This window comes from Filicampus tigris, chromosome 5 (genome assembly GCF_054856515.1).
Source record: "Filicampus tigris isolate MCC_2025a chromosome 5, RoL_Ftig_1.0, whole genome shotgun sequence".
In the NCBI taxonomy this organism is placed as follows: Eukaryota; Metazoa; Chordata; class Actinopteri; order Syngnathiformes; family Syngnathidae; genus Filicampus; species Filicampus tigris.
Genome location: NC_141221.1, coordinates 15,018,211 through 15,152,500, shown reverse-complemented (window position 1 = coordinate 15,152,500; position 134,290 = coordinate 15,018,211). Strand labels below are relative to the sequence as shown.

Here is a 134,290-nt window from a genome sequence, read left to right as displayed (position 1 = left end):
CAGATACCACGATGAATACGAGCGCGTATTGTCGTGACGGATCCGAAGCTTCTTCAGAGGACCCAAATCAATAGCTGTTACGATGAACACGTCCTCCTGCAACACAAAATGACACTTGTTGTTAGTGTCAAGGCAACAATGTTTCAGTCAATCCAAACCATTTTTTTTCAAGGATATGTTCTATGCAGCCCCACTAGTTGAAACATTCTGATTCATGTTGCGTTTGTGGAATAAGTGTTAATCCACCCGTTTTTAATTCATTTCGGGGGCGGCGGCCATTTTGTCTTCTGTCGACTGAAAATGACATCACAACTGCTCACACCACCAATCACGGCCGACCTGTTTTCTGAATCTGAGCCGTGATTGGTCGTTGTGAGCAGTTGTGATGTCATTTTCAGTCGACAGAAGACAAAATGGCCGCCCCCAGAGATGGCTAAAGCGAGTGCATTAACACTTATTCCACAAACGCGATATTTATCAAAATGCCTTGTTTCAACTAGTGGGCTTGTATAGAACATGTTCTTGAAAAAAAACTGTTGGCATTGACTTCCACTTTAAAGGGAATGAGGCGCTTCCATGGGTCAAGAAACAAGTCGACTGTTCACTTTTCTAACTGTGCGCGTCTGCCAAGATGCCATAAAAAAACAAAACTAACTCCCCCCATGCACACAGTTACACTGCGCTTTGCCTGAGACTTGCGCCGGGTACGAAAATAGGTCCCGAAGTCCGGTTGCCGGTACGTTCATTTTCCATCCCAAACTTCTTTGATGGCAATATGCTAATCCCTCTTGTGATGGATAAGAAATAAACCCAGTGTAATTGTGTGAGGACATGATTTATGTGCCTGCAATGCGAGGGTGTAACACCGAGTTGAATAATTCATAAGTTGGATTCAAGTAATGAGTAAAAGTAGGACAGGTTCAGTGACACAGTGGGTGCCTCTCAGCTCCTCTCGGTCACACTCGGCTTGCCAGTTTGAGGAGGACGCAGGCTTGTAATTGTAGCATATCCTACCTTAGTCTCGGGGTCGTGTTGTGTGGAGTTTTGGGGATCAAGCATTGCTTAAATTTGCAGCACAGACAACATTGTGACAAAGACATCCCGATGAGACGAGTCGACGTACCTCGCCTCGCTCGAATTTGTTGATGTTGTCTGAGTTTTTGAGATAGCGCTCTCCGCTGTCTCCGTTCTCGCCGTAAATATTAATGAAGACGTCGGCGTCGCTCCCGGCTCCCAGCACGTCACCCGTGAAGACGCACACTTCGTAGGTGTTGACTGCCAGACAATAGAAGGGATCAATTACTAACCCCTCCTTAACCTTCTGTCCTACATTGTAGGCAGGAAACAGTGGCAAATCAAGACAGAAGTTCCTTCTATTACAATAACACAGTATATGTGTGACTGAAAATACTCAAATCTTTTGAACTTAAAGCGGAAGTCGACCCAAACGTATCTAAATGACGCATATGGCACATTTGCATGTACATGAGTAATATTGATGGTTTCTTTAATTGCGACGTGAGAGTTTTGACATTAGAGGAGAACTAAATGCAAACAGGGGCGGCACGGTGGTCGACTGGTTAGCACGTCCGCCTCACAGTTCAGAGGCCGTGGGTTCGATCCCGGCCTCCCTGTGTGGCGTTTGCATGTTCTCCGCGTGCCTGCGTGGGTACTCCGCTTTCCTCCCACATTCCAAAAACATGTATGATAAGTTGATTGGACTCTCTAAATTGCCCCTAGGTGTGATTGTGAGTGCGGATGTTTGTCTCTGTGTGCCCTGCGATTGGCTGGCAAAAGAAAAAGTTGGGTCACGGGTACGCAAGGCACCACCGTACAGAGCACAAAACGACTTAATGGGCGAGACAGTTTTACCTTCCAGTTCTTCGGCTCCGTCTGGCAGCAGCTCCACCTGCAGCTCGCCATCCTCCTCTCCGCGGGACAGCCACCGCGAGCAGGGGAAATGATACGTCACCACCACTTCCTGCACTTCCTCCGCTCCTTCCTCCTCCTCCTCGTCCTCCTCCTTCTTCTTTTTCTTCTTCTTCTTCATGTCCTCCTTCTTCTTCTCCTTAGGCACCATAGCCATCGTGAGGCGTTTGACCTCCACCGTGTCCAGGAACCAGCCGGATCCGACACCCGAGCCGTCGTGGCCAATGCGGATCTTGAACACCTTTCCCACGTCTTTGGCTTCGATCTTGAGGGGCAGCGGTGATAAGAGACCTTTGTTTCAGTTCACGCTGGACTGAAGCGAAAGTACAGTAATTGCGTAATCGGGGGCGTGGCTGGTCATTTGGGGGCCCAAGGAAAACCCGGCCAAGGTTGCCTCCGCATCTTTGTACTGTACTGACAAAAGTTTGATTTTCCCCTCAACATATGGTCTTTTGAAATCAGTTTTTGTCTGACGTTAGAGTTACTAGTTACTAGTTAAATAACCATTTTATGTTCCCCTTCAGTTAACTCACTCGCTCCCATTGACATATTTATTTGTCTTTTCACAGTCCAGCTGTTCAATCCCAGGAACATGTTGACATTTTTTTCAATTTTTTTCAAATGTTTGGGTAAAAGAGGTTCTGAAAATGTCTGTCAGTGAACGAGTTAATTGAATTTGAATATAGTTGATCATTTTTGCCTGCTTTTAGACTCCCATTTTAAGGACGAAACGTGTTTGACACTGACACTGAAAGCGGTGCGATATATAATAGCGTCTGGCTCTTGCTGACGTTGCTGTTGGTTACGCACATTTATCACAAAAAGGTAGAAAACTTCTAGAAGTTTGGAAAAACTTTGAGAAGCCTTCTTCTCTTACCTTCTCCACTTAATTTAAGAATCCTGATGGATTAAGCATTTTAATTTATTCCTAAACGCGAATTGAGACTCAGATTAAGATCTAAATGGCTCGATCAATCAGAATCTGAAACGCGGTTGCCTTTATTTGCATAATTTTTACGTCATCTTATGCCAATGTTAAAAAGAAGTAACACATCTATTTGGAGAAATTAACTCGTTCAGTGCCAAGTGTCTTGTCATAAAAATAGGTCTTTGGGATTGACTGAGTTAATCAATCAATATTTATTCAACTCATTCACTGCCAGGGACGTATTTATTTGTCATTTCACAGTCCAGCCATTCAATCCCAGGAATTTATTTCTATATTTTTCAAACGCATTAGACAAATACAGCCACCTGAAAAATGTACTGAAGTATTTTTACTTTGTTACTTCCGGCCACTGCTTTTCCGGTACGTCCTGTTTTCACCCTGCCAAGCTACCTTGAATATGTCCGTGGATCTCCTCTCAAAGTTGTTGGACCGGCTGTCAAGCTTGATGACCTCTGTCTTGCCTTTGTCGCCGTAGATCTGGACAAACACTTTGGCATTGGTGCCCGCAAACATCTCATCCCCGGTCACTACTATCAATTCGTAGTTGATCACTGGAAAAAAAGAACGGCAGCAAGGGAGCCGCGCGCATTATACTTGTGTCGGGGTGTTACTGGATATTTTTCCTGTTCCGACAAGTTCCTTCTGTTTCTTCAATGCATAACTATGACAATTAGTCAACAGTCCTTTTGCAAAGGCAAACTCGAACATTCATGTAAAAGTGTGGCATACGTTGTTGCATGTCCAGGATCTCGCTGGGGTAAATCTCCACCTCCGTCTTGCCGTCGGCTTCCCCTTTGGACAGCCAGCGATGGCATGGGAACATGTAGTGCTTCCCGTTCACAGGCACCAGGATCTGAACGCTGTCCAAAAACCAGCCGGCCCGCATGCCTTCGTTGTTGTGGCCGATCATCAGGCGGTTGATCTGCGGAGAGAAGTCAAACCGCCGGCTGGATTTTGTCTTCGCCTCGGAGGGTGCGGCCGATATCTCACCTGTCCAATATCAGAGGTTTCCACGGTGAAGATGTCAATGCGACCCGTTTCAAAGTAGTTACTCAGGTTGTTGTCGGAGACCACCAGCGTCGTTTTACTGGCGTCGCCTTTGTCCCCGTAGAGTTTGACATAGACGGTGGAATCCGAGCTGCCCCCGGGGATGCTGCCCGTCTTCACTGCGACGTGATAGCCGACATCTGGAGCGTGCACACGAGCGCAAGTGTCAAGAAGCACACACGCGCGATCGTACAAAGTTGACTTTCGTACTGTAAAGGCGCTGTCCGTCCGAGAACGGGACTAACTCTCGAACAATCTGTCCATCGTCCTCATTGCGATCGAGCCACCTGCACAACATGCGGCATGTGAGGAAAGCTTCGCACCAGCGACGCCGACGTCAGCTCACCCGAACGTGCCTCTCACCTGTTGCAGGGAAACTCCATGGCGTAAGCCTCCGCTCGTCCTTCCTCTCTCACGGCGACTTTTTCAAGGAACCAGCCGCAGCCTCCGCCTTTGCCGTCATGTCCAATCCTCACCCTGCGAATCCGACCAATGGCAACAGCCTCGATGATGAACTCATCCAGCTGAGGACGGCGCAGCACAACAGCGGCATCAACACCCGCTTCCATTGGTACAAATTCTGCAATTCTAATTCAGCGGACAAAAGTGGAAATCAACCCAAACATATTTTTTTCAAGAATATGTTCCCTCTAGGGACACTGGTTGAAACACGGCTTTCTGATTAATCTTGCGTTTGTGGAATATAAGTTAAGCGGAAAAAGGCACTGGTTTTTAGTCATCTCTGGGGGCGGCCATTTTGTCTTCTGTCGACTGAAAATGATATCACAACTGCACAACAACAACGACCAATCACGGCTCAGATTCAGAAAACAGGTCAGCCGTCGACAGAAGACAAAATGGCCGCCCCCAGAGATGGCTAAAAACCAGTGGATTCACACTTATTCCACAAACGCAATATTTATCAGAATGCCATGTTTCAACTAGTGGGCTTGCATAGAACATATTCTTGAAAAAAAATGTTTGCATTGACTTCCCCTTCAAGCTTCTAAATTCAGCCCATGCTTATTTGTAATGATTTTTCTTTTCCGCAGAGAAGTCATTTATTTGAAGAGGTTGGAGCCCGAGCTGCTCTCATCACAAAGCATTTCATGAGCGAGGAGAGACAGAAGCAAAACATGGGCTTATACACAAAAAACTGGAACATCCGCTTTTGGTCAATCCTGTCGTAAGCATGATGAAAGTACAACATAATAGTTGTCATCTATTTTTCATAGCATTTTGGCCCTTTGAACAAACAGACTTCATTTTAGGTTGGTGAAAACACTGACTAAGACTAAACGACGTCCGTGCAGGGATCTGCATCTACTCACATTTCCCTTCTCAAACTTGTTGATGTTATTTTTGCAGTTGACCAACGCTCGATCTCCCGTGTCGCCGTGCTCGCCGATCAGATTGAGAAAAACCGACGCGTCTGTACCACTGCCACCGACGGTCCCGGTGCAAACAGTCACTCTGTACTTTATCACTGCAGAACACAACTTCCCGTCAGTCCTTAAATCCATCAAAAGTTGTATGATGATGTAAAGGTTATTATATACCTGGTATATATATGATGTAACGTTTAATCAAAAATTGATTAAAACATTTTAGTTGGTTTGATTAAATTTGTCTAAAAATGACGTTTTTCCTTTTTTTTTCATTCCAGATGCATACCAAATTTTTAATGCGTAAATCAAATTATACGCTTGCACCAAACATCATTGCGTATTGCGTTTGTGGATGGCTGCAGCACCACACTAGCGCACACAGACAAGCATGGTAGTGATTTTTTAAAAATCCAATCGAATCAAAAATCTGAGACTGAAAATCGAATAGGGGCTTGAGTGAATGATTACATCCCTTATATATACTGTACATATATGTGTATTTTAATATTATTTATTGAATACATACGAGGTAGTGGGTCAGCAATTTGCCGGCCCATGGCAGGAAGCTCTCTCACCACCTCATTATCATCTTCATTAGTGTCCAGCCATCGCTCACAAGGAAAATTATATTTATCCTTTGTTAATGTTTTCATCAGCGTTGCCTGATTACGGAAAAACAATACTTGGATGCAAAATGTGTTAACAAACAACGAAAATTCACCCAGAAGCATCTATGCGAATAAATGAGAAGGTACTAATTTAACCTTACTCTAAATGCTTTTTTTTTTTTTTTATCTTGTTACTTTTTATTCAATGTCATTCAATGTTGGTTAGGCCTCACCTTACTTAGATGCCATCCCGCAAAAGGATTTCTCCTCTGATGCCAGATACGGAGTTTGGTCAGAATTCCCAAATCAGGCAGCTCGACCTGTAGCGGAGAAGCTCTGATCGTTCATACCAGGCAATGAGGGATGCACTTCATGTCTAACAGTGGGTCTTTGATGAGATAATAGTACTCACCACAAACCTGTCCACTTGTCCTCTCTCAAAATTGTCTGTTTTGTTGTCTAGTTTTATCTCGTCTGACTTGCCTTTGTCTCCGTACACCTGGAAATAAATATCGGCGTCGCTTCCGGCATTGGCCAAGTCGGATGTCCAGATCCACAAGGACCAGGGATGCTCTAAGTGAGAAGCACATCACTCAATGGCGTTTGGCTTGAATTCATCTTTTACCACAAACTGAAGCCCAGGAGCTAATGGGACCCTATTTTTGTCTTACGACTGAAGATTTATCGTACTCTTTTGCCTTCTATGCCGGAGTGAGACCATCTCATAGAGTTCTCGCTCAATCAGTCCGTCTCCTTCCTTCTCATCCAGCCATTTAGAGCACGGGAAGGTCTGCTCAATGCCCGTGAATGGACAGTATACTACCACCTGCAAAACAAGCAACATTAGGCTCTGATATACCCATATTTTCTGGACTACAAGCAGCACATTTATATAAGGCGCACCTACTCTATTTGCGGCAAATAATGAAAAAATGTATGTAAGCGGCACCTTTATATAAACCGCACCCACTCTATTTACAAAAAAAAGAAAAAATCATATATAAACCGCACCTTCATATAAGCTCTGAAAAAAATAACGAAAAAAACCATATATAAGCCACACCTTTATATAGGCCGCCCTTTTAAAAAAAAAAATGAAAAAACATATATAAGATGCACCTTTATATGAGGTGCACCCACTCTCTCATATAAAAATAATGGAAAAAACATATATAAGCCGCACCCTTACATAAGCCGCACCCACTATATATATATATTTTTAAAACGCATGTAAGCCGCACCTTTATATAAGCCGCATGGTTCAAAACCTCTGAAAAAAGTAGTGGCTTATAGCCTGGAAAATATGGGGTTTACACTTTATTTATTGCGTTTGTATGTTTCTCACCTTCTCACAGTACCAGCCAGCACTGACCCCGTTATTATCATGTCCGATGGTAACCCTGCTGAGGGGGCTGAGAAGTGCGGCGATCTCGACGTTGAAGATGTCAGTAAGGCCACGCTCAAATTTGCCGCCTTCCAGAAACACCTGAAGACAGAGTAAAGTTATCTATTGATTTACCTTTTTTTTTTTTTTTTTTAATAAACAGAATCCCAATGATGATGACGCATCACATAGACCAAGCAAGCATGAGCGTAATCCACGGACCTTGCCGCTATTCTTTAAGCCTTTGCTGCCATGCATGACTATGTGGATTTTGGAGTTGGTCCCAGCTCCTCGGATGTTTCCGGTTACAATCTGGACGTTGTACACGATCCCTGACAGGAATAGTTACATGTGAGACTGCCTGTTGTGTCACTATGGTTCACAGGAGCAACAGCAACGACATGAAATAACTATTGAATGAAGAATCAACACGACGTTGTCACAACAAGTCAAATATTTGATATTCAACGGGAAAAATAAATATTTTTTTCTTACCTGTGGGTTGGCTTCCGCCCACCAAAATGTCTCTCTGTATCTTGCCATCGTCCTCATCGATGGCAAACCAACGACTGACAGGAAATTCGTACACTAGTTTGTTTCCCAGATCGTCCAGGATCACCTTAAGATAAATAACAGCAACGGGAGCACCGTTGAAAAGTGATGAAAATGACATCACAGTTGCTGAGTGCTCAGATAACGACCAATCATGGCTCGGCTTTAGAAAACAGGTGCGCCGTCTGAGTCTCATCCCTCTATCACAGATACCATGTTAGACGATAAGAACACTTTGCAAGATTTGAATACAGAGAAAACACTGGTCTAAATCCCACAGCACACCAAATTTGGGGCAAGAGTGGCTGCTGTGGGCGCCGGGAATGTAAATGTAAATGTAGCCTTAGCTTTGGTGTCAGTCAACACTGCAAATCTACCAACTTGTCTGTCTGTCTGTTTGATGGAAGCTAATCCCTTAATGGGGACGGGTTTCCCTTTACATGTTGGCTAGGATGACATCATGCACGTCCCACCTGTGCGCTTGTGTGCGCGTGTGTGTGTGTGTGTGCGTTTATGCATGAATGCTAGCGTTGGAATGAGCTCATGTCGTCGTATACGTGACTCAGAAAGGCAATAAGAGGCTCGCGTATCTTAAGTACCTCAACACAGGCAGACTGAAGTGCAGTAAGTGCACCAATTTATTTTTGAAATGACAACGATTTATATTCATTTATACGAATGACCTTTTCTTTAATCACTTTGACTAGTTATGTCTACTCAGTTACTTGGATCAAACGGGTTTTTTTTTAATGGTTGTGTTCTACCTTGTCTACAAACCATCCCGCAGAAGAGCCCTTGTTATTATGGCCGATAGTGATCTTCCTCACTTTCCCCAAGTTCGGTGCTTCAATGGTGAATTTGTCCTCTGTGCCTTTCTCAAAGTTGTTTTTGTCTGTGTTTAGTAGCCTTTCCCCTAAAACAAGCAAACAAAGATTTGTCAAATTAAACATTTAACCCCCCAGAATATGTTTGTAGTAATTTGATTATTTCTTAAAATAATAGTACAGTATTTTATTTCAAAGGAAAATGCAACAGTAGTATACAGTGTACCACATTTCTGCACATGATGATCTTTACACAACTGCAGTCTGTGATGGAGGCATTTCTTATTCTAAAGACATTTTTGGAATCATATTTAAAAGTATTATATTTAAATATTTAAAAGACAAATTCATACATCTAACATGGATAAATGTACCAACGTGTCAAGAAAAAGTGGACTGCAATAAACAATTATGGTGTAACTCTACAGAACAAAAAACACACAACGTTGAGAAGTCATCACATCATATCACATCTTTGATCACATCATCACTCGATGTCAATAAATAGGCAGGTTTCACATAGGGAGGGGTAAAATGGCCTAATATTGGTGTCACAGAATAAAGTGAATCCCTTTACGGTAACGGTATTGTGATTTAAACTTAAAGGGGAAGTCAGCCCCAACTTTTTTTTTTCGTATGAATGAGTTAATCTACCCCGTTTTTAGCCATCACCATTTTGTCACTTCTGTCGACTGAAAATGACATCACAGTTGCTCAGGGCTTAGGTCACGATTAATCACGGCTCACCTGTTTTCTGAAACTCAGACGTGATTGGTCGTTACCTGAGCCCTGAGCATTTGTGATGTCATTTTCGGTCAACAGAAGTGACAAAATGGCTGCCCCCTGAGATGGCTAAAAACCAAAATCCACCGTGGATTTTGCTGCTTAACTCCTATCCAACAACGCAATATTAATCAGAATGCCTTTTTTCAACTCGCGGACCTGCAGAGAACATTTTATTGCCTCATAATTTACATGCTATACATGCAAATAAAAATCTGATTCTTGCAAAGGAGTCAAACCTTTGATTCATTCTCCTTACCTGTCTCTCCAAACTCTCCAAAGATATTAATGAAGACGTCAGCATCTGTTCCGCTACCTTTTACATCTGCAGTGAATACGCTGACCATATACTTATTATCTGGAAAATGAGCAAAACGTGATAAAATGTCTGAATTCAACTGAAGGTATGTATAAAAACAAGCTGTCAGTGTTGTTTACATTTGGGAATGTCCATGGGGTCCGCAGTGCCCAGTAAATCTCGAACGAAAAGGCGATCTCCTTCCGCTTTGCTGAGCCAGTTGTTACAAGCAAAATAGTACCTCAGGTGAGGCCTGATCACGTCCGTCACCACCACCCTGTGCAAGAACCAGCTGGCGTTCAGGCCCGTGTTGTCATGCTCTATGCTGGGATCAAAAAAGACACATTGTGGTATTGTGGTTGACAATAGTTATTAACGGAACTGGGAATCGCCTAACCGCCACCGCGTTCCGTCCTGCGTAGTTAATCGACCGCGTGGTCCCGGTCCGTCACTCGTCGGCGACAGCCAATCGGCGTCGAGAACGTAATCATCACATCACAGGCAGACAAAGACACGCCGCCAAAGAAAGAAAACATATCAAACAAAAACAATAGACACACGCGCAGCGTCACTGCGTCTGTGGGACCGGACCGCAAGGTACGTATCAGGAGTGCGGCACCTGCGTGTGACGTGGTACAGGTTAAGTCCGTTCTCGACGTCGTTTGGCTGACTCGGACCCACTTGGACCACGTGGGTCGATTACATATGCAGACGGGAAATAGGCGATGCCCGGCTCTGGTTATTAATGACACAAAATGTCTCTTCAATTACCGTATCTTCTTCAAGGAGCCAACATTGTGGGTTCTTATTCGAAACACGTCTGTTTTGGCTCTCTCAAATGCAGTGCGGCTCCTGAAAAGCATATTGAGCATGGGACAAATCTACTTTAAAAATGTGAGATTTACAACAACCACATACAAATTGTAACAAATCATGCAATGCCAACACTAAAATCCACTACAATATCACATCACAAGACAAGCATACCTTTTCTCTGTGCTGTTGGGGTAAAAAAAAAAGCGGCACAGTTTAGTTCAGTGGAAAACAGTAGTTGGAGTTATCTTGAGTCAAACTGGGTCATAATCAAGGCATAAATATGACAACTAGCAAAATATGTTCCAATCCCCTTTCCAAGAGAAACTCACTTGCTGGCCAGATGGACTTTGGGAGTGATCCCGAATTCCCCAAAGAGAGTTACAAACACATTTGCATCCGTGCCTGCTCCTCTCTCATCGCCCGTGATGGTCACCACTTCATAGACTGAGAGGTTGAACGGACAAAAATGTGTGTGTTTTAGAAAGCATCACATAAAAAAAAAAAGGACATCCGATGTTAAGTCTTTCCCCCACATCTACCTATGTGATTGAGACCTGGCCTTCACACCAAAGTCTGTACTCTAAGAGCCTGATTTACTCATATTTTCAAAACTTTCATTGAGCCACACATGTTCTGCGTTTGAAAAATCTCATGGCACACCACCAAACAAAAATGCCACAAAAAGTGTAGATACTGAAAGAATGACAATAAAGTTATGTATGTAACTTCCATTTAGTTGAAGCATTTCATTGTACTAAATAACAATTTTTAAGACCAACTAAGTGAAACTGGTTAATTTCCCACGACACATTAGTGTAACTTCACCAAGGACACGGTGCTTAAAAAAAAAAAAACACATGATAGCCACACAGTATTCCCTCCATCACTTCTTCTTTTCAACAAAATGAACATTGGATTATCTCACTATTGATGATACTCTTTTTAAAGGCGGTTTCAAGTCAAGAATGTACCTTTCTTTTTGTGGTACTCATCTTCGTAGTTCTCCACCAGTTCTGCCTGGTAATTCCGAAGCTCACTCTCATAGATTTCCGCATAATTTTCCACCTTCTTCTTCTTCCCTTTCGTCTTCTTGCTGTCCTCATCGCTGTTCACAGATCCTTTCTTCTTCTTGTCCTTCTTCTTCTTCTTCCCTTCCTCCTCATCACCGGCTGCTTGTTCCTCCTCTTTCTCTGAGTCCTTCTTGGACTTTTTATCTTTTGACCCCATCTTGTCTTTCGAAGGCCGACTTGATGCTTTCTTAGTGGTCACAATCACATCAGGAAGATTGCCCTCTCCCTTTTTACCCTTGCCGTTGTTGTTGTCTTCATCGTCTGTGCTCTGATCATCCCTGCTCACTGCTTTACTTTTCTTCTTCTTAGCTTTGTCTTCAACTTGTCCTATTGTCATGATGCTTCTCACATTAGTTGATGTGTAAGAGCCGTAGCTTTCTTCATCACTGTCTTTCTGCTGCTGCTTCTTCTTCCTCCGTTCTCCAGACTCATCACTCACTTTCTGAGTTTTACGCTTCAGATGCCGATCCTCCCAGTCCTCGTCATCCACATCTTTGGTTTCCTGCACCACTCTCTGCTTTGTTTTTTTCTTCTTTGTGGGCATCTTTAATTTATGTACTACCCTGATATCGATTCCTGTGTGTTGCGGTGAAACTTGATTAAACTGACCTGTGAATGCACAAGAGTGACCCAAAAGTCAAAACGTCTGACTAGAGCTTAGTGGCCTGTGCTGTGTTGGCAAACTTGGGGAAGACCCCTCACCGTACAAAAACATGGTGTGACCTCATTAAAAATGATCATCTTTAATGAGATCACATGACAGAGGAGGGAGCACCCACCTCCTGAAGTGTCAAGAGAAAAGATAGATTAGCGGTCACTGAAAAAAAGGCGACATACCAGGCCAGTGCGTATTGATTAGAGATGAAACTATGAAAATGTTAGTCACCAAAATTATCACAGTTATCGTTACGTTAAAAAATCAGATGAATGGAAATATATGTGTGCGTGTGTATATATATAGAAAGAAAGAAAGAAAGAAAGAAAGAAAGAAAGAAAGAAAGAAAGAAAGAAAGAAAGAAAGAAAGGAAGAAAGTTGTGTTTTATTTTCAATGTACAGTGCACCCCTTCGTGGATTCACTATCCAGTATAAAAATCTATCAATCAATCAACATACAATATTGTCAGCCAGGAACGGTGCTACACTGGAGCTAGGGGTGTTAGAGCCCTGTCAGAAATCTGTGTAGCAATAGTTAAGCCCCTCGAGCATTTTATTTGATATTGTAAAATATATTTATTATAAATTATCCGGAACTAAGGTGCACCAAAATACTCAATGCGACTCATATGTTTTTTTAAAATCTATTCATCGCTCAATGTTAGTACATAAAAGTGGAACAAAATTCAAGCGTCTATTATTTATGCGGCGCAAAATTCGCGAATCTGCTTAAGCAAAATGAAAGTTTGCTCCCTGTCACTGTTGACACGTCATCAACCCGCGCCGCGTCTATGGGCATTGAAGAGATGCCTGGGTACATGTGAATTTACAGTTTTCTTTTCTTCTGCTCCTGTTTTGAGTAAATTGAAAAACATGGCCGTCGCTGTAACTCGCTATATCGGTAGGATTTTATCTCGACAGGCGTCGCCGATTGGGTAAGTTTAGAAAGTGATATCTGACGGAAGTCAAGGCCCTTGTTGCTAAAGGTTATTCACTGGACCATTACTTCTGTAGCTTGTTTGCCTTGACCTAGTGTCTTTCCTGCTGTGTGTGGCTTGTCAGTGGTGTTTTGGCAGAAAATGGTGGCGTTCACAGTCCTTGGTTTACTGCAGTGATGACACTAAGGACGTCTGCTCCTCTCAGGTAGGGTTTATACTAGGACATGACATACTTACTGCGAAGAAGCCCCTAATTCCCTGAAAATCAAGACCAATGACTAATTTATTTTTAGCACGATACAGTCTTAGCTCAAATCATATTACCCAGGTATTAATGAAGAGAAATGCCATTAAATCAGCCCCAAAACACAAAACTAAATTCTGATCAGTTTTTTTTCTATAAAGAAAGAGACATCTACGGTATTATACAGTACACAACAGACACTAATACCATAATTGGATAGAATGTAAAGAATTATACAGTTTGTGCGTCATGATTTCATGCCCACTGACCTCGTGCTTTTGCTTTTGGCCACCTTGGGCAGTATAATATTTAGATAAAAATACATGAAGACGGGTCTCTAATTTGCTTTTTTTGACAGATGAAAATGAAGGACAAAGTGAAAATGAAATGAGCGAAAATAAAAAGATAAAGAATATCTGCCCCTGCATGTTCCTATATTGTCATGTGCATCATTTTTATTCAAATATCTGCTGCTAACAAGGTTATCAGTACAACGACATTGATGCAAGTTTCATTAGTTGGTCTATGGCCTTTTGCGTTGTGTGTTAGCAGTAAGCTAGCTGAGTTGAATATGTCTTGGATTTGGTTAAAAACACCACTTGATTCTCTTTTATAATGGAATAGTGTTTGACTTTAGGACTGTCTCAAATCAAAGCAAATGTACATAAATAGCCTTGAGCATTAATGTAAAAATACCATCCTGTCTTTTGCAGATCTGTTCAAGTATTTTGTGGTAAATGTATGTCCCTCAACTAGTTTTTGTTGACAGCGTGTGTCCTTTTTTTTTAAGTGCGGAGCCCAAGAAGAAGAAGAAAGTGGACCCCAAAAGAGAGCAGGTGATGAAGGAGAGGCTGAAGAAGAAGTTGAAAAAGTTGGAGAAGGTTCCGCCTGAGCTAATCCCAATCGAGGACTTCATCATCCCAGCCAAATGTTTGGATGAGACTAGGTGCAGTCTTGTTTCTCCTTGCCTGTCACGACGTAATACACTTGCAAGTCAGAAGCATGATTAATTCTTCACATCATTAAAATATTTTGTGACATCTTAACATTGAACCTGTTCATTGTTGTCCTGTATAGCTAAGAAAGGTTTTGAGTTGGTAACAGTTTACGCAGATTAATTCAATGTTCTTACTTCCTACGGGAAAACCGAAATGATAACAACACCGTATTCCATAATACTGAATTTGTTGTTTTTGCAAAGGGTCCGCTCAGCTTCCAGGCTGTCATTTGATGAAAGCGAAGGCCGAGCTCTGCTGCTGAAGGAGTGGTGTCGATACAAACATGTAATCACCTTCCTCTTACTAAAAGCAAAAAAAAAAAAAAAAAAAGATCTTGCACATATCGTTTTCAGGCTTAATGTGACGTCTGTTTTTGCAGGAGCAGCACTTGGCTGAGATGCATGCCATTGAGCTTGCACTAGCAGCCCAGGAGGAGGCGCTGGACGAGCTTAAGGCTGAATCAGAGGAGCTTTACCAGGCAGCCCTGAAACCAGACCCCCTCATGTTCCCCTTCTCCTATGAGGGCACCGCATACACGCCGGCGAACACCGACTATGAAGCCCCCGATGGGAAGTACACTGACATCACTAAAGTCTACACGCAGTGATGAGCGGTGTATGTGGTTTTGTGTTTCATGGGAAAAGAAGAACAGTTGTCATGAACTTTCAACTACTGGATCAACAATGTATGAAATATGAAGCAAACATGTCATTCAGTGAGGTTGGACTGTTTGATTTGCTCTTAAGGACTGAAGCACTACACACTGCACAAAAAAAAAAACAGCAATAAGGAAGAACCCGAGTTAAATTCCAGTGTTTAGTACTCAAACACACGTCATTCAGTTGTGATATACACAGTACAGCGCTGTGCAATGACAAAGATTATAAATCTGTTTCTTCCTCGATTACAGCGTAATTTGTCCATGACGTTTCAAGCGTCTTGAGGTTTTTCATGGTTGAGGGGCAGGTGCCAGTCGCTGGGTGGGTCTTGTCTCAGCTCCCACACTGGGGGGAACTTCCTCTGCTCTGCTAGTCGGTTCCTTTCGCTTCTCTGTAGCGCTTCCTGTAAGGCAGATGGAAATCCCAATTTAGTGTTTGCAATCATTCTTTATAATTAAATCTTACTAAAAATCCTCACTCTACCAAAGAGCTGCAGAAATATTTGACATAAATACTTTTGTTTACTCCGCTATCTTAAGGTTAATGCTAACATAGGCAGTGAATAGCATCTATGTTGCTGGGTTTTCATGAACCTTTAAGTAACTTCTATTTGAACAAAAACACGTATCTAGACAATATAAGAGTACTCACAGTCATGTACAGAATTCTTTATCCTTCATGACAACAACTATATGAATCCCACTTTAGTCCATGTCCAATATGTTTGGTTGCTGCATCCATGCAGGATAGTGTGTAAGCATAAATTGGACCGGCCAAAGCGCACACGCCAGAAGCAGTAGTACAATATGCATTGAAATAAATGAGAAAGTATGACAAAAACAGTTCAGTTCTATTTCACATTATTTCATTGTCCAGTGTGTGATGCTATAGAGTGCTATTTTTATCACCACAAAGCTGCAAAATTGGATGCTTAAGTTTTATGTGGGCCTGGAATGGATGAATGGCATGTCTATTCATTTCAATAGGGAAATGTAATCTGAGATACACGTGTTTTGAGTTACAAGCATGGTAAAGTAGTGAATTCAACTTGTATCTCAAAGCACCACTGTACAATTTTAACATTTTTATCAGGCCCTTAGAGGGGTCACAGTAATTGTCAGAAACATTGATTGACAGATTTAAAAAAAAAAAAAAACTTAAAACACTCAAAAAAAATGTCAGCTTCACCAAATCTGCTGTAAAAATGTCATACTTAATTTGTACTTTATATTAAATATGAATTCAATCATTATCCAACGTGGACTTTAAAAACTTACATACACACCATAGCGACACAAGATTATAATATCAGTGTAAATGTATCCTTGCAGGAAACAGTAAAATTTTGATGCATGCTTTGAATGGGGAAAAGTAGCACCATCTAGTGGACAGCAGCCAGTAGTCCAGACTGAAACATTAACAATGAATTGAATTAATGTTAAGATAAACGTGGGCTCAAAAATGTAATTACAATGGTTTTCAATTGGACCATTTTTTTCTTGCTTGGAATAAACGTTTTGTGTGTGTGTGTAAATTTGCAATTTTAGACAAATGTAAGGAACACAGATTACTATTCTACTTTGTGAAATGAATATTAGTGATGGCCCCCTAACCTCCCGAGTCAATCATCCATTATTTAAAAAAAATCCTAATTTGTAATTGTCTAAAAATCTAGTCATCTGTGTTTCTTGCTTTAGGTATCGCTACCCAGCTGACATGGCTCCTACTGAGAAGGTACTGTATAGATCGGGCTGGTGAAGTGGTATGGGGGTGTATGGTATATCGGAGCATTTTTACGAGTACAGACGTACAGTTTTGGTTCCAAAAAAATGATTTCCTCCAGCACAATATATTGTATAATACCAAGAAATATGAATGGCACATGTCTCATGAAAAATAGTTTCACCTTGGCCTCAGCGCATGTGTTCTTCTTGCACGCTTGACAGTTGTAGTAGTCCTCTTTCCACTGCTCGCAGGATGGAGAGGTACCATAAGTGTAGTAGTGATGGAATCGATTCCACAAACTCTTGCAGTGTCTGTATTCACTCCAGTAATCGCTGCAGGCACGTGGTGTCTGCAACACAAAGCCAGGAAACTTGATTTTCTGCGTTTGATTTTTTTTTTTTACTTAATACAACTTAGGAAATTGTACGATGAATAGCACAACCATAAACATTATAGCAAAAATATTACCACGGTTTTAAGGTCATTTAAGATCAGTAAATGAAACCCTAAAATTGATTTTAAAATACACGGGGTTAAGTTAATGGCACACATGCAGATATTCAAGATGAAATATCTACAATGGAGGTTTGTCTAGAAATGCATTAAAAAATCAAATTCACGTGTGAATGCATCAAGAAAATATGATTAGACAGCTGTCATAGTTGCTAACGTAGCCAGGTTAGCAACACAAACACAACATCACCGTGCTAATTTACAGTTAAGACTTATCATGAACACTTGGTAATATTTTTAGAACGGATCAGCTACTAGTTCAATAAAATAAACGTTGCAGTGCCAGTTTTACCCTCCATTCTCTCTCTTCAGACTTCTCCATTGCTAGCTTGCCGTGCTATCGATGGATGCGTTCACGTACACTCGTTTTTTACGGTGATCATAGTTTCATGCTCGACAACGTAAAAATATTGCATTGCTTACAAATGCATTTAATTAAATCTTTGGATGCTGTTAGGCTAAATATTTCTGGGCAATTTTTACCAAACATTGTACTTGGAAATATGAAACAAGGAAAAGCAAGACAGATAAAGTTGCGAAACTAGAGGTACGGAAATGTATTACTCAGCTATAAATTGTATCTTTACGACCCAAATGTTTGATTTTTTCATCAGATAACTACAATGCAAACTTTAAATAAAATACTTCTACTACAACAACTGTTTCAGAGCAAAGGTCAAGAGAGTCAAACCAAAAAAGGATCAATGTAACGAAAATAAAATAACGATGTCAACTAAAATACATCTCATTGCAAAATGTTTTAAAAATAATGTCAGTAGTTCAAATAGTGTAAACAATACAATGTAAAAACCTTTAACAGTAGAAAAAAATACTTCTACTACAACTATTTCAGAACTAAAGTCAAGAGAGTCAAATCAAAAATAGCACCAATGTAACGAAAATACAAATATACCAATGTCAAGTTGACAACTATAATACCTTCCATTGCACAATATTTTGAAAATAAAGTCAGAAAGTGCGAATAGAGTAAACAGTACAATGTAAAAACCTTTAACATTGTAAAAAATAAAATACTTCTACCAAAAACAAAACAAAAGTTGTTCTAAACTTTTGGGGGTTTTTTTGGACTGAAAATCCTCTGCCAGAGTACGTTGTCTCTGTGTCCGAGGGAGTGTTCTGGCTTGGGGATCTCCCCCTTCCTCCTCCTCCCTCAACTTCGCTTGCAGCTCGTTGTTCTCTGTAGGGTGAGCTTTTTTTTTCATTTGTGTTGTGTTTGTGTAAATTCCAACAATAGTATCGATATTTGGATCGATCCGCCCACCCCTACTGAATTCCATTCCTACGACAGTGGCGTACTTTGTACGTAAAGTGGAACGTCTATTACGAACTCAGTAGTAGTTAAGAGTACAGTACATTTGCATATCGTCCGTAAGTACAAAACAGCAGCAAGTACAGTGATCAACGTGTGGGCCTTTTTGTGCCACTGGAAAATGTTCCATTCAATGTTCCATTTTATGAACACAATAAGAATGCCAACTGTACTTTTAATAATCCTTTATTCATCTATAAATAAAGAAAAAGTAAACACTTATAGATCCTTAAAATAACTCAGGAAAAATTCAAACACATTTCGTCTTATTATTATTAAAAACAAGTTTCCAAAAATATTGCACCCATTTTGACACAATAATGGGCCATAATGGGATAGGATAGCAGGTGGACTGCAGATATTTAACAATGGAAAATAGCAGGCAAACGTAACCTTCAAGTAAGAGGCAATTCAAATCCAAATAATGATGCTTCAAATGTGAATCTTGGTCATGTTTTGGTAAAAGAATTCAAACCAACCGCTAACACATTTGAGAGTACAAAAATCACTGCTGGCAGCATTTTATGGATTTCAGCTTCAATTGAACAAAAAAGGGACTGCCCCAAGTACAAGCCTACCACCTCAGCACAACTGCAAATTTCAAAGCCTCTGAGACGTCAACGTCCCAGTGCACCTGAAAGGTTTTCTCTTTGCAGGTGTAGGTGATAAAACGTGTGTGTGTATTTGTGCACGAGCCAACAAATTGCTTCTTTGCTAGAGCCCGTCATGGCTTTCGGCCCTTCTTGCGTAATGACTGCCCTTCCCCGGAGAAGGCGATGAATCTGTTCATTGCGTCGTCCTGGGAAGTAAAACAAACATTTTGGATTGCAAAACCCTAAAATACAATTCACATTTAAACTGTAATGTGCTGAAACATTCCGCAAGACGTACATCCTCAGGCATTCTTCTCGGCAGGGGCCTTGAGTTTCTGATGAACGTGATCCGGCCAACTTTGAACTCGTAGTTGGGGATCCCTCTGCATGACAAAACAATTATGATTGGCTAGATGGTTTTTTTTGATTGGTTAATCAGTTGATTATAGACTGATTCATCAATTGCACAGACTTCGGGAAGGGATCCTAAACTAGCACTATCCACAGCGGGTCTACATTGAAAACGGTCTGTTTGAACCTGATAATGTCACTGGGACCCAGAGGAGCAGGGCTGGGCTCGATGCCTTTGGTTTTACCATCCAAGCGATTGCCAGAACCAGTGAAGGCCTGAGGAGAACACACACATCGTCGTCAAGATGAAGGCGTGAACACACGCGTCAACCTCATTAACAATTACTCACTCGGAATCGCGTGTCCATATCGGCGTACGTGCTGGGATCTGCATCCTCCTCCTAAGAAGGTTAAAATACAAACATTTTGTGGAGCAAATAAAAAATGTACAAGCAGGCAAGTTCAAATGCGGCCCATACGGTCGGTTCTTCTTGGTGCTGAGGCCGGCGTTCAGGCTCCTTGTAACCCAGCGGTGCATCAAAATCCACCTGGGAGTGGCAACACGCATTCAAAGTGGCACCGAAGTATACTTAAATCATAAGCTGGATGTAAAAAAAAAAAAAAAAATAGAGAGAGAGAAAAATCATACTTACATTCATGTCACACTCGATGATGGATACCGCTTTGGCTGGCTTGGTCTCCATTACTCGCAGCTCATAAATCTGAGAAATAAAATAAATAAAATCAAATCAATAAACATACATATCGTCGCTGTCCTGTTAAAACCACTTATGTCCAATTTTGGGGGAAAATACATTATTTTCACATCAATGCGATGTCTGTAACGCGGAAACACCATTCACGTAAAAATAAAAAAAATCTTAAAAATGGAAAAAAGTGTTTTTCACAGGACAGCGATATATATATATATATATATATATATATATATATATATATATATATATATATATATATATATATATATATATATATATATATATATATATATATATATATATATTTTTTTTTTTTTATTAATGGGGAGGTATTAGTACAATAAAATGAACGCACAACAAAATGTTAATGTAGTCCCAAACATGTATTATTGCGTTGAAATGTTTAATGACTTAATACAGTTTGTGTAAAGTTCAGCGCTCGGTCCTAGTTCACTGTACGTGAATTACTTAAGAATATTAGCAATCTTATGTATCTATGAGCAAATTATGCACACAGTGCATCCCTTCGTCATAACCCCTCTGGATGACCTCATCTCGGTTAAACAGAGCAGAGAGTGTATGGAAATATTCGACATGTTTCAATAATCAAGGCACCGCCTGCCTCATCTCATTGACGTCCTTGTAAACATAGTCATGGATCTGTGTACCTTTTCGTTATAGTTGATGGCTATGACGTCACCAGTGGTCAGACATGCAAAGTTCCTCAAAGCATTCTCCAGGCTGAAAGAGGGTACAATCAGGACTTTAATGACACATCACAGGATCAGTTGGGTGTTGTGCAGTCCTGTTCCTTACACTGCTTTGGGGTTTGTAATATCCAAAAAGTCAGGACTCTGCGGCTGGAACTTGGAGTAGGTGGCCACCATGAGGTTAACGCTCTCAACCTGGACCAGACCACCTTCCTCCAGCAGCAGATTCTGCATCATCTGAGGAGCGAATGAAGATCACCTTTATACAAAGTATGCTAGGAATGCATTTATGTATTAAAGACAATAGCTGGTGTTCCCGCGAGGTCGCCTCATCTACATTCTCGGTGTGTCTCACCCAGTGCGGCAGATAGCAGATTCCCTCATCTGCCACGAATTCAAGAACGCCGCAGTGTGTCATTCGGTCCGAGTTCTTGTTGGTCAGCTTGAACAGCATCGGATAGGTGATATTAAGTCTGCCTGCGGAGGTGGAAAACATTCAGAGAGTTAGCAATTATGTGAAAAAGTTCATTAAATAAGGACATTTTCAGTGGAAATGTTGGTTAAACACTTACTGAGTTGGTCAAGCGCTGAAGGTGGCATTATGACTGTCAAAAAATAAATCACAATATTACAAAAAGAAATTTATATTTGCAAACAGTACTGGGACAAGTCAAATCGACGCAGGCACTGGGGGAACATGCAAACTCCACACAAGAAGGCCAGAAGGCCGGATTCAAACCCACAACCTATGCACTGTGAGGCGGCTGTGATAATTATATTCTTGCCACCCGGGTCACCCAGGGCTAAAACAATGAAGTTCAAAATATTGCAAAAATAATCCTAGAAAAACATTTGACAAAAAAACGCAACATTTTAGGTGGAAAATGTAAAATATTATAAAAAAAAATACTAGCTTCACTGTCACTCTTTTCTTTTGTTTTCTTTTCTTCCTTTTTTCCGCTGTTGCTCCGAATCTCAGACACACTAAATAGCAGAGGTGAGCATTCCGTCAGATTGACGGAAGGTCCGTCAGTCCATCACTGCATCCGTCAGTATTTCAGGCCAGCTCATGTGGGCCCAGTCCATGCCTCATCATTGACAGTCAATTGGCGGCAAATTGCCACATCACACAGAGAGACGTCGCACAAGCCGACACACAGCCAAATAAAAGAAACCAATTCAAATACAAACAACAGACACGCCCGCACACACAGCGTGGTGATTGGTGAAATAAAATCAATATGGGACAATGTCATTACAGTCTGTGGGACCGAAAGGTATACAACACTTTTTTCTGTGTTTGGCTGCGTGTCAGGTGTCCAGCAGCTATATGTGACGCAGTGCCAGTCAATTCATTCTCTGTGCCGTTTGGCTGTCGCCGACAACTCAGGCCGGCCTGAAATATTGACGGAGGCTCACCCGACTGATGATGCCCACCTCTGCTAAATACAATAGTAACAACCATCAAAATCTGAAGCAGTAACACCATTAGTCTGAAGTCTTACCTTAAACTATTATATTTTTAAACAGTGTAGATTTGCCCTCTCTCCATTTTCAGGATGTCCTTGAGTTACGACGCTCCGGACATACCAGTACATCATTTTATAGCTCTGAATGGAGCGCTGGGCACTTGTTTGTGCCACTTAATCAGTACCAGACGTTTTACCCTAACGTTTGAAAAAACATGTAAATAAATTCCTTGGATTGAGTGGCTGGACTGTGAAAAGATGTCTTTGGGATGGAATAAGTTAAGAGTATGTGGTCATGTGGCACAAGAAGGCACGCTCCGTTTTCGACGTATTTAACGTTTTGACATTCGATGTTTAAGTATAGAAATGAGGTGTTTTTCATCCAAACATTTACTGTAATTATGACTTCACTACTCAGTTAATGCAGCGTTTACCAACCTTCAATGAGGCAAGGCACACATTTTACATAAGCAAAAATCTCATAATGCACTACCAAAGATATCACAAAAACAGAATGCACAGGTTAGTTATGTACATGTTTTAGTTATGTAGCGTTTAATTGTTCAGCCTGTCACTATAGGTTGCTGGCATGGACAGATTAACAATTTGTTTTGTTTAATTTGACAGTAAACCTCAACTGAGAGTGGCATAAAAAGCTTGAAGGCTCTTTTGGAAGAAGTGAGCAAAAACTCGTAAGACGGGTCATTCGTAAGTCAAAGTAGCAGTGGATCTTCTGTTTTTTGGTAGCTTTCCCTGTACAGCCAACACATACCGTATTTAACAACATCACCATGTATCTATCATATGTCATCATCTATAGTTGCGGCTTACTTTTGCCTCCCTTTTCCACGTCGGAGCGGTCGTTGGGACCCGCCAGCATCGACACAGAATAGCATCGGTACTGAGTGGAAAAGCGGTTCTGGAAGCCACGGGACATCGGATGGTCGAAGGCGTGGAAGGAAAACTGTGAAAGGCAAGCAAACTTGTTACGACCCGCAACACGTTGTCATGGGAGAAACTGTTTAAAAAACGGTGGTTTGTTCGCGTTAAGTTTCATGATGACGGTGCGTGTTTGGCCGTGTTGTTGTTCGGAGCGGCAGCTAGCTTAACAGCGTCGAGTTGTAGTAGTTTTGACGGCTTCGTCAGCGGCGACAGATGAAAGCATTTGTTACTTACCATGTCGACGTGGTCGTCTTTGTTCCCTCGAAGCAACCAAAACAAAAATACGATCTTATGTTAGGCTATTTTGACATTTACATACAAGCCGAGTAGTTCCACTGTTGTCTTCCGCCCAAACCGGAAATGCAGGTGACGTAGTCGATGACGAAAGTGAGCTAACCAATGGTCAGCTCGTAGCGTCACATAACTTTCTACCCAAAAAGTTGTTGCTTTAAAGTATTTACAGTGTGAATAGCTGACCAATACTGCAGTGCTTAAACAGAGGAGGTAAAAGTACTCACACTCTGTCCTCTGTGTTATACTTAAGTAAAAGTACTTGTGTGAAAAGTCTCTGATCAAAATAGTACTGACTCACTCTTTTTGTTTTTTAAAGGGACAGTACAGATTAATGGTCATATGTAAATAAAACGCCGGCTTATTTCCAACTTCAATTAGACTGTTTTACCTAAGTAAACGTAAAAAAGACTGAAAAGTGCAAAAGAATATTTACATGCAATACCATTTTTTGATAACCTGTAAGACGAAGTTAAATCTTTAAAAAAATAAATCCACCATTAATGTGACCTATAAGAACTTATACAACCTATACAACTTAATTGAACAAGTCTGAGAGAGAAAGGAATAGTAAACTGAGAGAATGAGGTTGCACAAGTGTACACAACCGCTTAGAACTATGACTGCCAATCACATTCTAACTCAGCACAATGAAAGTGCCTATAATTAACTGCAAATAAAGGTCAGGTGTTCTATTAAGTTATTGATGACATTTTTGTAGTCATGTCTTCCAGCACAAGACATGGTTTGCAGAAAGCTTCCACAGCATGAGAGGGATCACCTGGTTCCGAGGTATCATTGAAAAGGGCACCAAATTATTTCCAAGGTAAATATACCATGGAACACAGTGAGGAGGACAATCATAATCAACTGGAGAAAATATGGCACAAAAGTGATTTTACCAAGAACTGGACTGCCCTTCAAAATTGATCACAAGATGAGAAGAAACTTGGCAGGAAAGCTGACAGCAGCATTGAATGTGCTCCAGGTATTTCTGGCAAGTACTGGCTGTTTAAGAGAGGTGACAAACCGTGGCAAGACTTTCGTTTACAAAGAAAAACATCCAAGCCCAATACTGGGAAAACATGTCATGATTTAAACTTTTTGGCCAAAATTACACACGTGCTCTTCATAAAACACATACACAAGTGTTAATATTTTAATGAGTCTTATGAAGACCAAATCAGATGTACATAATTATGATAGAAACACAATTCAAAGTAATCTGAACCCTAAATGAGGTATTTCCTATTATAAAATACATGCACGCAGAGTTTATAAAACACAAGTGAAAACAGTCATTCATTGACAACCAGCGGATGAATGCAGGGCTTCTTTTCTTTCAAAAGTTGGCCTTCATACTGGAGGCCATCCTTTGGCAACATCCTGATGCATGGCCTCGGGTAGCCACAGGCAATATGCAGACAACAAGACTGGGAGGGAGGGGGAGAAAACAATAAGCTTAGGGCGAAAAGTTTTTGAATAAAATCGGACAATGAATCTTTGGTAGCGATATGAAGTGCGTACATTTATTGTCGGTCTTCCACAGGGAGAGGAGAGCGTCTCTGCAGTCGACTCTCTGCGACACCAGAGCTCCTAGCACAGCTTCTGTCCTGGGCTGCAGCCTACACCACAAAGAGAGAAGTCAGACTTTTTTTTTTTTTTGTATTGGAAGCTGTGCGTGTGCGTGCGTGTGAGCAAGGACTTACTTGGCCCATGATTTCATCATGATGGAGGGGTTTGACAGCATATGGCCCCTGTGGGCCTGCAGTTTAGGACACACCTGCAGAGCACACAATGAAACTTAGACCACAGACCACCACCAAGGTTTATACGTCATCTGTAAAATCAATGAAGTGAATTGCTCGGGTCTTCCCGGCTAAAAGCAAGCGGAAAAAAATGAGAAAAATGCAACACAACCTACAAAAATAGTATATTATACGCATCTGACGTTCGATTTTCCATGGCAATATAGCCATATTGAAATTCGAATTATGATATTCGTCACACTTTTGCGCAGCCATGTTACATTATATCTCCACGTCACTCAACTTAATGCTGCAATAGAAGCCCATATTGGCTCTATATTTGCACATTATACTCTTCACTAACTGTTGTTTTGTATTATTATGCTTTGAATCCAACAGAGCCGGGAAACTCATTTGCTTGCACCGTATAGCGCAGTGAAGTGTGATGCAATGAAAATAGATATATTCCATTCTATTGAATGTATATTACCGCTGAATATATAATGTGGAGCATATCTGTATGAACGCTATGCTTTATGTTGTGACGCTGCAAAAACAATACATTTTTATCATATTAGACAAGAAAGAGATGTGATTATTTTTCAACTGGTGTCTAATGCCCATTATGAAACAATAGGGATTTGTTTTGAAAAATGCGATTTTTCATGAAGTAAACAGTGTGTGGATTGTCATAAGAAATGAACAGGAATAATGAAAAAAAACAACAACAAAAAAAACAACAGGCAGTAGACAAAGTGGACGAAATTCAAACAATTCCAAGTGTCCATATGTTTACTGTGTAACTATGCACATCTAATTTGCAGTACTGTATATAGTAATTTACAGTATATGCCAGTGTGACTACAGTCATTTACGGCGAATAATATACAATATCTAATTCATAAAATGATGACCAATCATGGCTCAGCTTCAGAAAACAGCTGTGTTGTGATTGGTCGTTACCTGAGCCCTGGCCAACTGTAATGTCATTTTCAGTGGACAGAAGTGACAAAATGGCCGCCCCCTGAGTTGGCTAAAAAGAGGGTCATTTTGCTGCTTAACTCATATTCCACAAATGCAATATTAATCGGAATGTTGTATTTATGCTAGTGGAGCTGCATAGAACATATTCTTCAAAAAAAAAAATGTTTGGGTTGACTTTAAGTTTCACTCAAACATTTTGCCACAAATTCCTTGATGTGGGAGAAGCCGCAAAGAGAGAGGTTCCTAATATTGATAAAACAATATTAAGTGATGTGATTGAGCAGATGTAAACATTGTAAATCAAGTCTGTCTGTGGTACCTGTCCTTCCAGAATAAACTGAGCAAAGAGTTTGTATCTCTCCAGACCATCGGGATACTCCATCTCCACTGCAGGAAGCTGCCAGGCCACTCGGACTGCAACGCACCAAGTGTGCAATTCGTGTCAATAGCGGACAAAAGACAGGCCACGCAGCATGAAAGGAGACGTCATCGGTCGCGGCTTACAGAAGGTGCTTGAGCGGTGACACCTGATGCTGCCCGTGGAGGAACAAAACCACGGCGGCGGGGACTCCAAAGGAGGACCAAGATGGCAGTACTGAGGCAGGAGCCGAGGGACCCACTCAGCTTCGACGGCAGACACACCTGACGGGTTTGCAACAGTAAAATTAGCAATGAAGTAAGAAACCAACAGGCAAACAGGCTTGGATGGGAAATTTGGCTCTTAGACTAGAAAATTCTGTACACTTGCACAATCTAATGCAAGTACATTTTTTAAAATCTTTACAAAGAGTGGAAGTAAAAAACAACTGAAATAATGTGGTTGAATAAGTAAGCACCTCTTAAACCAGGGGATGATAAATTGCCGTATTTTCTGGACTATAAGCCGCACCTTTATATAGGCCACGCATACTCAATTTTAAAAAACTATATAAGCCGCACATTTATAAAAGCCGCACCTATCTTTGTTGAAAAATTTTATATTTCCTGCATTTACAGAACGATTTTGAATTGTAAATGTACATGTATGTATCTGAACAGGTTCTTTCCTAACAGTGCCTTTTAACACGGGAGCAACTTTGCCGATTAAAATGGAACAGAACCAAGAGAAAATAAACAGTACTCTTCATTTCACTACCCGCTGCCACTTCAGTTTGTCAATTAACTTCCGCACACCACCTAATTCCTAACCTAGTGCATAGCGCCCTCGCCTGTTGAACTCCTCCACCTGCAGTCACATCCTGTTAATGGCAATTGTGTTGTATTGTATTATAACTCTGGTTAGAGTGCCCCTAGTGGCGGAAGAAACATCCACTTAATAGCCGCACCTTTATATAAGCTGCATCGTTCTAAAAACAGGGGAAAAGTAGCGCCTTATAGTCCGGAAAATACGGTAACCAATTACATTCAAACTCATGTCAAATGGGAACACACACCTGCCACCATTTTATCTTATGTGATTAACCCCAAACAAAGTTCAGATACTGTTCTAGTAGGCTGTTCCTGACAATTCTTTTGTTGAATTTGAAGCTTGACGGTTTTGTGCCGACACTGACTGCAACTGTTAATAATTTCCTCCCCCTTGTCTAAGGCCTGAGTTCCAACTGAAAAAACATAGACCCAACGCATGATACTGTCACCACCATGCTTTACTGTTGCTACCGTCTTCTTTTGATGATGATACATTTTGGAATTATGGCCATAAAGTTACACCTTGATTTCATCAGTTTCTCCCATGCGTTTGGGGAATTTTGCTATCCCACTGTATATAACAGACAAAAAGCAGGCGCGCTGGCTGACCTTTCATGTACATCTTGGTGGTCTCCATTATTTCCTGGTAGACGACAAACTCGGGCAGCTTTTTGAACAGCGGTGATGTCGGGTGAATGAACACCGGGTCATCCATGAGTGGCGTCTGTGGAGAAAACAGAGGGTAGAAACTGCGGTAGCACAAATGTTTTCCGTTCTGGTTTTCTAAGGCTCACCTTGTAAGCATCCTTCCATTTGGGATCTAAAAGTTCCTCCGCCTGTACTCTCCTCGCCAGATGGTCACCGAGGCCTGCTAGAGTGATCTGTCGCAAGCAGACCACCTGGTGCGCCGTAGGGGGACACATTTTGGGGTCGACAAACACTCCCATATCGGGGCACACGCTGTTCACTGGGAAGAAAGATAGTATCATATCATGTGTTTGTGGAACTTCACGTGTTCATAAACACTGACCAGAAAGCACATTATGACCACTGGTGGATTTCAATAAATTAGAAGATCATGGAAACGTTACCTTATTTCACAACTTCAATTAAAAAAGTTAATTTAACATATTACATACTATAGATTAACTACAATCAGATTGAATTATTTCATTTGCTAATATTTTTCTAATTTTGATGATTATAGTTTACAGCTAACAAACACCCCAAATTCACCATCCTAAGATTTTAGAAAATCACATAATCAAAATTAGTTTGCTTTGCATGTTTTGCTTATTATACCTCCAACCACTAAGGGGCAGTGTTTTCATTGTTTACTGACCTGAGCCGAATGGGGGCGGGTGGCCAGATTGTGGTTTCTTGGAGTGCACGTGTCACTGATTAAAGGGACGGTGGGGCCGGGATGGCTATGTTTTCACTAACGAGTTCATTTTATATATTTTTTTATCAGGAAATTGAAAAGAGTTGTCATTTTCCATTTTATCAATAAATTTGGGCGAAATTAGGAAATAAGTGACTCCATGAATAACGCCTCTTGTTAATGAGGAGAATGGCCGCGCCCCCTACCGTTCTATCCTTGTTCAGTCGGAGTCACGGGAGTAACCGAGTCCAAACTCTCCATTGGAAATCATTGTAGTTTCGTTGCTTACAACGTCCAAAAACGGTGATCAATTGGCACCAAAATTTATGTGGACATCCCTACTAATGACCACTACAACATATCAAAAGGATCAACCTTTCCGTGGCTGATTTATATGAGAATGAGAATGAGGGGAATGAGGAAATGTGGAAGTGAGCAGAGCTACATAGATTTATGATGCACATTGCTTCTTTGCTATAAAAAAATAAAAAAAAACTGCTTCTTTGCCTATCACAGTTAGGACGGGCGAGGCATTTAACACCAGTCAAGATATTTACAGAGACTGAAGTGGGAACGAGTGGACGTGCACATTTATTTGGATGAGGAATCGTAACAGCCGAAACGGTACGTTCCAATGCGGCAACACTCGGCTGTGCAGTCAGCCTCCTCGCTGGAACTTTTTGTTTTCTCCACAGACGCCACTCATGGCGATCGGTCGCTGTTTTCCACAACAGAACTACAAAAGCGAGCAATATTTCCACGCTTGGCTCCCTCCCGTGACGTAGACCGCTGAGATCAAAAACATAACATAAGCCATGCCTCAAAAAGGGGCGGGGCAATTTGTCGTAAACCTAATCACAAAAAAGCCCATAAATCGCTACAGAGTCTTTTGAGGTGAGCATTTTAGTACTGATGTCATTTTTAGATGCAAACCTATTATATAAGTGCCAAGCTCATCCAAGTGTCCCTTTAAGGGGTGTTTTTTGTTGTTAATTTGGTTTGTGGATAAATTACACGTGACTTTTCGCGAAATTAAATGTCAATCATTATTTCAATTGAAAGAGTGTTCTGTTGTTGTTGTTTTTTTTATGTCGAGTACAAGAAGTCAAAATTAAATAATCAGTAACCAAAAGTGTATTGAACAAGCCCCTACATTAATTTGAATACCTGCATTGGTGAGTTGACTCCTGAGTCGGCGGATCTCCACCATAGCTTTGTACCTCAGGCCATTCTCCTCGCAAAATGAGGGCATGCAGCCAGCGAATTCGCACGCACCAACGGCACCTGACCTCATACGCACACATGTGGTGTAGGTTTCAGGCAGGTTCTTACCAGGGATGCCACCTGAGACCAAACAAACTTACCCAGCATGACCATGATGTCACCCAGCAAGAGTGACGGGCCTTGCCCCGCCCACAGCCTCCTCATTTGGGCCACACGAGCACGACGCTGGGAGAGCTTGGAGCTCTCGTCTTCGCTACCTGCAGGTCTGAAAAAAAGAAAAAAAAAAAGAAAAAGAAAAGAAAAAAAACATCCCATTAAGAGGTCCCAGGCTCCTTGCACCTAAAACCTTTGAGAACCTCTCAGTTAGTTCAATTAGTTTGTGCTCCTCACCTGTTGAGGTCTTCAAAAATCTCCCGGACTGTCATGGCGGCGACCACGGCGATGACGTAGGGCAAACACTCCTGCTGCTGGCCCAGCGCCAGCATTTTGGCGTAGCGCGGTGCCACTGGGAAAGAGGCCATAGCCCTGCCCAACGGAGTTATGGGGCAGCTCAGCCTTGCTCGCTCCATCTGTCTCACACTGGAAGACACTGACATTTCAAAAACGGCACAGCCGATGGAAGATTATAGGAAAACAACCACGATGTGTGTAATTTCCTATTAGAAAAAAAAAAAATGCAAGCATAAAACGTGATCTATTGCTGTGTCTGTGTTAGACGCGCCTTTCAGAGGTGGGCCCAGGTGATGTCAGCGAGTGTGTGAGTGTCTGTTTGTGAGCTGCGGCTGACAGCAGCTCCTGCATGTACGCGCTCATTGGGTTTATGTGTATTATGAGATTCAATAAACAGTTGAAATGTGCACAGGTGACTGTGGTTCTCCTTTCCAACATGTGAAAGCGTTACAGTAAATTCTGTATGCTGTAAAAATGCATAAACAATGGCTTTAAAAAAAAAAAAAAAAAAATCTGCAGTATTGCAGGGGCGCAAACACTGAAGTGTGATATAGCGGGGGAACACTGCATTGGCAATGGAATGGAACCAGAGCTAGGACAATTACCTCCCAAGGCGAGGTGGCTCTTTGAGAGCTCCTAAGGAGACCAACAACTGCTCTGCTGCCACAAGGGCCTCAGTAGAAGGCGGAGTAGGGAAGGGGAAATTGACCACCTGCAGACCAGACAAATGTGAGCATTTTCATGCTCGTTTTGCTCACAGAATTGAGATGGCGTGCCGCAACGGACCTTCTCAATGTTGAGGTCCTTCATCTGCAGGACCAGGTCGTCCACAGGCCTGCGAGTGATCTCGGCTTCTGAGAACTGACTGAAGTCACCAAAGACTGCAGATGAGTACAACCTGCAGGAGAAAGATTGCTGACCTTTACTGATAAGCCAAAGCACGCAAAGCGTTGCCTTGACTTACATGTTTCAATTCATCCTGTGACCAGCCTCATAACTCAAAACACATCTCTCAAATCACTATCCCCGTTGAAATGAAAAGAAATGCCACTCATTCATCGAAGGCCCACAATGACCTGTAACAATGTCCTGGCTCCGTTCGTCCCGCTCTGCCCGCCCTCTGATTGGCTGCCGCCTGCGAGGTCCATGTGACCTTGAAGGAAGACACGCCCGTCACGCGGTCATAGAAACGCTTCTTCACCCGGCCGCAGTCGACCACGTATTTGATGCCGGGGATGGTCAGCGAGGTCTCAGCCACGTTGGTGGCCACCACGCACAGACGAGTGCCAGGGGGAGGGGGCCTGAACACCTGCACAGACGCACACACATTGTGACATTCAGCAAAGCACTTCAGGCGCGTTAAATAGAAAAGCAGAGATGGGAAGTAACCAAGTACAATTAATTTGTTACTGTCCTTGAGTCGTTTTTACCAGTAATTTGTAATTCACGGAGTATTCATTTTTTAGAATACTTTTTTACTTTTATCCGTTACATTTGATCACCAGTATTTGGTACTTTTTACTCAATACATTTTCAAAAATGGGTCGTTACTTTTGTTTTACATGATGCATGACAATTAAAAAATAAATTAGACCAATGTCCGTGGCTCCGCCAATCATATGAAGCGTCACGCACTTCCCAGCTCCAAGCTGTCGCTCAAGCTATGACATAACACGAGAAAACACTTTGCTACCTGCTACAGACGATCATTTAAATGGAAGGAGAGAATATGTAAAATGATCAACGGCGTGGAGTGTCGACGTTGAAATTGTCAACAATTATGAGCTCGACTCAGAACGAGCCGGCGCCAGTGAGTCAGCGGCTGGCTGACGGCCAGCCGTGGCCTTATCTGAGAAAACATATCGAGGTAAAGCTGAATGATGACTCTTTAGTTAGCTTGGCCCTGGCGGTAGTTTTATACTGTTTGAATGAAACAGCAGTTCATCAATAAAAACGTGATTTCAAGAGGTGGGTCTACCTGCAACAGTGACAACCTTTCAAATTAAATAGCCTTCAAATTATATGACATGAGGAGGAAACATCCGGTAAAAATACTTTTGACTTTTACTCACGAAGTACATTTTAGAGCCTGTACTTTTTGACTTTTACTTGATAAGTATTTGAATAAGTACTTTTATGTTGAACAAAGTCATTTTTTATACAAGTAATTGTACTTTTACTCAAGCACAGAATGTCAGTACTTTTCGCATCTCTGTAGAAAAACCATTGCAAGGAAATATACTCTTCATATGATTCAGGTTTTCGGCGTTAATTAATGATATACCGTAATTTGCCGGACAGTAAGCCGCTACTTTTTCCCTAGGTTTTGAACCGAGCGGTTTATATAAAGGTGCGGCTATTCTGTGGATTTTTCTTCCACCACTAGGGGCGCTCTAACTGGAATTATAATACAATACAACACTATTGCCATTAACAGGATGTGACTGCAGGTGGGGGAGTTCAACAGGCGAGGGCGCTTTGCACTAGGTTAGGAATTAGGTGGTATGCGAAGTACAGCATTAAAAGGTGGACGTTAACAAACTGGAGTGGTAGTGAAATGAAGATAAGTACTGTTTATTTTCTTTTGGTTCTGTTGCTGCCGTGTTAAAAGGTACTGTTAGGAAAGAATCTGCTCAAGTACATAAATGCACAGTTACAGTTCAAAATCGTTCTGTAAATGCAGTAAATATCTAATTTTTCAACATAGATAGGCGAGGCTTATATAAAGGTGCGGCTTATATATATGTTTTGTTTTTTTTCTTTTTTTAAAATAGAATGGGTACGGCTTACATAAAGGTGAGGCTTATAGTATGGAAAATACAGTAATTGAATGTCCGTGATTTAATTGAGGTCAAGCTACAGGGTACAGATACACAAGAGTTAGTTTGGTTATGTTCACCTTAGCCTGTTGCTCAGGAGCCAGCAGCGAGTAGAGCGGGAGGACGTACATGGGGATGGATGGGTCGGCCTTCTCCTCTATGGAGACAAAACACAACCTCATGAATCATTTGATGTATTCCACACGCCTCTCGTGTGGCGAAATGCGCAGCGAGGCTCACCTGTGTCGCCAGGATCATCTCCAATGTCCAAGTCGGAGCCCTCGTCCTCGTCCTCGGCGATATCCGCCTCTCTGTCCTCGTCTCCTTCGTCCACAGGCTGGGCAGAGTAATTGTCCAGGTCGATGCGAGGCAGTGACTGCAAACGGAGACAACGCAATGCTTAATAATGTAATCACCCATCCGTGCGGTTAAATGACAGACAACACAACAGTGCAACATACTGCGCTCTTCTTCTGTTTGGCCCTCTTGAATCTGTTCATTGCTTGAGAGATGTTGGCCTCCTCATCACCTGGATAGAAAAAAAATGTCAAAATTAAACCCAAACATACAAAGTTGTTTATGTTTGAGTTGTTTTAGAGTGAGTGAGCTATACTCACCAGTGGATGGGACGCCCTTCCTCAAGGGGAAAGCTTTTCTCAGTTGTCTACACAGGCTGTGAACCTCTGCCTGGCCGGTAAGAAACACCAGAATGCCCCCTGAAGTATGGAGACAGGAAATTGAGTCCACAACTAGAAGCATCAGAACTCCACTAGGTGGCAGTTTTGACTTCAAAAGTTAACGTTGATTTAACCCCCTCCTGGTCTGTTTGTTTCCTTGGAACAACAAAACTGTTAAATCAACATTTTCATTAAAATAGTTTTCATTCATTTCATTACTGAGAACTCAAAATGGACCCTACAAGAAGAAAGACAAGAAAAAGAAAAAAAAGAAAGAAGGAAGAAAAAAAAGTTGTAGTCATGGCAACTAACGTGTTACCGAAGTTTGCTACCGTCGCTAACATGCCGGCTTCCCAAGTGACAAGTATTTATTTTTTAAATTTTGCAGTACCAAAAATGGCCACAATGTGACGTGGGATTCTAGTTAAGGTAAACTGACATTTTAAACTGAAAAGAAAAGCTTTTCCATACAGTTAGAAGTGGAAGTTCTGAATCCATCCGGAACTCATTGGCTGCCGTCAACACAACGAGGAAATGGTCAAATAAATATTTTTTTAAAATGCGACTTCACTCCGGAGCCACTTACGTTTTTATCTTCTTCATTTTTTGACTGGTGCGACTTATATTTCCAAAGCGATTAACAGTCGGAAAAATAAAGTAACCTAAAAAAATTTTGGAAGTATTTTTCTTCTATAAGACGGGTTGATTTGACCTGCAACATAACAGCGGGTTTGGAAAAAAAGCCAACTGAATTCTTTGATGACAGAGTGGAACTCTATTCAAGGGGGATATGGACCGAGCACAACTGTGAATAACTGACTCTCCCATAAAAGTGATAATTCCCTATATTAATAGTTAAAACCATTAATATACAACTGGCAAGGTTACGGCCAACAGTAACCAATGTCACAATAAAAGAAAATTAAAGAATAAGTACACATCCAGTACTATTTTGCCACGAAAATATAAACATTTTTTTTAGACTTTACAGAAAATTGTGAATAGAAACGTTCTTCTGTGATTGATGAAAAAAAATAAATAAAATAGGTCAATTTATGAATCCTGAATCGCAAACATACGAGGGTCCACTCTATTTTATTTCCCATTAACATGCCTGGCTCCTCGTTGAAAAAAACAAAAACATGAAAATCTTTGACAGGGCACCTGAAGGCAGCATGCGGTGGATCTTGCAGGTCTTATGAAACGCCTCCCCCGTGTAATTGTCCAGCGGGGTACGTTTGTTGAAATGAATGGCGACAGGAAACTGGCGAGCGTCCACCTTGATGACGGGTGGAGGCGTCTTAAACAACTTCAGGTTGTCGGTGAAGTCCTCCACACGCAGAGTAGCGGACATGACCAACAGCTTCATGGGCAAACCTTTCTGAAGATGCGCCAAACCGTTGCTTAACATTAACACTCTAGGCAATTTGAAAAAAAAAACACACTCACGCACTATATGTCACCTTGTTTCTTAGGGGAACTATACGAGAGAGCAGCCCAATGAGAATGTCCGTGTACACGCTTCGCTCGTGGGCCTCGTCGATGATGATCGCGCTGTAACGTAGCAGCAGGAAGTCCTGATGTGAGAAAAGGGAATAACGGGCTAATTCAAGGACATTTCCTCCTGTCCAGATGAAGTTTCAAGCCTTAAAAATTACGGATGTATTTTTTTTTTTTGTCATACATTAAAACATTTATCATTTTAAAATAGAACTCAATTTTACAAGTGTTTAAAGAAGTACTGTGTGATACACTTTGGTAAACTTTGTATTAAAGCAAACGACTGTTGACAATGTTTGTAAAGGCAATTGTAGTTGGATCAATATCACTGTTAAGTTGCTTTAGTGTACTCATCAGAATCACTCAGTGATGAAAATGGGGCAGAATCAATACAATTGTATTCATTTGTAAAACATAATTAAAAAAATGTGTGGAAGCTCGACCAAGAATTTACAATGTAACATCTACGTAATACACTGAACATGAAGTGCAATGCAAAATCTCAACTCTTGGTGAAATGAAGACGTCTCAAAGTAAATACTGTAGTGTATAAACGGTAGATAAAAAAAAAAAATGTAATCTGTTTATTAGCAGAGTTTCTACCTTCTGGATCTCCTTGAGAAGAACACCGTCCGTCATGAACTTGACCTTGGTCTCATCCGTCACATTGCCCTCATATCGAATCTGATAGGACACCACGCTGAACACACAAACGCAGACGTCACTCAATCGGGGGCCGTCGTTTTAAAGCCGCTGAAGACCTACACTGTGAGAGCGTTACCGTGTGGACAGGTTCATCTCTTTGGCGACTCTGTGTGACATGCTGACAGCTGCTACTCTTCTTGGCTCAGTGATGCCGATGATGCCGGTGTCACTGGAGGAGAGCAAACGTTTTCACTGCCGGCGACATTCAAATGTTTGAATGGGGACTGCAATCATTTCAGAGGCTGCATTTAAAGTGGAAATCAACCCCAAAAATGTTTTTGCAAAAATATTTTCTATGCGCCTTCAATTGTTTAAGCAAGGCATTCTGATTACTATTGCGTTTGTGGAATATGAGTTCAGCAGCAAAATCCATCCCCTTTTCGCCATCTGAGGGGGCGGCCATTTTGTCACTTCTGTCAACTGAAAATGACATCACAACTACTCAGGGCTCGGGCAACGACCAATCATGGCTCAGCTGTTTTCGAAAGATGAGCCATGATTGGCTGTTACCTATCCCCTGGGTAACTGAGATGTCATTTTCAGTCGACAAAAGTGACAAAATGGCAATATTAATCAGAATGCCATGTTTTGTTTAGTGGGCCTGCATGGAAAATATTCTTCTTTGGGTTGACTTTCCCTTCAAGCAACATGCACTGAGGACCGACTCACTTGGCGTAGCCGGCCTCGTAGAGAAACTGAGGAACTTGTGTTGTTTTCCCACTTCCTGTCTCTCCGCAGATGATGACGCAGGGGTTTTCCCTCACAGCCTCCATGATGATCTGCTCCTCCGCCAACACCGGCAGCTTCAAACGAGCCGCCTGCGCCCACAGACACAAGATCGGGTGTTGACGTGACTGCATATGAATAATATACTAATAACACCTCAACTGCCAAATATGTGCTTCTTTGTCCGTTAGTTAGCTTCCCTTTCACGGAAGACGAGGCAGCACTGATATAATTCTAGAAGGTGGACAATTAATGCCATAGAAATTATTCATTGATTCTGAAAGTGTGGTACGTGTGCCAATAGAAGTTAGGGTGGTTCGAGTGAAGGGGCCACCAACGAGGTGCCCGGGGTCACCAGGTAGCGCCCAAGGACCACATGAGTAGCCCGTGGGTCCGTTCTAAAAATAGCTAACCAGTGATGGGATATTGTGATTGCTTAGGAATGTTGCAGAAGTGCAGATATGACGTTGGAAGCTGGTAAAAATCAGTCCTTAAATTCAGAACAAAAAGAAGGAAAGAGCAGCAGGGAAAAAGTGGGTCCAATGGCCAGTGTTTAATTAAGGGTCTTTTGTCAAAAAAACAAAGCTATATGTGGCCATACATTTTCTGCACATAAATAATGCATAATTATACTTATGCATAAATAGCATAATTATTGACAAACCTGCATTTTTGGTGATCTGTCAACCGGGATGAAGACGGCCGGCTGTGACTTCCTCGTCACGCCAATGGACATGGAATCCTCAGTCTGTGCCTCTTCCTGCTTCTGCTGGTGTTCCTTGTTCACCTCCTCTTTTACCTCCTCACAGGGAGCACTTGTTTCCTTACACTCACTTGTCACCAGGGTTTTGTTCACTTCACTGTCTTCCTCTTCTTCCTCCTCCTCCTCATCACTAGTTGAGCTATCACTCATGTCTTCTACTTCCTGCTCATCCTCTTCTTCTTCTTTCCATTTTCTCTTCCTGTTGGCCCCGCTGACACTGCTGATCTTTGGTCCAGAAGCTCCGTCTACAACTTCATCGGGTGACCTGAAAAATGCAGAGGACTAAGTCATCTAATCACTAGGATTTGCACCCCCCCCCCCACACACACGTAATTTCTTTGTCCAAACATACTGTTTAGTGTGGAAAAGTTTCTCCCCTGTGCCCAGTTTGGATGTGGTGTAGAGGAGCTTCAGTTCAGACTCTGGAACCTGCACTTCAGCCAGTCGTGTCAGGATGTCAGCTCTCTGCACACAACACAATAAATTCCTTGTGAATCAAAAGGGCGAAAAGTCAGAGAAGACGACATTTGGGGATGGAAGTGTCGCCTTGTCACCTGAGCTTTCTTCTGCTTTCTCTCCAGCACTTTTTCCAGCTCCTTCCTCTGCTTCTTGGTGAGAGGCTTCTTTTTGGAAACTGGAGTCACTAAGGACTTCTTCTTTTGTGCTTTGCAGGCCGGGAGCACCAAGGCGTTGCTCTCATCGACACCCTTTAGTCTGGTCACATCTACGGAAGAAATTGCCATTAAAATAAGCCCAACGAAAGCGCACTGGTAATGTCATTTTCAGTCACCTAATTCTACAACAACATCAGTCGTTCCCCCGTTTACTGGTTGTTGAGGTTCGCTCTGTTGCCTCCCTCTCCAGTTGTGCTTCTTTCTCAGTTTGCCCATCTCTACCTGGGGAAGGGGAAACCAGTACATGCACGCGTTAATAATTGGGAACATGTTGAACCACCTTACGTACAATACATGTTATTTAAACTCCCACTCGCGACCCAAAATATAATAAACTGTACAAACCGTTTGTTTCCACTAAGCAAATAATAACATGGAGCTGGCCACACTTGGTATGGTAGCGTCGCTCAAATCTCACGTGTAAACAGGAGTCAGTCCTTTCATTAAACGTATTCGTAAGAAATATACACTCACGCTACACAGGTTCCGCTTCAAGCAAAATTAAATCAACGGTACTAGGGACGAGAAACGTAAAAATAAAAATGAACGCATCGTTTATTTTCTCAACGAAAATAAGGCAATTGAGCTATTTAGACATTTTCGAGTAAATTTGGAGAAACTTCACTTGTAAACACGGGTGAGTCCATCCATCAAATGTGTCCGTACTGAAAACATGTACTGTATACGTACATGCCAGAGACAAACTACTACAAGTGTTGAAGAATTAGTGGTATGCATAGTGGTATGCAGATCTCCAGCTTGTAAATGACAGCTAAAATGCTCGTTTTGTGTCTGTTGCCTCACACATTTTTGTTTCGGCTGGCCCATTGTATTCTGGTGTGCAGTTCAATTTGTTGTTCCGTCATGGCTTTGGTTTTGATACGACCCCGTGATTGTGCATGATGTGCCGACTGGTGACTTGCCTGCACCTGTGATTATGTGACTAAATTGTAATCTATTCTGCTTACTGAATTAAATATTTTCATTTCTCTCTCTGACTCGTGAGCGCCGCAAAATGTATTTTTTTTACGTGTTTTGTAAATAAGATTCTTTGGGAAATTCAGCTTTACCCGATAACAACAGTTTAGGAAAACATCAGGTTCTGTTAATATGACTTTATTAACAATATAACAAAAAGTGACAAAATCCCATTGAGTGACCAATGTTAAACACATTAAAATACAATGCAGGACAACTTGTACTGTATCATGCTGGTGTCAGGCCAAAACCTTGCACTGTGCCTCCGAATTTTCAGGAGACCCCAAATTTGGAAAGTTTGTTCAACCTTAGCATTGCATCGTGAAAGAGAGCATTTTCAACACTTTCGATTGGTCAATAATGTGCGTAACACCCATGTGTGTGGACTGACCAATAGTATAGATTTTTGAAAAAATATGAAATTCAACGAAATGTGACTTAGGAGGTTTTGGCCCAACGCCAGCTATACGCACATTGGTATTGGTCAATTTTATCAATACTTTATTTATGACTCAAATCGTTTTGTACAACCTGAATTCCAAAAACGTGCATAAATTAATTGAAGATTTTAAATGTCCACAGGTGTGAATATGAGCTTGCATGGGTTCCAGGCCAGTCAAGACCATAATAGGGTCAACAACCATTAAAATATTTCATGTTTATACAGACATTTTTAAAAATCCCTTTGTATGTTAAATACTTCTGTTTTTCTTTTTCTTCTTTGCCATTTTTGCGTTGAACATAGCAATTTCAATTGCTCCTGTCAGTTAAAGGCAAATAGACAGTTTCCCTCTGAGCCTCCCCCGCTGTGAGGCTCTCCTCCTTGGTCCTCCTGGCCTCCTTTGAGAGCTTCTCAAACCTCCTCAGGAATACGATGACGGCGGCCAGCAGCATGGCCTGCACCAGCACAAACACAAACAGGAAGGCCTGCGAAATCAAAGCCAGGTCGCAGTACCAGTAGTGGCAGGATCCCAGCACCTCCTCCTCGGTCAGATACTCCACCAGCCTCCCTCTGAGGTGGGGAGGGGAGCTGCAGTTGACCTGCGGTTGGGCCAAGGGACTTCCGCCAGGCCGACGTCTCAGCCAGGCTCGCAGGTAAAAGACGCCACAGTCACACGTCCACGGGTTTCCGTGCAGGGAGACGTGGTGAAGGGAGGAGAGTTTATCCAGAATCCCGTTCGGGAGGGTAGTCAGCCGGTTGTTGTGAAGGCGCAGCTCTGTGGTGCCAGCAGGGAAGATGGTGGGAAGGTGGGAGGAGGTGAGAAACCTGCTGCTGCAGTCCACCTGGCTGCCATGACAGGTGCAGGGATGGGGGCATGCCAATGTGCTTTGACTTCCAAAGATGACAAGACAGAGAAGATGGAGCTCCTTCATCCTCAAGAATGACTGAAGAGCAACTGAAGAGAGAAACAAGCTTAATGGTGATGATTCTCTGTCATCCAGGTCATGACTCTATTGCAAAATCAGGGTGATGCAGGTGCCAAAGCCCTAACTAAATTTATGACAAATATGACGCAACAGGGCAGCACGATGCACTAGTGGATGCAAGATTGGCTGTCGACATGGACATATCGGACAATATGACTGTAACGGGCCTTTGGGGTCCTCATCGGAATCGCACAGTCAGCAGAATCATGAAACTCTGAGGTCTTGAGTGGCCAAACATTTGACCACATACTAGTACAATGATAAGTCTCTTTACATGTATTTTTTCTTTATTTTTATTCAACCTTTTTCATTGCGTTTTCATGATTTTGGCATGTCACACACCCAATGCTTTTCTGCACTCTGAAAACTGCTGGGTCAAAAATTACACAAATGTGGTCAAAAATGTAATCGACCTGCTACTTGGGTCAATTTGAACTGACTTTGGAAGATTTGGAAAAAAAAAATGGGGGGGTGTTTTGTACAAAAAAAAAACAAGAAAGATCTGTCAGATTTACCCAAGTAGTGCGCCGGTCCAATTTTTGACCCAAATTGGATTATTCCTGACCCAGTAGTTTTTTGAGTGTAGTATAATAGAACAATACTCAATCAAAAATGTTTTATATATTTTCATTGCATTTTTAACAGCAAAACATCTACTTGATTCAATAAAGACATGCAATGAAAAATCTCTACTTTTTGGGGGCAAAATGGAGAAGTCATGGACGTATCTTCTTGTGATACTGACATTACATAAAATAACCAAGCATAATTTGTGTTTGGTTGCCCATCTATTGATATCACAGTGGACTAATATTTAGCAAGTTTTCTTCAATTCCATAGTTCAGGATTCAAATATTGGCTCTGGCCTTTGCCTTTGAGTTTGTACTCCGACTTCCTCCCACAGTCCAAAAACAGGCTCTCTGAAGACTCTAAATTGTCCACACAATTTGTGTCAATGTGAGTGTGAATGCATTTTTGTCTGCATATGTCAAGCGATCTTCTCTTGGGACCCTAAGAGAACAAACACTATAGAAAATGCATGACCAGATGGTGCAATATTAATTCGTTTTTAGAATTGGATATGACTGGCCTTAGTTCTGGATGCTACCAAGTACTCCATTTATTTGGTGAAAAGCTAATAATTGCAACTTACTCTGAGTGTTGTATGTCGTCCCTCTAGAGGCGTGTTGCTCTCGTCAGCTTCACAGGGAGTGTGATGATGCCGGCTGGCCCTCACTGATAAAGACTTCTAACAGGATGTGTGCTGTGCACTATCTCACTTTATGTTCATGCTAGTTCATCTCCTAATAGGCTGTTGGTCATTATTTTACGACTACAGCAAATGTTTAATTCACCATTTTTGTAAATTTTTACATTCCCTCCAAAGGTTGAAAATCAAAACGTAGAGCTTAATCGATGTAGATCGACATCTAGTGTGATGACGTAAGCAATTTTCAGCAATATTTTATTCAGTTGGATTATTGGTACGTAAATACAACTAGACACTACACTAGGTTCACTTGCACAAAATAATTACATTACATCCAATGCAAGCGCTGCATCAAAAGTTTTTTGCTATATGAGGTGATAGCATTAGATTGTGCAAGTATTGTGATCAGTCTTTGTACTCGTAGAATAACTAGTGATTTTTAAATTATTTTATATACTGAATGGAGTGGTTCTCAGGTTTTTTTTGGTTTTTTTTACACCAAGTACAACCTAAAACAATATTTAAATCTACAAGTGCGCCATCATGACCAAAATTAAAATACAGTAGCGTATTAGGCCGTTTACCAAAAGCAGTACAGAGGTTTGATTCCTAAAATGTATATTGAACATTACTGTAAGCCACTGTAACATCATGCACAGTTTGAACATTAACACTGCGCTCCAAAAAGTTCTTCAAAGATTCAATCAAATGTATTGCAGCTCAATTTTCATTAAAAATTTCTCCTAAACAAATGGGTCTTCACGATGAAATGCAAATGTTTCGAACATACAACTGAAATGTGGCTGGGCAGTGATTCTTTCCCATGCCACTAGAGAGAGCCGAGCACAATCTGAGAGTGATTCTAAACGTGCATATATTTTTTTCTCGTTTTTAAAAATCTTTCCTGCTGACTGCAACAACACATTTTTCCACGACTTTTTTTTTTTAGAACTGGAACATAACTGTTGAACTGACCATGAAACTTTTTGTATACAGTAAAAAGTGAATACAATAAAAATGATCCTACGCCCCCCCACCCCAACAAAAACTTTTCAGAATCATATCAGTACAGTACTAATATTTTTAAATCAGTCTCTACGGACATCCCACATCTCTCTATCCTAAAGTTAAAAAAACACGCGAAAAAAAATTTTAAACTGAAAAAAATTTTAAACTGAAAAAAATTTTAAACTGAAAAAAAGAGAAAAACTATTCTACATCATGTATGTCTTTTGAACAAATAATTGTCAAACGAAAACCAAAACTAAATGCTCACATTTCCCAAGTCTTACAGACGTTATTATGTATGCCTATGTAATGTGTCAGGATGAAGGAAGACTGGCTGCAGAAGATAAATGATTCCAAAAATAATATCCCCACAGGCTCTGTGACAACCGGAAAGGACGGACAACTTTTTCACAGCAACCACTTACAGAATGACGAGAAACAACATTTATTATTTGTCAAGTTGGACAGAAGGAAGGTGCACTTTTCCTCTGTTGGCACTCATTCACACACTGCTCTTCTTCATGGGCACAATTCAAATGTTCCAAAAAAAAGTAAAAACAAAAAAAACAAAAGCATCAACTCTCCAGTATTTGCTCGTCCACATAAGCAAAAAAATGTCAGATAAGGTTTTGACACAAGCGTAAAACGTCAGGTATGGAGCAGCGGAGATCAAGCAGACACAAGTAGCGGCAGCATGCTTACGCAAGAACCCTGTCGTCGTTATTATTACGTGCGTTCACAGTTAACATTTGACGTCTGGCAAGTGCAGTTCTAAAACCAGCCAACCAATGACAAAAAAAAAGCTGCTCCGGATCCTGAATTAATATAAATAATGCATTCCTTATGATCCTCAGATGAAATTAAATAAATGGAAAGCAATTGTGCAAAGACAAACGGGGATATTATGGACACCGGAAGAGGATTAATAACACAAACACACTTCCTCACACACTGAATAAAAAACACCATTCAAATCTAAATGCCACACAGTCATACCCTGACAAAATATCCCTAAAAAGTTTAGCATTGTATTTATAAATTAGGTACACTGATAAGGGATTTAAATTAGCCTTTTGCTTTTGTTGAAGCACAATTGGGGCAAGTGCTGGGGGGTCATAGTTGGAGGTCGGGGTGGGGAGCCTCGGACAAAACAGGGATCCAGGCAGACCAGCTATACAAACGCACCAAACTGAATGTAAATGTACAGCCAATCAACAAGAAAATCAAATCCATGTTGTGTTGTCCTTGCTAGTCTTTCTCGTGCATCTGCTGCTGCATTTTAGTCAGCATCTCCTGCATCCTCTTCAGCTGATCACATACAGAAGAAGAAGGTTTCAGCGAAACAATTAAACTAAAGTGTACAATTTGTTTCCTTTCATTTGTTTTGGTTATTATGCCAAAATAAATTCCTTGTTTACGCTGCACACAGTCTTGGCATAAAAATTGTGATTCTGATCATCACTGTCACAATACAATGCAAGCAGTGAACAATGGCCGCTCCTTGTATTCGAAAGGGATTTCATCTTGTCCTCTTACCTCCTCATCTTTCATTTTAATCAGCTTTTCTGTGTCCACGTCGGGAGTGGACAGTGGCAGGATGGGGATGGGACTGTCCATACGGTTGTCCTGCGCCAGTTTACTGGGAGAAAAAGAACAGGGCGGGTCAGCACTGAAATGCAAAAATATCAACAGGTACGGGATTACCAGGTTTGTGTACAAAACACACATGCCTGTATGAGGGGCCAACAAGAACATAATACAGGGTGACGTCTCAAACACTAATGAGACACGCTTTCATGCACTCCATTGAATTTGTTTCCGTTCATATAGGAAATGCTCTCATATGCAGCATTAGTGAGATGCTCTCATAAGCACTACCAGGGCTGGACTGGCCATCTGGCATAGAGGGCAGATGCCCAGTGGGCTGGTGGTTTTTGGGGCCCATGCAGTTATTATTTTCATACATTTTCCGACAGAGAGCGGCCCACAATTTAGAGGGAGAAGCCCATCCTTTTAATCCATTTACAATATAGTCAGTGGCAGAGCTATGTAGTAGCCAGGGGTGGCCAGCGGTCATGTGTGAATACAAATTTGACAAGAATTTGTTTTCAGGATACGTTTAATTCCAGTAAATTAAGCTCTGCGAAATGTTTCTTTTTCCCTCATTTCATACACATTACTGAAACACTCTCACGCAAGCTACTGTACTGTTTTTTTTCCACTCATATACACACCACAGATTTTTTTTCCCCCCACTTATATACGGGACATTACAGCAACACTCTCATGCACTCTACTGAAATGCTCTCGCACACAGTAGCCTACTGGAATTTTTTACTCACCCGCTCAATCGCTTTGGTGTGCACAACTGAAACACTCTCACGAACACTACTGAAATTCTCTCACATGTAACACTTTAATCTATTTGTATGGTATACAGAAATATGGTACATGAGTATATGAGAGCGATTTAGGTGTGTATATGAGTGAAAAAAATCAGCGGTGTGTATGAGAGCATTTATGTAGTAAAATCCACCCATTCTTGTCCATCTCAGGCTACCCATTTTGTCACTCACTGTCAACTGAAATTGACATCACAGTTGCTCAGGGCTCAGAGAATCATCCAATCATGGCTCACCTTCAGAAAATAGGTGAGCCGTGATTGGTTGGCACCACATTCCTATCTCCACCGCTCGACAGAAAAACATTCCAGTTATTTTTTTCATCGCCTTGCATTAAAATGAACCAATGTGATTGTGTGCGCGCTGTTTTGGTGAATACAAAACAGTCTAGACACGAAGAAGGGACACGGTATTTATCAAACTTGCTCTCTCTGCCTACGGGTGGCCCAGCAACAGAAGGGTCCGCTGTTTGAATCCTGCTCTGCCCGAGTCATGTGCCCTTGTGTCACCAGAGTGTGAATGTCCGAGTACATAAATATCCATCATCGGTGCTTTGAGTGTGTGACAAAAAAAAGCATCATATAAACCGGATGCATTATTATTATTATTATTATTATTATTATTATTATTATTATTATAACAAAGCAGATTTAATATCTTAATTGGCCTGTGCTATAAAAATACCATAACATCGTTATCCTACTGTCATGTACTGTAATCCAAATACATTCATTCATTCATTCATTATCCATACCGCTTATCCTCACAAGGGTCGCGGGCGTGCTGGAGCCTATCCCAGCTGTCTTTGGGCAGTAGGCGGGGGACACCCTGAATTGGTTGCCAGCCAATCGCAGGGCACACAGAGACAAACATCCGCACTCACAATCACACCTAGGGGCAATTTAGAGAGTCCAATCAACTTACCATGCATGTTTTTGGAATGTGGGAGGAAACCGGAGTACCCGGAGGAAACCCACGCAGGCACGGGGAGAACATGCAAACTCCACACAGGGTGGCCGGAGCCGGGATCGAACCCACGACCTCTGAACTGTGAGGCGGACGTGCTAACCAGTCGACCACCGTGCCGCCCCAAATACAGTACTGTTAAAATTAATAACATATGTGGTGTAAAATTACTACACAACCCACTGTTATTCTAGGCAATATACTGTTGTAAATTCCTCATTACTGCTTCATTTATGCAGGCATTGTTTTACTGTTTAATTTGTGTGTTTTGCGCCAGGCATATTTTTGGGCAGCTAATGGGTCCCACGTTGAATTAGGTCGGGCATATTCTTGGACGGCTAAGGGGTCCTTTGGAAGACGTATCAGTTCAGGTCTGTTAGCCGTTAGCAGTTAGCGGCAGATGCGGGCCATTTTCGTTGTCGTGTATGCGCCAGGATTGAGTCTGTTATTGATCTTTTTGGAATGGATCAGAGTGCTATTAAAGCCACGTTGTTCCCTATCACTGTGTGGTCACGATCTTTGATCCGAGTGACTGTTTAGATGAGGTGCTCCGTTAAATCCCCCCCAAATGTCCCCTGTTCAAATAAATTACAATAGGCGCATTGTAAAATAGTAAATTACTGACTAACAGTAATTCACTGCTATTTTACACAGTAATTATTTACAGTGTGCGATGGTGTTTTAGTACAATTATATGATAAGAATGAGAAAGCGAGGGACGTAACGGTGAATGACATCCCCTGACGGCCCCGCTTGTTGCCGTGCAATAAAACCCACTGCACCTCGTCATCTCCTGTATGCACTGCGCTCTGTAGTTCTCATAGTGGACGTCGCAGGTCACGTCTTTGAGGTCGTGCATGTGCGAGCGGATCAGCATGTTCCTCAGCTTCACGAAGTCACAGTGGGATTGGTTTTCCACTGCAAAGCGGAAACACATTTCACACGAGTCATTTTTAGAAGCGGCATCCAAATGAAAAAAATGAATGATGAAGGCACCTTCAACAATTCCCCAGGGGTACAGTCGCCCTCGCACTCGCTGCCCTCGAGCTTCCACCACTGTGTTACTGCCAATCACCGCAAACGGGGTGCACTCCTGCACACACGTACACGTACAGCTTTGGATTTGCACCTTTGATTTTCATCCAGTGGAACCTCTGAGGTAGATAGTTAACTCATTCACTGCCAGGCAGTCAGACCCACTTTTACCCTAACATTTGAAAAATATTTTAAAATATATAAATAAATTCCTGGGATTGAATGTCTGGACTTTGAAAAAATAAATTCGTCCATGGCAGTGAATGAGTTAATTGGATTTTGCAACAGTTTTTCTCCAATGCATACAATGGAAAAAGAAACAATTTGCTTTCTGTCTGTCTCCACGTTTAGCACCATTAGCATTAGTTGTAAGAAAAACATTTGGTACTCAGCCTTGTGACCCAACATCCAGCCACTACCAGTGATTTACAAATTGCATACTGTGCAAACAAACTGAAATTTAAAGGGTTAAAAATAAAAGTTGCATTATGAGAAAAGCCGTCCATGCCCACCTTCAGCTCTTTATCCAGTTGCTTGAACTCCTCGTCCTCATCTGAGTCGCATTCAGGGAACTGATAAACTTTGATGGCGAACTTGTCGATTTCTTCTCGTATCTGCACACACACGAACACAAACTGCAATCAGACCGAGTGTTAACCACAGCGTCAACATACGAATGGTCGTACTCACTCGATCCTTCAGCTTCTTGATCTCGCTGGGAGTGAGGCAGTCGGCTTTGGCGATGAGCGGGATGATGTTGACTTTTTCGTGCAGAGCTTTCATGAACTCCACGTCCACTGGCCGCAACCTGAGCCAACACATGCACAGTTGGCATACGTGTGGCAGTGGGCTGCTGTGCATTTGCTACCTTGGCCTTCAGTGTTAAGCAGCAAAATCCACCCGTTTTTAGCCAGCTGAGGGGGCGGCCATTTTGTCACTTCTGTGAGACTGAAGATGACGTCGAAGTTGCTCAGGGCTCAGGTAACGACCAATCACGGCTAGGCTTCAGAAAGCAGGTTAGCCGTGATTGGTCATTACCTGAGCCCTGAGCAACTTCGACGTCATCTTCAGTCTCACAGAAGAGACAAAATGGCCCCCCCCTCAGATGTCGGGTGGACTAACTCTTATTCCACAAACGCAATATTTATCAGAATGCCTTCTTTCAACTAGTGGGCTTGCATAGAACATATTCTTGAAAAAAATATGTTTGGGTTGACTTTACCCTTTAAAAAACAAAACAAAACATATAGACTGTTGGGGAATAAATTAATTCAATTAAAAAAAAAAAAAACTGCTTCAGGTTGTAAATATAGGTCAGTGCGTCTGATATTATTTAGGACAACAGGGGAGGTCTTGCTCACCCCGATGGCCTCCCTGTAGCGGGCATTTGTGTTGTGCGCGCGTGTATGTAGCTACCCGTGACCAAACGGAGGGATGAAGTAGAGGCAGCAGTGGACCCGGTTGTCCTGGATGTTCTTCCTATTGAGGCCGCTCTCGTCTCGGAAGTACTGCTCAAACTGCTGGTCGATGTAGTCTGTGATGGGCCTCCAACTACACGCTCACACACACACACACACACACATCAGCACGTTCACAGCTTCTTGAGGCGCAAAGTGGGGCAATTCCAGCTCACCACTCATTGTTGTTGACGGCGTCTCCGAAGCCCGGCGTGTCGACGATGGTGAGCTTGAGCTTGACTCCTTTCTCCTCGATGTCCACGGTGTGTTTGATGATCTCCACCGTTTGGTTGATGCGCTCTGCTCACCAAGGCGACATGATGAAAAAAGTGAGTGTCAGGACAATTGGGCAAGGAAAGGATCCCAGACATTCAATGGACACCACAATATGTACACTTGCATACTGTAATAAACGTCTGCCTTTATGAAGATAAAAATGCTGTTTTGATCTCAGAGATTATCTTATTGTTCTTATCAGATGTGAACTCAACTCACTGCAACAGGCTACCATTTGGCAGAATGTGCACAATTATTCCCAGTTCAAGTTTACTGTTAAACTAAACATAAAACGAAGAGAACTATATAATCTTAATGCTAACACATAATGCAAGATGCTATAGACGAGCTAATTGCATTTTCGGCCGTGTTATAACTCTTTAAAGCAGAAGTCAACCCAAACATATTTTTTTCATGATTATGTACTATGCAGGCCTACTGGTTGAAACACAGCATTCTGATTAATACTACGTTTGTGGAATATGAGAAATTCACCCATTTTTAGCCATCTCAGGGGGCGGCCATTTTGTCACCTCAGTCGGCTGAAAATGACATCACAGTTGCTCAGGGCTCGGATAATAACCGATCATAGCTCAGCTTCAGAAAACAGGTGAGTCGCAATTGGTCGTTGTCTGAGCCCTGAGCAACTGTGATGTCATTTTCAGTCGACATTCAGGAATAACGATTTTATATATCAGTTTTTTTTAGTTACAAGTGTGATCACATAACAAATTCAACTCTTATCTCAAGGCACCACTCCACTTAAATGGCCGAAAATTGAAATGAGCCCCATCAGTGTGTGGTGTTTTCAAGAAATAGTTATAAACCAGACTTAGTTTGCATCATGAATGTCTTCATATTCGACATTGCTGAACGTGGGTGCGCCACTAAGCAACTCAATGCAATTTGAGCTCCTAGTGAAGAAAGCCGATAAGAAGGAGCCACCGTCTGTGGCCGTGTGACAATGTCACAACTACAAGAGAAAGTCTGTGATATAAATAGCAGACCTGGGAGCACATCCATCAGGCAGCCAGCAGTGAAAACGTGGCTGATCATTACGAGACTCACCCTCGGCATTCAGCAGCTTCCTGTCCTTGTAGAGGTCGGTGAGGAACAAGCTGTTGACCAGAGTGGACTTGCCCATGCCAGATTCGCCTGCTCAGTAAACAGATTAAACAATATAAAAAAAATGTAGACATGATAGTTGAGGATTGGCGTGCGTAACAGAAAAGAATTGAGAAGCACTGATGTAAAGGTAGTTGATTTGTTAATACATAGAATATTGTCCTTATTGTTGAGAAGCCAAACGGACCTGCCACCATAAGAGTGAAATCGAAGCCTTTCTTCACCGACTTCCTGTGGACTTGGTTGGGCAGAGTGGCGAAGCCCACATACTGCTTCTCCTAGGAAACACAAAAGACACATGCGTCACTTTGCATGGGGAACACAGGTACATCTTTTTTTTTTTCTTTGATTACCTCCGTGAATCAAAAGAGTGGAGACAAGAGCTATTGTTTTGATGCAGGAATATTGTTCGACCATTTACATTTTGTTGACAATCTGGACTGACTGTCCTGCATATCAAAACATCTTCCCGCAGTAAAGGCCAGGACCGCCTTGGAAATACACCGGCGTTTCGGGAAAATTCACATATTTTCCCGACATTCCCGATCGCCACCCCACCCCTGGGTGGGAATGTATGGATTGTTTGTCTATATGTGCCCTGCTATTGGCTGGCGATCGGTCCAGGATGTAGGCCAAAATCAGTCGGGATAGGCTCCAGCTTACCTGTGATGAAGACAAGCTCTATAAAAACATGCATACATTTTAGTCCCGCAATGGAACCAACCGTGATGTGAAAAATAAAAATGACATAGTCCACCCATTCGGTAATGACCGTCTCACATCATCTTCCCAATTGCCACTCTTGTTGGATTCATTTATTTTGTCTTCTTTTCCCTGTCAAGAATCAAAGATGCCAAAATACAAATTGTTCTCCGTCAACCATGAAGACGTCTGCACACTTACAGAAGGGCAAACACACATACTGTATGACGCTGCACTCAATTTCTTTTCACAGTTCAACCGCAGCGGCGGCCCGAGCTTTAAAATAGCAAGCTGACATTATCATTGTAAGTGGCTCCCTGAGAACACAAGTTCGGCACGTCACGATGAAAAAATACAGTACATCAAATCTGGTGGCCACTTGGACTAACATCACAACTACAGGCACTTTATCCATGCAGCCAGCCATTTTCTATAGCGCTCGTCCTCGTTCGGAAAAAAAATGGAGGAAACCCTGCACAGAAGCAAGACCGAATTCTGCCTTGACTGGGTTGCCAACCTGTAAAGTAGCAAAGTTCTGTGGGTTTTCTCTCCTGCGCTCTGCGGCAGAACATCACCACATCAGTTTTTGTGTGGAGATATAAATACACTCAGGCAGAGGTTGGCTGTATGACAGCAGAGAACATTCACACGCACACAGACGCCACATTGACCAAAAACTTCTCACTCACAAGAAGCAACTGTGCAAACACACAGTCGGCGTTTTGATACAGAACTTGTCGTTGTCATGGCAACGCATAAAGACCACCGGTGAGGGGGCCGACACCGCATGGAGGACACAAGTTGATCCAAAAGATTTTGGCAGCCAATTCCTAACTTGTGACAGTTTCCTGTTTGGAATTTACATGAAGGGGGAAGTGGGGCAGGGTCCAGCAGAGGGGACTGTGGTGAAAAAAGAATCCTTGAACAGCCCACGGTTTGCCAAAGTTGAGAATCTACTTGGGCAAAAGCGCCAGTCAGTCAATCACAAAGCATTGGTGGCATAGTGCTTAGCATATATTGCTTTCCAATCAGTTGACTTGGCTTTGATTCCCAGCCAAAGCAGGAATTTCCTTGTCTTTCCCCATTTATGGAAAGTGACTACCCCTTCAAGTATGATTTGTGCAATGTTTTGCCCCTAGTTAGATGTGTTATGCGCAAACAAATTCCACAAACGAAGGAGTGGCGAATGGGCTACTTGCGGGTGCAGTTGTGAGAAATGTTGCAAGTGAAGGAAATTGTTTCGGACATTTTTTGACATCTTCACAAAAAGGCAATCTCTGGTTGCTACTTCTGCTAAATTAAAATATAAAAGCAAGTTCCAAAGAAAATAAGGAAAATGCACATTTTACAGTAATAATAATAATAATAGTATAATAGTAACAGTACCTGTATGATAAGTGATAGTGGGAGTGCCCTTAAGAGCAATTAACTGTACTTTTCCTGTATGTAACCTAAGTAGATGCTTCCCCACCAATTTTCATTCCATATAAAACACCACCGACTATTCCAGCTTTTTACCTTCTGTCTGGCCGTTCTCACTCGTGGGCACAGGAGTCGTTCCACTAGTTTCTCCTGCAGCATGATGGCATCCATGCTATAAGTGCACCAAAGCTGCTGGCCGACGTGTCCACCCAGTCAAAGAATAATCCGACGGGATTGGGATACGGCAAACGGGACGCCTCAACACACGCAAAATAAACTCCCCCTTCCGCGATCTTCCCTGTTTCTTCCTTTTCTTTACAGTCTTTTTCTTTCACCACAGCACTCCTTGTTCAGACAGGTACGCAGGAATTCACATTGCGCCGAGGGAAACAGAAAGCCAGGCAAAGCGGGAGCAGAGGTGCCAATTTGTGGGAGGAAACCAGGGAAAGGCCTCAAAGAAATTCATTCATTTGGCGTGTGCTCCCTCCCCTTCGGAAGGAGTCTCAGCTTTGCTGAGCTCAGCCTGACACACAGAAGGAGCGATCGAGAGAGAACCTGTCCGAGCAGGAAGAGGAGCAAAGATCGAGGCCCTCGTAGAAACAACACATGAATCCGCTAACAGCTCCTCCGGCTGCGAGTATGGACCTGCAGTCATAACAATGATCAACCTGTGAGGAAAGTCAACCTGTTAGTCCACATGCTCAGTGATGTCACAATTTCATCCTATATCCAGTCCCTTGTGGTGATGTATGGCACCAGTCAAGCCGGTCTCATTGAGAAACAGTAACATTATCATTCTAACAAAACACATTGAATTGGAGACTAAAGTCTAAACAAAGAATAGAAACGCAAAAACGTAGAAAGAAGTGACAAAAGTACTCAGTCTCTGTACTTGCAGTAAGTAGAAATGCATATAGTATATTTTAACACTTTATTATTGTGAATAAATCACACTGCCAGTGTAGCAGACGTGATTATGTCGACTTGTTGACAGCCCTAATGCTAGCTTAAGTGTTGCTAGCGCTGTTGTTTTGTTGCAGCTGGATACTGTATGCTGTATCAAGAATCGTGATCGTATACATTAGTGGGGGCTTTGGTCAAAGAATCGAAGCGGGGAGGGGGAAAAGAAGTGAGGCAACATTCAAATTTTGCTAGCAGTCTTATCACTGCAAACTTCCCCAATAAGTAAATGTAAAAGTACAGACACTAAAACTAACAAATATTTTTTTTTGCTGTCAATTGTGTGCCGTTTGATTACTTTCTACAAAACAAACCTATCTGCACAAAAAAAATGTTTCCCAGTCTTGTGTTAACCTACACAGTGTTCGTAGTTTTTTTGTTTTGTTTTGCTTTTTAACCCAGCCTAACTCTAGTGTTGGATCGCCATTTATGCTTTGTGAACTACATAACAACAAATGGTAAATTTAGCTAATGATAAGAACTGAAAAAAAAAATACACCTTAGGCTACTTGTTTGTGTTTTTCAGACCACCTGGTTTTTAGGTTAGCATGGGCACAATGCATTCACCATGAATCATTTTTGTAGCTGACAACGTCAAAGTAGGCTACTTTCTTAAAAACGCCTAGTTATTATTGCCAGGCCCGTTTCTACCACTACAGCATGCAGTTAGCTAACAACTAGCTATGCTTACATTTGAAAATGTTCCTCCATGTTGCTGATGCCCCTATTTTTTTTCTGCCTTATGATACCCCAAAATCTCAATCAATCAAGATCTCAACTGCAGTTGACTTCCTCTCTTTATTTACCTATTTATTTTTTTAACTTGTGTCATAAAAAAAAAAAAAGTCTGAAAAAAGCCTGAAAAATGCACTCAAAGCTGTCGTACAGAGTAAAATCACACAGTAACATTTGCTCGCCACATAACCTGCAAACAGGTATTATTACCACAAAAAAAGGCCGGTACCTACGTAATGTCCTTTCCTTCTGTGTTCTTCTGTGGGGGGTTTTAGCAGTTGGTAAACCATGTTAATGGTGCATGAACACAACCAAGTTACAGTAGCCGATTATCAATTCATGTTTTTGTCTGTTGTTACGTCCTTGTGATCTCGTGAAACATCATCAGTCATGGCCCAAGTACTGTTTCAATTGAAAGTACAAACAAACCAAGAATCCACAGAATACCCGAATGTTACTCTTGCCATCTTGCTGAAACCAAGGATCCATCGGTTGGATACTGCTAGCACGGGAATATGTCAGAGTCGGGGCGTTAACAAGTGAACAAGTACACAGCCGTTCCAATCTAAGAGACTCACGTTCTTAGAAAGAACATTCTTAGGAAGACTGTACATGGTGAGTTCACAAGATCATACCATGCGTTCTTCATAATGAGAAAAGGCCTTTGATTTTTCCCTTGCAAGGAAACCAATGTTACCCTGCGACTGGCTGGCGACCAGTTCGGGGTGTAGTCTGCCTTCGCCCGTTGACGGCTGGGATAGGCTCCAGCACCTCCCCGCGACCCTGTATAGGATAAGCGGTTTGGAAGATGACATGATGAAACCAATGTGCATTGATGGTGGATGATTCTTGTAAAGTCTGCTAGCACCATCTAGTGGTGGGGGTCTGAAGCACGCACACCTCAAATATTTGCTCCTATCTTAAGACAAAAAAAAAAATCAGCCAAGCGACGACTTGTATCCCCCAAAATATTCAGTCAAGGCACCACTGTAGTCAAGGTACCTGAAAAATCTACTTAAATACAGAGTATTTGTATTTTCTTATTTCTCACTACTGGCTGTAGATGACCACAGTGTATCCCACCATGCACACTCCAATTTTTTTACAAGTTAGAAGTTGCGCAACAACTTTCCATAACACAGAAACTGTTAACTCTCTTGTGAATCTATGGATTTAGGGGGTGGATATTGCGGCAACGAAGGCTGCAGGAGATTTCTTCCAGATGTGACAGTGTTGTGTGTGGGTGGGTTTGGGCGTGGGGCTGGGTGTGTCCGTGGCACATATGATGTGGGCAGCGTCTTTGAAGAAAAAAAAAAAAAAGCAGATCTTTTTCTTTCCCACCAAGTAGCAGGCACACCCTGTTAGGATGTCACGTCCAGTGAGTTGCTCACTTGTACTCCACACCAAAAGGAAACATTGCACTCACAGCCAATCACAGGGCACATACTGAATCCACACACACAACCACAAACCTGTGGCCCACTTGGACCCCTTCCCCACTATATAAAAACGAGCAACTTTGTTTGCAACAGCGGTGATCTGGAGCAATTGTGACATGCCGTTAGCTAGCTAGTTGTGGCTACGCAAATGCATCTTCCGTTCGGATAGTTTGCTGGCATGGTTTCGCTAGAGCGCCTCGTTGTCGACCGTGAGTGCACACACATCATGAAGAGACTGGTGAAAGAGTGAAAGAGTGAAAAAAAATAATTAGATAAAAATAAATATACACAAATCTTAAACAAAAATTACATTTGAAAATAAAAATACAAATTAAAATTGTATTTAAAGTTGAAATTAGACTGAAAATAAAAAAATTACATAAAATGCATCAAAAATGATTGGACATTGTGGCACTTGATGAAGTACTTTAATAGGTGGTACTTGGTGTAAAGTTTGAGAACGTCCCGCAATTCAAATCCCGCGAACCTTGTGAGGATAAGCGGTATAGACAATGGATGGATGGATGTTACTTTGTGTTTTTTTGTCTACAAACACACTTTTAAAATAATACAAACATGTGTCATCTTGAATATACATTCAGAGAGATGGAGAACACAAACAATTTTGTACAAACTGTTCAAGGTCAAGGTCAAGGTAAACTTTCACTTTACTGTTTTTCAGTAAACAAATCCCATTTTTCCCAAACTATCAAACTTATCTCACCATATATATCGGTACTCCTTTCCAATGATGTACATTACAAAATGAACATACAGCTATCAATTTCTGTAGGTATAAAAAATACAAAAATTAGGCTGTGCAACATGACTTCCTGTTTCGTTCTCCTTTCCAATACAGTATACAGCATCTCAAACTAAATAACTGTACTGCCATCTCGAGGTCGATAGTAGAATTACAACTACACACGCTATAAACGAGAGTCACACCAAAATAGAGTTAACTATGCCACAAAAACCCGTCAAATAGTGAAACCATTAACCTGAGACCCGCGATTTGTGAACATTTAGGTCATGACAATAAAGATGATTCTTCAAACTAATTTTGTGTCATAGCTTTGTGCGCACACGTGCGTGTGTGCGTGTGCGTGTGTGTGTGTGTATGGCTTGACTTCAATCAACACAAGTTTATTGTGTCATTAGACTTTAGTTGTTTGGGTTTTGGTTTAGGTGATAGTGGAGTGAGTGCAACATGTGTGCTAATTAGTGTGTGTTTCGTCTTCATAAAAGAAAGGAGCAGATGTACTATAATAGTATGACGGCAGACAACGCCCCAAGACTCTTTGTCTCAGAGCCCAGCTGTCTCACACATGCTCGCACATCCTTATTTTATGTTCTTACCGCTACTTAATTGCTTACATTTCAGAGGCCCGCACAAGCAAACATTTGTATTCAAGGGTCTTAAATGATTAGCGGAACGGTTGCATATTAATGACTTAATCACTTCAGTACTAAAGAGAAAGATTTATTTTCTTCCACTCGTGTGCACATTCAAACAAATGTGTCAACGGAGACAGTCAGACAGAGGCAAAGATCCAAAGCTCAACAGGCAGCCATCACGATGTTTCTCTCATTCATTCAAAGGCATGACATCGTAGGAAGCCGTGCCACAATAAAACTCAGCAGTGAGCGTTGATTCAAAAACACACAATTGATATTGAAATGGGTCCAAGAAAGGCGCTCTTTCAAGAGGCTCTCTTCTTGAGACGCAGGCCAGAAACACAGAAAAAAATATCTGAAAGAAGTGTCCCCACATGGCAGTTTCAGGCATTGAGAGCTAAATCTAAACAAAACATTTTGTTTTGCTGCCTGATGACAATGATGACATCGTAGAATTAAGAGAATAAAGTCAAATTACTACAAGGATAAAGTCTGAACTGTTTATACAGTTTTATTTGTCATTGTAAAGTAAATTTCTCTATTGCTAAATGAATATGGATTCATAAATAAATATGTCCGCATATACACTGGGTGATCGAACCAACTAATGAGTGGCGCTTGCTGCGATGACTGACACGTAAGACTGGCCTGTGACTGCACGAACGGAGTTGCGATGCCATACTAGGATGGGAAGCCGAGTTTCTACATTCAGAGCAAAAAGGTGGGAAAAATACATGAAGTCTGACACTGGTTGTTTGTTTGTGTCCAGGGATCGCCAATGTAATACTTATAATACAAGGTGTCACACATTTTACTATACAGTTATTATCTGTCTACATGTGTTGCTGCATTGTTTGTGTTCAAACTCTGTTTTAACTGTTAAAAACATCCTAGCACCGCTTCAATATTACGCTGACTTTGTAAACAACACAAATAGCAGATTAAGATCTCTGAGTGGGGGATTTGATCTCCTGACAAAACACAACATCCATCCAAAATAACCTCTCTGTGCTTTGGACACATATCCAATGTCTTGATAAATATTATATAATAATCTTCATACGTTTTGGGGGATTTAAACTACAGCTCAGGCACTTCCACAGGGCTGTAATCCGAATCTTATCAAGCAGACCAAACGCGTTGGTCACTTTGGATTTTGGCCCATGTAACGGATCGGTCCGTCTATCCGTCATTCAACGGACGCTTTGTAGTATAATGCCCAGCTCTGGATTTTTGTTCAGCGTGTCGGGAAATGTGGGTCAGCGTCAAAGCTTAACTAAAATAACGTACACTGACAACATTTAAATGCATTTATAAATAAAAGATGTAAAGCCAGTAAAAATGTAAAGAAATAAAGAGTATCTTTCTGAAATAACTAAAAGGACCATAGAGTGAAATGGATTTTAAAAAATGATTAAAATACCTTAAATAATAATAATAATTAAAAAGTATGGGGGAAAAAGGCATCTTGAGCCACGCATCCAAGGCCAGCGCAACCGAGGACGACGGGGAAAGTGAACGAGCAAGCTTGAGTTTGGAGGCGAAAGCACGTACGGTGAATTGACGACTGAAAAAAAGATAAATGCCATCATCGATTAATTGATATCAACTCAACAACAACGTCGATTACAAAAAAAAGTGAAGTCATTGAACCCCTGGCCTGCTTGCTCACCCGTCGAATGAAACAACAGTTTCCCCGCCCATTAAATTAGCAGAAAGGTTGGGTGAAGATCCAGAGTCACTTTCAAGCAATAGCCAGTCTACGCTGCCTGAAATAGTATCATACTGAAACACCCCATCCCCAACGATTGTGCCCTTTCTATTCTGCCTAAGCCAAAAGGTAAGCAGAGCTGCACTGAGTTCTATTGAATGCACAGATGAGCATTCGCCAGCAGCGTTGGCTTTTGAAGAGCGTGTAGTCCGAAGTGTAATCACATCACAAGGCAAACATAAAAGTCTTCCACTATTCTCTATTGAAGACTTCCACTTCCCTTCCCACTTGCGCACACTCAAGCTCCACTTTAGGAGAAGAGTCATGTAAATGCATCGCATTCGACATCTGTTCACTGCTCCTGGGGAGACAATCAAATGCGATGAGAACAATAGAATACTTGATAAGCTTTCCTCAATCAATCAATTATTCATTGTTATTCCAACACGCAGCTCTTCTTCTCTGGAATAAACGATAAATCATTTCCAAAGTATGATAAAGAACCAAAATACCGTATTGGAAAATGTAAGGTGCATAATGCATGGAAAATTTGTAACAACAACATAAAAATGACGGGTTTTGAATAACCGATACAAAGATCCTACAAAGAGATAAAATAACATTTTAAATCTTTAAATCGACATAGGATGTCAATCAATTAAATATTCTTGATTACTTTATTTGTGAAATATTTATTTTTGTTTGTGTTTTAGTGGCTATGTTGGCTAAATAAAGAGGCATTGACATTTTCATGACATGATATTACTTTCAGGGGACTTATAATGTGTTTCCTCCAGATAGTCACCAGTTAATAAAAAGAGGTTGTTTTTTTTTCATTTCGGTTTAGTTACGATGACAACTAAAATAAAACTAAAATTTTGTTGATATAAAAATTAGATGAAATCAAATAAACAATGTAATTTAACAAATAGAAAAATGAAAATAGAAATACAAATGAAAAGTAAATTTAAAATTAAAGGTAAATAAGATTAGATCTAAATTGAAAATAAAAGAAAAATTTAATTAAATGGGCAAAAAAATCCAAATTAAGAATTAAATACAAAATTAAGAGAAAATAAAAACTCCCAAATAAATTAAAATGAAAAGTAATATTTTTTATATTAAATAATGAATGAATGTTTGTGAAAACTAATTGAAAATAAAAATACAGATTTTTACTTTGGATAAAAGTTAACACACAATTTGAAATCATATTTTGAATTAAAGTTAAAATTAGATTACCATTTTGAAATTAAAAATACAATTAAATCCATCCATCAATCTCCCAACTGTTCAGCTGCAGCGCGACCCGCAAAATTACATTTAAATCAAATTACAAAGAAAATAAAAGCAATAACTGACTTGAACTGAATTGAAATAAAAAAATCCATTCCTTTCAATAACAGCAACCCTGCATGTGACTGCAGAGACACATTTAACAGCACATCTCTTAAAAACACCATTTGACCACTTGAATAGTCCAAAATCAAAATCCATTCTAACCAGCAATGAAAGCGCCCAGTGAGCATACGCCCACGCATGCAACTCACACCACACAAGCTTGTTGACGGGTCACTCCGGTGGCATCCACTCCTTCACATCGGGAAAAAAAAAATACACTGTTGCCTGGCAACGCGTTACCACAGCACAGAGGAAGTGATGTCAACATCCACCAAATGCGAGCAACATTATTTTGGACGCTCTCCTGGTCTGCATAGTCCAACAACAGCCCAGATGGGATGCGATAAGCGGGAGTGACACCAGGAAAAATGTGAAAAACGTCACAAAGTTAATATGGTGTCATCTAAATATTAAAATACAGTACAGCAGTTGGGTTGGATTTAATGCTGGCAGCCATCATACTAATCCTGGTTTTCCAGCAAAATTCATACACTCGTGTGTGCGTGCATGTGTGTGTGTGTGTGTGTGTGCGGGTGTGTGTGGGGGTGTGTGTGTGTGTGTGTGTGTGTGCTGATACCATGTGACCACAAAATGATTTGTGGATGAACTGGATTTGGTCCAAGTGTGATTTTCTGTGAGAGAACAAAATCTGTCTGTCTGGCTTATCTGCCAGGAAAAGGGACTGTAGGGGGTCATAATTCAATCAGGAGACTAAACAGCAGCCCACAAACAACAGGATGGGAACTCACACCTGGACTCCAAAGATACGGACGCATCAAGGAGACCTTTCAATGAGGAACTATCAGATTTACACCAGTGTTTTCCAACCTTTATCGAGCAAGGACACATTGAAGAGGCTTAATGTCACATAAAGTACACACTGTAACATAAATGTAATCTCAATTTGCTCGCAAAAGTACAGAGGTGTCCCCGTTCTCGATTTACGAGTGACTGTTGCTCGGCGGATTTTTTTGTGTTGAGTTTTTGTGTTTGTATTTAAACAAACCACATACCCTACAAAAGTCCAGTAGCTTAATGCTAACACACAATACAAAACACCGCAGCCAGGCTAATGAAATTAGCATCACAGTTGTGGCATAGTTATAACCCCGTTAGTATTAGCATGAAATATTTCACTACAAAGGGCCCTATTTTCATCCTCAACGCTAACCATAGTCTATCTGTGCGCATGGGTGGAGCTTTCTGTCTTTTGGTATATTTCTAGACCTTGTACAGGTAAACTTGTCCGTCTTTGCCCTTGCGGGATAAAATGTAGCATTTTCCCGACTAATCGTGGCGGCATCCCCATTTGCATTCAAATCACGGCAGTCACAGTGGATGCCGGCTTGACATTGCGGAGACAGAAATAGACTCACTGGAGTACGCGCATAGCATTGGCACATAAACTGCAAGATCTCCACTTGTGGATGATGTAGTCAGCCGTGCAAGTGACGTGGGCATAGCCGCTGCCCCTACAATCCGACCCCGGATAAGCAGTGGAGAATTAACGGATGGATGGATAAAGAATTTTGAGGGGTGTTTTTGGGCTGGCAGGAATGGCTTTCTGATTTAGACTCCACATCTTCAGTAAAGCTTTGCTTACTGGTCAAAAGTCACTTTATCCTCTGGTGCAACACACACACCAAGTGACTAACCCTGAAACATACATAGTGTATTACTCTAGTGCATATTTTCTCATCCTTGGAAATGCCTCCAGTCACATGACCCACACATGAGCGTTCACATTCATATTGTGGCTGTGACCTAAATGTGCGAGGCATGCAGCAGGCTGCCTTATACTGTATCTTGTGTTGTTTGTAGGGCAAGGTACTACATCTGGCACCTTAAGATCATAGATGCCTCAGGCCACTGGAAAAGGAAGGAGAGCCATGTGATTCCTCTTGGCCAATCAGCAAAGTATGTTGTAAATTTGATTAATGTAATACCTCATAGGCCTTGTTACAATAATCATTTTCTGATTCTAAACAAGTCAACCCAAACATATTTTTTTCAAGAATATGTTCTATGCAAGCCCACCAGTTGAAACAATGCAACTGTGATGTCATTTTTTGTCGACAGAAGCGACAAAATGGCCGCCCCTAGAGATGGCTAAATACAGGTGGATTAACTCTTATTCCACAAATGCAATATTTATCAGAATGCATTGTTTCAACTGGTGGGCCTGCATGGAACATATTCTTGAAAAGTATATGTTTGAGTTGACTTCTACTTTAACATTCTGAATTTTTGAGTATTTGAATGAGTGGCCTATAATGGACTAAGCAGATTTGGGCCGCTGTGAGCCTGTCATTAAACAGTTAATAGCATTGTGTCCTTAGAGCACCCTTCTCAGCCGCCCCATAATCACATAATCATCTGTGCATACAGCAGCTTGATTGAGCATATTGTTATAAAAATAAGCAAAATTGCACTTGTTGGAGGAAAAAGCGCTGAGATGCAGCAATGCAAACTACAATAGTAAACTTGATGTCTGGATAGAGGGGCAGACAAAATACATATTTTCAAGAAATGACATTCTCAACATTATTTTATTCAATTGCAGTATTTGTAAATCACATATTACGATTTGTGATAAAAAAAAAAAAAGTTGATGCTCTTTGCAAGACATGAGCTTGATGCAATAATGCAACATTGGTGTCAATCGGGCTCAATTCGTGATTTCTTGCACCCCCGTGTGTTCTCCCTGCTGGCCTTTAGAAAGACGTTTTGCAGAATTCAGTGCGGGGTTCCCAAATAGCTTTGTCCCCCAAGCCATTAGACTGCTAAATTGCTAACAAGGACAATGCTATTTTAGACTCTCACTAACTTGCACTACTGTCGCATTGTGCATATTACACGGTACATGACGGCAGCTCTTGAAATCCGACCGTTTACGGATTTACTGCTGCATGAATATAGAATACAAGCATGCAATTTTATTTTATTTTATTAACGAAATGTTTAAATATATATCTTAAAATCTGCGCTGAGCCAAATGCAACAAAATTATGTTCTGCATACACTTGTGCATACCTGAATGGCAATGTGTCCGGACATTACGAATACCCTGTAAACCCATCCACCCATCCATCTCTTCATTGGATTTTAAAATGATATATATAACAAAAAAATTAAAAAGTATATTAAAAAAAGTAAACTAAAAAAAAGCTGCACCTTGTACAGCTAAACAGTTGGGCACATAAAGAGATTTAGATTCATGCCCTTTTAGAAGTGGGAAGTCGAAGTCGAGCGAGTGGACCACCACAGCACACAATCAATGACAATCAACCAAATTATATAATTTTCCGTTCCATTCTAAGGTTTGTTTTTACTTGAGCCAATGAGATAAATTATTTATTTGTAAATATGCCACTGTTAGGCTCATAGTGCAATGTAATATTGGCCTATTATGAATGCATAATTAGCCATTAAGGGGGGGGGGGTAGGGTGAGCGGAGGTGAGGTAGGGTGGGGGTCCAGGCCAGGGTCAACAGAAACCTGCAGGCTATATAGCTTTGTTTCTTTTCTAAAAAGAAATAAAAAACGGAGTAGGGACAAAATGATAATGGCTGAAGGAGGAGAGGATGGGCATAATGGATGCTGCTCCATTTCTAAAAATGAAACCTAGCCCACCACCACAATCACCCCTCCTCCTCTCCTCCTAGCATCCTTCACAATGCATTTGGAACAAAAATCATCCTTACGAAAGAGAAATGAAATTCCATAAACCGAATGAAAAAAAAAAACGAGAATGAATGCTGTCTTACCTCAGCGGTTTCCTCTGTGGGCCACGATACACACGATGGATTCAAGGATGGAAGAGGAGGGGGAGGAGTAGCAGGTGCAAGGATGCACAGCGACGCCCAGAAAACACACACAACGAAGCGATTCTAGTAAATCAAACAGTTTCCAAAAGAGAGCAAAGAGGAAGACCGAAATGAGGCTCACCCGTCTTAACCGGAATCCGGCTCTTGTATCGGATGCTGGCCGTCATGTCGACCGCACAACGAGATGCGCCCCGCTCGGCTGCAGCACACACGCAAGCAGCAAGAGGCAGGAAAAAAAGGAAACAGAAAAGGAGGCCGAGCAGCGAGGGATGCAAGCCGCGCCCATTGCCGTGGCTCAGCCAATCAGCTCATAGTATCGTCTACAAGCAGGAAGTGGAGTGAGAAAAGGACACTACTGACGATATTTAAGAAAGTCGAACGTCAACAATTATTTAATGTGTTAGCAGCTAAATGATTGTATCAAATGGATACACCCTCTCAGGTTACTAATACAATAATTTTGTCAACATGCTATTTAACCCACTCTGTCTGTGAATATTCTCATTCATTCAGATCATTGTATTGTATTCTCAGGCCATTGAATCAATTGCAACTGAACTGTTCTGGTTGTCTTAAAAGACATTTGGCCAGCTAATCTTCAGCATTTGTTTTCCTTCATTAATCATATTCAGTTTTAATTGGTCGTACAGTTTTGAGAACATTTTAAGGTTCATTTGGAGCAGCAATTGTAGTATCAACGGACTTCGTTTTTGTCACAACCACGTCAACAACACAACATCTTACCTTGTCTCACTGCAGTTATAACACAATTATTGAACAGTGAGAAACAAGGTTTGTGGACTGATCTTAAACTGTGGATTGTCAATATCTCAGAGTGATAACTCTGGAGCCAAATAGTGTAAACAGGCTGGAAATGCAGTGAGGAGAGACTTGAAAGTGTGGGGAAGGATTTTGTATTCAATATTCTGTTTGGTCCACTGTGCAGGTGCGTTTGTGAGTTCTTGCCCACTGGGGGTTTACGCAAATGTTTAGGTGGTAAACCATCAAGGAGAGAGTTACAAAAGTACAGGTGGGGTGTGAGCAGGGATCGAAAAAGATGTTACTTCAGCATCCGGTGCAAAATGAAAACAGTAATAACCAGGGAGTAGAAATATTTTCTAAAAACAATCTTTTATTGCAGTGGAAGTAAACTGGATCAGTCGTGGTTAACGAGTGTACGTTTGCATGGTAGTATAAAAGTCGTGTGAATAGCACATCAGTGATGACATTCTATACAAGAGTCCACAAAACAATATTTTTGACATGAAAATACCAAACTGACTACTGCTCAGGTTCTGCAAAAACTGGCCATGAACAAAAGTCCATCGAGTGGTGCCTTGACTTCAACAGTTGAATGTGTTCCGTGACAACACTTTTGTACCGTACTGTTATATGCTGTCTTCATGTGTTGTTGCTGTTTGTGCTAAAATACAAATTGTTTAAAGGTTTATAACAACCATGATATCAATGCTAGTTTTATTAATCTGTCTATGGCATTTCCCATTATATGTTAGCGTTATGCTAGTGGATTTTTGGGAAAGTTATGTGGTTTGATTAAATATACGTGTAATTCACTTGTTTAGTTTTACTTTGAATGGCATTAAAGAAATCAAACCAAGCACTTGGCATATTTTTTTAAGAATTGCTGAATATCTGCTCCTTGTTGTGAAGTTCACTGCCACCATTTCGCATTCATAACTTATTCAAGACAAAAAAATATTCCAATTGATGGCTTGTACCTTGAAAAACTCGCAAACGCTTAAGTCAAGGTATCACCGTATTGTAAATATGCTTTTGCGAAACATGAGCTTTTGATTAGACACTGACGTCATACGCCTTATAAATACAATAGTGGCAACTCGGCACTTAAACACCATCTGTGAGTGTAGTATGATGACTATTCTAATAGCCTTTGAAACTTTCAAAAGGACAAAATATTAGGCAGAAAAATACGGTGTGTGTGACTTAAACAGAAGCAAACAGTTCATAATAGTCCCACAATGGACTATTAAGACTAAACAGAAAACCTTTTGGTAAACATGAGTGTGACAGTACTGTATCATCTGGCAGCCTGACAGATCATAGTGTATACAGTATCAACCAACTAATTTTAATTCACTGTAGAGAGACTACATAAAGACACATATAAAAAAGAAATAAAACTAAAATGTCATACAATGATAGCAAATGTGAAGGAAACATGGAGGTGCAGAAAACTGGGAGACACTTTTGCAGGTTGTATAGGGTGACAGCATGGCGTTTGTGTGCGTGTGCGCGTTTTCACTCGTCTGACTTCATCTTCATCTGCGCCTGCATCTGAGCGATCATCTCTTGCATGCGTCTCAGCTAAGGGAAAGTCAAAGAACAATATAAAAGGATAATGATGACCGGCAGAGGGAATGAAAATATCATTTGGACAAAATACTGCAGAAAGCGTCCAGTTAAATCGCCTGGGCTATCTGCCGCCATCTTGTGAGGAGAAAGGAGAATTACACACGTAGAATTTTTTTGCAGTGGAATTTTTACATTTTTTTTAACTGGTAAAAAACATTAAGTAGTGAAAATGGTTAATTCATGTCGGTTTTATATTTTTAGTATTTTTCATTCTATCCATTATTATTGACAACTTTTCTGGGTTTGCGTATGTGACGTTCACAAGGCCAACCTGATGGAAAAATGTCAACGTCAATTTCATTCGACAGATGAGGGTGGGAGAATGACAAAATGGCTGCACCCTGTAATGAATGAAAATGGGTGGATTAATCTGCTTTAATTCCTATTCCACCAGCGCAGTATTATTCAGAATACCGTGTTAAAACGAGTGGCGGCACGTAGAATATATTATTGAAAAGAGCATTTTCGAGTTGACACCTTCCACCTTTAACTTATTCACTGACAGACATTTTCAGACGCTCTTTTACCCTAAGGTTTGAAAAAAAATAAAAATAAATATATACATATATATATATACATATATATAATTATGGCAAATCAAAGGTACTTTTAGGTAAGTGCTTCACTCAAAATGCAAAATGACTGTTGTTGTTGTTATCCTTTCGTATTGCATGTATTTACGGTTTAGATTGTTCTATGATACATCTCAACAACCAAAAAACCCTCTTGGAGTACCACAAACTATACAAAATAACGTTGTATTTCAAGAGGGCCATTGTCTGAGCTTTTTTTCCCCTCTTTCTTTCTCTCTCCATATGGAGGTCATTCCCACCATAAAAGTGGGCCAAGGCATCCGGAAAGGAAGTGAGGTCATATACTGGCCGACGTATATAATATTGTTTACAACCAGCTCTGACTGCAGCCCCCTGCTCAAGATTGTAACACAAACAGGATCATTAGGAAGTTGCCCGCTGCCAAATGATGTGCACGCTGCATGGGCCAAACGCGAAAACAATACACACACAACTCATTTGGCTACTGCATGTGGGTGTGTGTGTGTGTGTGTACCTCCGCCTCTTTCTGTAGCAGTATCTGGTCTTTATCCATCACATCCTCATCCACAGCTCTACAGGGAACCAAACATTCCGGCATGAAAGGCGAAAGCAAGCAGCTCCTCTGCGGCGTTATCTGGCATAAAAGCATTTTACCTTCCGGCTCTCTTCAGCCTCTCTGAGCGGAAGTTCTCGTAGTGCAGGTCCTGAGTCACCTCCTGCAGGTCTTGCATGTGCGTCCTGCAACGTCCATGCACAGCAAACGTGTGATTAGGTTTTCAGACTCTCGTGTAGTGCTCTGAGGCACATTTCTGAAGTCGCTGGAAGAAGGTTCGGGTCGGATTCTTGGGACTCACACAAGCATGGTGCGCAGTTTGAGGAAGTCGTTGTGCTCAGGGTTCTCCACCTCCACGACTCCCCACGGGTAAAGGCGACCGCGGATTTTCTTGCCCTTCACCTCGATCAGCTGGTTGGAGCCAATCACAGCAAAAGGAATGCTCGCCTGAGTAGAGAAGATACAGGTGCATCTCAATTAAATTAGACCATTTAGGGGAATTTCATTTCGTTTACTAAATGGTTTCCTTGAACTCAATTCACTTCACAACAAGCAGCAGTTTGGCAAAAAAAAAAAAAAAGAGTTTTCAAGCTGTTTATTGTCGTTCCTACTTGCAGTTTACTATCAAACTAAACTAAAATTGAGAATTTCATGTTGTGTACTTAACATTACATTGCATTAGGGACGTCCGCTGGCAAAATGCTAACGGACAATCCAAACCACCATGGATATGCTAACAAATAGCATCAATATGGCAGTGTTAACAGCCCGTTCAAGAGGAAATCAACCCAAACATATTTCTTTTTCAAGAATATGTTCCATGCAGTCCCACTAGTTGAAAAAGGCAATATGATTGGTTAATATGACATATGAGTTAAGCATCAAAATCCACCCATTTTTAGCCATCTCCGGAGGCGGCCATTTTATCACTCCTATCGACTGAAAGTGACATCGCAGTTGCTCAGGGCTCAGGCAATGACCAATCACGGCTCACCTGTTTTCTGAAGCTGAGCTGTGATTGGCCTTTACCTGAGCCCTGAGCAACTGTGTTATCATTTTTAGTCCACAGAAGAGACAAAATAGCCGCCCCTGAGCTTGCTAAAAAGGGGTGCTAACAAAAATCCCAAATTCACTAGCTCTAGCAAGTAGAACATTACATTAAAAAAAAAAGATTCTTAACATCGAAATTAGGTAGGAATTCACCAATGTATTTTACTATGCGTTTAATGACTATGCAATGTATGAGTTTTACTTTTTTGTAAAGGTGTGTGAAAGAAGCTGAAGGTCAACTTTATCACCAGCAGGTGGAGACAGTTACAACGTGGACCACTCACCTTGAGGACTCTGGTCTGCTCCTTGAACTCCTCATCCTCATCCGAGTCGGCATCAGGTAGCTGATAGATTCGAATTCCATGCTCCGCGATCTCGTCCAGAATCTGAAATGCAGGAAAAGGGCGAGCCGGCCGGGGTCATGACCACTTTTGCGAACACTCCCTTCTCCAAGCCTCTGTGATCCCGAGTCAAATCAGACGTTGGAAACCCCAAAAATGTTTAATAAAACTAATACTCCAAGGAGCACCTACACATCCCCACTAAAACAGACGTCTTTGTTTCAAGCACGCTGGCGCTCGTGATGAAAACGCAGCTGCAGTTGAGAGCCATGAACAGAGAAGAAGGAAGCCTCACAGAGCAATAAGTGGGTGGGAGCACGTACGCATGTTGTTGCGGCAACACACTTAATTAAAACCCCCCGCGGAGGACATAAGTGTGGAAACGGAAACGGGGTGGAAGCTGGGAAAAAAAAAAGTCACCTGTGTTGTTTCAAATCGAAAAAGTCAACTTCTCACAGTCCTCCATTCAAAGGCGTATGAACACAAAAGGGCTTTCTTTACCCTGACCATGGGACACATGTCAGTATTTATTATTCCAAACATCAAGGCAGCATTTGTCTTTTGTATTCCCAGGAGCGTACTGTATTGTGATGTAACGGAGCCAAGAAACGTCAAGCCTTGTTTTCCTGACTTTTGGGGCCACTTTCATGTTGGGGAGAGTATAAAGGGACAGCGGTGAGTCAGCTCCGATCCCGGGAAGTGACAGCAGCTTTTCCTACGGAGAGCAGCTCCTGTTTGCACACTTGTTATGGCTAAAGCGTGTTTTCTCAGTGAGGCATATGTGCAGAGTGTGCGTGTGTGTATGTGGGGGAGGGCGGGTCCGGTATTGTTGTGCTGCAGATGTAAAAACAAACATGCTTTGGAGAGCGTGACACAAGACCAGGGCTTCTTCTCAACGCCTCCGACGTGGAAGGCGCACCGACGCGACTTTGGTTCACGCGGCGACTGGACGGTTTTGGGAAAGTTTGCACTCAGTGAGAAAATAAACATGCTTCACACAATGGCAGGAAACAAAGAAACAAACAACAAACCTACAGTACAGTAGTTCTATGACGAGACATTTTAGACATACGGTCTAAAAATTCGCAGAACAATTTAATACTAATTGCTTTTGTCTTAAAGAAAAGCAAAACAGAAATACGCAACAGATGGGGAAAGCTTATCTTTACATTTAAAATATTCAGGTGGTCCTCGGTTGCATTTGTAAAGCGGCAACATTATCCAAAATTTCTACTCCAGAACACCCCGTCGTCTATTACTCATCTAAGTTGCTGCAGTAGTAACGTCATGATTAACAATAGCAAATATTTGTATGATGAATCACTTCCAGTCCATAAATATAAAACAAAAGTATGGCAGTAATCATGTGTGTCTCTTTCACTTTCTATTCTGTGCTGTTCGTAACTTCGAATCCTTGTATGTCGCTACAATCATGAATCAAGGACCCCCGGTCATCAAATAGATGGCCTTCACTGGTCAACAGCAAATTTTAATCAGCGATGGCTTTATGTGTCCATGACTGTACTTTTGACACCGATTTTAAAAAATGTCTTTATTCAAGTTTTTGGGATCTTTTCATTTTTTTTTCCTTTAACTTTGACATGCGCAACACAGACTTTATACCATGCGTTGTTATTTATAGTTATGAGGTTTCAGAACAAAATTCCATCTGTTGCTGAACCTAACCCCCAATTCCTAAATATTGCTAAATATATTACTATATTACACATTAGATTGTTAATTATGAAAACTCTAATGTGACAGAGAAATAACAAGGGCAGATTTGGAATCAGAGCTAAAAAAACCAAAAACATCTAGAAAAGTTTACTTGCATTTCGGATTTAAAAAAAAATAGTAACAATTTGTTGACCATTGTAATCATCAATCACTAGTCAATGTGTATGCCAACACCATCACACCATTTTTCTAGTTGACAATGGGCACCTATGAAGATTTTCCCACTTCCTCTGAAAAAAACCAGGGTTTGACACATGGTATGTTTTGGAGCAGTTGCTTTCCTCCTTCCTTTTCTAGTCCCCATCATGATACAAGAGGACATTGGTTTCATCGGCTCAAGGAATCAGATTCCAGACTACTAGAAGCCTTTTTTATTTGTCATTTTTTTATGTTTTCTGTCTTTCCTAAACGTCAATAGAATTGCAATACATTTTTCTTGCTTGTTTATTCAAAAGTTTCACACACAAAACTCTCGTCCTCTTTAATTTCGATTTCAGTGGCAGCTTATCTAGACAGCATTTGGGCGTGAGGTAACTGTGCCAAATAGTGAAATCCATTAATCCATTATTACAGTACTTCAAGTAAATAACACAGACACCCAGTGATAACAATCATAGATCAAATTCCATGTTCAGATTTTTTTTTTCCAATGAATTCATCTGATTTCCTCTTCCTAAAAAATGTTGATACAAATATGTCATAAAAGGAATAACCACTACTCAGTTTGACACAGCTCTTCTCACTATTGGTGCACCCCTCCTCCCCAGTCCTTCACCATTTTATGACATCACATTTTTAAACACGTAATTTGACTTTGAAAATTACTAACTGACCCAAACACAAATACTAACCTCTACCATACAAGGAGTCCACCCTCTGCTGGGGATTTGTGGTACTGCACACCCCACGCCTTTCCAAGTGGAGGACGTCTTTTGACCACAACTTTTAACCCAATGGCCTAGCCCAAGACACTCAGTACCAACGTCAACTCCCCAATTTTCATCGGCAATGAACATGCTTGACAAGCTTTCGTGGATCTACAACCCTCTGTTCACCCAGATTGGACGTCAAATGGCCGTTTCGACCGTTTATGTCAAACAATCCATAGCTCCAACCCGACTGACTGATGGTTTAGAGTTGTATATTTCTGATGTTCAATAAAGTGTTGGAATGTAAGTGTGACGTCATAAGACGACGCATCATTAAACCACAAAGGAAATAGGTAAAAAAAAAAAAAGCAAAAAAAAGAAATTCATCATCGGCGTGTCAATGTAGCCTTTGATGAGAAATTGCTAAAAATGACCAAAATAAACACACACGCAAACGTTAGCTTAGCTTCCAGCTGTTCCTTTGCTCTTAACACTGCAGTACAGTCGACCATCACTGAAAGGATGGACTCTCCCATGGCCGCGTGGATCGCGGACTACACGATGGCCGAGTGGTGCACAATCGCCTATGTGCTTGTTTACGCGATGATACGTGCTCAGCAACTCGTAAGTCATGCCACCTATAATCATGAACAGGTGCCAGAAACCCGGCCTGCCTTCCTCCAAATCCTTGTTGACTCCTGCAGCTTTGCTTAATCCCTCTTGCTTCACCGCACTCTCCTCCTTGTAGTTTTGTATTTTCGTTGGCGCACAAAAGTTGGCAGCAGGAGCCATCTTGATTTTATGACCATCCTGTGCAGCTACAAGACACCCCCACTCACTCGGAGCTGTTATGCTTGGCTATGCGACTCAACTCAGTGTCGTCAGGGCAGCGAACAATGCCCCTCGAGAGTCGACCTCAATATTAATTAGAAAAGGAAGCCCGGGCTTCTGGTTAACACTGTAGCTTAATATGAAGCATTGTTTCTGGAAAAATATCCACGCAGACATTATGAGAGAAATTTCTGGGTGGAGGCTGATATTTTATTTCGATTCCGTTCAATTCCAGTAAGATGAAGTAAAAAAACAAGTTACCTGCGAACTATACATAGAGCTAGAAACAGGGTGGAGTTGCACAAGATGTCAATAGCAAAACCTGCAATCAAAATGGAAACTCATCATTAAAGCGATCAACTATTTAATCCTGCGGACCTGCAGAAAGAATAATATTTGTTTTCCTTCTCGCAAGCCAAGCCACAAAAACACCACAAACACCTTATGGGGGATTACAAAAAAAATATAACAAGGAAAAGAGAGCAACACGGTTGTGCGACTGCAATAAACAGTGACCACACACACAACAATGCATCGTTGCAATCACAGTTGTTGAAGAAGACAAAGCAGAGCCTCCTCTGGCCCAGCCGCCCACTGGGAACAATACTTGGAAGTAGAAACGAGCTCGGGAGCACTCTTAGGAAATCAACAACGCTGAGAGCGAGAGAAAGAAATCCAACCAAAGGAAAAAAAAAAAAAAAAAAGAGCGCACTCGAAGAGGCAGAAGTCCATCAAGCTTCACTAATTACTCCTGTAAATGTACAGAAAAGCTCTCCATCTGCCTCCAAATGCACTTGCCTCTGAGGAATGTGCACCACAAAAGAGGAAAGGAGCAAAAAAATATTGAGAAGAGCGACTAGAGGTAACATTTATGTAACCTCCAAGCTGCCTGCAAGCTTCCGCGGAGCCGCTGAGGGGATAAAAGCTATGCATCACTTTGAGATGAACTTTATTAGCATGTACCATAATGATAAAATCAACTGTTTGGAGCGGATACAGCGCGGTTAGCTAAGGGCAACGGTTGTGTGCCAGATGGAGAGTAATGTGTCAATATGGAGATTCTTGTACTTTGTAAACTACAAACTGAGATAACACTGAAAAAACAAGAGAAAGAATGTTATATTTTTATATGAATCAAATGTCTGATTCATATCAGTGAAGAGGCATTTATTACTGTAAGCTGCGCTGCCCATGAAACATTTCAATAAGATAAGGAAAAGTCTCTGTCCATAAAGTGCTCGGTTTGCTATTTGCATTTTTGGTGCTCTTTCATCAATGCTATATAGATGGCGTCAAATGCCTGAAAGCGAAAGTCAACCCAAACATATTTTTTTCAAGAATATGTTCCCAGCAGGCCCACTAGTTGAAAGACAGCATTTTGATTGATTTTGTGTTTGCGGAATATAGGTTAAGCAGCAAAATGCACTCGTTTTAGCCACCTCTGGGGGAGGCCATTTTGTCTTGTGTCGACTGAAAATGACCAATCGCGGCTGACCTGTTTTCTGAATTTCAGCCGGGATTGGTCGTTGTGAGCAGCTGTGACGTCATTTTCAGTCGACAGAAGACAAAATGATGTTAATGAGTGGATTAACTCTAATTCCACAAACGCAATATTTATCAGAATGCCCTGTTTCAACTCGTGGGCTTGCCTAGAACATATTCTTGAAAAAACATTTTTTGCGTTGACTTCCCCTTAAAGAGGAAAATGACATCACAACTGCTCAGGGCTCAGGTAACGACCAATCACAGCTCACCTGTTTTCTGAAGCTGAGCCATGATTGGTTGTTATCTGAGCCCTGAGCGTTTGTGATGTCATTTTCAGTCGACAGAAGTGACAAAATGGCCGCCCCAGAGATGGCTAAAAACTGGTGGATTAACTCTTATTCCACAAACACAATATTAATCAGAAATCTGTGTTTCAAGTGGACCTGCTGGGAACATATTCTTGAGAAAAATATGTTTGACATGACTACCTCTTTAAAGTATTCATTGGTATGCTAGGCTAGAGCCCATCCACGGCCATAATGAGGGCCATCGCTATAAAAAAAAAAAGATGGATCAAAGGATAACGCTGTTGTTTCTCCCAAAAAGTTCAAAAGTTTCCAAAGTTTGCGTTTTCAGTCACAAGTGATATCTGGATAAAAATTAAAAATTGTGCTGTCGTCAGCCCATGAGATACACAAAAAGTGTTTGTCTGTAACCAGGAAACAATAGTCAAGCTGACTGCTGTCCCCCAGGGAGTCTTTCTGGGCACGAAGGAGCCTCAACAATACCCGATGATGGCCGAGTGGCCGCGTCGCTCACATAATTGGCCGCCACCTCGCTCTCTGATCTCTTATAATCTGGCGTCAAGTCTTGGGAAAAACAGTCGAGGGGAGGCGTGCGACCGCGAGCCATTTTTCTGTCTCCCACCCATCTGAGCTGCACAGGCTCCAATAAAGTGGCACCGTAAGAAACAATACCACTGTGTGCACAGGATTTAAGCTTTTTCACGCACATTCCAGATAGATCCCATCAGTGTCTGAAGGACAGTTCAGACTGGAACAGACCGGAGCAGAACAGCTGGATTTATTCGAATGGAAAGTACAGAGGAAGTCGGCGCAGCCTTGGTAACGTCAAGGTGTCACATGACTTTGTGCTGATCAACGTCCTCGCGCACCTCACTCCCTCCCATTGTCTTGCTGTAGCACTTTTGAGACCACCCATTTTTCCCCTGTGATCAAAGAGCATGGAGAGGAACAATTGAGCTATTCAAGTAATCTTGTGTTTAAAGCGAAAGTCAACCCAAACATACTTTTTTCAAGAATATGTTCACAGCAGGCCCACTAGTTGAAACACGGCATTCTGATTAGTTTTGCGTTTGTGGAATATAAGTTAAGCGGCAAAATGCACTTGTTTTTAGCCATCTCCGGGGGCGGCCATTTTGTCTTCTGTCGACTGAAAATGACATCACAACTGCTCACAACGATCAATCACGGCTGACCTGTTTTCTGAATCTGAGCCGTGACTGGTCGTTGCGAGCAGTTGTGATGTCATTTTCAGTCGACAGAAGACAAAATGGCCGCCCCCAGAGATGGCTAAAAACGAGTGGATTAACACTTATTCCACAAACGCAATATTTATCAGAATGCCCTGTTTCAACTAGTGGGCTTGCATAGAACATATTCTTGAAAAAAAAAAATGTTTGCGTTGACTTTTCTTTAAGGATTATTTGGAAAGGGGGACAGTGCGAGGCTTGACATTTTTCTAGCACACGTCACACTCTGCTGTTGCTCACCAAATTGTAGGCTCTCTGGAGTATAAAGAGAGCCTCTGACCATTCCTCAGGAAGAAGAAAACTGTCGCCCGAGAGCGGATCATTGTGCGTTTAAAGAGCAGCTTGTTTGATGAGGAAAAGTGCATATTTATTGTTTTAAACCAGGGAGATCGGGAGCATGCCCTGGCACAATGACTATGGCAGGGCACAAAAATAAATATATCCGCGTGTTTCAAACAGTGGCAGGAAAGAGAGGCGGTATGGCCTCATACACTTAAGTGAGCTATAAAGATCGACTTTACATTGCTTGTAAATTGCATCTTTTAAGTTATGATCCTACATTGCTACTTGCAAATGTGCATGATCAAAAGATGACACGATTGATTGCTGCTTTCACGTCCGGTGGCTGCGCCTAAACTGCTAATATTTACGTGCGCGGGCGTTCAGCTTCATCGCCTTGGGTATTATTTGTTCAAATGATTCAACAAGTTTGTTGTATTGCCTTGTTTTTGACCTTGCACAACAGATTCCTCCATGTCATGACGAAGATACTTCTCTCGTCAAAATAGTTTCATCTTCGGACGATTACACCAAGTCATGGCTGCTCATCGGCTGCATGTTCAGCCATTGCTACTATTACTTTCTGTTTACTGCTGCTGCTTCTTTCACAATAAATGGCGAATTCAACTTGCAAATCAAAGTTCAAAGGAAAAGCTGGACTCTGATTGTGCATGCTGTTATTTTTATTAATTCAAACTTTAAATATCAATTATTAATACCTATGAATCGATTCAGAATCTTTTTAATACGCCGAACGATGCATCGAAAAAATGATTATCGTTCCCACCCCTAATTAAGCAATAGCAGGCACTGTTCTCAATGCGCCATTGGCGGGAAAGGAGTAGTTCAGAACATTCAGAGATTGTTTTATCCCTTTAAAAACAATACTCTATAAAAAAAACTGACGATTATCCTCCCCCCCTTTCCCCCGAGTAAGACAATTTTGTCAAATGCCTATCTCTACAAAAACAAACTTCTCCCATGACTTAAATGGTCTACAGGTGAAACCTTTGAAAGACACACACAAAAATTGTTCTGTCTTTTCATAAGTGGTTCAACTTTAAATTTCCCCTTCAAAAAAAAAAAAAGGAAAAGTAAAAAATTCCACGTGGTCTTTTCTAGCTCAACAGACCTTGCAACTGTTGAAACAGCTTTAAGGTTCTGTTATTGTACTCGAAGAAAACACAGGCTGGTACGATCATCCGGGACAAAAATGTGTCCCTGCGGGGCCGTAGGATTTGTTCACACAGCAGCGCATGCTCGAGTGCTTTGGGGAGACGACATTGAGGCAGACAATGAGGGGAAAACTGTGACTGCGCCCCGGCCGGGGGTGAAATACAGCAGCTGAGCGGCCAAACGTGAGGGGGGGTTGGGGGGATTGGGGGGCCTACAGCGTGGGAGGGAGAGGGCCGGTGCAATAAGGATGGGGGAGAGACAAAAAAGGTGGCTGAGAGAAGAAAGGAGAAGGGATGAGGACATGGAATAGGAAAAGCCAGGACGGAGGAAACAGAAGGGAGCGGAGAGGAAAAAGCACAACACAATTGTCTTGTGCCAAAATGCTCGTGCAGGAAAAGAAGAGATGATGAGCTCTCTAAACACTTGCCAAACTTTGATTTTGGATAGTAATCTTCACAAAGACAAACACAAAGCCCCCCCCCCCCCCCTCCCAAAAAAAAAAAAAAGCTAAGGGTGCGACCTGTGACAAAAATCCAACACGTTGGATTCTGGTAAACACTGAATGGATGATTCATGAATCTTGACTTATTCCTGAAAAGGTATTAAACACGCAGTAAAGCCTTGCATCAAATCTTGGCTCCAGATTCACTTTTGAACCTTCCGTTAAAAGCGTGATAGATTGTTTCTTCCAAGCGTTTGATGTTCTGACGCTAAAAAAGTCCAAAAATGTGTCCAACTGAATAAGCGGCAAATGCTGAAGCGAACGGGCAAGTCATGAATACAAACACTATGAAATATTTAATAACTGCATAAAGTTTTATAGGGCTGGAAGGAAGCTGACTTCCTGCATGCGCCGTCTATCGAATGCATTTGAATCGGAAAGATTTGTCCTTTACTTCAATTGCAGAGATCACATTGTTAAAAGACCCCGCCAACCCTTGTGAAGATAAGCGGTATAGATAATGGATGGATGGACACTGTTAAAAGATTGCTGTGCATGTGTAGTAAAAAGGTACAACAGAGTTTTGTGTCCCATCTAAACCAGATGTGTAATATCTCAGCTGAGACAAGAACAAAAAGCAGTAAAGCTGATTGAGACCCAAGCTCCACACAGGATATGACTGTAAGGCCCCAGACCGAGAGAGAGGATCAGCCTCTCAAAATACCATTCTCTGGGCAATTTCTTCTCTGAGCAGCAGAGACCCCGCCGCCCCCGCCCCCTCAAAAGAAAATGGCATTACAGCTTTTCGCAGCGTTTCGGGGGTAGAAGAGAGGGCCATTTCAAGAGAGGAAACAAGTAGACTGTGCGAGAAACAATCAATAGTGAGAAAAAAGGAAAACATTTACAAAAGTACATCCCCCCCCCCCCCACACTTTGTTCATAAGTTTGAGCTGCTTGAAGTAACAGGTCGTCTCCTGACGTGGGTCGTGACACATTGCAGGAAATTTATATTGTTCTGTACAAGCTGTTTCCCCTCGCTTTAACAAGAGAAAGTGCATACCAAGGTGGGAGGTCTCATTTACTGAGGGACAAAATGCCCGGCTCCAAAAAAAAACAAAAAAAAAAAATTTAAAAAAACGAACAACCAACAAATAACGTGTGAGAAATTCTGCAGGTTATGCAGCTTTATGGCCGCTGGCACTCGAACCACCAAAGGAAGGACTGTTGCCCGACTCTGTTCAACTGGACATTATGACAGGATGCACACGTGCACCCATAAGAACCACTTCAGCTAATCTGATCCAAGCAACAAAATACTATTTGATCAACTTAAATACATTATTAATAGCATGTTTTTCTTATACACCACAACATCATTTTTTGGAAACAATTTTTCCCATTAGAAATAGAATTACAGTAATCCCCTGCTCCATTGCATGATGAAATACTTTGTTTAAAAAGCATGTTTTAAGAAGAGTAAGACTGTTTAAAGTGTGTGGGAGGGAAATTTAAAATATTTATTCCATTAGCTACCGCTTATCCGAGGTCGGGTCGCGGAGGCAGCGTCAGCAGGGAAGCCCAGACGTCGATCTCCCCAGCCACGTTTTCCAGCTCATCCGGAGGGATGCCAAGACGTTCCCAGGCCAGCCTGGAGACATAGTCTCTCCAGCGTGTCCTGGGTCGTCCCCGGGGCCTCCTACCGGTGAGACATGCCCGGAACACCTCAGCGGGGAGGCGTTCAGGAGGCATCCTAATCAGCTGTGGCCGGAAGGTGGTCGGTGCCTGTCATGGCGGCAATCCCTGAACCCGCTGATATTAAGATATTGTTTAAAAAAATATATGGTCCCTCCATATCAAAAAGCCTCATTAACTCACTCACTTCCAGACATTTTCAGACCCTCTTGGACCCTAACGCTTGAAAAAAATTGGGAAAAAAATATATAAATAGGTCTCTGGGATTGAATGGCTGGACTGTGAAAAGACTTTGGGATTGAATTAAAAGGCAAGCCAACCCCAACACTTTCATTACAAGAATATGTTCTATGCAGCCTCATTAGTCTAAACTTGATATTTTGATTAATATTATGTACGTGGAATACGAATGAAGCAGCAAAATCGACCCGTTTTTTTATCCATCTCACGGGGTGGCTATTTTGCCACTTGCTGTCGACTGAAAATTGCATCACAATTCCTCAGATAATGACCAATCATGGCTCGGCTTCAGACAAAAGGTGAGCCGTGATTTGGGGTTACCTGAGCAACTGTGATTCATTTTCAGCCGACAGAAGTGACAAAATGGCCAAAAACGGGTTGATTTTGCTGCTTAATTCATATTCCACAAACGCAAAATTAATCGGAATGCCCTGTTTGGACTAGTGATATAGCATATAGCGTATAATTGCGTATAATTTTGTGGCCTTGACTTAGGAGAATCTCAAAAATCTACTGGCCAAACAAAAACACAAACAATGGATAAAAACATAGTAAGCATCAGTTAAAGATGAAATTGGACAAAAGAGATGGAGGTAAAACAGAGATCAAAGATGATCATTTCAATCAGCTGTGTTGGAGGAGGGAAACATCTAAAACATGCAGGATGCTGGCCCTCAAGGACCGGACAGTCGGACACCTGTGCCCTACACTGTAGCGAGACATCTGCATACACTGTTGCCAATCCATTCAACTGTGAGACTGGTGTGAACTGAGTGGGATGTTGACTCATGTGCAACAAATGGCAACACTCAGTAAGTTGCGACAGGGAAAATAGTTTAGCAAAGGACGTGGCGCTCAAAGCAATATGCATGACATGATGTCTGATACCTGGTCCAAGTCTCTTGATTCCTTAACATTAATGGCTTGTCCAGGAAACCAAGTTGTGAAAAGAGGAGAATTGTATTTGATTTGTTTTAACCGACAGCTTGTATTTGTCAATACTTGTACATATTGTGCGATACGGTATCTGCAGTTTAGGACTGAGGTCAGCTGTGACAGGAAACAAAAGTTTTGCTCGATCCAAATTGCCACAGGAAGGGTTGATGGAGGTCAGAACACAAAGCAACCTGACAAAGTACGATTTGGCTGATAGGCCCCTGAAGGACAATTGTATACAAGGGAGGAACTTCACATCTCCTTGTGAGAACCGCTCACACCTCCACTGAAACTATTACTACCCTCCAGACAGCAATAGTGGATGGAAATCTCCCTGTTTCAATTGAAAAGTTGACTTCGAACTAATTGCGGGTGGGGGGGATTTTTTTAGTCCAAAATTGTCAACACAACGTACTGACAAAAAATGTTGAACAAACCACAACTTCCCATTGATTACACAATTGGAACTTCCTTATCGCTATGATGAAAGTCATTTGGCTTGTGTAATGTGCTCCTATGCATGATTTTGCGCATTTGACATCAAATTGTGACTTCATCTCAAAAACTAGTGTACATTTAATCATAATTACAGTCATTACAGTCAAAGCGTGAGAGGAAATTCAACTGTTGTGTGCCCTTACAGTCCGAGTGTGAAGTAACTTCAGAAAATACCAAATGAAATCTAAGTAAAGTAATCAAACATGATATAAAAAATAAAACACTGTCGACTGAAAATGACATCACAACTGCTCGGGGCTCAGGTGACGACCAATCACGACTCAGCTTCAGGAAACAGGTCAGCCGTGATTGGTCGTTACCTGAGCCCTGAGCAGTTGTGGACAGAAGTGACAAAATGGCCGCCCCCAGAAATGGCTAAAAACAAGTGGATTAACTCTTATTCCACAAATGCAATATTTATCAGAATGCCTTGTTTCAACGAGTGCGCTTGCATAGAAAATATTCTTGAAAAAAATATGTTTGGGTGACTTCCCCTTTAAGTGCCACCTTGCAATTCCACAAAATGCCGTCTCAGTTGATTTTCAAGCAGCCTTGCTGTGGAAAACCGTCAACAAACCAAATTTCCTGTGAAAGTGAATAGACTCCTTTGAGCTGGTGCCCTGATGCCTGCCAGACCACCGGCTCCGGGGCCTGAATGAGGCACAGGAGGGGAGGTCTGAGCTTTGAAGAGGTAGCTGGGGTGACTTGCAATTAAAAAGCCCCCAGGTTGAAAAAGTAATTTATGTCGGAGAGTAATCAGAGGCAGGAAAAGCCTGCGATGAATGCGATCAGCTGTGACGTGTGTATTGTCCTACTGCGTCCTTCCACCTATCGTCAGCAGGAAACTTGGGAGCGTGCAAGCGGCCTGACACTTGGAGGTGCTCCAAAAGGAAGTATGAAGGACGAGCTGAGACAGACTGGATGAAATGAGCTCATCTACGCTGTAAACACCCGCTTAGCCATACTTTGATATTGTTCAAGAAAACACATAAATCACCGGAATCCTCCAGGGAGGCACACATTTACTTCCCCGCATAAACACAAGCCATTAAAAATGGGTAAGTGATTGTTGGAACCTAGTGAGGTGAATACTTTAATTGTGAAAGACTTTAGCAGCAACAGCGCATTAGGTCAACTTTTGTGCCTTACCCGCCTCTTCAAGCGATCCCTCTCCTTCAACGTCAGCGTATCGGCCTTAGCAATGACTGGGACGATATTAACTTTGCTGTGGATGGCCTTCATAAACTCCACATCCAAAGGCTTTAGGCTGGTGGGAGGGGGGAAAGGATGACAATATGAACAAAGATCTCAAGGAGGACAAGAGGGCAGAGAGAGCTCAGGTGAGTACAGAGAATAATTTAACACAAAAGAACTGACTTGGGCTATTCAATGTCTTGCATATGAAATAAAAGTACACATTAAGGGAGAACAGTACTACAAAACCATTACGTGTAGTCTCAGTGTCAGATCAAGTCAGCAAGTATTTACTTACCCATGTCCAAAAGGCGATATGAAGTAGAAGCAGCAGTGCACCCTGTTGTCCACTATGTGCCGTCGGTTGAGGCCGCTCTCGTCGTGGAGGTAGCGCTCAAACTGATTGTCGATGTACTGAATGATGGTCTTGAAACTTCACGCCGCCATGCGAATGGAAAAAGAAACCTCCGTGAGCAACGACGACCACCGTCAACATGGAACCTCAAGATTCGAAGGCCCCTGAAACCTGAAGCCGTACGACTCGGGATGCCGACAAAAATGAACGCCTCAGGCAAAACAGGTAAAAACAAACACGCATTCAAATTCCGACCATTGGACAATTGAAAGTCTTTACAAGTGGAAATCAACCCAAACATATTTTTTTAAAGAATATGTTCCCCGCTAGTTGAAACACGATTGATTGGTCGTTACCTGGCCCTGAGTAGTTGTGATGTCATTTTTAGTCGACAGAAATGACAAAATGGCCGCCCCGAGATGGCTAAAAACAGGCGGACTTTGCTCCTTAACTTATATTCCACAAACGCAACATTAATCAGAATGCCTTGTTTCAACTAGTGGGCTGGCATAGAACATAGTCTAGAAAAAATATGTTTGGCTTGGCCTCTGCCTTAACCTTAACTTGTATGCGGGGAGAACCTCCACACACACAGGGAGGCCAGAGCAGAGACTTGAACCTCAACCCTCAGAACTGCAAACCACTAGTTCACTGTACTGCCTGCCAAGTAGCCAATAAGTCACAAAAAAAAGTGAGAAAATAATGGACTATACAGCAAATGATCTGTAATATAAATATTTGAATATGACCTTGAAAAGAGCAGTAGTAATTGCCCTTTGTGCCGGTCGTAAAAGGGTCTCATGTCTGAGACTTAACAGTGTTGAAATGTTACTTAAAACACTGTAGAGTTGATCAAGATATCATGATCATCAAGCATTTTTTTCCCCCACAGGAAAAATAAATTCTTCAAACACCGGAAGTCAATTGGTAAACCTGAACAGATTGCGCTTGACCTTGGAAGGTTCCACTGTAGCCATTTACAACAGGACATATCCCGTCATGAAAATGATAACTTTTTCACATTTAATTGCCTTGATAACGCTTGATGGCATTATAACAGTCTATCTTTTTTGGACACATTCACAATATGTTAGTGTAACACCGCAGGCATGTCAGTCGTGTGGACAAAGGGAGACGGATGCTGTGAAAAGGGAGTCAAGGATGAAACTTAAGAAGGGAACTGAGGACAGGAGGTAAGGATAAGAAAGCACACGTTTCGCCGAGATGTTTTCGCTCCTCCTTCCTCCAAGGCAAACAAACACACCAGTCCTGGCTGTTGATGGCGTCGCCGTAGCCCGGTGTATCCACCACGGTGAGGCGGAGCTTCACTCCCTTCTCTTCGATCTCCACGGTAGATGCCTCGATCTGCACCGTCCTCTCGATCTTTTCTGCGGAGCGGCACAGTGGTTGGCGGGTGTCGAAAACAGAGACGGAAACCCCGGTGGTCTGATAATATTTTGTCATTTCCACAATGGGTGGCGCAACACTGTCTCTCAACCTTCGTCTCCACGCAAGTTACGTGAAGAAATCGTGTTTTGGTCATAGGAAAAGTTTGTACAGAATGACCCTGGGGGTGGGGGCGGGGGTCTGGATCATTGTTTAAAGCCAAAGTCAGGCATTCCCAGCATTCCTGTTGAAATAATGCTCAGCTGGAGACACTGTAGCAGACATTTCTCTATTATTACAGTGTGTGCGTGTAAACACACGTGTCTGTGGGAGTTTACCTGCAGCGCCAGGAATGTAGCGTTCAGGGTAGAGATCAGTGAGGAACAAGCTGTTTATAAGTGTTGATTTGCCCAAACCAGACTCCCCTAAAAACAAAGAGAGGCAACATAGAGTACAGTTGGAGTGTCCCGAATACTTCGTAGACTGAAACACACGATGGCAGTTTGGCCGTTTAAAATGTGCCAAAATAACGACACGCACCTACAACCATGAGGGTAAATTCAAAGCCTTTTTTCACGGACTTTCGGTGAACTTGGTTTGGGAGGTTTGCAAACCCCACATAACCAGCTGCATCAGGGAACTGCAGGAAACAATAACGCAATTTATCTTTAAGGCAATCTAAAATTTTAACAATGGCACATTTCACCACCAGCATTTTGCTTGGGCACTTGCATGTATGTGTGAGTTGAAACTCACAATGTGACTCACCTTTGCTTTCTCTCCAGACTGAGACATTGCTGATGTGTACAGGAGAGGCCCGTCAAACCTGCCAGGAAAAGACAAGAGATTCTGTTTCAATCAAATGCTTTCTTGACCCAGTGTCTTCATTTCAAAGCCTTACTCATTCACATTCATATTTCCTTCAACTTACCTAAATTAGAGGGTACAAAATATCACGAACATGACTTTTTGTATAACAGATTATGCTAACCTGTGAATTACCTTTAGTAAGAGGTCTATGGTAAGAAAGTTTTGGAACACCCGGTCATGACAATGGGAGGAGTTGAGAATGGGAAGAAAAAAAAATTGCGCCACACCCCGCCTTTGCAGCTATAAGAGTTTTCCACTCTTTCCTGGGAACCTGTGAGAGTTTTGTCCATTCATGCAGAAGAACAATTATGAAGTAAAAGGTCACCGATGTTGGATGTGAGAAATGGCCTGCCAGCTCACAATGCCTGCGCTAGTTCATTCCAAATATGAGCCCACTGAGAACTAGAGTGGGCTAACTCCAGTTGGTCATTTTTAAGTTACGATCAGAGATAAAAAGAGAAAAGGCAAATGTTTCAGATGAATACTGGTCGAAATTAAGTTTAGCGGTTTATTCAAATTTGAACATTTAGGCAGGGGACAATCCATTATTGCACTCTCCTGATTCATCAGTGCTACAAATGGGTCAACTCCCATTTCCAAGATGGCCGCGCCAGGCTTCACCCAGAAAAAAATCCCAGACAGTGAAGTTCAAAGCTTGATGGAAGAAAGCAAGTAGTGATTTAGCTTGGGTGCCGATGCTTCTGCATGTTACAATAAGATGAAGAAGATCCTCTTTTTTTGTGTACGTACCCATGTACGTGAATTTGATCTCTGCATTTGAACCATAACAGCGAACTGTTTTGTGGCACCTACTGGAGCAGGGGGCTTCTTAAGTGCACGGGAGCAGTTTGGGGTAGCCGTGTATGAGAGGGGGGGTTATAGTCTTAAACCGGGGTCTCCCTTGGTGGCAGCTGAACCATTTTGCCACGGATGGTCTAGTGAATGTTATTTAGCATTGTTCATGAAATACAGGTAGATTTGACAGATGTTTGGAATAAAGTCAACTCTGAGGAAAATCCTAGTTTCTGTAAAAACAAGTAACTCCAAGGAGTAATCGTTGCCATATAAATCCCCAAGCAGATTTTTATTGCCACAAGACTGAACTTCAAATCACTCTTCTGCAAAATAGCAAATGGAGGTAGCCCAATCTAGCTCTCAGTGGCTCATAGGTTTGATGGGTAGGTTTGAGTACACGCCTATCAAGTTCTTCCACATCAAACGCCTTTCTCAAACCAAAGTTGGAAGCATACAATTGCTCAAAAACGTCTTATTTTGTCAGTCAGATTTCACACACCTTTTAGTATCCCGAACATGGATCCATTTATCTCAAGCAGGAAACATGAGAACATGACAAGCCACTTTTCAGCAGTTCCATACAAACATTTCCATCCATATTGAAGATCACAAGCTTGATATGAAAGTACTTCTGTGCTAAAGAGCTCCCCGGGCACTGAATTTGTTCCAAAACCTCCATTAAACTGTTATAGTGGTCCCTGTGCACCCTCCCCACTCCACGACCCTGAACAGACGACAGAGCAACAAGCCGGCATGATAAATTAGCCACATAATGAGCGAGCAGGAAGACCAGGCTCCATTTTATCATCAACACACTGGCCCTTGACATGTGGAGTGTGATAAGCATAAGAAGGAGGCAGACGGCTGTACGATGCCAAACAGAGATGCACTCACGGGGGTGGTGGCATGGGAACCTTAACTGACCTTTCCCCACTGGCATGTGACACATCGGTGGGCACTTAGTGGGCACATTTCACACGGTTGAACAGAATTAGATGGCGGCGGCCCGCACGTCAACATGATAGTGAGGGGACTATCTATCAAACTGACAATGTGGTTTCGGCACAGCTGCATGGGAAACAATGGTTGTTTATTCCTCTGCTTCCCAAAAGTCTTCCTTTACACGTTGACATGGCAACATGAACCTCAGTCCTGATTGCTAACACTGGGGGAAGAATTACAGATGTCTTTTGCATTGTTGCCATTTCATTCCCACTGTGCCATAAAAGTGACAATTCTTTGTCCAGCTACTTTTCAGGTATGGATCAATGGCAGGAGGTGGCATACCCTAGGGGTGTGTAAACTTATGATTACAACTGTATGCATGTACCATAATGGAAAGATGACAAACATTGGAACTGTTTTCATTTGTTATTTTGGTACACTTTAAGCTTTGGGCACTCGAAATAAAAGACGTTTGTCCATCCATTTTCATAGTACTTTCCCTCATTAGGGATGATTTAAAAAATTTTTTTATAAGTATTGCATTTGCCAGAGTAAATAATATTGAGAATAGTATCAACAGCATTACACAGATGGCAATAAATGATTGTGGTTCTTTATGAGTGACCCGTATTCTTAATAAAGAACCCACACACTTGGGCGCCCATACCCACTAACACTAAAGTGTTATTTCTCGACTAGCTCTGTGGGAAGCGGCATTGTTATTAACAGCATTTCAGTATCACAGTGGTAACATCACAAAGACAACACAACAGGCCAGACAAGCAGGAGGCACACTTCATTAATAATGGCCATTTAATCAGCCAGGTTGTTGAGCCGCTTACACACACTCTCCCACAACTATTAAGAAGCCAGACGTGAGGAGGATTAAACTGTTTGAGCCAAAAGCGAAAATGCCACCTCCAATGAAGCCAAATACGTTGGCATGTAATGCATTCACAATTTTTGTTTTTTTTAAATGGGCTGGAGGCAGCCCGAGCAGATCTATTCACCTTCCGGACAAGATGCGATAGCCCTAATGCGGAGGATGGACAAACATGAGAGTAGTACTTAATACTTATTTAGTAATGCTACACCGTATAGGCATAAAATGGTCATTTATCGGGCAACCCATCATGGGAACCCCGCAGATAAAAAAGAAACATACAGTACAAAGAGATGTTTGGCACAGGTAAAGACACACTTGTTGACAGGGGGAGGGGGTGGATTATAAATGATTACTTTCTGCGCGGGGAAAGGTACCGGTGGTGGACAAGAGTAATAAAGACTCGATATTAGTTTGTAAGCCGTGGTTCAAGCAACACTTAAATATATGAGCCCAGGGGGCAGGAAAAGGTTCCACAATAGGCGGGATGGGAAAACCTTTCAACCATGAGGAAACCACTGGGCCTCTTCAGAACACAAACATCGAGTTTAAAGTTCAGGATGGACCCTTTATGGTTATGGGGGCACGGTCGGAAACAACTGAAACAAGTGGGAGTCATGTAGCAACAAAGTGATATACTTACACCCTCGTCCACACAGCTATTGTCGAGCACAATGAACGGCGACGATGATGAAATGCAAAACTAAATCTTCATCTGAAGATTAAAGTGAAGATGGACAAGACGCTTCCGAAAATATGATTGGTGAATAGCTATTTGACACGTACTGTAAATGTAACTGTGAGTCTTTACACTCTGCTCAGCTGAATAGGTCACCCCCAAAAAAGTCGATATATTTCAAACCTTAACTACAAGCGATGAGTTTTCCCCTTCAAAATTTTTGCAGCATTTGCTTCGTTCAGTGCGCGAGAAGAGGCGAGAGTTGCAGCAAGACAACACGCCCACTAAAACTGCCGTGAGCATCTGACAATTCCTCGAGAAGAACATCGCTGTGCTGGAGCAACTACTCCCTTAACCTGACTCTGTGTCAATTTAAACTCAAGGGGGCTCAAGAGGGCATCTAGGGGACCGTTTTGATGACATAGAAGACATCAAGATGGCCGTGACGATGGAGCTGCTGAGGATCCCGGAAGAAATCTTCCAGGAATGCCTGAAGGCCAGGCAGAGAAGGCTGGGAAAGTGTGTTGAGACTGCAGCGGGATTATTTTCAAGGGGAAAGCTTGTGGTTTGAATTTGAAAATAATCTTTTGTGACAACAGTCCTGGAACATTTCTGACAAACAAAACGAGACTATAAGACAATACAAAACGCTCAAAGTGAACACCTTTTGTGGTTTCTCATAACAAATTGAGAGGTAAATAAAGTTCGATTTGAAAAATAGATACTCATTTAAAATTAAAATGATTTAACAACTGTTCAATTATGATCATTAAAGACGAGCAACATTAACTTCACTGAACTTAATGCATTATTTCAAAATGTTTGGTTAAATAATTGTTTTCTATTGTATGCAATCAATTTTATTTTCAAACAACAATAATGGCATAATATTTAGGACACTACTGAACATAAGAAAATGAACAATTGAATTTTGTATCTTGTGAGGATAAGCGGTTCAGGTAACGGATGGATGGATAATTAAAATGAAAATGTAGTACAACGGTAAACGTACTTAATTCTCAGAAAATGAGTAGCTTCTTCTCATTTTGTCTCTGCTTTGTGAAATTAAGTCAGAGCAGAAACAATATTAGCCATGCTAGTTAGCCATGTTATCTTCCTCGGTAGCAAGTCTATAATATTTATTTCTATCTGCAACTTCTTAAAACCAGTCTACTTTCAAACCACTAAGTGGCCCGTGTCTATGTACAATATATCAATAATTTGCTGCAGCGGAATTTAGCGGGGTTTATTGGCAACAATCCCTTCCAAAGTAGCCTACCATATTTCCTCAAATAGAGGCCAGCGATTTTTAGAACATACTGGGAATTGTCTCTGTTTAGGAGGTGTCCCTAATTTGTAGAAATGCTAGACATGCTGATGTCTGTTGTTTGGCTGCTGGAGAATTCCTTCTTACAATGGGAGTGGATTCTTGGCTTCTACTAATGTTGTGCCGTAGGAGGTGGAACTAACAGTTCCATGCTAAAGTTTCTAATATGTGACACATCAGTTGAACAGCGCGGCTAAAGAACAAAAAGCGAGACTGCACCTGTGGACCACGCCGATGCTTTCCTCCCCATTCTGCTCAGTAAACCAGTCGGGCTGACAAATAGCACATGTGAAACGTGTTCAATATTTATGGTGGCAAATCCTACAAAATCTGTACTCAGACATCTGGTCCAGGGGAGGAGACTCACGAGTGATGGTGGTGATAAACAGTAGTTTGTGTGTTGGTCATCTTGAGTACACTGCACACTACAAGTGCAGGAAGCACACACTCGGGGGTTTTGTCGCATTTAAAACAATTTTTAAAAAATCGGTATGTGTGAACCTCACCGTACATGTTTTATGAATTAAGTCATTTCTTTCTTTTCAAAGCACTTAAGGGGGTGTTTTGTCTAAAGAATAACCCAGTCCTCCCCCGCCTTGTGTGCAACTTGGAACCCTGTAGAATGGGAGGAAAAGAGACTTTAAAAGTGCAGCGGGTTATGACAGAAAGAGGATTTAAATATGTTTGTGTTTCTTGTTTCCGGATATTGTCCACATGCACCATTGTACTGAGTCGTGTTTTTCTTTTTTATTGAATTCACTGCCGTCCTGCAGTTGTGTCACACTATTTATGGAGCTCACCAAATCAATGCAAGTGCACTGTTTGGGATAATACTGTAGTAGAGTTAATTACAGCTACACACCGACACCAACTATTCTTTTTTTCCATCCAACCAATTTTCCCATTAGGGTAACAGGTAGGGGTGTAACAGTACGCTAAATCACATTTCAGTTCGGTTCGGTATATTATCGGTACAAAAAAACTGATTTTAAAAAAAATATGTTTATTTTGAAAAGATGACAAGTGAACGGTACATTTTTTAGAAACAATAAATAAAAGCGATCCATTCGGGTGATATTCTAAGGAATTACAGCAGATTAAAAAAATACACTAACAATAAAGATCTCTTAATTTTGTAAATTATTAAGACACTGAAATCTTTAAACACTCCGCAGCAAAAGCCTATGACACATCTAAGTATTCAAGTTAAAGACAAGTTGTCATTACAGTACATGTATACACTTTTTGTGATGAAAAAAAATAAATAAATAACAGTTACAATTATTGCTAACTATATTAAAACTCTTTGTATAATGAAAAAAATACAGTATCTTTAAAAAGTCTTTATGAAATTGTATACACTTTTTAGGCATTGAAATCTTTGAATGTTCAACAGCATATTGTAACGAATTGGGTTATCTGCGTTGTGGTCGGATTTGTGTGTTGCTGAGTTGTGATGTTTCCGAGGTTCATGAATAAATCGTACGGCAAGCGAGTGGAGCAGCGGGGAAAGAAGAGCCCGAGCAGTTGTACTTGGTTTAATAAAAACGTGACAATTAAACTATGTCTGACGGCGTGTTCCTGGAAGACGCTACAATATGATAAATCTCGCTATTTAAGTTTGACTTTTTGCTCCCTTGTCTAAGAAACATTCACAGCCGGATGATGCCGTGAATGTTAGACGTGCTACCTGCCGCCCATCTCATGTAGCAATGTCGGCACACAACTTTGGGACGCCTCTGCGATTTTAACAGGAAAGCCAAAATGTTCCCAAACAGGAGACCGCAGTGCACGGGGGGACCTTCGAGCTCTGGCTCTTTTCTGGCTCTCTCTTTTGTGCCGCTACCCTCCTCTCCCGCGTGCAAAAGTCACTAGCGCCCGTGCGTAAGCTCGCGCTAATAAGTGGACCGAACCGAACATGCCATACCGAAACGTATTAATACGTGTACCATTACACCCCTGGTAACAGGTGATCTGAGGTCGGTTTGGGCCAAGATGCAAGATGCCCTGGAATGGTAGACCGGTCAAATCTCAGGACACAAGCCACCCATTTGTTTGCATTATTGTTGTAATCCAACTTCTGACTTGTTTATGTTTATGTCACACTTTGTTTGGTAGAATTTTGTGAAGTTGTCGTAGTGAACACTTAAAATACGCCAAGTCAAAGTGTTCAGTAAGGTTAACAACTCTAACTTTAAGTAGCTCAATAAACATTAATTTATGATTCAGTGGCCTTAATTTTAACCTAAACTATAAAACCAATACACTCATGTCAAATTTATTTGATATTGTTTAGTGTAATACAGATTCATTTAGTGTTTGTTTAAAAAAGTACATGGAAAGAGGATCATGAAAAAAAGAAATGCATACGACATCGCAAGAATTAAGAGGGGGAAAAAACCCTATCAGATTATTTTTTTAAACTGTTCTACCCTAATTCACACTCACATTTACACCCGTGGACAATTAATTGGGTGTTTTCAATGAACCTAACAGGCCTGTTTTTTTGCAATGTGGGAGGAAGCCAGAGCAGAAAACCTATGCAAGTGTGGGAAGAACATGAAACTCTTTACTCCTGTGAGCAAAGAATCAAACCTACCACTACAGCACCATGCTGTGTTTTGCCCCCTAATGGGGTCTATTTGAGGTGAAGAGTTTATTGTTTTTCTGTCAGATAACACAGTTATTTGTGACACGAATTCCATTAGAGTGGAGGTTACAATTTGAGAAAATAGAACGGATGAAAAATAGCATTGAATTAAAATTGGAGTATGCAACAACAGCATTCACTAGCGCAAGAGTACTTATTGTCTACATGAATCAAGTTGTTTGTCCATTCACACCACACTGCCAAGCAGGAGGATGCCTCCCCTACGTAGCTTGTAATGTCAGACAGATGTCTTACTTGGCGCTCCTGTCTGTGCCGCTCACTGTTAAGGTTGCAGGAAGGAGAAAGGTCAGAGAGCGGTGAAGGAGCTCAGATACTCAAGACATCTTTATGCTAACATATTGTCCTCACGCCAGTCCACCGATCCGCATTGGGCTGCGTCAAAAGCTAACTTGTTGAAGAAGAAGAAGAAAAAAAAAAGGCCATCTGACAGCCAGAGATTATATCACAGCAAGAAAGTAAAGTTGCACATTTCCACTGACTAAATAACACAAGTAAAGATGGATGATAATTCCTCAATAGTGGCGCTCTGCCACATTTCGGACAATGAAAATACTTTATTGTTTCCCGCTGTTATTATGGAGGAAGACATTTACATTTGCGCCACTTTACAATCAAAGGTCACGGATTAATCAGATGTTAGGAGGGAGGAATGTTACACAAGAGGGGATTGGCGGGTAACGTGTGAAAGTCGATGATTTGAATGGGTTGTAGATTAAGCTTTTATGCGGTACTGATTTAGAAGCACAATAAAGTGCGGTTTCCCCAACTTTGTGTATAAAGCAGGACAATGGGATAATAAATGTGCTCTAGGGAAGCCTATTATCAAATGAGACGTTAGGTTAAGGGCGCCTTTAATAATAGCTGGTTACAGGCTGGGCAGTATGAAAAGTGTGTGAAGGACAGGACACTGGTTGTATTAAAGCGGAAATCAACCCAAACATAATTTTTTCACAAATATGTTCCCAGCATGCCAAATAGTTGAAACACGGCATTCTGATTAATATTGCTTTTGTGGAATATGAGTTAAGCAGCAAAATCCACCCCTTCTTAGCCATCTCACGTCTCAGCTTCAGAAAACAGGTCAGCCGTGATTGGTCGCTACCTGAGTCCTGAGCAGTTGTGATGTCATTATCAGTCGACAGAAGTGACAAAATGGCCGCCCCCAGAGATGGCTAAAAACAGATGGATTACCTCTTATTAGACGAACGCAATATTTATCAGAATGCCTTGTTTCACCAAGTGGGCTTGCATAGAACATAGTCTTGAAAAAAAATATGTTTGGGTTGACTTCCGCTTTAATGTGTAATTTATGTACAGTATTATACTGTCTTCACTTGGTAGCATACTGTGTAATTATAATTAATATCAATGAGTAATTCAGGAAACTCAATTAAAAAAAATACTGCAGACATTTTTTCTACCTTGGGTAGCTGATTTACATGTACACTGCCAAGAAGAAGTCAAGCTAACCACAGCAACAATTGTTTATGGTATGCATGACAGTATCACGCTGCCAAAGCGGCAAGAAGGCCAACTTCAAACTAAATCTGACTTTACCAAAAAACAGAGGTGGGCATTTTGGTAAAATTACCCGGTACGTTTATCGCCTTCCGTCTCCAGCCCGGGTACTCTTCAGTCGTCCGTCCATCCGCCTTTTTGTCAAGCCAGACCAAATATTAATCGCCTATAGGTCGGTCCGACTCTCACTTTAAACAGGCTTCAGTTAGCGTTTCCGTCGACCAACTTCGGCATCCACACCCAGGTTAATTTAATTGTGGCTATTAAAATCGTAGTCACAATTAAAATTCAATTAAATGTGTAGCCCTAGGTGAGTTTGATGCCAATTGCGTATAATAAATCATTTGTCATTTATAATTGTACTATATGCCGTTTGTCCTTAGTGATGTACACACTGGAGTGGTCGCAAGTGAATCAAACACAAACTAACAATGATATTGAACTTTGTTTAAAAGAGGTTTGGCAAATGTTAGTAATAGTATTATGCATATATAAGAGGCCTTTACACCTCTGTGGTGATGGCCTCTGGGACAGTGGGTGTCCACCACACCCAGTTTGTCTGTCAAAACACACACGGACGTTCTAAACAACTGCGTTTTTATCATTAGCATTCAAATGCGCAGGCATTTGTCTTTTGGTATATTTCAACTAACTACACTCGGAATGAACGCCCAACAAACTGAATTGTGTTAACATAACGACTTCAGCCAGCAACAGTTGTTACTTCGACTGTTGTTGTCATGTTGCCAAATTCGACAGTGACACTCCTGCTGCTGCCCTTTTTTTGTCTTTTTAAAACTCTTTTGCGCACTTTGTTAACAAAATACACACACGAAACCACTCGCATTCACGCCTTACCTGAACTTTAAGATAAAGTTAGTGGACAAGAGCGTTTCGTTTGAAGGCGCTGTCCCAGCCCAGGAAAGGAGACGCGGAAGTCGCTCTAAGAGACCGCCCCCGTACCGTCTAGGTTCGGTTGTCGCCACAGACGCCATTACGGCTCAGCCGCGTGTAGCCGAGCGTACTAATTTTGATCCAACATGGCGGCCGAGGTGTTTCAGTTTCTTTGGCAGTCCTGCACTAGCGTTTCATGCGTAAAAAAAAGTGAGCATTAGTTTGCCAAAACTGTCAAACTTGATGTATATTAATACTGGGTTCAAAGTTGACGTTTTTGCTTTATGTTTTAACTCTTTTGGGAGGAAATGTTTGTGAACGGTACAGTATATTTTATGTGGTAAAGTGTATGTTAATTTGGTTTAATAACATGATCCTGCCTCACTACTTTAAATTGCATTTTTTATTCCACAACTATAGATGACAATTTCATTGCTTTTGCTTAGTTCATTACAATTTTAGGCCTATTTTGGAAAGGTTTCAAATAACTGAACTCATTCTAACCCAATGTCAAATTTGTCTCATTTCATAGTGTCTGAAAAAGTCTGGTACTGAATGAGTTAAATGTGACCACAGTAGTAACTTTAAAAAATATATATTTGTTGTGGGTGCTATTAAAATAGTAGGGACACAATGCAATTTTGAAATTGCATTATTATAATTGTAGTTATTTTCGAATAACGGTCAATCAAAAGCATGTTTTGTGTTAAATGATGTTATTTTCAACAGCGTTGGAGTATTCAATTTTGAGTTATAACAGTAAAGTAAAAGTAACATTGCATGTTAAAAATAGACAATCGCAATTTTCTTTGGTATATTTGGTTGTTTTTAACAAGCTAATGCCTGTGGAAAGTATTTCATGTAGTTGATTGATGACGGTTACTGATGCGCTTCGCTCGCTTTGCTCTTTCATCTGAAATGTTCCTTTGAGCTTTTAATCATTGATAATGTCACAACCGCCAATCAACAGGCCCACCTTCAAAGTTAATACAGTTAGTGAAATCTGCTTCATCCCGTTTTTGTCGGACATTAAAGAGCCTACATTACTGCAGGTGAAAATTACTGTTGGTACTGTATACTCATGTTAAAAAAATAATAATCTAAAACTCCCTAGTGGTGCAAACCAGTGAACCCCGCGCCCCCCAATCTATTCATTGTATAAGTAAGTGTTCAAACGCACAAAGCGCGCTGGACCGCTTGATTCAGCCTCACAACTTCCCTGCCCTCCCATTGGTCCTGCGAAGATGCGGCTGCAGCTGATTGGAGGGAAGTTTCCACTTGGACACTCACACTTCCCCTCCCCACGTTAAAAAAAAAGAAAAAAGAAAAACATTGGTGGTCCGGTGTTGCTGCGAGTCCAGTTGTTTTCACACTCGCACAAAGTAACTGAGCGCTGCCGCTGCAAAGAGATGCGCAAATAAGAAGCGACTATAGAGACGCGAACGACTTCAGAACGAAGAGCAACAAAGAGGAGAGAGTTTGACAAGTGTTTTTGGACTCATACCTGATTTTGGACAGAAAAAAACCGAACATGGTGTCAGCCGGGCTGGAGATTCTGGGACTGTCGCTGTGCGTGGTCGGCTCTCTACTTGTGATGGTGGCGTGCGGGCTACCCATGTGGAAGGTGACGGCGTTCATCGAGGCTAACATCGTGGTGGCGCAAACCATCTGGGACGGCCTGTGGATGACGTGCGTGGTGCAGAGCACTGGCCAGATGCAGTGCAAGGTGCACGACTCGGTGCTCGCCCTCAGCCACGACCTGCAGGCGGCCCGGGCGCTCACCATCATCTCGTCGGTGATGGGCGTGCTGGGGCTCATGGTGGTGATCGCCGGAGCGCAGTGCACCAACTGTATCCGCAACGAGTACGTCAAGGCGCGAGTGGTGAACGCCGGCGGGGTGATCTACATCATCAGCGGGCTTTTCGTGCTGGTGCCCCTGTGCTGGATGGCCAACAACATCATCTCGGATTTCTACAACCCGCAGGTGCCGGGCTCCAAGAAGTGGGAGATCGGCGCCGCGCTGTACATCGGCTGGGCGGCCACCGCGCTGCTGCTGATCGGGGGGGCAGTGCTTTGCTGCTCCTGCCCGGCCGGGGGGAACGCGGGATACTCGGTCAAATACGCGCCCACCAAGAGAGCCACGCCTAACGGGGACTATGACAAACGGAATTATGTGTAGCCCCACTCAGACTTTTTTTTTTTTTTTTTTTGCACCTGCCGTTGTTTTCTCTATTCATTCAATAAGATGGACCATGTTTTTTTCCTATCAGGACTTTTTATCCCCTCTTCTTTTGGAAACCTAAAACTTCAACCAACAAAAAGGAGTACAGTATCTTTGTTAGGTACATGCTTTTGTAAGTTTTTTTTAATGATTTTTTTTAAATTGTAGAGGAACTCGTGCCATTGACTACAACACATGCTTTACCTGCCAATCTGTACAGTAACTGAGAAAAAGATTGCACTCCATGACATGAAAACATGTATTAGAGATGTGTCAGAAAAGTTCCAGGACTGAAAAAAAAAAAAAAAAAGATATACAGTATTTCAAACCCAAAGGAGTTTTCCCCTTGCGTTGTTTTCTTTGTTCAGTGCGTGAGAAGAGGTGCCTTCTAACAATTCCCTGAGCTTTGGACCTCAAAGGAACCTGTTTTGTAGATGTGAATGACGTCAAAACGGACATGAAGATGAAGGATCCGTGAAGAATCCTTCACAGAAGGTGTTGCAGTGAAGGGTGGCATCCAGAGGGAGTACTTCCAAGAGGGAAAATGTAGATTGGGTTTGAAATATGTTTTATGACGCCAGTCCTAGAACATTTTGGACACACCTCATAAGAAACCTTGTATTGTTGATGTGCTGGGATTGATGACTGGGACGTTTCTGTCTGTTATTCCAAGCACCTGCTGGCATTGTGACCACCGCAGGAAGTCTCATTTCATTTCTCAAGTTCCTGGAATTGTTTGCTTTTGTTGTTTGATGTAGTGATTCATGTATAAGAAGATGCAATATTGTTTCCCTTTTTATTAAGATTAAACTCATTATATTTGTCTGGAATCTTCATCACAAGTGTTTTTGTAGCAAAAAAAAAAAAAAAAAAAACTTCCCGTTCTCACTGTGCATGCATAAACCTCCCCCTTATGCACGGCGGGAGAAAGTATTTTGGTGATCCATAGAAATCCAGATGACAATGCCCATTCAGCTCGAGTGGGGCTCTGCTGTTCAGCTCACAATGCTCCACAACCCCCACCATACCCTTTTCATAGCGCTCCCGCCCACCCCAGGACCCCTCCACGCTCACACTCAGTGAAAAGGCTTCAAATTAAGGCTGCGTAGAACTTGCTGGAAATGCTCTCCCCGTAAGTCACCACATTCATTAGTCGGCCCGCTCGACACAAAAGAACGCAATACGCAAACACGCCCTAGATGCAAGAAACGAGATACGGAAACGGTTCCATCTTCCAAGTTATTGACAGCGCCGGCCCGGTGTTAAAAGTGTGACTGAATTCCAAAAGCTTATCCATACTTGTTGTGCTGCTCACTTAAGAGTCTTAGCAGGTCATATGCTCTCTTCAAAGTTGAAAATATGGCAATGCATACAGTCAGCCGAGTGAGAGGTGACTCAATAGCACAGCTGGGCTTTTCACGGTAGGTGGTTCTTAACTAGGCCTGCGCGATTTGGAAAAATAATCTAATTCCGTTTATTCCCCTCAATATTGCAACTGTGTGTTAACATGCGATTATTTTTTTAAATTTTTATCTAGGTCCTCTTCCCATGTAGTTTTTTTAACAGCTTTTTTTTTATTTTTTTAACTCATTCACTGCCATTGACAAATTTACTTCACAGTCCAGCCATTTAATCCCAGGAATTTATATTTTTTTCCCCCTATTTTTTTTCAAACGTTAGTGTAAAAGAGGGTCTAAAAATGTCTGGGAGTGTATGAGTTAACAAACACAAGCAATAACAATCTGTTACAATAAACACCAGATTTATTATAAATAAATGTTTTGGTCTTTCAGCTTAGTCTTAAACTAAAATAAAGAAAATAATGAGTTTTTAAAAAAAAATCTACTTAAGTTAGAGTTAACTTACTAAGCACTTTGACTCTTAAGCATTCATGACGACGTCACAAATTTCTATCCAACAAGTGTGATGTAAACATAACTGAGTAAATCATAAATCAGATTACAACAATAATGCAAACAAATCAGTGGCGTTAATATATATATATATATATACATACATATATATATATATATACATACATATATATATACATACATACATATATATATATATACATACATACATATATATATATACATACATATATATACATACATACATATATATACATACATACATATATATACATACATATATATACATACATACATATATATACATACATATATATACATACATATATATACATACATACATATATATATATACATACATATATATATATACATACATATATATATACATACATATATATACATACATATATATATACATACATATATATATATACATACATATATATATATATACATACATATATATATATATACATACATATATATATATACATACATATATATATATATATACACATACATACACACACACGCGTATATTTATTTCTACTACATTACGGTTGTTCAGCCCTGTTCTTAACCTTGAGTTAATTTCATTTTAAGATATTTCTAAAACATTCAGATTTAGTCAAGGTGTAAATTAATAAACAAACTTGTTTTTAAACCTTGAAGTGAACAGTTTGTCAAAGGGAAGTGGTGGTGGGGGGGGTTATACTTGTTGTCATAGTGATGGATCCATTACACTTTTACAACTTCCTGTCAACACCAGTGTAAAACGTTTAGCACAAAAGTCAAATTTTGACCTCGGAAATGGCAGTTTCGGGAACAATAGTTTAAGTTCCAACACTACGTTTTATTGTGTGAGTAGGCTGCTTAGCAGAGCTTGCATCCATATGTGGTGACTTTCATTTGATTTAAAGTGGACACATGCGCATCTCACTATAACAGCTCTACCAGTCAATCAGCAATACAAAGAAATGCCAATTATTCATGAAATTATTCACATTATAGCAGTTTATCATTAACACAAATAATGATTCCAAGTTGTGAAACATTTGAAATGTACTACAATAATTTTCTGGGTAAAAAAAAAAAAAAAAAGTTCAAGGTATTTCAATGAGTGCCCCATAAAGAAAAGGTTAAACAAACATCCAGCCATCCATATTCTATAGCATGTGTGCTCATTAGGGGAGCCTATCACAGGTGACTTTGGACGTGACTGGTCACCAACCAATCACAAGGAACATATCAAACAACCTTACACACCCACATTCACACTAGAGGGCAATTGAAAGTTTTGAGTGAACCTAACATGCATGTTTTTTGGAATGTAGGAGGAAGCTGGAGAAAAGAACACCCACACAAGCGCCGGGAGAACATACCAACTCCACATAAGACTCAGGGTTCGGAACCTGCGCATTCGCATATCCACAGATTTTTCTTCTCAATTTTTATTTTCAATCTTTTACGTAGTTTTAGCTGACTCCAGCCCCTGCCCCCCATTTTTAAAAATAGAAAACCCATATTGAATGTTTATCAGCTTTTGGAGTACATTTTTTATTTCTCCAATGAATTTTAATGGGCCATCAATTACATTTTCACTATTTGAGGGACAGCTTGGCCCCTGTCCATTGAACTTACAAACGTATACAGTGTGCATGTCTTTTTTCCGCATTTCATTACAGGGTATTATTTGGACAGACGTGAGGCCATCGGCGTTTGACAGCTTAGGCCACAGGTGTCAAACTCAAGGCCCGGGGGCCAGATCCGGCCCGCGACATCAATTTATGTGGCCCGTGAAGGCAAATCATGTGTTGACTTTGAAATCGTCTTCACTGTTAACAACATGTGAGCTATTGCAAGCATTTGTTACAAAGCTCTCCTTTAAAACACATTAGAACAACAGTTGAACAAACTATTTACTGGCTTCTGGTACCAAAACTAATTATCCATCAATTTGTTGAGTTTAAGTGATAAGGGGATCATGCATTTATATTAACAACAAGCCATGGGTATGTGTTGACAAAAACGGCAAATTCTAAATTGTCAAATGCAGATGGGCCTTACGTCAGTCCCCATGATAAATGAAACAATTGAACAATTTAGTGTAGAGTGACTTTTGGGACACCCTGTACATTAATACGAGCATATTAACCCATTAAAGCCTGAAGCCCCTCGTGAGACATCTCTCTAAAACCGACGGTCGTCTTTGGAGTCATCCTTGAAAACCTGACATTTTCGCCACCTACAAAATAATTAATATCTCAGCCCCTGTAGCAGATAGAAACATAATTCCCCCAAAAATTGAAATCTTAGACATGTGGCTTTCACACAGGCCCGTGTTCATGAATCTTTACAGTTTCAATCAAAAATGCAAGTGAAGCACTATTTTTAATCATAATAATAAAAAATAAAAAAAACGAGTGGGAATTACCATGCTGTATTCTCTTACAAAGACGTTGAAATCGTCATTGTGTACGAACATATATCTTAACCATGTATCACGTTTGGCTGGTTTCACAGCTTTAAACTCTGCAAGCGTGTCGTCTATAGATCTTCACTTGGGCTACGTTAATTTTGTGATGGCTATTGTCGTAACGAGGCAATCAACTAACAGAGGGAATACCTGATGACACACTAAAAAGATGAGTGTTATTCAGGTATAAGGCCCACTCAACCGCTGCACCAAGACTTCCTCGGTTGGTCTGTTTTTGTCGCATTGTTAGTTCCACGGCTTTGGTCACTGCAGAGAGGCTGATGAAGCGCAGGCAGTTTGTGTTGGGGGGTGTACTTTAACACACAAAAAAAGGCCTCATTCCAATGAGGAGGCAAGGCAAATAGGGCCAGCAACGTCACTCAATGGCCATTCTCCATGGTAACCAGACAGAACCTGCTGTTGCCATGCTACCGGTGGCTATAATGTGGCCGTATGGATGGTCCTAATAAAAGGGCCGGACAGAAGACATTCCTGCCATGAGTGGGCATGCACACATTGAGGACAATGGAGCGGAGGTTTACTTAAAGCTTGTCATGACTTTATTCGGAGATGTAACATTTTGCCGCCATTTCTCCACTGGAATGACAACACGTCCGTGTGCGCGTGACATACCTGTAACACATTTAATTCTTTACCTCAGAACTTGACCTCACCTAGCCTGCTTGCCACACAGTCCAATTTGTGGGACGGGGGCCGAGGGGTCTGATGACATGACCTTTGCCCTCTCAAACTGGCTTCAGGTCAGGCGTGTTAAGTCACTTCCCGAATGACCGCGCATGATCCAATCAAACGTGAAGAAGTCGCCTTAGGTTTGATTGACGCTAGCGTTTATTTCGTCAGTCACGCTACTAGGTACACCTGCACCATCAAACGAGCCGTGTCAAAACAACAACATGTCACTCGGGGGAGTGACCCTCCGCCAAGGCTGGACTGTTCACAAAAGTAAAAGAAATTTAGTGGACCCGCAAATTTGTGTGTTTTTTTTTTTTTTCCCATCCTTTGTTACCTAGCCAGCTAATTCCTGACTGGACTGTACCATTGTTGATTCAACAGTGGAGGGAGGTCTTTATTGTGACTTAAAGAGCAAATAAACCCAAACATATATATTTTTTCAAGAATATGTTCTATGCAAGAGTGCGGATGTTTGTCTCTGTGTGCCCTGCGATTGGCTGGCAACCAGTTCAGGGTGTCCCCCGCCTACTGCCCAAAGACAGCTGGGATAGGCTCCAGCACGCCCCGCGACCCTTGTGAGGAGAAGCGGTACAGATAATGGATGGATGGATATATATTTTTTCAAGAATATGTTCTATGCAAGAGTGCGGATGTTTGTCTCTGTGTGCCCTGCGATTGGCTGGCAACCAGTTCAGGGTGTCCCCCGCCTACTGCCCAAAGACAGCTGGGATAGGCTCCAGCACGCCCCGCGACCCTTGTGAGGAGAAGCGGTACAGATAATGGATGGATGGATATATATTTTTTCAAGAATATGTTCTATGCAAGAGTGCGGATGTTTGTCTCTGTGTGCCCTGCGATTGGCTGGCAACCAATTCAGGGTGTCCCCCGCCTACTGCCCAAAAACAGCTGGGATAGGCTCCAGCACTCCTCGCGACCCTTGTGAGGATAAGCGGTATAGATAATGGATGGATGGATGTTCTATGCAAGCCCACTATTTGAAACAAGGCATTCTGATAAATATTGCATTTGTGGAATTAGAGTTAATCCACTCGTTTTTCTCAGGCAACGACCAATCACGGCTCAGGTTTAGAAAACGGGCGAGCTGTGATTGGTCGTTCCCTGAGCCCAGGGTAAATTGTGATGTCATTTTCAGGTGACAGAAATGACAAAATGGCCGCCCCCTCAGATGGCTAAAAACGGGTGGATTTTGCTGGTTAACTCATATTGCACAAATGCACTATTAATCAGTATGCCATGTTTCAACTAGTGGGCCTGCAGGAACATATTCTTGAAGAAAATACGTTTGGGTCGATTTCCACCTTAAAAAGGATAAGAGAATATAACTTGCTCAAGCAAATCAACGAGGGACATATTTGTGTTTGCCTGACCGTTCACAAGGGGTACCAAACAGAGAATGGGTTCCATAAAACAGATCCATGAATATGTGAATTGATGAATGCTGACTGCTGAAATATGTGGGGGGTTCACCGTTGGCAATTTTCAATTTTCAAAGTCATTCTCAAGGCCCGTGCAAATCGGCGACCGAGCACTATTACCTTTCCGAAGGCCAACCAAATAAAATGTCTGGTGAGGACACTGTTAAGACTCATGAAGTAGCTGTGGCAGTGATGATTCAGATGCTTCAAAAAATAATTCTTTGGTGAGGTTTTTTACAGAATACCTCATGAGAGCCAGCAGGTGCACTTACGGCCGAAAGCTTAATCACAAGTAGCAAAGCCAAGAGTCAGCAGGTGGTTCAACACGGAGGACAAATGTAGCATTGTCCGACAAGTTAAAACCCCCCATGAGGTGTTTGTCAGAGAAACAATGGCGGGGGGGGGGGGGGGGGGGGGGGTGCTATGGGTTCAAAATCCCCTTCACAGGTTTGTAGCGATTTACCGCATCATGACTCATGGCTTGTGTCACGGCCCACTAACACCAGCACTTCCTGAGCAGCGGACAGTGCAACAGGAAACAGGAAGGGACGTGGGCGAGGGGAGCGGGAGAGGCGCAAGAGTGTACGCGTGTGTGTGTGTGTGAGGACACACTGTGGAAGCTAATTAGCTTGATTTGTCTGTTTGACCACTCCCATTGCTGTGAAAAAAACATAAGCACAGTGCAACCACGGGAGTAAAACACAAGCTGTTTCCCAGAGGAAGTATGCAAGCGTTCAGTTCCCGGGTCAGACTGTCACCATCATAAAGCCTTTATTAACCGTACTGAAGCGATCGAATACTTTTACAATTGATTATTTGACCAATTTTCCCAATGTGCATGATGCAGGTAAGATTGTTGTCAATTGGGGTAGCCATCGTCATGTTCCACACTACAGTAGCTGTAAATGAGGGTGTGCAGCTTAAAAAAAAAAAGGGGGATCTTGGCCTGGTGAGTGACGTGGGAGTCGCTCACGTTGGCGGGTGGCTGTTAACTGACTAACCATTAGTCAGTCTGCAGGCTGGGTGTCAGTTGTGGCCGTAGCAGATCATGTATGAACGTGTTTGTTTGGTTTAATTTTTATCATTTTTTTCCCCTCTTTTTTAAATTATTATTATTATTTTTTTTTTTTTTTAAATCGAGCGATTGACCGCAAGGGCATCACAAATTGTTCCAAGCTATAATAAATTATCTAACATCTAATACCTTGTCCAGCCCTTAGACGTGCTGTAGTGGTACTTAAATTCTCCTTTGGGTACAAAACTAGAAAATGTTTAAACATAAAAAATATAAAGACAAATAAATGTAAATTCGTTTTGGACCAAACAAAATTTATAAAATTAAAAAAAAGTATAAATTCAAGTATGATTTCCTTGTGTACAAACATAGTGCATTGGATATAAATACATATTACTAATCATTTTTTTATGATTATGCCAATTTTGTAATCGTGAAGTGTAATAATCGGAAGTATTGTAATTGAATTTCAATTAATTGCCCAGCCCTAAGACAAATTACACTTCATCTTCTTTATGAAAGGCATAGTCAACCCCAAAAATGTCTTTAAAATAATATGTCCTAGTCAAAACATGGCATTCTGATAAATATTGTGTTTTTGTAATATGAGTTAAACAACAAGATCTACCTGTTTTTAGTCATCTCAGGGGGCGGCCATTTTGCCACTTGTTGTCAACTGAAAATGACATCACAGTTGCTCAGGGCTCACGTAACAACCAATCATGGCTCAGCTTCAGAAATAGGTCTTTTACACACTATTTTTTGGTCTTTTACATACTAATTTAAGCCTTTATGGTAATCTCTTCTATTTTTAATCATGTGCTTTTATTTGTTTCTATGCCAGTCAGTCAAAGTATGTCTTAAAGTGCAACCGGTCCGTGTTACACAAAATGCCAGAGGACCACTGTACTGTGCTGAAAAAATATGACATCATCGATTATTAATCGTCTTTGACTCGACTTTAATCACATTATAGTCGACTGCAGAAAAAAAATCTGTCTAATGTCTGATGATCATACGTTCATATATAATAAAAAGCAGGGAAGGGAAACACGAGCAAGACACATACCTGAAGCAAGCGCAGGCGCACATAAATTCAACCATAATCTTAGTTTGTCCTAATATTTATAAAGTGAATGCTAGGATATTTAGGGCAATATTTAAAAAACAGGACAAATCTGCACAAGTTTCCTTGAACTGGCTGATATAAGGATGGTTTTATCTCCAAAATATGAGTGGAGCGTTCAAATGTGTAGGGAGTGAACTCCTTTTCGTGCCTATAGCAGAGTCATCAGAAGCACAGGTGCAAACACACACGCACACACACTCGCACGTAAACACACACACTTGAATGGCAGCTGCCCGCTGAGATGAAGAGGAGGCCTGTCTGAGATCTGGCTAGGATCACGCCGCATTGCCAATTTGGCACGCTCAGCGCAAATTGTTTCAACCTAAATTGGCGCGGCAGCTCGCCATGCCAACATCGCAGATGCTCGTCAAGGATGTTAGCACAGGCGGCGGCGTTTTTTTTGGATCGGCGTCAAGAAACACACATAAAACATACCTTTGGCATTTTCCAGGTGGTGGGAGGACATGAGTGCATAAATTCTACTTACTAATCTGTTCTATAAATCTAATCATTGTGTCTCACTATATATCCAGAATAGTCCATTCGGTCTTAGTATGCATCTGTACCAAATGTAAGACTTTTCTTACTTTCGGATTTATTGCGACTCAAAGTAGACAATAGGTCATCCGAACAGGGAGAGGGCTCCAGAGGTTAAAGTTCACAAAGGTCATGGCTGGGGGGGCAGGGGGTTGACTGAAGCTGACAGCTGTTGATCAAATTAAGCTTTTGAATTAATTTGGGTTGTCACCTGTAGATGTGGTTAGGAAGACATCTATTGAGGAAGGAATTTGTTATAGTACCAAAACTTAGGTAAGGACGCCGCAAGACTGTCTTGTGTTCGGACACATTAAAAATGCTGGGTTATTTTTCTAACACACTCGCTGGGTAGCTGTGGATTTTCAACATATTGGGTTCCTTTTTACCCAACGTTGGTTTAATTACTTTGACCCACCAGATTGGATTTGGGCGGGCTGAAGAGCTGAAGCTGGTTGCTATTTTTGACGGTTTTGTTGTGTACACTAAAGTTGAAGTAAATTTAATGTAACGTTCTTCGAGAACATTGGTGGTAGCTTGATGACTCTGTAACATCGCTGACTTTGGACACAGGGGTGGGGGTTAAAATTGCGCTCAGGGTGGATGGCCCACCCACGGAAAATGGGTGGGTTATGTCAGGATGGGCATCCGGTGTAAAAACTGTGCCAAACATATCATAAGTAATTAGCTGTGGTGCCCCCTGAGAGTGCAAAGTTGCTTTTTCTTCTACTTAGAAAATGTTGGTAATAAATGTTTTATTGTTTTTAACAATATCAGTCTGCAGATGCATTAAAAGCTGCAGTCGATGCAGTTAGTCGGCGTCACCGTAAGGTGCCTTTGAGACTTCCTCATTTCACAAAATAAAAGTCGGGATTTTCCAACTGGACTTCATAGTCACTGTATTAAAACACCACCGCGGTAAGCAAACTCCCCTCCCACTAAAAGCAACAGGACAGTCTGCGAGGCTTGCCCGGATCACCGCATGGCTCCATGATCATGCCTTGTGAGGGTCTATTTCCCCCAAGTGTGTGTGCTGCATGCCACATTCCTCACATGCAGAGTGGCGGAAAGAGCGGCGGCCCCTCATCGGCAGAGGTGTATGGAAAAGGGGAGCGTGAGGAGGGAGCGCGTGTGTAGACGCAACGCGATTGATGGCCAGACGGCCACGTGACGAAGCAAACAGGTGGATGTCGAATTACTGTAACTATGCTGTCGACATTTTTGATCAGATATCAATTTGCATTTTGTTCGTATATGGGAAAACTATACTATCTTCATGTGGTTGGTTTTTTTTTTACTGTAACATACTTTTCCAAGTATTTTAGGGAGGTTTCTAATAAGTGTTCCTGATAAACCTCATTTTAGGCCAAACGGTGTACACTAAAACATCCTGAATGGGAAGAGCCAAAATTAGATACAAGACACAACGGGGGGGGGGCACAGTAATGATCCATTCATGTGTAATTCTACATAATTATGTTGGTGGAGATAAACGTTAAAATGTTTTACACTGGATAACATCACTACAGGGAGCTTGTGTAAACAGAATCATTACACATGTAAACGGTCATGGAATAGCTGACCAGTGATCGAGCCGCGAGACACACTCACTGGCACATCTGCATCATAAAACCACCTTAAAGTCCACAATTTGTGATTCACACGCGGTTAATATTCCAAAATGTCATGAAAGTATAAAGAGAAGATGAGGTTAGGAATGCACTTTATAACTAAACTTAAAATAAATAAATACTTATCATTTGAAGATGCCTGACAAATGTTTAAGGGAGGCAACAGGAAGCAATTTGTTCCCAATTTGTCGACTCCTAAAAGGTATTTTCAATATTATTGTAAGTCAGTGAAACATGATGCACAGTTTGAACATTAACACTGCGGTTAAAAATAAAAGAGGGAGAAAGTGCACAGCAACGGTTCAATTAAAATGTACTGCATTATTGTACTTAAAGTTAAATACAACTAAACGGTAGCTGTACTTTAACCTGTTCTTCCTCTCCTTTTATTGGCAGCGGTTTTCATTCATTTTAACTACGGCTGTCAGTTTAGTGCGTTATTTTCCGCGTTAATCCAACCCCGTTTGACGCCGTCAATTTTTTTGATTGCGTGATTAAGGTTTCCATAGCAACCAGGGGCTGCATTGATATAGGCTGCTGGTCACCCTGATCTATACATGTACCGGTATGTTAAAAAAAAAAAGCTTTCGAGTAGAGGAGGCGTTACATCAGATTCAAAATATTGACGATGAGGATGAATTTCTAGGCTGAGTCCCCCTGCCCCGGTGATAGTTGCGACGTAAGCCTTGGTAGTGTAACCCTTAAAAGTTGTTCTTCCTTATCTTCGGAGGCCGTGGTATGGCGATACAATATCGTTTTGACTTCATGTATTTCTTCTGGCGTCTTCCTTGCTAAAGACAACCGACACGGCAGGACGGTGTTTTGTTGCGTCTTTATTCAGACGTGAACAGCCTCCCTCTAATTCACCTCTCTCTCTCGTTTTCTTTTTAGCGCCGTAACAAACCAAATCAAAAAGGAATAAATACTTAAGCACAATATAAATAAATAAATAAATATATACTCACCAAAAATAGCATTTTAGAAAAATAATAAATAGAAAATAATATGCCGTTTGCTCCAAAGCAGCATTTTATAACAGCACGACCAACGCAGCGCGATCGAGAGCCGCACGGGACAATCTCAGCGGACTGTTTCTCATTGATTTATCTGACACAATTTACATTAAAATATACCCACAACAGAATTTTAATAAACAAAATACCTTCATAATGCACTCGAGCAGCGAGTAATAACCTTTTTAGTCGATGAAGTCATTGCCAGAGCGCAATAAAAGTGACATCCGTAAAAATGACTGCTCTCGTAGTTCTAAATCCAAGCGGCGCTTGAGCAACAAGTCGAAATAAACGAAAAGAAGAAATAAACATATCTGTCAGAACAACACCAATGTAAATGATTGTGTGTGTGCGTGCGTGCGTGTGCAGGTGTGTATGTTAACTATGAAAAAAATGCGATTAAATATTTTAATCGATTGACAGCACTAATTTTAAAATTTCTGACTGTACTTCATGTTTTAAATGTAATTCAATTCAGTGATTCATTCAGAGGAAGCCCACTTAGGTATCACTAGTGGAACCTGTGCCACACTTTGGGAATCACTGCTTTAGAGGCTCACTGAGCTCAAGTCTCATGAGATTGTGACCCATTTGATTTTTGCCGCATATTTTACCCCAAAATGTTGTTGGAACTCCACACAACTGTTTTCAAAAACCTTGCAATTGTGTCAAACTGTATACACCATCACAATAAATGAGACTTGTGTCCTTAAAATTATCTTATCTAGCTACATAAGGTAAAACATTAAAAAAAAAAAAAAAAAAAGCATGATGTCTCAGTTCCAAAACCCCAACTACAAAAATGAAAAAAATAAAAAAAATGTTTCTGACAGCGTCAAAGCATCCGATGTAAACGTTATGATTCTTGTAAATGCAGAATCTAGTGATCTTCTAGTGTCCAGTGATCAACGGCATACAGAAATTTCTCCGTCTCAACCGTATGGACGAGCATAAAGCAATTACTAGTCTTGCAGCTGGAGGCCCCACTTGCCCCCCCACCCCGTCCATCTTTCAAGTGGTGCTGTGAGCCGACAGCAAATCACCACCAGGACACCTGACCTGCATTCTCGCTCGAGTGTACACCAAAGATGCACGCTCACCTTCGGCCGCGCTTAGATGAAGTTCATTCCATTACATTAACTTTTTCTTTGAGATCACGGCAAAAGATGAGATGCAATAAAGCATTTAACCGGTCACAACTTCCATTCGGTACACTAGTCAAGATGGATGAGCACGGACGGGATGGTCTTTTAAAGGAAGGCACATGGCAGAAAGAACCTAACCGAAATATTTCAATGTCACTTTGTTACTTAAGACCTGGTGGTTTATTCACATGCGTAAATTGTTACATTTGATGAAAGTCTGACACACAGACATGACTAAAACATCAACACATTTACAAGCTACTGTACAATATACACAGAAACGGATTAAAAACATCAAGGACTAAAACAAAACATGGATAAAATACCCCCACTAGTGACGCTCTAAGAGCCGAACGTCATTCATATACTGTATCTCAGTCACACTCACATTCATTTCGAGTCGACATGCCTCAGGACAGAAGGGTTATGAGTGCGTCCAGGAACTTGCTGCGGTCTTCCGTCTTCAGTTCAATAACTGCACAGGAACAAAAATTGATAAGGGATCAGCTTGGTTTGTACGTTTATATAAGCCTATAAAATTAGGGGGCGATAAAATTAGGACACGATTGTAAAAATACAGCAAAATTCCGGTCATATTTGTATTAAGCTACGGAGCTCAAAAACTGTTGAAATATTTCACACCCCACTGCTGATATTTACTGTGTTGCTTTTCGACTTGAAACGAAGGCCATGCTGGCCCCGTGTGGCCACACAGAGGATAAAGACTTTGCCCCTGTCTTTAGCCACCAAACCGCAAATTCTTTTGAGACACTGCAGGAAATGATTCTTTCACTTACTGGATGTGTCAAAGTGGTCATGTAGAGTTCTGGAGCTGGTGCTCTCCGCAGCTTTCTCAAATGCTCTGCCAAAGAAACTAAGAACAGAGTGACGTTTTTAATCGAAGTAAAGCCCTGAACTGATAATGGTGAAGGCTGAAGTCTCAGTCTATGAAGCCGATAAAAGAGCTGTACTTAAAAAAAACAACAACAAAAAAAAAAAAAATATATATATATATATATATATATATATTTTTTTTTTTTTTAAAATTGTCTTCACAAAGATAATGCTCATTGTGTTACGGAATTTAGTAACTACATGAGTTTAAATGTCACTATCACAGGTGGGTCGAGAAGACAAGAATTACACTCAAGAGTCCTGACTCCTTATACTTTGGAATGATATACAGTAACTCAACTAAAAAGTAGTACTCCAAAAAATTAATTTAGTAACAGTAAGTTGTCAGTAATAATAAAAATAATACGGAATAATTGTCAAATAGAAAAAATATATATAAAATAGGAATGTGCCAATTTTGACATTGCCAAAGCACTTTCGGGCAACAATCGAGAATTTCTCTTTATAAAATAACAAATGAAGGCAAATTCAGTCACAGGAAATGGTCTGAAAGTAACTTTCTTCTACAAGTGGTGTTTCTTCCCGACAAAAACACCCAAGAGTAAAAAAAAAGTATGTTACACAAGTAAATGTGATGCGTTACTACGACCCACCTCTGGCAGTGTTGTTCTGCGCCACAGCAAACAACAACTACAATGAGTACAAATAAAACAAACAAAACGCTCCCGCGACTCATTCTGAACGTACTTCTTTTTGTCCGATGATTCAGACTCGGGTGGGATTCCCACGACGAGGACGGTCCCTTTCTCGACATCTTTGGGAGCAGCCATGATGAGCGGAAGCAGCCTGCACCTCTTATTCCTTGTCTGGGAAACGAATACAACATGAGGAAAAACATTCGATTTCATCACACTCTATCATGGAACGCCTGAAGTCAAATATGCATGAACTTATACAATCTGGAATTTCAACCATTCATTTCCTTGGTAAAATAGTCTTTGAAGTTCCTCTAAACGTAAAGGGCCTCTATCCTGGCTACAATACAGCTTCATTCAAATTAAGACTAAAAAGAAAAAAAATGCTATTCTATTTTTCATATATTAACACATGTACGTTTTGATTAATTCTAAAGACACAAAATAAAATCAATTATATAAATACATAAATTAATAAATAAAATAATTAACTAAATTATATAGATAGATACATAGATACTATAGATAGATAGATCTATCTATATATATATATATATATATATAGGATGTCAACCATCACTATTAGAGGTGCCAGCGTATATTTGGCGTCTTGGATAACACCACTCACTCGTTGGATGCTACTCACTGATTGGATGAATGCTTTTAGGAGGTACTTGGAGAGCAGAGTCAAGGCCATGGGCTTAGAAAAGAGCTTGACATCAGGGGTGCCCTGTGCGGAAAGCACAATTGTTCAACTGAGCAATGTGTCGCTATAGCAAACAATCACAGGCATGATGTGTGGCCCATTCGCACCTCCATGAGGTAGCAGTAAAGGAACGGTCCTTGGGACAAGATGAGGTTGGTGCAGATGCAGCTGGCGACAGTCTGCTGGATTGCGATCAGCTTCTTTTTAGCCAGGTCCATGCCTGAGTGTAGACGTTCCAGGTTGCTCCTTCAAAAGACAGCAGGTATCAGAGGTGGCCCAATCAACTTAAAGGGAGAGTTGGCAGTGATTTGAAAAAAAAGTCATACAACTACCAGTATATTAAAACTGTATGACCTGATAGATGTTTTGGAAAATCATCACTCTCTGGCACCATCTTATGCCTCTAATTGAACATTCAAATCTTGCTAGAAGCTTCAAGACTGCAAACATTAGCTTTAAAAGCTTATCACATTAAACAGGGGATCTTTGTTTTACAATGGTCCCACCATTTGGAGCCCAAGAAGTGTTTTTCATTTAAATATTGACTGTTATTCTGACTTGGCCAACGCCTCGGTGATAGACGACAGTGCGTACAAATTTTGGTTACTGTACGTCATCGCCAACGGAACTCTTTTGTAAATGTGGGAATCCCAGTCAACACACACAGGGTCACACCTTGAAAGAGAGTCCAGAGCCTTGATGAAGTTGTCTGTCTCGTTCTCATCTTTCTCTGTGCTCTCAAGTAGCGCGGTGGTAGCGTGCACCATGTCGCCGGCCAGGAAACGGTTCTTGAAGCCAAAGTGGACACCGAATGTCTGGATGCGAATGTCTTTCATTCTGTCCGAGGGTCAAATTGTTAGTGAATCCATCCACGGGTCAGTGACATCAACAAAAATGGCTTAATCTACACCACGTCCAAACCCGTATTTATTGGAAGACTCCTCGATGACTTCCCGCAGGTTCTCTTTGATGGACATGTCCATGGAGGTGAACTTTTGCCGCACTTGCTTCAGAGGCAACCTGGTCGAAAAGATCACCTTCGATGCAACAACATTCACTTTTCAAGCTCATCTGCATTTCCTGGTGTCCTCTTACCCCATGTCAGCCAAAAACTCTTGCAGTTTCTTCTGGCCGTTTAATGTCCACAGCTTGAAGTGGCAAGAGGTGTAACATGAATTACTGATGCTCTCATACAGAGACCAGTGCTGGTAGAGGGTCAGACGCAAGCTGAAGCCGAGTGTTAAGGCAGACGGTGCTACAAAAAGCCGACAGATCTGATAACTGTTGTGATAATGCGGAGTGACATATGAAACGTGTCAGATGCCCTCAGATGACAAGGATACTCGTACTCAAAGGAGATCCTCATGCAGTCGATGGAAAGAGAGTTCTCCTCATCCTCGTTTCGATGGTTATGTCGGGAGACGTGCCGCTGCATGGTGGCGATGTCGGTTACGTACTTTATACTAACAGACAGAATAGAACACGTTACAGCACAGCTTCACTATCAATAGGAACATGCTGTATGTAAAAAAAAAAAAAAAAAATTGGTATGTAAATTTCACGCTAAATAAATTATGCTAATATGAATGCAAACTATAGATGCAATCCTTTCTATCTGAAAGAAACATTTTCTATTTTTTCTAAAATATGCAACATTCTTTGATAAACATATTCTCTTGCTTGGAAATAACTGCAACTTACAGACTATAATGGCATGTAAAGTCAATACACAAGTGTATTGCTGTCTGTATACATGCTTAATATGTAGGTTTTCCTTTCTGTAGTTACATAGACTGTAATTTTTCTTCCAATATAACCGTAGTGAGGATATATATATATATATATATATATACACACACACACACACACACACATATATATGAATAGATATATATGAATATATATATATTATTAAGATTCACACCTCTATTCTCCCTTTATATTTCTGCCACCATCTAATCAACTAATTCACTAATAAATAAATAAATTATCTAAATAAAAATAACTGATGTTATAGCAGCTGTTTAATGACAGAATGAGGATCATTTCTCACTGTGTGACTTTATCGTGAACCCACTGATCAGTCAGGCCGATGACAGCCCACCTGTTAGAAAAACCCCAAACAAAACCAAAAGAAAACATTAAATGTCAGCACAGTATTGTTTATGAGTCAAATTAAAAAATGAGAACCTACCAGAGCATGTCTTTGGTGTCTTTGGTTAACACCCAGGCAAGCTCGAAAAACATCATGGCTGCCTAACATAGAAAATATCATTATCCTTATTTTCTCAAATAGTGGCCTTTGCTCTGATAGAGACGCTGTGTCCAACACTGGTCACTCACAGATGTTCCATGGTATTCATACTGCTCGTAGTCAAACAAGATTTCCCTCCTGTGATTAAAGCAAAACGTGAATACAAATAACCTGCTTCAAGCAGCAAACACAATCCAAATGTGACTTGACAACAATGGTTCACCTTTTTGCTTCCCACTCCCTCTTCTCACGTTGTCTCTCAATCCTCCTCTCAACTGCCCCCTGCATTTAAAAAAAAAATACAATATTAAACACAGTTTGTTTGACTTTGCATACTTTTTATAAAATGCCATACTTCATCAAATCTCCTCCGCTTGCCAGACGGCTCTGAGCCTTCGTCGCTTTCATTTCCAGAGTCTCCTCCCTCCTCCTCCTCCTCGTCATCGTCTTGAAATATTTCGTCATAGGACGGCACGCCCAAGTCATCGTCTTGTTTTATCAGCAATTTTATCTTCAGAGAAAGAATACAATAATAAGAATGAATAATTACAGTCTTCTATTTTCTATACTGCTTATTCCCATTAGGTGAGGTGGAGCCTATTCCAAATGACTTTGGGCAAAAAGGGGACAACCTGTACTGGTCATTACTCATCCGTCAATCGCAGGGCATATGTATGGTGTGTCAAGTAAACAGGCTCACATTTCATACCAAGTCGATTTGTGAGTAAATCGAGACGAGATCATTATTTCAGTTTTCCTACTTTTTGTGACATTTTTGTTTAGTGGTGTGATGTGAGGAAAAAGAAAAAAAAAAAAAAAAGGATGAAAAGCACTGAAATAAAGTAATTACTATCCATCACCTGAGTGTCATTGTAGACATTAACCACATCTACAGGCCGGTGAGTGTCACAAATGAAGAAGATGGAGTCGTCGTCCGGCTGCAGCAACTCAAGGAGGTCCACGTTGGCACCGCAGTTGATGAGGACAAAGTAGTTAAACTGCAACAACAAAAAATAGACAACAATTACTGTAAACAAGGCTACCTTGAGTCATTGACTCATTTATTGTCTGAAGAGTTTCATACTTGGTCTTTGTGTTCGAGGAAGGCAGTGCAAAGTTCCTGCCATCCAGCCACCGGTACAAGGGTATACTGAACCTGGTCGCAGTGGAACAAGGCCTGAGATAGAAAAAAAAAAGACCCATAATTAACACAGTAATTCTAAACTGGTGGGTCGGGACCCAAAGTGGGCTGTGTAAAGCTAAGATTTAAACAACCTCTCCTGAGCTTGTAAAACGGAGCTAAAACAGCAACAAATGCCAGTATTAGTTTTTTTTACAGCATAATAATTTATGCCATCGACAGTTTATTTGCTCTAAAGAAGAGAAAAACTTCTGATGCACTTTACCAAAATGAAAACATCTGTGCTAATATTTTTTAATTCATTTTTTATACACAGTTTTACACATTATTATATCACGCTTGGTATCAATGTGCTCTGAATTTGCCTTTGAAATTGTTTAGTTACCGTATGTAATTATGACTGCAGTTGAGTCCCACTGATTTCATTCACGAAGCGCTGCAACTTGTTTTAATAACTGAGCATATTGTAGATATGGTTGACCACCGGCTATACAATACTGAATCCATAAATTTAAAATTGCTGGTGGTGTACTGTACATACAGTAAAAATCACAGTTCGTTGCTTCCTTGGCTCCAAGTTGCTGCTCTCATGCTTGATTTCCTGTAAGGTTATCACTACTTTATTCAATTTTACTCTTTCCTCTGCATCTATTTGTCCCTTTATAATCAACTGTTTAAGATTCTTATTCTTTTACAACCCTTCAAGGGAGGGGTGTTAAATTCGTTGTTAGAAAGTGCATAATAACACTCATATATAGGGGAGCAATTTTATACGTGTAATAACACAATGAGGTGATTAAACATTTTTATGATTTTGAGTCATAATTGTGGGGTTCCATTTGTGCTAAAAATATGTGTTGATGTGTGTCTGTTATGCGTCCATGATACGTGTCTGTTATGTCGATACGTGTCTGTTATGTGTCGATAAGTGTCAATGTTAGACGTCTATGATACGTGTCGATGTGTTGATGATTAGTGTTTGTTAGACGTCCATGTTAGTGTTTGTTAGACATCCATGTGAATTCTTTGTTCGACGTCCATGATACATGTCTATGTAATGTGTCGATAAGTGTTTGTTAGACGTGCATGATGTCTCTGTTATGTCGATGATACGTGTCTATGTTAGATGTCCATGTAAAGTGTCGATGTTAGATGTCCATGTCAAGAATCGATGTTAAGACGTCGATGAGAAATGTCGTCAGTGTTTAATAAAATAATTATAAATAAAATAATATGTATAAAAGTATGCATGCGGTCCTGTTAGCTCATTCCCACCACCGTTGCGACACAACGCGGCTTTATTTACAGCCGGGATCAACTTTTGGGTATGTCTTACTTCAGCATCTATTAATTTCCTTTTTTTGTTTTTTTGAGCCCCAGTCTATCTATGTGGTATGCGCTGTTTCTACCCCTAGTTGTCAGTAATGCCAAGGACATTGAACTCAATGCGCCATGACGTGAAGGACAGGAAAACAAATCAAGAAATACTACGGGTCTTCCTCATTATTAATAATATATTTATATTATTGTTGTTGTTATTATTATTATTATTATCATTATGTGAAGGCGAAGACCTTCATTATTATTATCAAATGGTAAATGGACTGTTACTTGAAAAGCGCTTTTCTACCTTTGGTACTCAAAAGTCAGATTTATTTAGCTCTTTTCTGTACGTTGCTAAACTAACCAAAAACTCTGCCCAAAAGGCCTACGTAAGGTACAGCCCCAGCAAGTTACAAGAAAGAAAAAAAGAAAAAGAAATTCATACAGGCTGAAAATAAGACATACGAAAAAGTTGATCCCGGCTGCAAACAAAGCGGCGTTTCGCAACGGTGGTGGGAATGAGCGAACAGGACCGCATGCATACATATTATTCATTTTATTAAACACTGACGACATTTCTCGATAATCGGCGTCTAACATAGACACTTATCACCGACGTCTAACATAGACACTTATCATCGACATATAACATAGTCACTTATCATCTACACATAACATTGACACGTATCATTGACGTCTAACATAGACACTTATCGTCGACATAGACACTTACCATCAACATAGACACTTACCATCGACGTATAACGTAGACACTTATCATCGACACATAACATATTTTTGGCACAAATGGAACCCCATAATAATTGCCCATAATAAATTCATGGAAAGGTGTAACCAAGCTCGCCAAACAAATAACTATAGCACGTTTGCTAAGAGCTAACTTACCTGTAGAATCTTACAGGCGCAGAGAGCATCGATATCTGACGCCACCAGGAGCGCAACTCTCTGAAGGAGAGTTCGACAATGTTAGCAAAGCACAGTGGACAGTTAGCTCAGGCGCGAGCTAATGTTATGGTTCGCTCAACAACCTACCTGGTTGACGACAGCTTCATAAAATTCTTTCCGAATGTCCGTGACAAACATGCTGGAGAGCGACAAATGACGCTAGCGTAGAGTCCTCGAAACGAAAACGACGGGCCAAAGTGGAGCATATGTCACAAAACCGGCATGAAGTGAGACTTTTCTGGGTTTTGTGTCAAGAGTCGGACTACATACGGACAGCTGCTACACTGTTGGAAATGTGGCGCCAAAAGGCAGCGTCACATGTAACCAATCAGGAAAGGGTAGACGTGTGTACGTCACGCCCAGGATGCAACGCTCACCAAACCCGGAAAACCAAAAACGTTTTTATTTTTTTTAACGTCGGCGAGGATGGTCCCCTGTCCCCTTTTTTTTTTTTTTTTTCTTCTTTTTTTTTTCAATTGGAAAACCAGAAACACTCAGGGGAATGGATCTACACTACAGTATTTGGTAAAAAGAAAAAAAAAAAGTAAAAAAAAAAACATTCACTTTTCACATTCACATTCACAATTATTTACTGTATTTTGTAATTGCCATCATTGTGTCATCATAAAAATGGAGAGATTTTGAAAAATATATATGCGGGAAAAATAGTCATACCATTACAATTGGTCTCACGGATATAATTACAAGTTTTGTACATGATGAAAGGTCTTTGTACTTTGTGATCAGTCTAATGCTGTTATTTGGAAAATTGTACTTACAAAAAAATAAATTCATGTTTAATCTGTATTTAAATACTTTGAAACAAAGATTGAACATTGCAGTTCCTTAGTGAATTATCTCGAGTTGAATGAAAATGTACTTGCCTTATGTTGTTTCATGTGTGTGTTGCATATATTTTGTTGTATTTCATTTTTTTTATGAATTTCATTAAACAAAAAGGCTCGCATTAGACAGTTTATACACTGTTTTCATATAGCAATTGTGTTTGTAAATGTTTGATTCAACTTTCCCAATGGTGTGCAAGGGGCGGGATCGACCGGTAGGGGGCAATTGTCTCCAGTAGCTGTAAGATTTTTGTATTGAAAATACATTTTTGTTTTACCACCGTTGCCTGATATCAAGTCTGACTTGACAATTATGAATGTAAAGGCTCAGTCAACTTACATGCAAAAGGTGGGTAGAAAGTAACTTTAATATGCAAATACTGTACACAAATTATGTGCCTGTGTTATTAAAGAAAATGTTAAATTACCACGGGCTAATGTACAATGTCAGTGAAAGTACTGTCACTGTGCAGTAGCAAAAGTTTGAATAAGATTTTGCGAGTACCATAACTATGCAGCTATTTAACACACAAGCGAACTGACACAAAAGACAAAGCATAGCTTCTGTAGAAACATTATTTAATGTGACCAAATGACATCACAGCTACAGTAAATCAGTGTTAAGTGTCTGCTAAAAGGTCCTTACATGGCAAAACAAAGATGTGTCTGACAATAAAAAAAATCATAAGGCTAATTATTTGTACTTGATAAAACAGTAATCAGGAGAGCTCAGCAACAACCCGATTTAAGAGAAGAAAAAAAAAAACGTTCAGGCCACAAAACTAGAATGTTTACCTTTTTAACACCCTGCTCAGAAAATCAGAGGATTGATGTAGATATTTTTTGTTTTTTTTAATATACATGGAGAAACATGCAGGATTTTAAGTGCCTCCTGTATTTGTTAAACTAGTCAAAGGACCCGTGCTTCTAACATGATCACATTTCGGGCAAACAAACATTGAAAATTCAAGTCACTCCTACATGCCCCTAATTTGGAACAGTTGCTCATACTTGCTATAGTGGATTTCTGTAATTCACATATACATTACACATACTTTCCATTAAAATGTCCCAACTCTGTATTGAGTTAAAAAAAAAAAATATATATGATTTCTTTTTTTAGTCCCATAAGAAAAACATCATGAACCGTTTCAGTAATCATTAGATAATGTCAAAACCAGACAAACCAGACGTCAGAGAACAAAAATGGAATGCAAAACAGTGTACATTTCACAATCAGGACAATGATGGAAATAAAAAGGCACAAAATCGCGGCCAAGTTTGGTCTGACGGCCTCAGTGATCAGCGTTTTTGAGCTGGATTCACAGCGACCAGCAAAAGTGCTTATACCCTGCAAAACTTTGGCTGATTTCACACAAAAACACAAAGAGGTTTGCCTGATTCTTATGTCCATACCACCAACTTATCATAGAACCCACAAAAAAAAAAAACTGTACTTCAATCTAAGTGTTGTCAAATCTGAACAGGATTAAAACCCAGACCAGCAGGAGCAGCATCACCTGGCGAGGTTGCATTCATAACCCTTCTTTGTGTCACCATTGTGACAACAGTCATAGCTGCATCGTCTAGTTGTTGACAGCTAAAGAAATTAATTTGTGACCGTTTGTCAAAAAATAATAAATCAGACCCGTTGATTTTTTTTTTTTTTTTACAGATTTTACTGTTTTGTTACTCTGCCAAGAGATGTCCAAATATAACACTGCCAAAAATACACAACTGAGGTTATTACAGCTTGTCATGTCCATGAGTCACCCTTCATATTAATTAATTAAGTAGATGTCTTATGTCGTTAGAAATGCATAATGGTCAAGCTTCCACTTATAGTTTTTAAATACACGCACACAATGTACAAATATAATAGTGATCTTGCTGACGGAGTGGACAGTAAAAGAGTAGCTTTAACTTATTTTTTTAAAAACATTCAGTCTTAACACAAATTTGACAAATTTTGAAGCATTAACAGCGGAAGTCAACATATTTTTTCGAGGATATGTTCCCAGCAGGCCCACTAGTTGAAACACGGCATTCTGATTAATTTTGCGTTTGTGGAATATAAATTGAGCAGCAAAATGCACTCATTTTTAGCCATCTCTGGGGGCGGCCATTTTGTCTTCTTTCGACTGAAAATAACATCACAACTGCTCGCAACGACCAATCGCGGCTCAGATTCAGAGAACAGCTCAGCCGTGATTGGTCGTTGTGAGCAGTTGTGATGTCATTTTCAGTCGACAGAAGACAAAATGGCCGCCCCCAGAGATGGCTAAAAACGAGTGCATTTTGCTGCTTTAACTTATATTCCACAAACGCAAAATTAATCAGAATTCCGTGTTTCAACTAGTGGGACTATTTAAGAATGAATGACCAATCTGAAAATATAATTTGGATGAGAAAGTGATTCATTTGATCAAATAACTAGCTGTGGATAATAAAACATTGTAATATTCAGAGATGGGAAGTTCAGGTCCAGAAAGTAAAATCCCTGCCACAGTTTCTCTTGAGCCACACACAGGCGCTTCTAATCAACTGAGCTCGTTTTTTAAATTTTTTTTTTCTGATTTACCATCATTCAACATGCACACCGTAGTTAGCATTAGCATAGCAGTGTGTTGGACATGCCAAACATATAAATCAAGTGAAAAGAAAGTATAAAATGAAGAGAACACATTTTAAAGAGACTTATCATTGCACTGGCATGTGAAGAAATGTGTGGCCACTTTTTAAGCCCTCCAAGTTCCCATTAGTTTGCTACATTTTCACAAGTGATTCTGATGAGAACACCAAATGCACTTTATATTGATACTGACAATGTTCCTCTGTTCGCTCTTAGATTCGCATGGCAGACCAGATCAAATTCTGTCATAGTTCCATTCAAAGTAAGTTGCAGATGGACCATGAGGCCAAAAACAACTAAAGTATCAATGACTGAGATATTATTTGTATGAATTTTGAGGGATACAATTAACACTGCAGATATCCTTATTTGTGGCTCTACCTTTGCTGGAGGGGCCGCAAGCAACAGTGGACAGTTTTGTCAACTTTATAATTAGCACGACTTTTTAACATGTTGCTTAAGAAAATCTTTGAGATCACAAGAGAGAAATGAATGTGCTCTTATGCAACGCTTGTGTTATCTGCTGGTAAAAGTCGACATTTCCCACATTTTTTCCCCATGTCACTGTTCTGTGTGAACGGCGACAATGGAATGGGAGCAATCTTGCGCCTTCGGAGGTAGTATTAACACATTAACATAGCATGAAAGCGGCGTGTGAGAATTTTTGACACCTGACAGTTACTTCTCCTGCCCGGTTGCATCAAAAGCAATTGTAAAGCCCTTTCCACAGTGCACTTGTTCGGTGTGAAAGGGTTGCGCAACAGCAGTGATAAGATGACAGCGCCCATGTTGCCAACGTGCCCAAATTTGGAAGTGCTGGCGTAGCGCGCCCACCAGGACGTAAACATGGACATTCTGCCGCTGGTTTGGACGTGAATTAGACCGCACTTCGACAATATCTTTCATTGTTGCAAAAGAAATTCCTGGCTCGTTTTTAGAAATACGAGCAGCAGGGGGAAAAAAAAAAAAGAAAATGTTGCATTCTTTACTAATGGCTCGGCGGAAACTTGGGAGTTTGATCTCGTTTGTGGCCTACAGCTCCACCAAGACCCAGCAGCGCTTTATTCCGTGGTGCTGGCACCTCACCCGCATACAAATGCGCCCTGCTAAGTGCAGTGTGAAAAAGGCTTTTGTGACACCACAAATTGAATTATCTGGATCGCGGGATGCCACGTTGCTGTGTGATAGCATGAACAATGAGTGGAAAAATGTGGATAAATGTCTTCTGGTACAGCGCTGGGCAACCAAAGGCAAAGAATTTCTACCGACCTTTTTAAAAAGGTTATTCTCTCCAACTCAAAGTGTCCTTTACGTGAAGAAAACACCATATGCGACAGGCTTACCTATAATACAGTTTCAAGCCCCGCGAGTCATGATATGCAAACAGCAGCACAAAGGATCCAGAGTGAGCGGCTGTTTTACATGGGCAGGATGTAGTTGGAGTTGGCCAGCTTGCGTTGCTGTGCGGCAGGGACAAGCTCGCCGTGACTCAGAGGGCGGTGGCAGTCGTTGTGGTGAAGCGCCGGGTAGTGCTGCCGGTAGCACAGCCAGGCGAAGGTCAGGCCTAGCAGAGAGCCCACCAAAACATCTACAAGCAGGAGAACAAAGTTTATTAGGGTCGCAAGGGAACTGGATGACACAATTAGACGGACCACCATTCACACTCGCAATTCAAGGCGATGGAGGATTAAGAGTCATCGGTTAACCTAAGCGGTATGATTTTGGGAGAGGTGAGAAAAACGGAGTAGATGCAGAAAATTAAAGATACTCCAACAAGGATTCAAACTCAGACCTTCTGACTGAGTGGCAGACTAATGTTAATCACAGGCCCCCCTTGATGACATGTGCATGAAATTATTTTCACTACGCTTCTGATGCTGTTGCTCTAATTTGTAGGTTCCCTCGTAAAAAAAAATAAAAATAAAATAACGGGTTGGAAAGTGCTATTTGTCAATACTTTATGAAGCTTTAACTGCTACATACATCGGGCCGCAGCGGCTCATCCGTAACAACTGGGACGTTGGAACTGGAGCGTCACGATTTCAGTCGTGTAGTGCTAAGCAGTTGTTGGACAGATGCTAGTCTGCATTGTGATGACCATGGAGGTGTGCCAGGCAAGTCTTATTTGCCAAATAGTGAGCACCCATACGGCCCTACTAGTTTTCCCCATTCATAGTTATGAATTAAAGGAGGTCATTATAAAATAATCATATTACATTTTACATTAAGGCTTTCTTTTGCTGAAGTATATTTTGCTTGCCGAACAGAGAGCTCACACTTGTGTTTTGAACCTAATTGAAATATTTTGAAAAAATTGTTTGAAAGTGTATGGCACACAATTTTTACAAATGTTAAAGCAACACTGCCGTTTGTCAGATTTTGTTGATTATGGCGTTCCCATGTGGACAAAAGAGGTACTGTTTTGACGAAAGTCAGACGCATTTCCCTTGGGCGACAACGCTTAGTGTCGTGAAATCCTGAGCTCTCGCTGGCCTGCAAGTTGGACTGAATTCACATTTCTATTTCCAGTGACTGTGTGAAAGATGAATAGTGATGAGATAATTAATCTAGATTTGTTTAACCCCTGCTGTTATTTGTCCATTTTGGGGGACTTTTTGGTGTTTTTCATTTTTTACACAAAAAAAAACCCACTAGGGTGCTGATACTTCACCAGGGTTGTTAAAACATGCTGAAGTTTAAAATGGCACCATGCTGCAGTTTCTAAATTATTGCATATGGGAGAGGCGCATTTACATTAGGTTGTTGTTAAAATGTCAATTTTGATGTCCCATTGACTCCCATTATAAATACCATTTTCAATGTTCTGTAAACCTGGTGTGTTACAATGCTTTTCCCGTGTTTACTGAATCAATCCCTTCAGTGGCGACTCAAAAACAGGAAAAATTTGAAAAATGTGTGTTGAGCGTTTTAACACCCCTAAAACACCAGGTGGCGCCAGAGACTAATTAACGATTTTGCTTGGATAGCAACCATTACACGTAACTACAATTTCACACCTTAAAAATTGTGAGCGATTGTTGGGAATGCGACAAGAGGGGTGCGTGAGTGAGCGTGTGCACACACACACGCACAAACATAGAGGGCATAAAAATAAATAAATAAACATAACTATATATATGGATGGCTAAGGTCCCCCTGAACATTTTGAGTGGTTGAAAGTGAAAAAATATCCAGAAATGACTGAGTTATCATACTTCAAAAGCAGTGCCATTTTTTGTAACAAATACCGTTTTCTAGTATTTTTAGGAAAACTTTCGAAAAAAACAGAGGAGCAAAAAAAATTTAAAAAAATATTCAGAAATGACTTGGTTATCACACTTCAAAGTGTTGTCCATTTTTGGACAAAATGCCGTAAGTCTAGTGTTTGTAGGAAAACTGCCATTTTCGAAAATACGGAGGTGCAAAAAAAATACATTTTGTTATGGTTTATTTACTTGTTCAAGGCTCTATTTATATCATATGAAATATTTGAATTTGCATTTTTTTATACACATATCCAGCATAGTTAGGTTTACTATTAGCACAACACTGCTATTATTGTCCATAGAGGGCATCAAAAATAAAAAAAATAAAAACTATATATGTATGGATAGCTAAGGAACATTTTTAGTGGTTGAAAGTAAAAAAATATTCAGAAATGACTTAGTTATCACACTTCAAAGGTTTGTCCATTTTTTGGACGAATTACCGTAAGTCTAGTAAAAATAGACTAACACCGGGGGGTTGAACAATACTTTTTTTTGTTTTTTGGTTTGTTTTGGGGCTTCTGCCATGACACCAGTAATAGCGCGTAGACGTTCAAATCGACTTCCTTCCTTATTGCGAAAGGAGGAAGTGATGTATGCCGTGAAGGAATTCAGGACATTCGTATTTTTTTGTGTGTGCCAGGGTTACTCCAGCAAAAACAATACAGACCCCCTCAGGGCATGACAAAAGTCCCATTCAACTAGGTGTAAGTCAATGTTTCATCAAAAGAGTTAGGAAAAAATTTAATCAAGGTCGAATACTTGCCCAGTGTTGCTTTAACGTGTTAAACAATAAAATATCCATGTCGCAATGAACGGTTTCTCGAATTGATACTGATTGATAAATTTTTTACCATGTCCCATACACTTTAAAATACACCCTGCTTATACCTACTGCGCTTGGTTTGGATCATCTGACGAGTAGAGTTTAGTATAGTAGTCACAATAAAGGTATTTATAATTCAAAAACGCTTTGCTGGGACGACACATCTTTATGAATCCATCCATAGCAAGGAAGATGTAGCCTCAGACTGACCTTGCCAGTGGTGTTTGTAGTCGCAGGTTCTGGAGAGGGCAATGGTTAGCGCTACAATTAAAGGGGTGAGGAAAGCACAGAGCCGCCACGCCCTGCCTTGGCCGGCTGCGTTGAAGCACCGCAGCTTCCCGCCGATGTAAAGCGCTGTGAAGCCCAGCCCTGCAAAAGCAACTAGGAAGAGAATATTGAAAGACAAACATTAAATGCACTCTCACGTTAATATCACACCAAAAAAGATACAGTGGTATCTATCTAGGGTTGGGCACCGAGAACCGGGCATCGAGTGGAACCGGGTCCATCATTCCTGAACCCTGAGCAGTTGTGATGTCGTATTCAGTCGAAAAGAAGTGACAAAATGGCCGCCCGAGAGATGGCTAAAACGGGTGGATTAACTCTAATTTATCAGGATGCTTTGTTTCAACTAGTGGGTTTGCATAGAACATATTCTTGAAAAAGATATGTTTGGGTTGACCCCTTTAAAGACTCTACCCACAGCAGAAACTATGTCAAAATCTAGGTTATTATTTAAGTCTTACATGAAGAGTGCCCGCTGGGAAAACTCTTTCTCCCCTCCATGACCACGTCTGGATCACCACTGCAGCGTAGCTCCAGGTTCATCTGGCCGTCTGGGAAACAGCGGTAGAAGAAGTCCGGTCTGGGCCTGATGCAGAAACCATTGTCAATTGGGTACTGGTTTGCTAACAGCGTTATCATCTGCACTGTTTTACCTGCCGACAGCAAGTTTGATGACGTTGGTAAAAACGCCATTCAGCACCAGCGTCAATGTCACGGCTGCATGACAGAAGGAAGCAATGATGGGAAAAATCAAGAAATAAAAAGAGTAGCTCAACAAGTACAGTGCTACCTTGACCAACAAGTGCCCTGGCTTATGAGGTTTTTCGGAGTTATAAGCCATCGCTTGGTTGTTTTTTGCCTTGTGCAGCGAGCCAAATTTTGTTTCGCCGTGTTGAAAGCTTCAGATGCATGTGCTGAAGACGCTCACAAGAGGCGTGTGTTATGCTACGTTCACACCAAACGCGGATGAAGCGTTCTGCCTCGCTTCATTCGCTCGGGTTTGACCGTGGGAAATTTGAAATCTGAATGCTGCAGCCGCTCATTCGTGCACAGCGGAGAGGGGAGGGGCTTCGCTTGGTAGTAGAGATGACAGCAATTTTCAACATCGCAATCAAGTGTCCGACACACTATGCTAATGCTAACAATATTGCTGTCCTGGTAAAGTTCATGAACTGTCAAAAAAAAAAAGCCGCCGAGTGAACAGGACGCTGTGTGGCTGTGTGTGACGTACTATGCCCGACGCTGATTGGCTGGCGCGAGGCGAAATGGCAAAAAAGTTCATTTGTTTTATACGTGACGAATGGGCCGAAGGGGCGGATTTTCGGCATGACATCACTCAGGACTCAGTAAACGACCAGTCACAGCTCAACTGCAGAAAACAGGTCAGCAGTTTTGATGTCTTTTTCAGTCGACACAAGTGACAAAATGGCCGCCCCTTGAGATGGCTAAAAAGGGGTGGATTTTGCTGCTTAACTCATAATCCACAAACGCAATATCACGTGGGTCCATTGAATATGCAGGACGGAAACCGGCGACGGAGGGTCGCTGTCCAGCTCTGCTAACAACAAACACTTATCCCCCAAAAATTTTGGTGGGGATTTTTTTGGGTGCTGGAATGGATTAACTCATTCACTGACATTGACGAATTTACTTGTCTTTTCACAGTACAGCCATTCAATCCCAGGAATTTATATTTCTTTCAAATTATTTCAAACTTTAGGGTAAAAGATAATCTGAAAATGTCTGGCAGTGAATGAGTTAATGGAATTTCAATCCAAGTTAAATTGGTAACATTGATTTTATATTTGGGCTGAACAATTTTGAAAAGTAATCTAATAGTGATTTTTTTTCAATGCTCAATATTGCAATTAAAATGTGATAATTTTTCTCAAGTTCCTCTTCCCCTGTATTTTTTTACAAATAAAGCAGTAAATATTGACTCAGCTGTGAAGCAGATTTTTTTTTCATGTCAAATTGCAGACTGCGACATTGAAATATAATACTACTACACCGCGATATTAACCTGAATTTGGTGAATTCTTCAGCCCTTTTTTGTATACACGACTGAATTGAGTTACAAGCTTGGGTACGAAACCAATTAAACTCATTAGTCAAGGTGCCACTCACTGTATTCTGACGACAGCCGCGCGTTTCTCACCCAGTGATGCTTCTTTGGCGTCGCCTCGCTCTGGCTTCGTCAGGACGGTGAAAACCATGATGACAATTAGTGGCGTGAAGACAGCGATGCTCTGGTGGGCCAAAGGGGAGGCACCGTGCAAATTAAAGTCAGGTTAAAGACGGCAATATACGACTTTCATGTCACTTACAAACATGAGCGATGTAGGGACGTGATCTTGCTCCACTCTGTGGAACTTATACAACCATATCTCCTCTGGCTGGATCTCACGGTAGAAAGGCGGAAGCTGCTCCGTCACGCTAGAGAGTGAAACACAATTGGTTCAATACAGATGCTACTCTAAGTATAATTTACAGGCAAGAGGTGAGTGCCAGATGCTTTCCGTCAGGCTACAGTACACCTCCATGTTGTTTTACCAGGGCCCGAGTGGCCCTAACCCTGGTAAAACAACAAAGCAAAGCATCATATTAAGGCCTAGATACACCAAACCGACATCTGAGGTCGTGAAGCGTCGTGGCGTCTGAATGCGCCGTCTGATTGGTGTAGTGACCACCGTCGTAGCGTCGTAACCAGTCAGGAAGCGTCTCGGGGCGTTTGAGCATGTTGAATCGGCGTGGCCAGTCGTGACATTTGGTCAATCTGATTGGCTGTTAGCTAGCAACGGGAAGCGACAAATGCGGATAAACAGTGAGCACAGCACACCTTACGCCTTTGCTGCCTTAATCTTCTTACAAGTACAAGAGCAAGGGTTGACAATGTAAATATTTCACGATATCGTGTCAAGAACGTGAGGGTTTACTTCGCACGGGAAATCATCGTAAGCGAAGAATATAGCTGAATGCATTGTTTACGTTTTTATAATCCGCCCCCGGCCAACAGCTTTCCGGTTGGATTTTTCTAACAATGAGAAATAGTGACTACCTCTGCTGATGGTATGGAAGGGTATTACATCTCACATGTGCGCAGAAGGTACTTTAATGGTCAGCGTCGCTGTGGTAAATTTTTACAGCGTGACGTGCCGACAGCCGGCCCGACACCACGGGGTAAGCGTCTGTCACAGTTGGGCAACGTCAGATTGGTCTATCTAGGCCTTTACACTGAAGTCGCGCAACTCAAATTTCAGACTAAATTTTAACAAACGTTCCACTTTTGAGTAATCTGCAGTAGAATATGGGTCAGTTTGACCAAAATCGCTGTTTGACCCCCCAAAAAACGCAGAAAACAAGGTTTTTGTGAAAAGATATATTTTAAGCACAACAGTGGCTTTTATGCTCTTAACTTTTGCTTTATAATGCCTCAAACATCTGAACAGTCCTTTGAAATTTGCTTTTGATGGCAAAATACTGTATTTACAATGAATCACCAGTGATACAATTTTACATTTGACAAACTTTACAAACTATTTGCACGTTATTTTGTATTAGTAGTAGTAGTAGTAGTAGTAAGTAGTGTGTGCATGCATCATGCCATGCATGTGTTTATGTATGCGTGTATGCATGCACATCACATTAGTGGTCCCCAACCTTTTGGTCATTACCTGAGCCCTGAGTAACTGTAATGTCATTTTCAGTCAACAGCATGTGGCAAAACGGCTGCCTAATTCATATTTTACAAACCCAATTTTAATCAGAATGCAGTGTTTAGACTTGTGGGACTGCATACAATATGTTGTAAACAATTTTTGGGGGTTGACTTCACCTAGTTTAATCGCTTATTCGATATGTCTGTTTCAATCCGAAGGGATACACAGGATTGAGTGGACTTACAGGAAAACCGTGAAGAGCGCCAAGCGGATGCAGATTTCCGACAGCAGCCCACGAAGCAGCCTCCTCTTCATTTTGTCTCTCAGTGTGTACTTCAGTCAACGCAGCGCATCACCTCCCAACTTTTATCACTCTAATATCTACACATTAACATACAGAAAAATCACTGTTAAAATGTATCTCCCAAAGCAATGTTTCCCAACCTTTATTGTACCAAGGTACATATTTATACTAGGGCTGTCAAACGATTACAAATTTTAATCGAGTTAATCACATCTTAAAAAATAATTGATCTTAATTAATTGCAATTTGAACTATCACCAAAATATGCCATATTTTTCTGTAAATTGCTGTTGGAATGGAAAGCTAAAAAGACAGATACATACATTGAACATACTGTTCATATGTAATGTATTTTTACAACAACAAATCCTCATGAGATGAAAATTACAATTATAAAATCAAAATTATTGACATTCTTTCTGTAGTAGACAGTATTTTTATTCGCTACAAAAACAAAAACGCAAAAGGGCCTCAGAACAGTGACAGAAATATTTCAAATGTGTGCAAACAAAGTACGTGTGTGTAATGTACACATTTATATATGGCCTTTGTAATATTCTTTGAGTTTATGTTTTCCGAGTGGTCCCTTAAGTGCACACGAATGTGATTGTCTCATAATGTTATGCTCTGCTATGCTGTAGGTGGTATCAGCACGTCGTGTGTTCCTACTTTAAACTGATTTTGAACAAAAAACAAGACAGCCCTCTTCTCTACTCATCCTCAGTCGCTGAGGCAAACCAATTTATTCACATTTCTGAGATTTAAAGCTTCCTTCTTCTTTCGAAATGCTTCTTTATGCTCCCGCGGGCTACACGCACCCGCTCTGCTGCCCCCTGTGTACTTCTGAGTGGGATTATGTATCAGCGGTCATTCTGCGCATGCGTTAAATGCATCAAATATTTTGACGCGATCAATTACAAAATTTAAATAGAGCTGCAAGCATCTTTAAAGGGCCCTCGCAGCCCTGGCAACGTTGGGGTACTGGCACGTTGGGATGCTCGCACATTGGGATTGAATAATTGAATTTATCATGTAGATCAAGTTATGTACTTATGTACATGTACTTCATTTACCAGTAGGTTGCTTTGCTTTATTGGCGAACTGCCCATTGCCATAGCGACAGTTTTTCACGAAAAATCACAAACTTCGTAGTTTAACATCAGGAAAGTCTACACATTCTTCTAAGCAATTATGAGGTAGATTTGGTTCACCTGCAAGGAGAAAAACATCAAAGAGTAAAACATGTAATTCCTTTAGCCAGTAGGTGGCGCTACAATTACGATGAAAAATTAGTTCTGAGATGTTTTCAGGCTTCGACTCATATCACGTGAGTAATTTGTAAGAAGAAATTATCATGTGGGTCAAGTTCCAGCAGCTATTGTAATCAGAGCAAATTCAAACTTTAAAGTTAATTCAAAATGGCCGACTTCCTGTTTGGTTTAGCATATGGCTCCAAGAGATTTTTTTTGTAGGCCTTGAACTGTTACACACACCACCAAATTTTCGTAGATCTCGGTGAAACATACAATCGGGTAGGGCTGCTCGATTATGAAAAAAATATTAATCACGATTACTTTGGTAATAATTGATATCACGATGATTCAAACGATTATTTCTTTTTTAGCTACAAAACAAGAACAGGTTTAAACATGTAAAAAATATTAAGACCAAAATATTTGAAACGCTATAATAATTTAAGTTTGTTTTGGACCCAACAACATTTATTAAATTAATTATTTAAAAAAAATGTGCAAATGTATAAATTAAAGTATGGCTTCCTTGTATAAACAAACGAGTTAACTTGCTATGCACTTATAACTTGACAAAGTAGTAAACTGCTTGGAGTAAAATGCCAATTTTGACAAAATAACAGACATGCTATTCATCTATACATTTAGACCTTTGTCTGGAGCATTTTTTGTTTTGTTTTTAAAGTAATATTTACACATAGTAAACAAAGTTAAAGTAATTTGCTTTGATTATATTGATCGTTTTTGGCAGGGGATAAAGAAATATGACTTTGAGTATTGTATGCTCTGTTTGCATGTGTTGCTACCGTTTGCATTGAAATGCAATTTGTTAAAAGATTTATAATTACCTCAACATTAATGCCGGTTTCGTTTAGCAGTTTATGGCATTTTGCATTGTGTGTTAGTGTTAATTTAGCAAACATTCGTAAGACAAAGTTCATGAAATTTGGTTAATCACACAAAATTGTTTGTTTTAGATTTAGTATTTTTACAGGTAACTTCAACTACAGGTAATAAACGGCTTGAAGCCAGACTTGGCCTCTTTTTTCATAAAAAATGCTTTTATGGCTAGAATTGGCAGCCTTCACGATTGTCCGATACCTTGAAATAAGGTCGGTGACATCCAGATACTGATACCTGATAGCTGTACTCACCCATCCTTAGTAATAAGTAAATCATTTTTCAAAAAGGTTAAAGGGATGGTTGGGCCAGGATGGCCATGTTGTCACTAACAAGTTCATTTTATATAATTTTTATATAAGAATGAGGAGAATGAGGAAATGTGGACGTGTTATGCTGGGACGAGCGCACACTGCTTCTTTGCTGATCACTGTTAGGACGGCCGAGGCATTAAACACCAGTCAGGTTATTTACAGAGACTGAAGTGGGAATGAGTAGACGTGCACATGTATTTGGATGAGGAATGGCCCCAGTTTTTCGATCTACAACACGCCGTCCAATTTGGAACGTACGTTCCAATGCGTTGGATAGTTCACCCACTAATAGGGAACGTGTGCTGGGATTAGACCGTCGTGAGACAGGTTAGTTTTACCCTACTGCCAATGCAGCAACACTCGGCTGTGCAGTCAGCCTCCTCGCTGCAACCTTTTGTTCGCTGAACATTGACGCTTGTTCGATGAGGTCTTACCTCACTCTCTGGCGGCTGCAAGCGGTGTCGGACAACGCATGCGACTGCTTGGCAGGCAACCCCGCGACATCAAGATCGACGCAGGCTGGACAGACAGTAAGGAGCTAATGGTGTTGTGCTAACACCTTTTGTTTTAACGGCCTGAAGCTAGTTGTTGCTATTAGCCGTTGCTGTTATACTACTGTTAGCCGGGGAGGGACGGGGGGGATAAAGATCCATGCTTGCCTGATTGATTGCCCGCTGCCAGTCGCGTCTGCCTCCTGAGAGTTGACACGAGTTTAGCGTAGCTAAATGTCGGAAATATAACCAGTCGGGGTGCGTGTGCGCATTCATGCTCTTGTCCGCTTCAGCCTGTGTAAGTGGAGAAGCGATCGCTATGGTATTTTTGATATTGTGGAGGTGATCAGGTGAGATCACGTTTTATGTCAATAAATCCAAACTATTGTGCAGAACACTTTTATACTTTCACAAGTTGAAGTGGACAAGAGTAGTAATATGCATTTGCATTTTGCTGGCGATCGGTCCCGTTTTAGACAACAGAACTGCCAAAGCTAGCAATATTACTGCGATTGCCTCCCTCCCTCCCGTGACGCAGACTGCTGAGACCGAAAAAATAACAAGCCGAGCTCCTAAAGGGGGCGGGCTAATTTGACGTAAATCTAATCACTACCGAGCCTTTTTTTTTTTATTTGGGGGGGTTCATTTTAGTGCTGATGTCATTTTTACATGCAAACCTTTTATATAAATGCCAATGTTAAGCTCATCCAAGTGTCCCTTTAAATGGATAATTTGCCCGTAGCACACTCAAGAGTCTGAGATGTCATTTATTTAAATTGTGAAGTCATTCTCGATTCTGACAGACACAAAATGGAGATTGACCTCATGTCAGGTAGGTTGTCGCTAGTGTTCAACCGGTTTCTGTGCATTTTTCTCATACAGCATCACATTTAGGGGGGAAAATTGAAGCCATCCACATAGGATGAAAACGTCGCAATAAGTTAATTCGACTAAGAATGGCCGCAACATTAATGATCGATCACTTTTAACACATTTAATTAAAGACATTTAAGAAAAAAAAACACTGTCCTAATTTGGCAATGTATCTATTAACCTCCACATGCCACGGTGCTATTACATGTCATATAAGTGAAAGTGGTACTATATGCCAACCGTCCTTACAAAATACGACAACAGCAATAGAGACAGCATCGCCTGTCTCTGAAAGCGAGATGCTAGCAGCCGAGGCTAAGATAGCTGGCTGACACATCAAACAAGATGACTGTTACGCTGTCACCAAAATCCCAATTAATGGTTGGCAACTCACCTTTAATAAGGTTGTTTTCTTATCTCGCTATCCTCATGACAACGCCGGTTGTTATGTAGGAAAAGGCCGCGGCATCTTCACTCGTTTGAGACTCAAGCGACGCTCCATCGAGTGAAGCCAATAAGCGCTTCATTAAACCTGCACGAAATATCCGGTTTATGCTTTTCAAAAGTAAAGCTAGGTCTGTGTTGGATTCGACAATCATAGAAGATTTGAGATTCAAATAAATTGTGCCAGTCTATCAGTGTTTTTTCAGAGCGTTAAATAACCCATATATAGATCCTCATGTAAAATATTGCGTTTGTATTGGCATCCATAAAATTGATATGTTTAGAAAGACGGAAATTGTATTCAAATAACTTTGTTTTTCTTGACACATGGGTGCAATACGCCACGTCACACAAAGTATAATTGAAGCTGTTCACTAAAGGAATATGACATTTATAGATAATTTTGTAGTGAGTGAGCTCCCTAACATTTGATTTTACTATACTTTAGTGTTTATTCATTCATTCATTTTTTTCATTGTTTGTTGTTTAAATGCATTTAGTGTTATTAATTCATTCAACATATCCCAAAGGATTCTGTGTTGATCAATGTATCTTCCTCTATGTTACTGTAGCTCATGTCATGTTTGACACTTTTTGGCATAATATGTAAATTGCTTGATTAGATTAAGCATTTCAGTAGACTTATCTAACGCAATAGTAGTCAAGCTTGCAAGACTGGTAAAATCACCTTTGTGGGTTTTTTTTGTTTGTTTGTTTGCTTATGTCATCACAAATGCGCATCTCTACATCTGCGGGAGTTCCCAATGCAGCTTCTGATTTGCAGAGTCCTTACACGTCAAACTGGTCCTAAGGTTGGTTTTTTTGGATTGGCCACATCAATGAGA

General features: G+C 41.1%; 11 protein-coding genes across 14 annotated transcripts in view; 2 read left to right on the top strand and 9 right to left on the bottom strand.

Annotated features, from left to right (window-relative positions):
* loxhd1b (lipoxygenase homology PLAT domains 1b) overlaps positions 1-11,985 on the bottom strand; it is a 22,955-nt gene extending 10,970 nt beyond the window's left edge. The window contains exons 1-23 of the mRNA XM_086030937.1: positions 11,550-11,985; positions 10,908-11,022; positions 10,750-10,761; positions 10,534-10,614; positions 9,903-10,087; positions 9,724-9,822; positions 8,622-8,770; positions 7,801-7,924; positions 7,528-7,637; positions 7,267-7,407; positions 6,612-6,747; positions 6,334-6,494; positions 6,155-6,241; positions 5,840-5,975; positions 5,257-5,411; positions 4,289-4,449; positions 4,136-4,212; positions 3,869-4,065; positions 3,608-3,800; positions 3,269-3,429; positions 1,873-2,194; positions 1,124-1,275; positions 1-96 (exon numbers count right to left, since the gene is read on the bottom strand). The exon at positions 1-96 is cut by the window's left edge and continues 38 nt beyond it. Coding sequence (XP_085887063.1) covers positions 1-96; positions 1,124-1,275; positions 1,873-2,194; positions 3,269-3,429; positions 3,608-3,800; positions 3,869-4,065; positions 4,136-4,212; positions 4,289-4,449; positions 5,257-5,411; positions 5,840-5,975; positions 6,155-6,241; positions 6,334-6,494; positions 6,612-6,747; positions 7,267-7,407; positions 7,528-7,637; positions 7,801-7,924; positions 8,622-8,770; positions 9,724-9,822; positions 9,903-10,087; positions 10,534-10,614; positions 10,750-10,761; positions 10,908-11,022; positions 11,550-11,985 — 3,486 coding nt within the window. The remainder of the gene's footprint in view (positions 97-1,123; positions 1,276-1,872; positions 2,195-3,268; positions 3,430-3,607; positions 3,801-3,868; positions 4,066-4,135; positions 4,213-4,288; positions 4,450-5,256; positions 5,412-5,839; positions 5,976-6,154; positions 6,242-6,333; positions 6,495-6,611; positions 6,748-7,266; positions 7,408-7,527; positions 7,638-7,800; positions 7,925-8,621; positions 8,771-9,723; positions 9,823-9,902; positions 10,088-10,533; positions 10,615-10,749; positions 10,762-10,907; positions 11,023-11,549) is intronic.
* A 1,068-nt stretch (positions 11,986-13,053) lies between these two features.
* mrpl40 (mitochondrial ribosomal protein L40) lies at positions 13,054-15,984 on the top strand. The gene is made up of 5 exons (XM_086032056.1): positions 13,054-13,238; positions 13,366-13,446; positions 14,276-14,431; positions 14,687-14,768; positions 14,863-15,984. Exons 1-5 carry the CDS (start codon positions 13,177-13,179, stop codon positions 15,088-15,090), a joined length of 609 nt encoding a protein of 202 aa, XP_085888182.1. The 5' UTR covers positions 13,054-13,176; the 3' UTR covers positions 15,091-15,984.
* On the bottom strand, positions 15,286-17,767 carry c5h22orf39 (chromosome 5 C22orf39 homolog). The gene is made up of 3 exons (XM_086032057.1): positions 17,673-17,767; positions 17,049-17,216; positions 15,286-15,545 (listed from the first exon to the last, which is right to left on the bottom strand). The coding sequence occupies exons 1-3, from the start codon at positions 17,700-17,702 to the stop codon at positions 15,414-15,416; spliced, it is 330 nt and encodes a 109-aa protein (XP_085888183.1). The 5' UTR covers positions 17,703-17,767; the 3' UTR covers positions 15,286-15,413.
* A 1,113-nt stretch (positions 17,768-18,880) lies between these two features.
* ufd1l (ubiquitin recognition factor in ER associated degradation 1) lies at positions 18,881-23,910 on the bottom strand. Its single transcript, XM_086032107.1, has 12 exons — positions 23,726-23,910; positions 23,381-23,513; positions 21,653-21,685; positions 21,436-21,557; positions 21,187-21,317; positions 21,039-21,111; positions 20,308-20,376; positions 20,134-20,202; positions 20,005-20,055; positions 19,842-19,930; positions 19,602-19,686; positions 18,881-19,509 (listed from the first exon to the last, which is right to left on the bottom strand). The coding sequence occupies exons 1-12, from the start codon at positions 23,726-23,728 to the stop codon at positions 19,435-19,437; spliced, it is 933 nt and encodes a 310-aa protein (XP_085888233.1). The 5' UTR covers positions 23,729-23,910; the 3' UTR covers positions 18,881-19,434.
* A 1,018-nt stretch (positions 23,911-24,928) lies between these two features.
* dhx37 (DEAH (Asp-Glu-Ala-His) box polypeptide 37) lies at positions 24,929-39,253 on the bottom strand. Of its 2 annotated transcripts, none has more exons than XM_086031817.1 (27): positions 39,096-39,253; positions 38,738-38,843; positions 38,502-38,671; positions 38,300-38,412; positions 37,849-38,212; positions 37,128-37,276; positions 36,535-36,627; positions 36,357-36,453; positions 35,717-35,830; positions 35,418-35,634; positions 34,194-34,292; positions 34,038-34,105; positions 33,817-33,952; positions 33,657-33,733; positions 31,834-32,066; positions 31,544-31,655; positions 31,363-31,469; positions 30,698-30,886; positions 30,448-30,572; positions 30,251-30,367; positions 28,497-28,669; positions 28,312-28,426; positions 27,019-27,156; positions 26,834-26,928; positions 25,492-25,565; positions 25,310-25,407; positions 24,929-25,215 (listed from the first exon to the last, which is right to left on the bottom strand). In XM_086031817.1, exons 2-27 carry the CDS (start codon positions 38,835-38,837, stop codon positions 25,139-25,141), a joined length of 3,450 nt encoding a protein of 1,149 aa, XP_085887943.1. In that variant the 5' UTR covers positions 38,838-38,843; positions 39,096-39,253; the 3' UTR covers positions 24,929-25,138. The 2 variants fall into 2 exon arrangements, with proteins under 2 accessions (XP_085887943.1, XP_085887942.1); XM_086031816.1 differs by lacking the exon at positions 39,096-39,253 and adding an exon at positions 38,967-39,095.
* A 468-nt stretch (positions 39,254-39,721) lies between these two features.
* gp1bb (glycoprotein Ib platelet subunit beta) lies at positions 39,722-43,515 on the bottom strand. The gene is made up of 2 exons (XM_086032093.1): positions 42,181-43,515; positions 39,722-40,996 (listed from the first exon to the last, which is right to left on the bottom strand). The coding sequence occupies exon 2, from the start codon at positions 40,971-40,973 to the stop codon at positions 40,350-40,352; it is 624 nt and encodes a 207-aa protein (XP_085888219.1). The 5' UTR covers positions 40,974-40,996; positions 42,181-43,515; the 3' UTR covers positions 39,722-40,349.
* Positions 43,516-43,674: 159 nt separating this feature from the next.
* On the bottom strand, positions 43,675-64,346 carry septin5a (septin 5a). Of its 2 annotated transcripts, XM_086032091.1 has the most exons (12): positions 64,222-64,346; positions 64,041-64,054; positions 50,694-50,784; positions 50,450-50,536; positions 49,282-49,405; positions 49,065-49,199; positions 48,339-48,456; positions 48,161-48,262; positions 47,610-47,706; positions 47,396-47,531; positions 44,782-44,884; positions 43,675-44,553 (listed from the first exon to the last, which is right to left on the bottom strand). In XM_086032091.1, exons 1-12 carry the CDS (start codon positions 64,265-64,267, stop codon positions 44,494-44,496), a joined length of 1,113 nt encoding a protein of 370 aa, XP_085888217.1. In that variant the 5' UTR covers positions 64,268-64,346; the 3' UTR covers positions 43,675-44,493. The 2 variants fall into 2 exon arrangements, with proteins under 2 accessions (XP_085888217.1, XP_085888216.1); XM_086032090.1 differs by lacking the exons at positions 64,041-64,054; positions 64,222-64,346 and adding an exon at positions 52,727-53,267.
* An 866-nt stretch (positions 64,347-65,212) lies between these two features.
* Positions 65,213-94,356, bottom strand: LOC147147427 (septin-2). Of its 2 annotated transcripts, none has more exons than XM_086032088.1 (12): positions 94,211-94,356; positions 84,433-84,490; positions 84,205-84,304; positions 84,003-84,089; positions 83,543-83,666; positions 82,222-82,356; positions 81,879-81,996; positions 68,936-69,037; positions 67,903-68,048; positions 67,703-67,786; positions 67,563-67,620; positions 65,213-66,446 (listed from the first exon to the last, which is right to left on the bottom strand). In XM_086032088.1, the coding sequence occupies exons 1-12, from the start codon at positions 94,345-94,347 to the stop codon at positions 66,381-66,383; spliced, it is 1,215 nt and encodes a 404-aa protein (XP_085888214.1). In that variant the 5' UTR covers positions 94,348-94,356; the 3' UTR covers positions 65,213-66,380. The 2 variants fall into 2 exon arrangements, with proteins under 2 accessions (XP_085888214.1, XP_085888215.1); XM_086032089.1 differs by lacking the exon at positions 94,211-94,356 and adding an exon at positions 84,596-84,672.
* Positions 94,357-95,568: 1,212 nt separating this feature from the next.
* cldn5a (claudin 5a) lies at positions 95,569-97,297 on the top strand. Its single transcript, XM_086030800.1, has one exon. The coding sequence runs from the start codon at positions 95,778-95,780 to the stop codon at positions 96,423-96,425; it is 648 nt and encodes a 215-aa protein (XP_085886926.1). The 5' UTR covers positions 95,569-95,777; the 3' UTR covers positions 96,426-97,297.
* A 12,276-nt stretch (positions 97,298-109,573) lies between these two features.
* On the bottom strand, positions 109,574-117,705 carry cdc45 (CDC45 cell division cycle 45 homolog (S. cerevisiae)). Its single transcript, XM_086030801.1, has 18 exons — positions 117,444-117,705; positions 117,297-117,356; positions 115,011-115,103; positions 114,787-114,924; positions 114,282-114,437; positions 114,150-114,208; positions 114,016-114,064; positions 113,867-113,928; positions 113,726-113,776; positions 113,016-113,135; positions 112,768-112,899; positions 112,594-112,692; positions 112,348-112,509; positions 111,780-111,918; positions 111,613-111,696; positions 111,019-111,137; positions 110,214-110,290; positions 109,574-109,891 (listed from the first exon to the last, which is right to left on the bottom strand). Exons 1-18 carry the CDS (start codon positions 117,492-117,494, stop codon positions 109,827-109,829), a joined length of 1,716 nt encoding a protein of 571 aa, XP_085886927.1. The 5' UTR covers positions 117,495-117,705; the 3' UTR covers positions 109,574-109,826.
* Positions 117,706-120,504: 2,799 nt separating this feature from the next.
* plpp5 (phospholipid phosphatase 5) lies at positions 120,505-133,527 on the bottom strand. The gene is made up of 8 exons (XM_086032124.1): positions 133,396-133,527; positions 129,114-129,250; positions 127,538-127,646; positions 127,369-127,459; positions 125,864-125,927; positions 125,672-125,796; positions 125,136-125,306; positions 120,505-122,421 (listed from the first exon to the last, which is right to left on the bottom strand). The coding sequence occupies exons 2-8, from the start codon at positions 129,182-129,184 to the stop codon at positions 122,252-122,254; spliced, it is 801 nt and encodes a 266-aa protein (XP_085888250.1). The 5' UTR covers positions 129,185-129,250; positions 133,396-133,527; the 3' UTR covers positions 120,505-122,251.
* Positions 133,528-134,290: the final 763 nt, after the last annotated feature.

What these genes read in the sequence shown, in the direction of transcription:
- ufd1l (XM_086032107.1), bottom strand. An exon ending in CCATCAACTATAACGAAAAG is followed by an intron (nt 20,377 to 21,038) that starts GTACACAGATCC and finishes TTTATTTCTCAG; the next exon opens with ATTTATGAGCTGCGAGTAAT. An exon ending in ATATGGACACGCGATTCCGA is followed by an intron (nt 19,931 to 20,004) that starts GTGAGTAATTGT and finishes TGTTCTCCTCAG; the next exon opens with GCCTTCACTGGTTCTGGCAA.
- c5h22orf39 (XM_086032057.1), bottom strand. Translation starts at nt 17,702, where the DNA reads ATGGAGAAGTCTGAAGAGAGAGAATGGAGG. An exon ending in CTGAAGAGAGAGAATGGAGG is followed by an intron (nt 17,217 to 17,672) that starts GTAAAACTGGCA and finishes TTTGTGTTGCAG; the next exon opens with ACACCACGTGCCTGCAGCGA. An exon ending in ACACATGCGCTGAGGCCAAG is followed by an intron (nt 15,546 to 17,048) that starts GTGAAACTATTT and finishes TCTGCCTTACAG; the next exon opens with GAAGCGCTACAGAGAAGCGA.
- plpp5 (XM_086032124.1), bottom strand. Translation starts at nt 129,184, where the DNA reads ATGAAGAGGAGGCTGCTTCGTGGGCTGCTGTCGGAAATCTGCATCCGC. An exon ending in TCCCTACATCGCTCATGTTT is followed by an intron (nt 127,460 to 127,537) that starts GTAAGTGACATG and finishes TTGGCCCACCAG; the next exon opens with AGCATCGCTGTCTTCACGCC. An exon ending in CGCCAAAGAAGCATCACTGG is followed by an intron (nt 125,928 to 127,368) that starts GTGAGAAACGCG and finishes TCTGTCATGCAG; the next exon opens with CCGTGACATTGACGCTGGTG.
- cdc45 (XM_086030801.1), bottom strand. Translation starts at nt 117,494, where the DNA reads ATGTTTGTCACGGACATTCGGAAAGAATTTTATGAAGCTGTCGTCAAC. An exon ending in ATGTCTACAATGACACTCAG is followed by an intron (nt 114,438 to 114,786) that starts GTGATGGATAGT and finishes CTTTCTCTGAAG; the next exon opens with ATAAAATTGCTGATAAAACA. An exon ending in GAGTTTTTGGCTGACATGGG is followed by an intron (nt 112,693 to 112,767) that starts GTAAGAGGACAC and finishes CTTTTCGACCAG; the next exon opens with GTTGCCTCTGAAGCAAGTGC.
- dhx37 (XM_086031817.1), bottom strand. Translation starts at nt 38,837, where the DNA reads ATGGGCAAACTGAGAAAGAAGCACAACTGGAGAGGGAGGCAACAGAGC. An exon ending in TTCTCAAGGAGATCCAGAAG is followed by an intron (nt 35,831 to 36,356) that starts GTAGAAACTCTG and finishes TTCTCACATCAG; the next exon opens with GACTTCCTGCTGCTACGTTA. An exon ending in CCACCGCATGCTGCCTTCAG is followed by an intron (nt 34,293 to 35,417) that starts GTGCCCTGTCAA and finishes TCCATACTTCAG; the next exon opens with GGGGCATTCTGGTGTTTCTT.
- mrpl40 (XM_086032056.1), top strand. Translation starts at nt 13,177, where the DNA reads ATGGCCGTCGCTGTAACTCGCTATATCGGTAGGATTTTATCTCGACAG. An exon ending in AAATGTTTGGATGAGACTAG is followed by an intron (nt 14,432 to 14,686) that starts GTGCAGTCTTGT and finishes GTTTTTGCAAAG; the next exon opens with GGTCCGCTCAGCTTCCAGGC. An exon ending in AGTGGTGTCGATACAAACAT is followed by an intron (nt 14,769 to 14,862) that starts GTAATCACCTTC and finishes CTGTTTTTGCAG; the next exon opens with GAGCAGCACTTGGCTGAGAT.
- septin5a (XM_086032090.1), bottom strand. Translation starts at nt 52,801, where the DNA reads ATGGATGCCATCATGCTGCAGGAGAAACTAGTGGAACGACTCCTGTGC. An exon ending in TGAGAACGGCCAGACAGAAG is followed by an intron (nt 50,785 to 52,726) that starts GTAAAAAGCTGG and finishes TGTGTTTCCTAG; the next exon opens with GAGAAGCAGTATGTGGGCTT. An exon ending in TCAAGAAGCTGAAGGATCGA is followed by an intron (nt 48,263 to 48,338) that starts GTGAGTACGACC and finishes GTGTGTGTGCAG; the next exon opens with ATACGAGAAGAAATCGACAA.
- LOC147147427 (XM_086032088.1), bottom strand. Translation starts at nt 94,347, where the DNA reads ATGGCGTCTGTGGCGACAACCGAACCTAGACGGTACGGGGGCGGTCTC. An exon ending in ATTTACCCTCATGGTTGTAG is followed by an intron (nt 84,090 to 84,204) that starts GTGCGTGTCGTT and finishes CTTTGTTTTTAG; the next exon opens with GGGAGTCTGGTTTGGGCAAA. An exon ending in GGGATCGCTTGAAGAGGCGG is followed by an intron (nt 69,038 to 81,878) that starts GTAAGGCACAAA and finishes CCTGCATTTCAG; the next exon opens with ATTCTGGACGAGATCGCGGA.
- cldn5a (XM_086030800.1), top strand. Translation starts at nt 95,778, where the DNA reads ATGGTGTCAGCCGGGCTGGAGATTCTGGGACTGTCGCTGTGCGTGGTC.
- gp1bb (XM_086032093.1), bottom strand. Translation starts at nt 40,973, where the DNA reads ATGAAGGAGCTCCATCTTCTCTGTCTTGTCATCTTTGGAAGTCAAAGC.